We start from the raw sequence: 144,179 nt of genomic DNA, 5'->3' as shown, positions 1-144,179 counted from the left end.
CTATATTTGCTCCAAATGGTGAGTTAGTGAGTTTTCAAGGCATTTGTATCAATCACTCTACCAATAACATCATTGAGTATAGTGGAATGATCAAACTGTTGGCTGATTCTATTTCACTTGGTATCCACTATATAGTTATCAGACTCGACTCACAAGTCATAGTATTACGATTGTCTAATGTCTACTCAATTAGAAGTCCAACTACATTTCACATGTTCATGAGGGTTCACCTTATAGAAAGATATTTTGATTTCATCTAGTATCAACACATTTCTAAAAATCTAAATACATTGACATATGCACTTTATAATCATGTTATAGATAGACATCTATGACACATGTAAGTTAATTCAATACACATCACATCACGTTGAAATGAAAAAATAGGACCATAAGAAACACTAAACATAGATAATTTTTTATATTATCAAAGTCTTGGTTTTACAAAATTTTCTCCTGAGACACATGTGGCCACATGGTCTAAAATATACATGCACGACCAAAATATGGCTATAAGCCTCCTAGTATATTATTCATAGTGCTCATGGTCCCAAACCACTACACTAGCCATCTTACACAGAAGTCAACTGATAAAACCAGACAGACAAATACTATGTCAGTGTAGTCACATAGGGAGATCATCGACCCTAGTCTCAAGTATACCATGGGTCAAGCCCTCCATATGACACTCAACCTCTATTAGGACCTCATCCACATTGATATCCTGCAATACCTCTCATCCTACTATGAATTCTTGTACTTCTGTTGGTGCTTGTTGTGGGTCTTCTGCATGATGAAGATAAGAAGAGCCCACTAGCTAAACATGTCCAATACCTACATGTGTACAAACCAGTAGTTTAGTATTGGATACATAAAAAATCACAAAAAAAATTAAAACTTGAAAATCTAAAAATATGGTCAAAATTTCATACCTATAGCTCCCCATCTCTCGCCATCAGGAAGCATGAGCTACAGGTATCTATGGAAATCCATCCCTGGATATGGATATTCTTCTATCATGAAAAGTTGCAGACACAACTAGTTGAAGAAGATAGGTGTGAATCTCATCAACGAAGGACATGCATGCTTAGACATGAGATCCACCAATCACCTCATCTGAGGGAATCTCGGATCTATGGGCTTGAGTGTGATATGTTTTAGCCAGAGCAAATGAATTTTCTTTAGAGAAAAAAAATTAGAATTGACCCATAACCAAAAAAAATTCAACCGTCCATATTTTGATTTAGTTAGCTCCTCTTTCATGTTTACCAATACCCCTTCACTCCAGTTGAATACTGTAGGATCCAGACATTCTAGAGCATATTGCATATGTGACTTATTTTCCACAAGGAGAGATGCACTACCCACTAATCTGATAATAAGGAACAAGATTTCTCTTAAATGCAAATTGACTACATCTTTGATGTCAATTTTTCGATCCTTAGTTATTTGGGATATCGACTGAAAATGTGTGCCGACATAATATTTGAGTGCTTCTACACCACTCCTTGAACCAGAAAAAGAGATGGGGACACCTCACCTTGACAGACCAGTTAAAAAATATATGTCTTCGACTTTTATTTCCAATGTGTGTGCACCAAATATTAATTCTTGTGTTTGAACATCCCATGCACGAACAATATACCTCAATAACTCTATATGTTTCCTGATGTCAGGGAGCAAGAAGAATTTTAAGAGCCCACAATCTCTAAAATTCTAGATTATGGTAGGACCATTACCTACGATCTATTTTTTTTCTTCATGTTCTCTTTCCCTCCATATATAGGCCATTTTTTTCTAACAGACACCTGCAACATCACAAGGATAATAATTAGGGTACATTTCATGAAAAAAAACTAGTAAAAATTAGAGGCAAACGGGCAAAACAAAGTTGGGGATTGTGCCTAATGCACCCTCCTAAGGGAAAATAGTGTGTTGTAGTGCTAGCCCTGGCATAATTTACTCTTGATCAATGCACCTTTCGACCTTCTTGGGGTGTGTTGGACCTAGGGAGAGGAATTAGATCCCTAGGGGCCTCAAAACCTTCAAAAATGTGCATGAAATTGCAAAATGGAACCATGAAAAGGAAGATAAAAGCCTTAGCTCCTACCTGGAAGTGACGATGCTTGAAATGATCCAATCAATGTTTCACAATCAGTTGTAGAAGACTGGGGGAAAAACACTCAAAACTCACTCTCCAAGAGGTAAATGTGAAATGGTAAAAATGAGTTACCTTTTTCCTATTTTATGGTCATTTTCATCATTAATATATTAGTGTTTTTGACCTAAATATGACTTAGTTTTATCATGAAACAAGTATTTTTAATCTTTTGGTGGTGTTTTGAGCAGGATGAAAGTTGGTTTAATAGATTTAATGGTGTCTCGACTGAAACAAACCATTTTGACTAAGGATCATACTTCTATAAGTTTTTCGGACTCCATAAACCTATGAAAAAGGAACCCCTTGGATTCCTCTTTCAGCTCTTTTCAAACTCCCTAAGCATGAAAATATAGTCGATCACTTATCTTTTTGAACTCATTAAAGTGAATGAAAAGATTTCTACTTAGTACAAGTTTAACCCTTTTTCAAAGTAATTTACACTAACTACAAAAAATAATACCTTAGTGAAACATGGCTTAGAGGTTCTCGTGAGTATCATTTTCTACCTTTTCATAATCAAGAGACTATCTACAAAAAGGAACCTATGGATTTTTATTTGTCACCTATTTTTTGAACTCTCTAAGTATGAAAAATATGTTGAGTTAGACCTTCGCTGGACTTTTTCAATCATAAAAATGTAGAGTTTTAATCCTGTACATAAATTACTTGTAGATGAATTCTAAAAAGTAAAAAATATAAAATAATGAGAATAGAAAACAAATACTCAAAGACTTTTCCCTGGATCCCAAAACCAGGACTACGAGATTGATTTTTCATTATGTTCCTTTCAATGTTACAATAAATATATATACATGAAAAAGAATTCATAAACCCCAATCCATCAACCCTGGATTAGAACATAATTGTAGTTCCCTTGACTAGATCTACAAAATACCATGGGCAGAAAACCATGTGCAAAACCCATGCATAAAACCATAGGTAGGTTTGCCCAACCAATATGGGGTCCAAAAAAAATGTCCTGAGGCCAAACCCTATGTAAGGGGGCTACCACCCCACTAAAACCCCCCAATAGGGGGGCTGCATCTCCCCTATGACCCCCCTGCTACACTCAGCACAACAAACAGTGGGTGATTTTGCCTTTCTGTTGTGCTCAACACAATGAACAATGGGAGATTTCGCCCCCCCATGACCCCCCCATGCGTGCGACTAGTCATGGAAATAATATAACACACACCCAAAATCCTCCCACTTGTTGTTTTCTTTTCCACACAAGGGTTCACAAGGGAGCTACTCCTTTGATCACATACTCCATCAAAGGTGGATCTAAAACCTTAGATTGGTAATTGGATAAGAACTCCCAACTTACCCAACTCCCCTATATATTTACAACCTTCCATATTCAAGGGGTTGTCTTTTGGAGAGTGATTTTACCCTTATGTTGTTGAGTTGAGAGGTTTCATTTTATGCATTTAGGGTGATTGTAGGTGCACATTGCAAGAAAGAAAGGACAAGTCAACCTTGGAGGAGCTCTTCTACAAGATCAACACCAATTTATGGTTGTAAACTCCTTCCATTTATATTAAGGCAAATAATTATCTATTTTTCTATATGTGATGTTATTATTTCATGTATTTAAATACCATGTTGATCTATTGAATAGAGTATATATATGATATTTCATAGATCTCGTAGTTTCTTAGCTTGTGTTATATGACTATGCAGGTTCTAATTTTGGCAATCGGAGCTAGAATTGGAGCATTCAAGCTAATGATGGAGTGAAGCCCATGGAAAAGTCTAGGTAGGATTCATACCATCATCTATTTACTTTAAGGAAATAATTGTATTCCTTATTTCTCTGTTGTTCTAAGTTAGCCACCAAACATAGGGGAGATACTTTGGTCTGTAGTTGTAAATCTCGTATAACAAATTGGTGACCATAATGGGGAATGGTGTATTACCTTGGTGGTTCCTTTGTCCATTGTGTTTTATTACCTCCTTGATAGACCTTTTTTCCATTACTAAACCAAGAACAAACCTAGGAAGTCATTTCATTGAGTCTCTTTTACAATTTTTGTGTCGCAATCCTCTATTCATGGAGTAGCACACCCCTACTGCCTCTGACTGAGAATTTCACCTCACCTGGGCTCATTATGTACCTACGTTGTAAAGCATTTTTGCCTCTTCTACACCATTGTTATCCCCTATTTTGCACAACACTTTCCCTTGTTTTTTATTCTCTCTTTGATCAACCTACTTCCAACTGACATTCCCTGAGTCTTGAGTGTCTTGTGGTCTCTCTAAAGCCTCCATTTGGTTTGCGTTTGTGTTTGAATTCCTTTTGTAAGAATTGGTTTTGATTTTTATTTGTTCTTATCATTTTTCTTCTTGCAAAATTATTTTTTTTAGTCATTGGTCGCTTGGATGAATTGTTGTTTCAATCCTCATTCTGAAAAGTGAGTTTGATTGTTGAATTGAGGCTTCTGTGATCCATATCAATTTAAGAGATATTATTCAGCGTAAATCACATAGAATATCATTGGTCGACGCGTTTCGAACCAACTAGTGTGGTTCATCGTCAGGACAAGTTGAAGAAACAAATCCAACTTAGCATGTTAAATAATCTGAGCAGAGTCTCCAACAGCTAATTCAACCAACAACTAATTAGCCGTTGGTCGAATTAGCTGTTGGAGACTCTGCTCAGACTATTTAACATGCTAAGCTGGATCTGTTTCTCCAACTTGTCCTGACGATGAACCACACTAGTTGGTTCGAAACACGTCGACAAATGATATTCTATGTGATTTACGTTGAAGAATCTCTCATAAAGTGAGTTTGAATCGGTGATTAAACATTTGCATCTTAGTTTTATTCATTTCAAAAATTAAGTGTGTTGAAAAGAAACATTTTTCATTGCCATTTAGGGTTTTGTATGTGCATTGGTATAGGAACAACCGCATTTAAATGGAAATTGCATCTTGAATCTTGTTTGTTGCATGTTTTGTTTTGCATACTAATTGTTTCTTCCCTTCCTTAGCTATATTTTCATTGAAAGAGAAATATTTCCATTTTCTCATGCTAGATTTGCATTTTAGGATATTCAGGTGACATTCATGGTGAGCCCAAAACTCAAACTTAATCAAACATAAATAGAAAAAATTATTGAAACAACCTATGTCACATTTGTAACATTTACATAAACATTTAGAGGTCTAGGCTAGAGACATGTTCTGGCATCGTTAATCATAGGAGTTTTCATTGTTTTCCAGTGTTGCATCCCGGGGGTGAAATAATGTTCCACGTATGTGAATGTATAGGACATTCTCCCCGTACCTTTGCATATATTGGATGAAACTCCATGCATGTAAAGTATATGGGAACACTCTCATCAAACAGTTACCCATTAGACAACACTACTACAGACTACACTCCCACGTACTGTCGAGTATGTTTTGGGAGTCCATTATAAGTTGCTATCCAGCCATAGGTAACTTAGTCTATCACCTTGTATACCATGATACACCGAACACAACATTTAGGGATATTGGTTGTTGTACATTAAGTCCTTGGTTCATCAAGGTGTATATTACAATTCATGGTTGCTTGGTAATCATGTATGCCTAGATTACCCTCTTTTTTGTTTATTTCTTTTTGTGTTAATAAAATTTATTATCCAATGTGGAAGAAAAAAATCCCCCACCCTGTCGTTCTGATAGAATGGAAAATAAGTCTCCTCTTCAACTAGAGGCTACTCCTAGCCGTCGTCAGAAGCATAAGAATATGCAAATTACCAAGTCAGAAACTTTGGGAATTACTTCTGGCCATCCCCGTTGGTTGAAGGGAAAGTACCCCTAGGGTCCTTTGGGCTAAGTCTCTACCAGACTGAAAATTGCTTATACAAAGAAACACACACACACAGCCATCTTTTTTACTTTTAAGCAAATCCTAATGTTTAGGGTACATACCTAAGGTCCTACGTTCGAGAAGACCGTTAGGGTGCAAACCCTTCTTGGAGTTCCCTTCTTCTTTCTTTGACCTGCAAGACAAACAAATCAAAGAACACAACAGTACATGTATAGAAGTTTATATATAAATCATCTTTATGCTATAAAGTTAGTTATAAAAAGTCTTTAAGTAACCACTTTCATAAGAATTCAACACAAGAATCTCATAAGCATAAAGAAAGATTATTCGGGAACAAAGACGTGTTTCTTTATATATAAAGGCAAATAAAGTACATATATCGGAAAGATATCACCTGAACACCTTCAGCAGGCTCCAAGCAAGCTTCCTCCCAGATTCGTTCCAGCCTCGAGCTTCCAACAAGAGCTCCTTCCAAGTCTTACTCAATGATGATGTCAAGGATGAATGATCACCAATACACATGGAAACAAGGGTTTCCTATGCAAAATGGGGGAAGTGCAGAATGCACCAAGGACTTCAGACCTGGTCTAAGGGAAAAATCTCAGCATAATAATCTTGCTCTCCTTTCTCTCTCCCCTTGGCCTTCCCTTTGATGTCTTTTTATACCCTCTCCAAAGTAGTTTTTTAGTTAGGAGTTGGTTGGGAACAGTTGGGCCACGGGCACTAACAGGTGATCCAGCAGGTAAACCCGCGATCACCGCCCGAAAAAGAGGAAATTATATTTTTTTTAAGTGTTTTAATAGATACACGCGGGTTGGGTATGGCAGACCCGCGTGTACACGCGTTTAACACAGGGCAAAGTCGCGTATAGGGAATAAAACACTGTTTTTTAAATTTTTGGACCAGGTCTGGAAGGAGGGGTTGCCCTAGGCCATAAGTGCAGCATCACAAACCATAAGAGTGAGATTTGGAGCTATAACAGATGCCCCCTAATGTATGAGGTCAGAAGGGGAACATGATGGCCGAAATATATTAAGTAAGTACAAGGAAAGGAACTCTGCCGAAAAACCGAGGAGGACTTCACCAGAATTCAGCCTGCCAAGCCACCGAAAGGAGATCAGAAAGAAACACTGTCTGAGGCGGGCATACCCATGCTCAGGAAAAGTAAAGCATGTCCGCATATCAAGTACAAGCGGATCCACTAAGTATACAAGTATAAATGACTGTAAAATACATAATGGATCATCTGATCATAATGAGTAAGTACATGTCTGAATATCACATATAAAACTGTCAATGATGCTGAAAGATGCAACGGATCACTGAAATCAAAGATTGATCCCATAAGGTACCAACTGAACATGATGGAATAGGATGGTACTACACTGCAAACTCAGGTGCCAGCATATAGAATGTCGCTATGACTGACTGCAACATATAAGGTGGAGTGGTATCAACGAGCAGCAACAGGAGCAACTGTCAAGTGAACCAATGAATGCTGATACAACCTGAGGTCTTCACCGACCGCCGTGGTACATTTCTACACCATGGGAATAAATGATCTGAAGTCGACCATGTGAGAAATCGTTTGATTACCGGTCATTGATGTATACCGTTAACAAACGCGAGACTACTCACCGATAATGATAATGAGCGTCAAGGTACCCAGTACAATCTAACAAGTGTGAATAGATGAGCTGAAGTCGAACACTTGTAAGAATCTATCAATCAGGAGACAATGATGGTTTCCCACTGTCGATAGCGAGGAATCTGCCACTAATGACTGCAAACCCCAAGGTACTGCCAAATGGACTCTAGATCTTTGCCCCAGAGCAATGAGTCGGAGTCGATAGGGAAAGATCCGCTAGAAGGAAGGCATTAAGGCATCCTCCATCAATCTAGCGCGAGTGTAACCCGTAGGCCAATAATGTGGAAGGAATCGGACGAAAAAGATGTAGTAACCCAACCGAAGTACGTTTCCGGCGTACACAAGATGTGGCTAGCGCACGGCAGAAACCCTCTGAACCAACCAATAATGAAAGCTGACACAGAGGCGAGGTATCCACCAATAGGGTCAAATGGAAACCAAGGTACTGCACGAATCCCAATGTGTGATAATGTATGCTGATGTCGAACACCAGGGAAACCACTCAGTCAAAGACCCATGATACTGATCGATGATGAGCACAAGGTGACCTATCAATAATGAAAATAGGGCCAGGGTGCGGTCTCTAGGTCTGCCCTCAGAGCAATGTGTCGTCGTCGATAAGGACAAGACCCGCCAGCAAGAAGTCAATGGGGACCTTCTCAAACCGGCACGAGTGAAGGACCAATATAACTGATGTGATGATAGACATGACACTGACAACCAGGGATGGCCGACTGAAAAATGAGTCAAGAGACACCGCAGAAAGGCCGACTCAGGCTAACTTCCCTTTAACAAAAGCACGACTCAATGTGACTATGTGGCAGCATATAATGAATCTGTATAGGTTTGTCATGCAGGAGGCACGAACGAACCCTCCATATGATTGGAAGAGATAACCAATCGGGGGAGAACTGACTCGATAACAAGGCTATGGCTTACCTAAGTCAAACTAAATCCCACCCATGCGGAGGAGACTTTGTTTTGAGTGCTTTGTTCAAGGGCGACACGACTGACTCTAGCTGCCAACAATAAATGGAAATAATGTCCCTGTTCCCGCTCTTTTTGGAATATTTAATTTTTTTTGTCTTTTTCTGATAAGCCGGAAAAAGAATAAAAGAATGCTATGGTACAGTGGAAAGAACGAGTGTCGGTGAAACAGATGATCTAGTTCCTGGGAAAGGAACGTTCCTATGCTCAATGCAGGGAGGTGAAAAACTGGTCAGTGACACTCAGAGGTATGTCCCTTCCACGGGTCTGGGTATGTCAAGCTGCAGAGGTCAAGGGTATGCAAGGTTGATTTTGCAGACGTCATGGTCAAAAGTGGGCTTAAACACGAGTCCAAGTGAAGCCGGCTATAGGCCAAAAGGTGCAAATGGTCAACATGCAATGCAGAAGTACAACTCAACACACATAGGAGCCTCTAGGGTATAAGGCCAGAACGAAGCGAAGAAGCAAAGAAGAATGAGTCTTCAACGCATAAGTCATGGCGGGACTATAGAGGACTCCCGAGCCTACTCAAAACGAAGCAGCATGGGAAACAAATGTCAGTGAGGTGCTAACTAGGATGCCCATGTAAAAGGATGGCTCTACCATCATGTCATGATTTAAAGAATCGGCGAGTGAAAATGGCTTGCGAACCATAACATGATGGGGTCGACCCTACGGCAGATGTATCGGTCAAATGGAGGCTAGTATGCATAATGCAACGGAAAAATGGTGTCCCTAACCTATATGCCAATGAGAACACGATACCTGCCATGACGGGTCAGCAGTCATGGAACCGTCTCGAACCGTCGAAAAATGTCCAAAAATGTCCTGAAAAACAACTCAATCTTGACATTCCAAGCTCCCAAGTTAAAAGTGACATGAAACCAAACAAAATAAAATTTTGAAAAAATTTTGCATTTTCAAAACTTATAAAAAGAAATTTTGGACTTACCACTTTCACCGTTTGACTTGGAGAGCAAATTGTGGAGCAAAAGGAGCAAACTTTCCCCGTGACTTATTCCACCGTTCAAACTTGCCGAAAACTTCCAGGTAAGCACTAAACTTGTCTTGCAATCAATTGTGATAGTTTTTAGGAAGTTTAATTAATGTTTCACCGTTAGATTTTTGCAAAAAATCGCTCTGCGGCGTACACGCGGGTTGGATGTATATAAATCGCGTATACGACGGCCCTACACGCGACTGTGTAGAGGGTAAACCGCGTGTGCGCAACGAAAAATTTTTATACATAAAACTAATGGATGAAAATGATTTTTTTCTTCCAGGATGACTCTCACATGGCGTGAAAGAGAGCACTCAGCTGTAGATAATGAAGTTATTGACAATGATGAGGCATTAGATGCCTTACGGGGATGCGGATTGTTAAAATTCTTCAAGTTGCCGAATATGAAAGCAAATGTGCGTCTGCTCGAGAGACTTATTGATTATTGGGATGTCGAGGAAGAAGCTTTTATGATTGATCAGATGCCACTCAGGATAGAAGTGGAAGATATATATTTCATCACGGGCCTTTCCCGAAGGGGAGAGGTAGTACACTCCCGGGGCAGGACCCGGAATAGTCTCAGTGTAGACGACTATGTACAACTTTACTGCCCAGGTCATCGGAAGGTCGGGAGTCAGATCTCGATCCCACACGTGGCGAGTTTGTCACTGCGGATAATCTTGTTCACCATAGCTCGAGTGAACGGATCATCTTCGCTACATCAGGCATCACGGGTAAACATGAGCGTAGCAGTGGACTGTCTCACCACGGTGTTTGACTGGTGTACTCCTCTACTTGCCAACATGAAGGAGCAGCTTGCTTCTATCAGGAGGGGACAGACCAAGAACTTTGGGTACGGAACCATTTTATGTACTTTTTTCTTTGAGAAGGTTCCCGCACTCCGCCCCAGGGTAGCAGTTCCCATCAGTAGTCCACGTGATCCACGCATGGGCCGGTGGGCTGACTTGATGAAACGTCTGGGGGGTGGGGAAGTGCCCAGGAATGCATTCGACGACGACTTTTTTGCTTGGTGGGAGAAACATATCATCGCCATAGACGACTACCCCTATGCTGGACTGGATTTCCGAGGAGATCCTGACCTAGTGTTGCCACTAGATGCAGCATGGGGCGAGATCGGTAAGATTTTTTTTGATTTTTATGATTTTATGATTTTTAGGATTTTTCAAGTATAATGATGAACTTTGAAAAATATATATATATATATATATATATTTTTTTTTTTGATGAGATTCAAATGACTGATATGATGATCATGTTCCAGACATTAGGCCCGTGCGACCAGATGGATTCCCACGGCATGGACGGCGTGGCCGAGGAGCCGAAGAGGAGGCTGCGAATGCGGAAAGGACCCTCAACAACGTCCAGCGACACTTGGCGAGATTGAGCTACCAAGTACCGATGGCCGAGATAGAGGACCTTCCTCCAGATATGCAGCGTCATGTGGTTGGGATGCCACGTGACTGGGTTCGCGTCTTTCGCCGCGTGGCCACTGCTATAGTTAGTTATTTAGCTGCTCATCCAGAGCCGAGGCATTAGATATGCCTGACATGATTATGGGCATTTGAGTCCCAATTTTGTATATTTTGGACACACATATGTACACTCGAGACGCTTTGCGATATATATATATATACAGTTTGACTTTTTGATGCATGATTTTATGATGATGAATGATTGATATGCCAGTCTAATGCTTGATTAGCGATAGAATCAGCTAACCAATTTTGAGATCTTGGAATGTGCAAATAATTAATGTAAATAAATGATCTTTGCAACAACCTCACCCTTAAATATTGGCGATATAATGATGGATCTCTAACCCGATAAATGTTATTTAACTGAGACACTATCAATTGAGAATCAAGATACACTACCAACGAGTCGATCCCATAAGAGATTGCCTCGGATAGTAAATTGCTAACAGCTGTATACTCGGCCATATTGTTTGAAGCAGGACCGATACACACACCTCTCGATGTCATCAACTGACCAGTTGGGTAATAAAGTACCCAAGCTGCGGAAGCAAGATTCCGAGTGTGCCGACTAGCACCATCGGCGAATCCAAAATAAACCAAATCATCCATCAACACCTGCCAAAGCAGACCAAAAAGTGCTGATATCAGGAAACGCTCGATAAGATATGTACAAATATACATAAAATACAAAGAAGCCATTGCCTGGTAAAACTAAGCAAAATACTTCTTTAAATAGAGCCCATTTCGGGGCTCCGCCAACTTGTTTCCTTCGAAATCAATTAACTCATACGATCCTTTTTCTAAGACTCGTTTGATAATGAAAGGACCGTACCACATAGGCTTGAATTTGCCTGCCCCCAAGGCGTCCTTATCTTGGTCATAGACCAAGACAAGGTCACCTTCAGAAAAGACACGAGGTCGGACAGACTTATCATACTGAGTTTTGACCCTTTTCTTATGGGCCTCATTCGTCGTGGCGGCATCTCGACGCTGCTCATCGAGATGTTCCAGGTGAACTAGGCGCTCCTCGAGACTCGAAGTCTCAGGAAGAAGCTCGATAGCCAATTTCAGAGATGGAATTTCACATTCGACCGGAAAGATAGATTCCATCCCGTAAACTAACTGAAAAGGAGTAAAACCAGTAGCCGTTTTAACGGAGGTTCGGTATGCCCAAAGAGCCGGATACAACATAATGTGCCAATTGGACCGATTTTTATCGATTGTCCGTTGGAGTATCGTCTTAAGAGTTTTATTGACCGCCTCGACCTGTCCATTGGCCTGAGGATAGTAAGGAGACGAATTCTCTTGACAGAAACCTAATTTAAAAGCCAATTCGGACATTAGCTGATTTTGGAAATGACTGCCATGGTCAGTGACAATCTCTCTTGGGATACCGAATCTTGAGATAACTTGATTGAAAAGAAACAAAGCTGCCGTGTCACTGTCGTTCTTATAAGTAGGCATGGCTTCAGCCCACTTCGTGAAGTAGTCTACAGCCACGATAATGTACTTGTGATTTGCCACTGAAGGCGGATTACAAGTCGTAAAATCAATACCCCACTTAGTAAAGGGACCGACGGTGACAACGGGAAAAAGGGGAGCTGGATGCGCGCTCATCTTGCGAGTAAAAATTTGACACGGGTGACAGCGTTTTACCGCTTCCACACAGTCCTTAAAGAGTGAAGGCAAAAAGTAGTCGGCACGTAAGATGCGCTGGGCTGTAGCAAGCCCGGATAGATGACCACCACAAGCTCCACTGTGGCAATCATTAAGAATAGACTCTACTTCCTCTAAGGTTAAACAACTTCGAAGAATTGAATCAACCCCTCGACGGTATAAAGTGTCACCAATGATAACATAGTTTTTAGCCAGGTGACGTAACTTGAGACGTTCATCCTTGGAGGAAGTAGAGGGAAACTTCGAAGTCTGGAGATAAACAATGATATCTCCATACCAAGGGTCTTGTGAAGAGATGAGGAATATATGTTCGTCGGGTAAACTTTCCTCATAAACAACATCCTCTCCACAAGGAAGCTCAGAAATTAGCTCCGCGAAGACCATAGATTTCTTAGACTTGGCGGACAAGAACTCGAGGTCGAATTCTTGTAAAATGACTATCCATCTATTATATTTGCCCCCAATCACTCGCCTACTGAGGACAAATTGGAATGGATTGACCGCCGCTAAGACAAAAGTTTTGCGTAGCAAAATGTAATGACGGAGCCTCTGGACAGCATGGACTGCTGCCAAGGCCAACTTCTCAACTGGAGAATAGCGGAGTTCAGGGCCTATCAAGCCTCGGCTCAAATAATAAATCACGTGCTCGACAAGAGCATCGTCTTCCTGAACTAGAACCATACCAATGGTAGATTCTGCTGCAGCGAGATATAAAAGGAAGTCTCTACCATAATCCGGTGGACTCAAAAGCGGGGCAGAGACTAATGCCTTTTTCAAAGCATCAAACGACCGCTGCGCAAAGTCGTCCCACAGGAATGGAACTCCTTTCCGTAGCAAACGCATGAACCCTTTTGTGATCTCGGCATAGTTTGCTATAAACCTTCTTAAGAAATTGGCCTTCCCTTGAAGACTTTGAAGTTGACGAATTGAAGACGGGGGAGGCAACTGAACTATTGCCTCAACCTTGAAGGGATCAACCCGAATCCCTTCATTAGACACAATAAACCCTAACAACCGACCGGATGTAACTACGAAAACGCACTTATTGGGATTCAACCGGATTTTATAGAAACGACATCGCTCAAAGATTAATTGAAGATGACTAGGATGATCAGTCCTCTTTCGAGAACGAGCAGCGAGATCATCTAAGTATGCTTCGATGATATGTTTGATGTCGTGGAAAGCGTAAGACATGGCCCGCTGAAAGGTGGCTCCAGCATTTTTAAGACCAAAGGGCATCTTTCGATATGCAAAGGTACCCCAGGGACATATGAAGGCAGTCTTATGCTGATCCTCAGGACGAATGGAGATCTGATTATAACCCGAAAAACCGTCCATGAAGGAAAAAATTTCATTACCCGCACACTCGTCGATAATCTGGTCAATGAATGGCGTGGGGTAATTGTCTTTTGGACAAGCCTTGTTCAAGTCCCTAAAATCGATGCATACACGGATTGTTCCTTGCTTTTTGTCCACAGGGACTGGATTCGAGACCCAATCCGTAAGAGGAACAGGGTATATAAAACCCGCCCTTAACAGCTTCTCAACCTCAGCTTTGATAGCCGCTGCTTTCCTAGGGTTAACCGGCAGAAGCCTTTGACGAATCGGTTTTGCGTTTTCATACGTCTTGATCTCATGTTGGACTATAGAAGGATCAATGCCGGGCATTTCCTCATAAGACCAAGCAAATACATCACGGTATTCCTTGAATAGGTCGGTATAAATTTGAATTTCTTCAGGGGAACACTCACTTCCGATGAAGATATTCTCGATGATGTTAGGATCCTTAGAGATGTTTATAGGTATCGTTTTTGAGATTACCGACATATTACCTTCGGCACGCACGTGTGTTGGAGCCAAAGGGTTCGACACCGTACAAACATCACTACCAACGAGCTCGGAGAATCTAGATTCTACTTCCTGCAATGGAGGAAGAAAATATGAGCGATGGTGTAAGTCTTCCCAAGGTCGATCTATACCCATCATAATTTCGAGGATTGCTTCTTTAGAAGGTAGAACCGAATCTAAGCAATCCAAGGCAGAGTTAGAATCAAAGCTCCAAGCGGGGGCCACATGACCATCTAACTCCTCTTCGGAAAAAGGAGTAGAATGGTTATCTGCAGAGTCTACGATAGCCTGATATCTAAGCTCAGCTGCAGATATAGGAAACGCCATTCCATTAACTTTCCCTTCAACTAATGTGGTCGTAGGTGAAGGCAAGGTCCAAGGGTCGGAAAAATGATGAGTTCGGAAGAACTCCTCTCGAGAAGATTCCTTGGATGATGAAATAGCATTGATTCTTGCAAAAGGAGAGGGAAGATCAAACGTACCCATCAATGAGGAATACATCCCTACTCCTAAATTCTCAGTCGGCGGGCGAGGGTTATCCACCAAAGGAACAGTAGAGTCGGAGGTTGCTTGAGGATCGATTGGAGCATAGTCCAATTGATCAACCTTAACGATTTTCCCCTCATGAGGAAAGCAAATGACACGAAACAGAGTCGAAACAACGGCTTCCATCTCGTACACCCAGTTCCTTCCTAATAGGAGATTATAGTCTAGGTTAGCATCTACGACTTCAACTTCGATATTAACGACCTTCCCTCCAACACATATAGGAAAGGCCGGGATAATCCCATGCGGCTTGTGAGAATGGCCATCAAATGCAGTTAAGATGGTTGGTGAAGGAACAGCCGAAGGTGAACCAATAACCTTCCAACATGACATGGACATGACGCATGTGGAAACTCCTTCATCTATAACGGTGCGAAAAATATTGATTTTCCGGTATGTTGACTTTACCTGAAAAGCCATATGATGAGGGAGTCTCTTTTTGACATTTGACATGTCAAAAGAGAGCACTAGAGAGTTAGCTGGATCGACTGCTCCAATGGCGGAGAGTAAAGCACTTCTCTGAGACGGACACGACTGGAGAACTTCCAAAGCGGACATAGCACATGGGCTTTGAGCCAAATCCTCCACAATGGAGTAATTTTGAGCAGCTCTAGCATTGGGGTTAATTGTCGCGCGTTTGGCGGAACCTTTCGGTATCCTAGGTATAGTCTCAACAGGAGGTCGCTCAATATGAAGGTCATTACTTCGGGGAACCGTTTTATCCTTAGATGTTTCAGCTTCACCATAATCACGTGACCGAGTAGTCACGTTAACGTTTGAACCCATCATAAAAACATTTGATGCTTTTTCCCCTTCCTGGTTGCCCACCGAGGAGGTCCCAGGATTCGAATTTGCGCCAGCAAGAAGTTGCTGCCCTTGGGGAAACGGGTTAGTCAACACAGCTGGCAAATTACCAAGTCAGAAGCATAAGAATATGCAAATTACCAAGTCAGAAACTTTGGGAATTACTTCTGGCCATCCCCGTGATATTGATTAGCTAGATTCATCTATTCCCTTGAGTTTCGAGCCCAAGATTACATCACTCTTGATAGTGACATTGACACAATAAGAAAAAAATTCCTTGTAGCCTTCCTGCTTGACGTCATTGAACCTGACCTTCCTGATTCAGACACTTTGATTCCTGAGGTTGTTGAACCTGTTAGTGTCGGTCATGATGCCCTCCATCAGTGATAAAAAAAAAAACTCTTTGCATATGCATAAGTAGGTGTCTCATCGATGTCAGTTTTGCATTCCATTAGGCATGCCATAAAACTGAAGGAGGAGCTGGTCCTTGTTCCCTTCTTGGCTTTGCTGGATCAGGTCATATCAGTTAATGAACTTGTGTCATGCTTGTTTTGTTTTGTCTTGAAGTCCAAAGTCTTAGGTCTAGGGTTTCAGTCAAATGTCATTGCAAGATCATGAGTCAGAGGTCCATGGGTCCCCAGCAAGCCGAAAGGAGGTATGTAAATATGTTTCATTGATATTTTCATCAGGTACAGCTCATTTATACCTTGGATTTAAAAACCATGTTTTTAAAGCCAAGGTCATGTCAATTTTCTAAAAAATAAGGAAATTTCAAAAATTCTTCACAATGCCGGCAATAACCCTGGTCTCCTTGCTAGAGTCCATCAAATGGTCTACCTGCAAAAAGAACGGAGTTAAAGCACTCAAAAAGTCAAATTCAGGACAAAAGTAAACTCAAAACAGTGTTAAAAGAAAGTGCCAAAACAAAACATTAGAAAGTGGGTTTGGTAAGTAAATTTTTTCAAATTGGGCTTATAAAGAGTCAAATTCCCTCTAAAACACCCTCATTGTGCATCTAAGAGCTTGCAAAGAAGAGTGAGAGGGCGAAGAAGGCGAAAGGGGGCAAAGGGCAGCAAATTTGAACCATTTTCAGGTGCGCGACCTGTCAGAGGGCGTGTGCGACCTGTTGGGCAGTGTACGACCTATCAGGCGCCCATCCGTAGTGCACAAACTCAACGGGTGCGACCTGTCAAAGCCTGTGCGCGACCAGTCAGCCTGTCACTCACAGAACCACTTCAAATTTTCTCAAATCGCCCTCTTGCTTGCTAAATTGATCGAGGTAGGGTCTATTAACCTGTTGCATGCTTGAAATATGAATGATGGGCTTGTGTTCATATATATTTGCTACCAAGGATGTAAAGAGAAATGGATTTTAGTTATTGCTTGTCAATGTAGGCATAGTGCTAGGGTTGGTGTTTTTTCAAGGTTTTAAACTCCCATTTATTCCCTCCATTGTTTCCCATTAAATTCACAATTGTTATGATATGTCTCTATCTTATCTCATTTGCAAAGAGTATTAAATTTCCTATCTCCCAATTTCTAACCCTATCCCGCTCTCAAATACATTCCCAAAACCCTAATGCCCTCCACACAGCAAGAACAAAAAAATAAACACAGGAAGGATTAAAAAATGTTGTGTAAAAAGAAAAGAGCAATATAATGGTAAAATAATAAAACAAAAAAAAAAACAGGGCAAAGATTGTTGTGCATGTTCCTTACAAAAACAGAGGTAATATGGCTGTGTATAGCTATTACAAAACAGAGAAAAGATGGTTGTGTATATTCAAAACAAAAACAAAGAAATGCAGCTGTATATATTTATAAAAAGACATACTGCTCTGAATATTGTTTACAAAGGAATGTTGTTGTGTCTCCCAAAAGACAAAGTCCCGTTTTCCCTTTTATCCCTAATATCCCTGTTTAAATAAAATTCCTTTTCCCTTATGACCAAATGTAAAAGAAGCCTTGTTCCTCTATGACTAAATGTACATGAATCCCTTTGAAAATAGAGTTTACCTTATGATGTACATTAGAAGACAAAAAATCAAATGAACAATGCTGTCCCATACCCCTGTTGAAATGCATGTCCTTTCCCTTTGTTATTCTCATACATGTTTTCCCTAATAAAAATATTTCTTTGCAAATGATTTCCCGATGATGTAGATGAGATTATATGCTTAACATTTTGTGAATTGTCCCTTGAAAATTCCCTGTTTTTACATATTTTCCATTCCCTATTTAAAAAAAAAAAAAAGTCCCTCCCCTAACATTTCCTTCATGATTTTTCCCCCTTGAAAACAACATACTTCTCAGCATTTGTGCAGACAGAGCAGCAATTAACTTTGTCTATTTTCTCCACTTTGCTCAAAAGCACCATGTCAACCACTGAAACCTATGAGCAAGGTGATGACCGGTCTTCTTCCACAGAGGTTGAGGTACAACAGAGGCCTCGTAGGGGTGGCAAAGGTGGTCATCATAAGAGAGAAGAGCCCACATCTTTAGCAGAATTACAGGCCTGCCCTTTGGTAGTGAATTGTTTCCGATACATGTCATGTTTGCAGTTTTGTGAGAGGCTTGCTCAGATCCAGCATCACAGGGAGTTGGCCCGCTTATTTGTTTTGCACCTTCATGATGGGCAGGTCACTCTTGCAGGGGTGAATTTTGTGCTATCTCCGGAGGTGATTTCAGAGGCTACTGGGATACCAGATGTGGGTGAAGTGTGGCCCAAGCGCAAAATGCTGGATTATGTTTATTTTGAGCCATATGTCAGGCCAGCATTCATGAGCCACTTGTCGGGGGTCTTTCCTTTCAGATTCCTCCGGGGGGAGTATGCTCCGATCATGTGGCTTATCATGCATTACTTCACATGTGAGGGGAGATTTTCACAGGTCTTCTCTTATCACATTCGCCTGTTGATGCACTTTACCCGAGTGAGGATGATGAACATCCTGGTTTTCTTCTTCCAGGACATTCAGAGGATGGTTTCCGTGTTTCAGAGGCGGTCCCCAGCTCAGCAGTATAGGAGTTTGTGCCATCATGGTCTCATCCAGCTCATTGTTTCCCATCAGTTGAGTCAGCAGGGCATTCCATGGGCAGACTTCATTTCTCATGAGTTCTTTACAGTGCCACCATAGCCACACCCAGAGCCAGAGGTCATTTATGATGAGGGAGGTCCATCTCACCAGCCCGAGATCATTGTTCCGAGACAGGTTGCTTCCTCACCTCAGGTCACCTACCAGAGAGGTCACAGGACCTTGTTTGCAGCAGCTCGACCAATACTTTCTCCACAGCAGGCGGAAGGGGTCTCGCCATCATCATATACAGGTCAGCGAGTGTTATCTCCACACCAGGTGGAAGGGGCCTCGCATTCTCCATCAGCAGTACGGGAGGGTAAACAGCCCATGACAGAGGAGGAGAGAGCCGGTGACACACAGGTTGACATCATTGATCTTGATGCTCGCTCCCCCACTTCAGATTTGCATGAGATCATCCGACAGAGAGAGGCGAAAAACCGCTTGTTACAGCAGAAGCTCGACATGGCCCAATGGACAATAAACTATCTTGAGCAGCGCAACAAGCAACTTGAGGATGAGAAAGAGTTGGATGAGCTGTGGAGGATTCGAAGTGACCGAGTCATCAACCGTAGGAGGCCCGGTGACTTGCTGCCCAAGGAGAGGGAATCCATGCTTATCCGTGTGAATGCACACTTGCAGAGGCTGTTAGAGAAGGCAAACGAGGACAAGAGGTTGCTACGGAACATGAAGAATCACTATTGGGCGAGGATGCATGTTTGCAAGGCGAAAATGAAGATGTTCCAAAGGAGGTTGTCCGAGGCCCGTAAGAGGAAGAAGAAGACCAACCCACTCCGTATCTTGGCTGAGGCCTCTCTCACTCACCATGATACTCATTAGCATCCTCCTAGCAACAAACTCAAGAAATTTTGAGAGTTTTGAAGCATTTTTGGCATTTTTGGGAATTTTACAGGTTTTGGCCATTTGACTGGTCTCACCCCGCGCGCGACCATACATGGGGGCAACTCAGAACGGGGGAAACTTTGCATTTTTGGAATTTTCATGCAAAAATACACTTGCCTATGGATGGGTTTCAGATTTTATGGAGATTTGGGCTTCCAAAAGCTCAAAATACATGCAATTTTTGACTTTCTGCCCCTATTTTGAGTTGCAGAAAGCTGTCTTGGGAGAAATGACTTTTGCGGGGTCAAATCAACTCCAAATTCAGAAATTCCAGTGGGGTTGGAAAGTAGACTCGCAGAAATTTCCAACGAGCTATCTTGCACCTGATTTGGACACCGGGAAGGCCCTCAAACAAAGTTGTGAATGTGTGCGACTAGTCAGAGTGATGTGCGCGACCTGTCAGGGAAATTTCCCTGTTTTTACCAGTTCGGCCAGCAAAACACTGTTTTCATCTTGGTTGACTTTTGAGGCATGTAAATGATAGATTTTTGTGTAATTTTCATAGCACTTAGATACTTTTACTCTCCTTGAACACTTCTAGAAGTTTCCTTGATGTAAATGGTAAATATTTAATGCATGGATAGGTTTCCTAGGTTTTAGAGGCAAGTTGTTTTGACTGCCTATTATCTAGTGCTCAGTTTAGAATTAGTTGAAACAGCTCCTAGGAAGCTGAGATCGACCCCTAGAGGTGGGGAAAGGAGTTAGACCATCTATATTATGCCTTCTCTTACTCATTTTCATGGTTGGACTCTTGAGGGAGAAGCTCCTATTGTATATTTTACTTGTATCTCTGCAATTTGAGGAAAAGGAAGACCAAGGTTTTGCAGACATCATTGGGATTCTTGTGGATTCTTGTGTTGATGGTGTGTTTCTCTTATTCTAATTCTAAGTGTGTTTATGTGTTCCATCTCTTTCTTTACTGCAGCTTATTAAACAAATGAAGTGATAAAGTTTGAATTCATGCTTGCCATGCTCAGCTTTCAAATTTGTTTAATGTTTATGTTTTCCACTGTCTAGAGAGGATTCAAAGTCATTGTTTGCCCTCTTAGCTTCTCTTTTTCTTCCTCGATCATCCATATTAGCTAAAGGCATCAGCACAAACTCCTACCTTGCCCCAAAGACCCACCTGCAGAAACTGTGTCAAATCCCCGCACCCTAAAATTGCAGATCCTCAATTTGCCACCAAAAAACCCCAAAAACCCCCAAATCAACCTTTTAATCAGTTTACTAGCCTAATATCAGTGTTACCTTTGATTGGTCATCTCACCCCATTGAAAATTTGCCGAGATAGACCGGAGAGAGCCTTCTCATACCCCGTAGGGCTAGCTACGAGGTGAAATGGTTTGATGTTGCCTTGAAGGTTTACCTTCCTCAGCCTAGGGTGAAATCTCAAGTGCTAACATAGTGGCGACCTTACTGGGGAGAACAAACTTGTTTGTGTTGATGTGTTTGTTTCATAAGTTTTAGACGGAGCCTGAAGTTACGCCAGGTAGCCTTCGAAAACGCTCTTGTTTTACATCAGCGCAAGTAGATAAACGCTGCTTCAGTCAATCTCCGTGAGCTTGTAAATACAACACTTCATTTGTATTTCACCCCAGTACATGTATCAAGTTCAGATCTGATTGTTGATGGTGAACAACGATCAGACACTTGAAAGGCTGAAATCATTCACTGGCGACTCCACTGAAAACTCCAGCGCTCAATGCTTCATGGTGACTTCACTGCAAAGAGATCAGTAGCTGTAAGATGGATCGGATCACAAGAAGATATGCTCCCTTGAGCCGAGATCACATCCCCGGTTTTCCAAATAAAATTCCGAAGGTAGATTGGTCAAGGAATCTTCCTATATTTAATGATGATGGTAAGAAGGATGCTTCTTTACATCTAGTTAGATTTCACATGCATATTCGCAAGTTGAAGGTTGATTTTCCTGAAGATTGCTTGATGAAGATATTCTTGGCCACTCTGGAAGGTGCAGCCCAATCATGGTATGAAAGTTTTCCACCTGCTTGTATTTACTGTTTAAAGGATTTTCATGCTATGTTCATTGAAAGATATAAGGACTCTTATCCATCATTGAATTTAGTTCAAGACTGTTGCAAGCATGCCTATAGTTTTATTGAAAGCCTTGAGAAGTTTTATGAAGATGATAATTTCATGGATGAAGAGATCATGGAAGCCCTGTATGAAAAGTCGTTTCAGCAGCACATAGAAATCTTAGAGGATACTTGTCAAGATCAGCAGGTTGAAGATGGCCATATGGCTGTAATTGATGAAAGAGAAGAGCTTGTTTCAGATCTGCCCACAGAAGAAGACAACATGCAGATTGAAGAATGTGATAATGTTAGGACAGCTACTTCAGTGCTAGATTCAGATCATGGTGACCAAGAATACCTTGTGCCGAATCCTGAAAAGGAGAGTTTTGTTGTTGAGATCATAGACAAAGTTCTTGATCCAAATGTCCTTATGCCATCAGAACAGAGCCTGCATGAGGAGGTAATTCAGCCAGCTCATGAACAACAAGATGAGATGTTTTTTCAAGTAAGTGAAAACTCTTCTTTCAATCATAATTTGGATAGTTTGATTGCCATGTCATATGAAGATGATCAACAATGTTTCCAAGTTTCAGAAGATCAGGACTGTCATTCAGATTTTTCATGTTTTGAAATGTTATTTCAAGAAGACAAGTCTTGTTTGAGCAAAGGGAAACAGAAAGCCTTATCTCCTTTGTCTGAAGAGGAGATAGATCAGCTTTTGAAAAGTCATGCTACAACCCAAGCTAAAGCAAATCGGCAGTGTGCACATGGTCACGAAAGTGTTGGTGAAACTTCTTCCTCTTTTGAAAATGATGACAGTCTTGTAATTAATTTTATGGATCAGCAAACGGACAATATTTTCTTTGATGAAGATGATGAGGCTGTCATGTTTGATGATCTTGAGGATTGTTTTCTGTTTAAGAATGACCTAGACCATGAAATTGAGGAATATAAGCTTGAGAGAGACAATATGTCAAAATTTCTCACGGTCAAAGAATTTACAGCCAACACTCATATGGCAGAAGCTTATACTTCTCTGTGCCTTCCTATCAATCAGCAACCCACTGTTCTTTCAGATCAGAATGAAGCGAGTACTTATATTTTTGCAGTTGGATCTCCAAACAAGGTAGTGCTTCAGGATTATCAAGATCCCTTTGGCATTCTTCTGCAAGCATTAGAAAAGATAAATGTTGCCTGGTTCATTATCATAAGCTTTGGTTTCAGTGGTTATTTTGAGTTGCCTACAGGTTCATCGTTTCGCCTGCTCGAGATAAGCGACAGCAGAAATTTGGTATGTAGCCATCTGCTGGATTGGTTACATTGGAAAGCTCATTATACATAATTGTACATATTTCATTAGTATGCAGGTGGTTGTCATCATGATTCCAAATCTTGATGGACTGCTGCCCTTCTCTTGTTTTAGTTAAGTCAGTCATGAGTCATTTGTGTTTGGTCTATTGAGTGAGTTTTTTCAAGTTATTTCAGTTTGCCATCGAGTCAGTTTGAGTCAAGCTTCAGTTAAGTTTCAGTCAGTTTTCAGTCAAGTTTTCATTCAATAAATGTGTCAAAGTTTTGTGTCAAAGGTGTAAATAATGACTCCATCGCCCAATGGTTTCAAGCACTGGTCTGCTCTCCCAGAGGTCTAAGGTTCTTGGCACCTCCAAAGAGCTACCATCCCCATTGGAGCCAATGTTAGTGTCAGTCATGATGCCCTCCATCAGTGATAAAAAAAAAACTCTTTGCATATGCATAAGTAGGTGTCTCATCGATGTCAGTTTTGCATTCCATTAGGCATGCCATAAAACTGATGGAGGAGCTGGTCCTTATTCCCTTCTTGGCTTTGTTGGATCAGGTCATATCAGTTAATGAACTTGTGTCACGCTTGTTTTGTTTTGTCTTGAAGTCCAAAGTCTTAGGTCTAGGGTTTCAGTCAAATGTCATTGCAAGATCATGAGTCAGAGGTCCATGGGTCCCCAGCAAGCCGGAAGGAGGTATGTAAATATGTTTCATTGATATTTTCATCAGGTACAGCTCATTTATACCTTGGATTTAAAAACCATGTTTTTAAAGCCAAGGTCATGTCAATTTTGTAAAAAATAAGGAAATTTCAAAAATTCTTCACAATGCCGGCAATAACCCTGGTCTCCTCGCCAGAGTCCATCAGATGGTCTACCTGCAAAAAGAACGGAGTTAAAGCACTCAAAAAGTCAAATTCAGGACAAAAGTAAACTCAAAACAGTGTTAAAAGAAAGTGCCAAAACAAAACATTAGAAAGTGGGTTTGGTAAGTAAATTTTTTCAAATTGGGCTTATAAAGAGTCAAATTCCCTCTAAAACACCCTCATTGTGCATCTAAGAGCTTGCAAAGAAGAGTGAGAGGGCGAAGAAGGCGAAAGGGGGCAAAGGGCAGCAAATTTGAACCATTTTCAGGTGCGCGACCTGTCAGAGGGCGTGCGCGACCTGTTGGGCAGTGCGCGACCTATCAGGCGCCCCTCCGCAGTGCAAAAACTCAACGGGCGCGACCAGTCAGGCTGTGCGCGACCTGTCAAAGCCTGTGCGCGACCAGTCAGCCTGTCACTCACAGAACCACTTCAAATTTTCTCAAATCGCCCTCTTGCTTGCTAAATTGATCGAGGTAGGGTCTATTAACCTGTTGGATGCTTGAAATATGAATGATGGGCTTGTGTTCATATATATTTGCTACCAAGGATGTAAAGAGAAATGGATTTTAGTTATTGCTTGTCAATGTAGGCATAGTGCTAGGGTTGGTGTTTTTTCAAGGTTTTAAACTCCCATTTATTCCCTCCATTGTTTCCCATTAAATTCACAATTGTTATGATATGTCTCTATCTTATCTCATTTGCAAAGAGTATTAAATTTCCTATCTCCCAATTTCTAACCCTATCCCCCTCTCAAATACATTCCCAAAACCCTAATGCCCTCCACACAGCAAGAACAAAAAAATAAACACAGCAAGGATTAAAAAATGTTGTGTAAAAAGAAAAGAGCAATATAATGGTAAAATAATAAAACAAAAAAAAAACAGGGCAAAGATTGCTGTGCATGTTCCTTACAAAAACAGAGGTAATATGGTTGTGTATAGCTATTACAAAACAGAGAAAAGATGGCTGTGTATATTCAAAACAAAAACAAAGAAATGCAGCTATATATATTTATAAAAAGACATACTGCTCTGAATATTGTTTACAAAGGAATGTTGCTGTGTCTCCCAAAAGACAAAGTCCTGTTTTCCCTTTTATCCCTAATATACCTTTTTAAATAAAATTCCTTTTCCCTTATGACCAAATGTAAAAGAAGCCTTGTTCCTCTATGACTAAATGTACATGAATCCCTTTGAAAACAGAGTTTACCTTATGATGTACATTAGAAGACAAAAAATCAAATGAACAATGATGTCCCATACCCCTGTTGAAATGCATGTCCTTTCCCTTTGTTATTCTCATACATGTTTTCCCTAATAAAATTATTTCTTTGCAAATGATTTCCCGATGATGTAGATGAGATTATATGCTTAAAATTTTGTGAATTGTCCCTTGAAAATTCCTTGTTTTTACATATTTTCCATTCCCTATTTAAAAAAAAAAAAAGTCCCTCCCCTAAAATTTCCTTCATGATTTTTCCCCCTTGAAAACATCATACTTCTCAGCATTTGTGCAGACAAGGCAGCAGTTAACTTTGTCTATTTTCTCCACTTTGCTCAAAAGCACCATGTCAACCACTGAAACCTATGAGCAAGGTGATGACCGGTCTTCTTCCACAGAGGTTGAGGTACAGCAGAGGCCTCGTAGGGGTGGCAAAGGTGGTCATCATAAGAGAGAAGAGCCCACATCTTTAGCAGAATTACAGGCCTGCCCTTTGGCAGTGAATTGTTTCCGATACATGTCATGTTTGCAGTTTTGTGAGAGGCTTGCTCAGATCCAGCATCACAGGGAGTTGGCCCGCTTATTTTTTTTGCACCTTCATGATGGGCAGGTCACTCTTGCAGGGGTGAATTTTGTGCTATCTCCGGAGGTGATTTCAGAGGCTACCGGGATACCAGATGTGGGTGAAGTGTGGCCCAAGCGCAAAATGCTGGATTATGTTTATTTTGAGCCATATGTCAGGCCAGCATTCATGAGCCACTTGTCGGGGGTCTTTCCTTTCAGATTCCTCCGGGGGGAGTATGCTCCGATCATGCGGCTTATCATGCATTACTTCAGATGTGAGGGGAGATTTTCACAGGTCTTCTCTTATCACATTCGCCTGTTGATGCACTTTACCCGAGTGAGGATGATGAACATCCCGGTTTTCTTCTTCCAGGACATTCAGAGGATGGTGTCCGTGTTTCAGAGGCGGTCCCCAGCTCAGCAGTATAGGAGTTTGTGCCATCGTGGTCTCATCCAGCTCATTGTTTCCCATCAGTTGAGTCAGCAGGGCATTCCATGGGCAGACTTCATTTCTCATGAGTTCTTTACAGTGCCACCACAGCCACACCCAGAGCCAGAGGTCATTTATGAGGAGGGAGGTCCATCTCACCAGCCCGAGATCATTGTTCCGAGACAGGTTGCTTCCTCACCTCAGGTCACCTACCAGAGAGGTCACAGGACCTTGTTTGCAGCAGCTCGACGAGTACTTTCTCCACAGCAGGTGGAAGGGGTCTCGCCATCATCATCTACAGGTCAGCGAGTGTTATCTCCACACTAGGTGGAAGGGGCCTCGCATTCTCCATCAGCAGTACGGGAGGGCAAACAGCCCATGACAGAGGAGGAGAGAGCCGGTGACACACAGGTTGACATCATTGATCTTGATGCTCGCTCCCCCACTTCAGATTTGCATGAGATCATCCGACAGAGAGAGGCGGAAAACCGCTTGTTACAGCAGAAGCTCGACATGGCCCAATGGACAATAAACTATCTTGAGCAGCGCAACAAGCAACTTGAGGATGAGAAAGAGTTGGATGAGCTGTGGAGGATTCGAAGTGACCGAGTCATCAACCGTAGGAGGCCCGGTGACTTGCTGCCCAAGGAGAGGGAATCCATGCTTATCTGTGTGAATGCACACTTGTAGAGGCTGTTGGAGAAGGCAAACAAGGACAAGAGGTTGCTACGGAACATGAAGAATCACTATTGGGCGAGGATGCATGTTTGCAAGGCGAAAATGAAGATGTTCCAAAGGAGGTTGGCCGAGGCCCGTAAGAGGAAGAAGAAGACCAACCCGCTCCGTATCTTGGTTGAGGCCTCTCTCACTCACCATGATACTCATTAGCATCCTCCTAGCAGCAAACTCAAGAAATTTTGAGAGTTTTGAAGCATTTTTGGCAATTTTGGGAATTTTACAGGTTTTGGCCATTTGACTGGTCTCACCCCGCGCGCGACCATACATGGGGGCAACTCAGAACGGGGAAAACTTTGCATTTTTGGAATTTTTATGCAAAAATACACTTGCCTATGGATGGGTTTCAGTTTTTATGGAGATTTGGGCTTCCAAAAGCTCAAAATACATGCAATTTTTGACTTTCTGCCCCTATTTTGTGTTGCAGAAAGCTGTCTTGGGAGAAATGACTTTTTCGGGGTCAAATCAACTCCAAATTCAGAAATTCCAGTGGGGTTGGAAAGTAGACTCACAGACATTTCCAACCAGCTATCTTGCACCTGATTTGGACACCAGGAAGGCCCTCAAACAGAGATGTGAATGTGTGCGACCAGTCAGAGTGATGTGCGCGACCTGTCAAGGAAATTTCCCTGTTTTGACGAGTTCGGCCAGCAAAACACTGTTTTCATCTTGGTTGACTTTTGAGGCATGTAAATGATGTAATTTTGTGTAATTTTCGTATCACTTAGATACTTTTACTCTCCTTGAACACTTCTAGAAGTTTCCTTGATGTAAATGGTAAATATTTAATGCATGGATAGGTTTCCTAGGTTTTAGAGGCAAGTTGTTTTGACTGCCTATTATCTAGTGCTCAGTTTAGAATTAGTTGAAACAGCTCCTAGGAAGCTGAGCTCGACCCCTAGAGGTGGGGAAAGGAGTTAGACCATCTATATTATGCCTTCTCTTACTCATTTTCATGGTTGGACTCTTGAGGGAGAAGCTCCTATTGTATATTTTACTTGTATCTCTGCAATTTGAGGAAAAGGAAGACCAGGGTTTTGCAGACATCATTGGGATTCTTGTGGATTCTTGTGTTGATGGTGTGTTTCTCTTATTCTAATTGTAAGTGTGTTTATGTGTTCCATCTCTTTCTTTACTGCAGCTTATTAAACAAATGAAGTGATAAAGTTTGAATTCATGCTTGCCATGCTCAGCTTTCAAATTTGTTTAATGTTTATGTTTTCCACTATCTAGAGAGGATTCAAAGTCATTGTTTGCCCTCTTAGCTTCTCTTTTTCTTCCTTGATCATCCATCTCAGCTAAAGGCATCAGCACAAACTCCTACCTTGCCCCAAATACCCACCTGCAGAAACTGTGTCAAATCCCCGCACCCTAAAATTGCAGATCCTCAATTTGCCACCAAAAAACCCCAAAAACCCCCAAATCAACCTTTTAATCAGTTTACTAGCCTAATATTAGTGTTACCTTTGATTTTTCATCTCACCCCATTGAAAATTTGCCGAGATAGACTGGAGAGAGCATTCTCATACCCCGTAGGGCTAGCTACGAGGTGAAATGGTTTGATGTTGCCTTGAAGGTTTACCTTCCTCAGCCTAGGGTGAAATCTCAAGCACTAACAGAACCTAAGGATCCTCAACCATATTCACCTATTACTTCAGTACCTTCCTCCTCTCTTCCTTTATTGTAGACAGAACCTATATATCTTGGACTCAACGGTGAACCTCTTCCACGCGGACTTGTGAGTATTGAAGAGATCCCATAGGAAGAGTATCATCCTTCTACTCCTATTCATTGGGAAGGACTTCATTTTTATTATATTTATCCCTTTCCTTCTCTTCAGACTCCAACACAAAATCCTTTACCTGATTCTTTGGACTTTCTCGTGAATCTCTTGCGAAAATATTAATTGGGATTGTTAACCATGACTAGAACTGATCCAACCTCTTAGTCTATGTTTGCCACTTTGGTTAAGACATCGAATGTTGATTTCTCATACATGTTTATAACATCAACAAAAACACATATGTATGGTGGCCTATTCGTCCCATGTGGTGATCAGTATTTATCTAGTGCGTTTTCTCATGCATCTTCTAGTCCTTAGACCTCTCTGATGTCATCTAATTTGAGAATAACTTTTGGTACTTATCTCATGAGTGCCTCACAATCTTCTCCTCTTCCCCAATATACACATAAGATCAAGGAGTAGGCTAGCCCTATGTCAGTGGGAAAGATTACCTTCAACAACCTAACTCTTCTCATGTTGGGTACGCTGCATCTGGATCGTAGTTGCCTCAATCAACCCATCCTCCTATGGAAGGAGGGAAACTTGTTGTTGGTATACCTAAAATTAGTAATCAACTTTATTATAGTCTTCCCTATACTAAATTGGTTGTTAGTTTTTGGAAACCTACTTTTACTATTCAACCTGGTTCATTTTGGGACCAATTATTGAATCCTCAACCTACACCATATTTGTCTCAACTTCCTATCTATCCATCACCACTCCAACAAGCTCAAATACATGTGAGCCAAAATTTACAAGTTATCGTTCCATCACAACCTTTTCCCTCGGTATCTCACACTTCCCAGGTTCCATTTACTCGGCCTTTACAAGGTACCTTACATTCTGAAATTCTTGAATAGGGTACTCCTCAAGTTTTGATAGGTCATATTATTCATAGTATGGTGGAGTCCCAATCAAACCCACCTTACCACAGGGAAATGCAAACCCCCTTTGGGAAAAAGTATGGATTGTATCAAGGTATTCCTCAAGTGCCTTTTTAAGGCCAACAAACCTAAACCCAACCATTCCAGCAACTTTATCGTCATCCTAGAGTTGGGAAACAAGGTATATTTTTTATCAGAATCCTCCTTATTCTAGTACCCAAGTTCCTTATTATTAGAACCCCCCTTATCCAGGGATACAAGTAACTGTTTCCCAAGTTAATCCTTCATATCTAGGCCATCCTCCTCTGAACTTTAATAGGTATTTCCTTTTGTGGCTACTCTTGAATTTCTAGACTTAACTTGGCTCACTAATGATCCCATTTCTCATTCGCCATGGTGGTCGATTATTCCCACTAAATTGCCTTATGATATCCCAAAATTCAATGGGAATCTGGGAGAAGACTCATCGACGAACATTATGATGTATAATAAATGGTGTTCTTTGAACTCTCTTCATGATGATTCTATTTTTATTTGTCTTTTCCAATGAATGTTTAGAGGTACTATAGCTAAATGTTATATTGAACTACGTAGAGCTTCATTTCATGATTTTAGTACTTTAGCTGCCACCTTCCTCACACATTTCTAATTGTCTGTCAAATGCGAAACTGGAATGAAACTCTTGACCAAATTCAAACAATCATATGCCAATCACATCTTAGATCACATTCATGAGTGGAGACATCACCGTCGGTTGGTCAATACTTATGTTCCCGATCAATTGTTAGTAGAATGGTTTTTCAAAACTCTATTGGCCCCTATAACAGAAGATGTGGCTAAAGGTGGAGTCGTGAACGAAGTGAAATTTATTGCTCGTGAAAAATATTTGGACCTTGTTTATACCCAATTAGGGACATTGTATGATAACATACAAAACTCTATGAGACCTTTGAAAATTGTTCCTACTCCACCTAGTAATGAATATCGTGTTGCTAATGCCGTGAATTGTTCTTCCAATCCATAGTCAGCGAGTAAACTATCTGGTATTACTCTTACCACCCTTGCTCAAAACCCTCAATCCCATCCTCCTGCAGCTTTTGATTCCAAAATAAATGTCTCTTCATTTGATAAAGGAAAGTCTCAATAACAACCTAGAAGCAAGAAGAAATGAAAATGTAAGAAAAAGAAGGATCCCACACAGTAAGATAAACAAGAAAATTTATCCTCTGATGAGAAATGAAAGTATCGATATCCATGCTTGATTTGCAATGGGGATCACTTTAGACATGATTGTCTGCACAGCACTGAAGTGAATTGGTTTCTCAAATTGTCCACTTCTCCCACTATGTTGACCAACTCGCTTCCAAATTAGGAGACACTTATGCTTTCCTAGGATCCTTCTTCCTCTAACAAGGTATTTATGCTTTCCTCCTCGAAGATGAAATCTGATGTTATGGTTTCCACTCAGAACAAGGACTATGGTAATGCAAATCCATCGAATGGCCAAGCTACTAATCAACCTTCTAGTTCAGCATCACCATCATCTGATCCCACTCCACCTCTGATTCCTGTGGAATTGACTATCAAGCCTCCAAAGGGCATTATTCATAAGTCTAATTTCAACCCTCATTTAAGAGCTTCCCAAAATTATAACGTGGTTGAAGACTTGACTCAGTATCCATAAGCTATGTTAACTCTTGAAGTATTGCAGAACTGCCTCGCCCAAAAGAATTCCTTGTTATCATCTATCAGATGTCTGGATCCATTCGGATTCTAACCTAGTGGTTTTCTCTAATGAAAACAATACCTCTCAACTTCCAACTTAGTTAGCTTTTATAATCCAGGTCATCATCCATGGTAAGAACATTCATTTCTCTATTGTGGATGAGGGAGCCTTGACCTGTATTATGTCCTTTTCTTGTTGGAAGGTGATTGGTTCACCTCAACTAAGTCAATCGACCACTAGATTGACAGCCTTCGATGGAAGGACGTACAGACCTTGTGGGATTCTGAATTCCCTTCAAGTTTAACTCTAGGGATAAACCGTTTCCATAAAAGTTGAAGTTTTTGGTGAACCTCTCAATTATAATGTCCTCTTGAGGTATACATGGGTTTATGCCATGGTTCTTGTCGTTTCAAACTACTTCCGTGTGATCACCTTTCCTCATTAAGGTGAGATTGTAGCCATAGATCATCTCACCTTTTTCACCTCTGATTCAAATGTTACTGGAAGTATCCCTCTTATAGGGGAAGCTCTACACTCCTATCAGCATGTCTGAGTTGGATTGTTGAAGGATTCTTCACTTATGGGAACTTTTTCACTTCCTGTTCCTGTCATTCCTGATAGTTCACCTTCGATTTCTTATATCAACATGATATCATCCTCTACTATCCTGGCTGATCCTTGGATTGTACCTAATGAAGATAACATCCAAAGTTTTGTTAACCGAATGTCGCTTAGCCCCGTTGAGATAGATTACAAAGTTATCTATTCGTCTTTTGTGGCTTACACCTTTTCTTCGATTAATTGGGTAGAATGATTAGTAGATTATGGCACGTCTTTTGATCCCTTTCTTGGGTATTGTCTACTAATGAGAGCATCATGGAGATCATGATGCTAGATCACAGGACTTGGGAAGAACATGAGCATCATTCCTCCCTATCACATTGACGATAATCTTAGTGATTTATTTTTACCTAATGTTTTCGATTTTACGAATATTGTCTCCATCCATGGGGTCAACTCTAAAAAGAACCTTTCAAATATTGAAGAAACAATACCTATTGATATCTCAATTAAAACAGGAATTCTTGAGAATCTATATATTGGAGTGCCTTTTTCTTCATCTAAGATCGAGATCTATAGAGGCCTTTTTCGTGAGTTTCAAGATCTCTTTGTTTAGAATTATGAATAAATTCCAGGTATCAACCCAAACATAGTAGTGCATGATATTAAAACATATCCTGATGAAAAAATCTTCTGTAAATGCCTCCATTCAGGCCATCCAAAGAAGGATGTCAGGATTAAGTTTGAAGTTGAAAATATTTTTACGTGGTGGTTTCATATACCCCATTCCTTTAACTAATTGGGTATTGAATGTTGTCGCTGTTATGAAGAAATAGGGCATGATATGAGTATGTGTCGATTACTAAGACGTGAATCATGCTTGTCCTAAGGATAACTATCTAGCCCCATTTATTGACCATATTGTTGATGACTATGCTGGCTGCAAGATTTATTCATTCATGGATGGATTCTTATGTTATAATCAAATCAACATTCTCCCCATGGACAAACCTAAGACTACATTTATTTGTCCATGGGGTAACCTTTCTTATCGAAAGCTCCCATTCAGCTTGAAGAACAATGGGGCCATGTTTGGATGTGCTATGTACTATGCTTTTCATGATATTAAACATATCATGCAACCCTATTTAGATGATCATCTTGCTCATTCCAAACATCGAGCTAATCACTTGATGCATTTAAGGGTTATTTTCCTCTGTTGTAGACATTATAAAAAACATGCGTTTCATTTCGGTTATGGTTGACTCATATATTTTGTCATTTCAAAAATAGGAATTTGTATTGATCCCCTGAAAGTGCAAGTAATCCTTGACTTTCCTGCACCTTCTTCTCTTCTTCAGTTACAAAGACTCCAAGGGAAAGCTAAATTCCTACAGAGGTTCGTCCCTAATTACACTGAGTCAACAAATAGATTCACTCACTTACTGAAAAAAGGGGTTCCTTTCCATTGGGATGATGTTTCTCAGAAATCGTTTGATGGCTTGAAAGATGTATTGGTTCTAGCATCTCTTCTATACCCCCTGATTATGAACGTGATTATTTCTTATATCTCACTACTTCTATTTCTACTATAACAATGGTATTGGTCCATGTTACACTAAAAAATGTCACCATGACCATTTACAGTTAGGATGACTCTATCAACAGTCATGCTACCCTCTTAGGCAAGTATTATGCCTCTGCTTTCCATGTCAAACTCCAAAAAAGAGAGAAAGTCTTTCTAAATGTATTTATCTCTGGGGACGCAGGTTCTCTCAACCTTACCTGCGGGGACGCACCCAATGTTCACAAAAACTGCGTCTTTGGACGCTCTGTATGTAAAGGTGCAGGTGCGTCCCCCTGAAAAGGTTAAAATGCGCAAGTTTCATCTTTAAAAAGTCACTTGTGGTCATTTCTAGAGCATTCTAGAAGGTTGTTCGACGTGTATTGAGCGCCTCCAGATGGTTCATGCACTCCTACCAAAGAGGAACTTATCCCATCAATAGGGGAGCTATCCCATCCAAAGAGGGGATTATCCCATTGATGGTGGACCTGATTAACTTCCTCTTGAGCACTATAAGTACAGGCATTGGGCCAGAAGGAGAAGGGGTTGAAAGCTATACATTTCTAAGGGTAAATCTTGCAGGAATTAGGACTCCCATTTAGAAGCTTGTGAGGAGAGATTGCCATCTTTGCTTGTTCTATTTGGAAGTGGGTGAGCTTTGTCAAAGTAAAGGAGAACTCTTGATGGACCCTGGGAGGGACTTGCACAACACCAAGGCTCAGGTTGTATTTGTTCCTTTTGTTACCTATTAATGCAAATGAGTCCATTCTTCTCAATAACTTGTTATTTATGAGTTGTTTCATGTACTCCTTGGTCTATGTGTTAAATATGTTTTATTATATGAGATTATCAAGTGCTATTTAATCGTTTGATTGTTAGTGTATGCAGGTTTCAAAGTGAAGGAGGAGCTCATCCGGATCAGCGGAGATGGACTTCTACAACAGCGTTGGATTACAGGTAGGATCTAAACACTTGATTTCCCGTATAGTAAATGCATGTTTAGAGAAGGATTTCTCTTGTTTGTCTTGTTTGTCACTAGAGAGTCTTAGGCTCCTAGGGAGGTTGGTTGTGTCCGCACAATCGACTCTTTCCGCCTGACAGTCCAAGATTATGATATAGGGACTAAACATCCTATTTATTATTTAATTCAGAACCTTAATGATACCGAAATCAGATATACTCACTTAAAAAAGTTGGCTTTGGTGGTCGTTCAAGCTGTCCAAATGTTTGACCATTACATCTTGCTTAGAAAAGCTATGGCCATTTCGGATTGCAACACTATGATATATATATTGTCACATCAATTATTGAGGGAAAATTGCTTTGAGAATATCGTTATTCTCCAAGAGTATGACATGGAATTCATCAAATCCCAAGTCCAAGAAATCCTTAGTTTTCATCGGGCTAATGTGAAATCTTCCTTACCCTATTTCTGAATCTACATCTGAAGAATATATCCCTAATGAACCATTGTTTCTAATATCATCATTTGACCCTTGGTATGGAGATTTTATGATCTATCTCTAGACCCAAAATTTCTGACCTAATACCTCTCACTCCGAGTAGCAACATATTTGATACCAATCTTGAAATTATGTTATTATCGATGACACCCTTTACTGTCGTGGTACTTATACGATCTTACGGAGGTGCATCACCCTTTAGGAGGCTAATAAACTCCTCAATGAATGTCACTCATGGGCATGTGCTGGACATATATCTAATTACGCTACTGCACAGAATATCTTACTTGGTGGTTACTTTTGGCCTACTATCTTTCACGATTGCATCCTCACCATATAGAAGTGTCATGCGTGCCAAATTTATGATCATAAATTATGTGCTCCACCTACTCTATTGGATGCCATTGTACTTTTTGGCCTCTTTCGAAATGGGGTATCGAATTTATGACATGTAACTCTCACTCAGTTGGGGGACATTGTTATATCATTTTCATTGTTGAATACTTTACTAAGTGGGATGAAGTGATGCATACATTTAACAACATGTGTGAAATGGTTGCATATGTTTTCTTTAATCACGTTATTTCAAGGTTTGGTGTTCCACAAGAAATAGTTACGGATCACTAGAAACATTTCGAGAATCATATGATGACCGAAATAACTGCTAAGTTGGGAATTTCTCATGAAATTTACACTCCCCACTATCCTCATGCTAACGGACACGTTGAGGCTATTAACAAAGTTCTTAAGATTATGCTTCAATGTCTGATAAGGGTCCACAAATCAAAATGACACTTTCTTCTTTACGCTTCCTTGTGGGCATACCGAACCTTAGTTAAGATTGTTATCAGATTCACACCCTTTCAGTTGGTTTATGGTCTAGAAGATATCCTCCCCATCGAATGTGAAATTCCATTGTTAAAACTAGTTTTCGAACTTCTTCCTAGCACTTCCATAGAGGAGGAGTTTATTTTACATTTAACTTTTTTGGATTAAACCCAATGAAATGTTGCTTTAGCCAATGAAGCTCATAAGATACACGTCAAGGTGATATATGATAAAAATTTCAAGCCTCATGTCCTCTGGGAAGGATACCTAGTTTTCGTATATGGCCAGAAGGCTGATAAGTTAGGTCCAGGAAAGTTCCAACCCATGTGGTTGGGTCCATATATTCTCAAGAAAGTCCTTGCAAAAGGCTCCTATGAGTTAGTATAATTTGATGGAGTTCCGCTGGCGCAGCCTAAGAATAGGTTGTACCTCAAAAAATATTATGCTTGATCCCATGGATAGTACATTTTGTGCATATTGTCTATAGGTGTGTTGAGTTTGTTTACAGTGTGTATTTTCAGAGTTTCCCTCGGTTTCTGTTGATCCATTTTATGTTTGGTTTGTGGATGTCGACATGTCTCAAACTATATATTGGTTATGCTGATGGTGCTAGTCATAGCACTCAGAGCCTATCCTCCACAACATGGGCTATATTTGCTCCAAATGGCGAGCTAGTAAGTATGCAAGGGATTTCCATTGGTCACTCTACTAACAACATCATTGAGTATAGCACAGTGGTGGAGCTACTTTCTAGTTTTATTTTACATGGTATCCACCATATAGTCATCAGATTTGACTACAACTCGTAGCACTTTAACTTTCTAATGTTTATTCAATGAGAAATTATGCCATCATTTGCAATGAATGTAAATAAGTTCCAATTCACATCACATCATATTGAAAATATGATAGGAACTAGGAAACACTAAAAATGTGTGTGTGTGTGTGTATCTTAAGTTTGGTTTTATAAAAACTTGTGTCTTGAGAGACATATGGCTACATCTGCCATATGAAAAACTACATGCAAAGATCTAACTAGAAAAATCCATGGCACTCATGATAAAATGACACTACACGAGCTATCTTGTGCATTAATCAACCAATACATCTAGGTACTCTCATAGTGTGCCGTTGAAGTCACATCATAATATGGTTGACCTCGATCTCATCAATCCCATGTGTCAACCCCTCGATGTGGTGCTCTACCTCTGATAGGATCTCCACTATCTCACGATCTTGCAGCTCATCTCGTCCTACCGCAGTAACCTGTACTGGTTATACTGCCTCCTCATGTGGTTTTCTCGCTTCATAAAGGAGATATGATGCACCTAATAGTTAAAATGATCCCACATTTGCATGAAAATGCCTCGGGATTCATCAAAAAATAGAAAAAAATTTGTAAAAATTCCAAAAATTTAAATGGTTGAAATATTTTACCTGTAGCATCACATTTCTCACCCTTAGGTAACACGATCTCAAGATCATCACGTAAATACATCCCTATGTAATGATAGTTGTTAATCATGATGAACTATCTATTGAACCACCCAAAGAAGGTTGGTGAGAAGCTTATCACTGATGGACCTACATGTCGGGCCATATAATCTATCCACCTCCTCATCTGTGGTACCCTCAGATCGATAGGCTCAAGTGTAATCCGCTGAGGTTGAAGTAGTGGCACCCTTTCTAGATTAAAAGAGACTAAGATCAAACCATAGATGGATTTATTTAAATTCCTCTCTCTTTCTTTAGCCATTTGTTCTTTCATATTGACCAGAAATCCCTCACTCCAATTGAATATTATTGGCTCTAGACACTCCACCCCGTATTGCATGTATGATTTACTGGTCACATGTAGTGTTGAGCTACCTGCCAATATTTCGATAATGAATATGATTATTCTTAAAGGTAACTGGGTTACATATTTTTTGTTGATATTTCCATCTTGGTTGGATGGGCTTGAGGTCTACTATAGGTGGTGATATAATCTTTCACTATCTCCCCACCACTTCTCCTACCTAGGAGATAGATGGGAGCACCTATTTTGGATAAACCTGTTAGAAAGTAGATATATTCTACATTTACTTCAAGCAGATGTTCCACAAACATGAATGCTTGTGCTTGAACATCCCATGAATGAACAAGATATTTCAATGATTCCATTTGTTGCCTCATACCAGGAAGCCAGAAGAATTTTAGCAATCCATGGTATTTTAGTGCCTAGATGGTAGCATGATCATTTACTACATTTAAATCTTGTTCCTCGTATTATATTTCTCTCCAAATGAATGCCAATTTTTGCTAATGAAAACCCGAAACATCAATAAGAGATTCATTAGGCTCATTTTCATTCAAAAAACTTGACAAAATTTGAGGGAAAAGTGATAAACAAGTGGGCATTTTGTTCCCAATGCACCTCAGTAGTGCAAGAAAAAGCAATTCACCTCTCCCAGTAGTGTTATTCTGCCTAGGTACAATGTAAATTTCAATATTGGTGGGTGTGTTGATCGTAGGTCTTGTTCCTAGAAACCTAGAGCCCTAAAAATATCGAAAAAATTGCATGAAATAACAAAATTGGACCATGAGAGTAAAGAGAAGGGTTTTAGGTCCTACTTGGAAGTGACTGTACTCAGAATGGTCCACCAAATTGGACACAATTAGTTGTATAAGATCGAAGGAAAAAAGGCTCATAGCTGTCACTGATGAAGGTAAATGTGAAATTGCGAAAATGAATAGTCATTTTGAGTATTTATGGTCATTTCTCACATTATTTTAAGTTAGAAATAATTAATTCCTACTTGTCTATGGTTGTAATTCTCCAATTGAGGAGTATGTTCCTACATAATATGAATTTAGTTTCTCCTAGTTTAGTGTGTGGTTGAGAGAATCTCTCAACCACACTACAGTATGTCTAAGATAGCATTCCTATCTTGAGATTATTGATTGTACAAATATGTGTGTAATTTCCTCATTCAAATTAATAGAATATATTATTGAGTGTCTGTAATTTTATCTTGGTATCATAGCCTATGAGGGCCTGGCCCCTCTTGGGCTTGGCCCCTCCTGGGCTGAGGGAAAATAAAGAGTTTTATGATTGTTTTGTTTGCTTCCTCTGCTTGTTGTCCATCACAAATTTTCCATCTGAGGAGGACGAAGATGTTTGTCGAATATGAAAAACGTCTGGAGACTCGGAGAATCCTCTGTTTTACCAGTGTGCATGAGGTAGAATCATCAGATATTTTCATGAGGATTGCCTTCTTCAGTGCCTCAATCGCAACAACACACGACAATGTGAGTTGTCTTTTGCGAGGAGTGTGGAGAGGCCGAGTGAAGCAGTAAAGCGCTACAGTAGAGCGCTGGAGGTTGTGCCGAGCAGGTGTAGAATATCCTCTATATGCCAAGGGTGGAGCAGATGTAGTGCTGATGGTGGGAGTGTGGCAGCAGATCGGTCGATCGTGGAGCAGAGCCGATAGACAGTAGATCGCAAGCTGCGTGGTTTGCCGGTAAGTGTGACTGTGGCACATTCGTGATCGCAATGTTGATCAGTGGTGTGGTGATCGTAGCGCTGGCCTATGGATCCGAGGTCGCTTGATATTCAAAAGCTGAGATCACTGTAAAGCATTTGTAAATCGTGAACGCTGGTGGGGTGAAATCGAGATCCAAGTGTTGTCGGTGAGATCTACTGAGATCTGTGGCATGGGAGAGGACGTCAAATTGTTGGATCAAAATTGTTGATGGATCTGAAACATATCAGCGAACGTGCATAGATCCATTGTGTGAATGCAACAATGTGCAGAGGAGTAGCTATTGCCTCGTGTTGATGTGAATCTGGGAGTAGAGAAACCCGTGTTGTTGGTAGAAGAATCCGGTGGTGCTCGTAAGAAGAGGTCCGGCCAGTGGTGAGAAGACGAAGCTCAACAAGTTTGATTAAAGGGGTCGATTTCCTAATCTGAAGTCAACGACAAGAGAAACGGCATTAAGTGCTAAGTTATCTGGCCCTTCCCCAGAATATCAAAGCCATCGCTGCTGGACTGCGTGGCTTGGGGATTCGAAAACGCGACGCGATGCTGGTGCTCTCCCCCAATTCCATGGTGTGTCTGCTGCACAACGAAACTATTAGAGGGCCAGTCTGGAGGAGATCTCTTCGTTGAAGCTGACCGTCATCATTGCCACGGGCGGTGGCCTAGCTCCGGAGGGCTGGTGAGGGAGAAGACGAGTTCTGGAACAAGGGCCATTGCCTGCGAAGATGCCGCTCACTTTTTCTGTAACCAGCCTCTAGCGTTGATCGAGACTCGGCCATGGAGAAGGCGGTGATCACCACGACGTCAAGGGATTTGCTGTCAATGGTTTATCTTCCTACAAGTGGAGGAAGTGGCACCTACCCATCAACTGCTGGAAAGTGACTGCTGCGGAGTCCACGCTGGAGTAGTTTCTGGTCTTTCTACAATGGTGAATCAAATTTCTCTTGTTATGGAGAAGATTCCTCACTTTTGATGGAGCGAATAAATTCGCAAGAGAACAAAGCATTGATATTTGCGAAATCGCTGAGTCTATAGTGGAAGTGCTTGTAGTTGTAGATCGACCCTAGACTCGGCGGATTCATGGTGTGTCTCCCAGCTATGGTATCATAGGAATGCCACAGGAATCTATTGATGATCCAGAGGAACGCCTCGGCGCTGATATTATACAAAAGGCATTCTTGTCTCCAGCAAAAATTGATTGCAGATAACGTTGGTGTTGAAGGTGCTGTTGTTGTGGAGAAAATTTTGTCTTCTAGCTGGGAGAGCCTATTCAAGGGAAGGAGTATCAGGTGTTGTTGAAGGCCCAGGAAGCGGCGATTAATGCGAGCACTGCTTATAACGCCGCGGTGGAAGTTGTTCATGGCGAACTACAAAATGGAGAGTGGAGAAAGTAAGCTGAGAGAGGTGCCTGTTGTGGAGCACTGCATACTTGTTGACACGATTCTGGTGAGGTCGCTTTGAGTTTGTCGAAGGGCGTGGACCATCTGAACTAGACAGAGAGCGTTGTTTGAAGAACTGCTAGATTTATGCGACGTGATCTATTGTTGTAGTGGCGCTGGTTATGCTGAAACATTTTGCAGCGAGACGTTGAGACTGTAGTAGTCACTTGTTGTGAGAGCGGCGGCAAAGGATATTGCCTTCGATCAGGTGTCAAAGTGTTCCATTGCAGGCAGGCATTGACAAATTGGCTGATCCGATCGGGGTTACGTTGGGACCTAGAGGAGCAGCTTTGATCTGAGAGGTTGCAAGTAAGACCAATGATTCAGCAGGTGATGGGACAACTACTGCATCTATTTTAGCACGAGAAATTATAAAGCTGGTACTTTTGAATGTCAGTTCAGGAATCTATACGTTTCTTTATCAGTAGAACCCTCACAGGTATCGTTGGTGAAAAATGGTTGCTAGTATGTTTGGAAAATAATCATCTATGGGCAGAGATAGAGAAATTAAATCCGAAGAATTTATGTTTTATTTACTTTCTTGGAATCATGTTTGAATATTATTGAGCCTTATTGAGCCTAGCTAACTCAATGTAGGTAAAGTTGTTTCGTTAGAATTCATGACTCTAACAAATAACAGGATAAGCATGGAGTTCCAAGAATTTATTTGACAAAGATGCCGAAGATGTGAACAATGAATAGATGAGGTAAAGGAGCAATGACAACATTTATGGTGGACAACAAAGTAGATTTTTGTTTGAGTTAGTGTGGCTTGTGGAATAGACTCCCTAGCATGTTATTGTAATAGTCATTGTATGTACCCAGAAACTCCAAAATGTGGAATCAGATGTAAGATTTTTAAGGGCATCTGAAAGTTCGTGGTGATCTTAAAACCACTTTGTAATGGTTTATGGTCAGCCTGAAACCATCTTTTATCACTTGAAAGTGAGGGTTGGTGGTGAGCCAGAAACCATCTATATGGTCTTTGTGACTGAAGTGCCTTTGTGGCCAGCTTGCCTTTGTGGCTGAATCGCCTATGTGGCTTGAGGTGCCTTTGTGGCTGGAATCGTGGATGTCAATGTGTTCTTTAACAAGTTGAGTGAATCTTTCTCTGCTTGCCTTTGTGGCTGTGTGTACACAAAATCTTTGTGCTCAATTGAGCAGGTGGACTGCAGAACACCTCGCTCGGACTCAGATGATTTTTCTGAGTAGAAGGGGATTGGCGTGTTTTTCGTGCTGACAGCAGCGCTAGGAAGGCCAACTGGCTCGTCTGTTAGACCATTAATCGCGCCAATGGGTGTGGGTTTTTCATTCAGGATCGTGCCAATTCACCTTCAAGGGCATCCGCGGGATCGAAGAAGTTGTGGATCTGTCCGAGGGTGGCAGATTGTGTTTTTGGAGGTTTTGTACATGCAATTCACCTAATGGTGGTGGATTTGACTATCATGACAAGTAGTCATTAATGGGGGGAGTTAGAAATAATTAATTCCTACTTGTATATGGTTGTAATTCTCCATTTGAGGAGTTTGTTCCTACATAATATGAATTTAGTTTCTCCTAGTTTAGTGTGTGGTTGAGAGAATCTCTCAACCACACTACTGTACGTCTAAGATAGCATTCCTATCTTGAGACTATTGATTGTATAAATATGTGTGTAATTTCCTCATTCAAAGTAATAGAATATATTATTGAGTGTCTGTAATTTTATCTTTTTATTCATATTTAATGTTTTGACCTAGATATGCTTCATTTTTACTATGAAACATGTATGTTCAATCCATTTTGTGATGTTTTGAGTAGGTTGACAGTTGTTAACATGCTTTTTATCATGCTTTAAACAAGTTATTTTGACCAAAGAGTATACTTATCTCTTTTTCAAGGTTTGTAAACTTATGAAAAAGGAACCCCTTGGAGTCCTATTTCAACTCTTTTTAGAGTCCCAAAATATGAAAAGATTCCTGCGCACTTTTTGTTTCGAACTCATAAACATAAATGAAAATACATCTACTCAGTATAAGTTTAACCCTTTTCTAGACTGAGATACTATCTATGAAAAGGGACATTTGGAGTTTTCTTTTCTGAATCTTTTTAAAACTCTCTAAACATGATAAAGATATTGATTTTTACCTTCATTGGACTCATTAAAACATCAAACGGGGATGGACTTGTCGAACATGCCAAGTTTGAACCACTCCTTCTCTAGGTTTGTTAAATATACTATGAGGAATTCATTCGAAGGGTGGAATTATAAATCAAGCATATGTTATCCTCCTCAAGCTTGTTAACAAATGAAGAGGTAATGACTAGTATGGTTGGGGAAATTGGGAAAATAGGGTATTCCATTTTCTAATGGCAGTGAGTCATTATTAAACACGACACTCTTCCACTTCATTTTTGTGGCTATTGGGTTGGGTAATCAGCTTGTATTTTAGTTATCATACTATTTTCAGAGCCTCTGTTTTGGTTTTGGGTCAATGATGCCAACTCCATTTAGTTTCATCGATGTGTTCAAGAGAACTCATTTAGTTAATATCCGTTACAATACTTTTAAGCCTTCATTCCATGTTTTCCTTTCCTGATCTAGTTCAATATCAACATCATTCTACCTCAATCATGAGACATGTTTTGTGTTATTGATGAGGGATAAATCAAGGCACTCCTGCGATGGGTTGCCTCTTACCGACATCAGCACATTATCCAAGAATTTGTCTTCAAAACATTCCTTGGTACCTTTGTTCTTGCATACATCAACGAAAATTTTCCTCCCTCTTAGATACATGTTTACATCAACGGACTTCGAACAAAATACTCTGTGTGGTGTTCGACATCAACTCATTTATTCATGCCATATAGATTGTACTATAGTACCTTGATAGCCATTAACATCGTCAGTGGTTTCTCTCGCGTACGTTAACAACTTACATCATTGGTAATCAGACGGTTTATACCATGTTCGACCTCAACTCATTAATTCACATGGTTAGGCTCGTACATTTGTTGGCTGTATGAAGAAGATAGAAAACCCCAGATCTAGTTTCATCCATACGGGCTACGATTTTAGGAGTTATACAGAGATCACAATGTATGATAGCCATGAACATGTAAAAAGTCATCCAGTAATGTGTCCACCACTTGAATTCCGTGGATGCGTATTTCAATCATTGTACATGTTATGTTAGCTTATGTGTTGAGTATGGGTATGCAGCCTCCCTCAGCAACAAATATGTCATGATGTAAATGTATTGTAACATATGAAGCTCATTTATTGTTCTTGATCCCAACTTATCACAAGGTAAAGCACTTCAGTCATCAATTGTCATTTCTAACTTTTTGCTTTAGGGGGCACTCAGTTATAGAACATTTTATCACATCTGATCAATATGACTTCTAATGGGATCAACCAACATCTTATTCCCCCATGTCATCATCATTTCACAAATCCATAAGCATGCATCTTTCATTCCCCATAGTTTCTACCTATAACTGCATCATATGATCCATTTTTAGGACCAACACACCCTGGCCTTTTGTTAAATAGTGTTCACCTATAGGTTGCTCCATTGTGGGTTGTTGATGAGCCCCAAATTTGGTAACATTTTGGGCTCATTTGGCCTAACTACCCTTGCTCAATCCTTCATTTTTCATAACTTATGCATTATTTTTTAGTATGTTTATGTCATTTGTACGAATAAGGGTAGTCATTATTCCTAGGTGGCTAACACGTGCTAATTTCAGGATTTTTTGACACATGTTGAAGCAAAACCGAGCAGACATGGGCTAGGAGACAGCCAAGCTTGGGTTAAGGATTCATAGGGGGTTGTCTATAGCATTAAATAGCCTCCCTCGGGATCTTCACTCCCAACTACAAGCTCCAAAGGCCACCAAAACTGGATATAGAAGGCAGCCAAGCAGATTTCTTGGAAGGAGTTGTTCACTCACAGTTTGGGCAGCCAAGTCCCATAGATTTAGGAGGCCAGCTAGGGCCTCGTAGTGTATAAATGTTAAGGCTTTAGCCTTCGAAAAGGACTTTTGGAAAAACTCTTGCATATTCTGCACTACGTGCTGCTATCTCTGTTTTGTTCTTTTGTAGCCATTATTGGCATAGCTCTTGACTTATGATTATTTTTTTATAATGGGAAGCAGTCAGATTTGATATCAACTCTAAGTTTTTTATAGGAGCCATAGCTCTCGGGGTTGGGCCCAACTTAAGAGCCTAGGGCCTCCTTATTTGTATTGTTATCTTTCCTTTCAGCACTGTGATTTTCCTTTTATGCATCTGAACGAAGTTTGTTGAGCTAAGATTTAGTTGTGTTGGTTAAGTAGGATACTGTTGATGAATAGAATTACTTCGCATGTATAGAACAGATTGATAAGATAAATATTGATAAAAGCTCCATAAAATGGTTGCCTGCACTCTCAGTTTCACCTCTCCCGTATTGGATCAGGGGCTGGAATTGTGGAGCTAGTGCTGCTCAACAAAAACACTAGTTTGCTTGACCATGCAATCATTGGTGTAATGTTTTTCATTTGTAGAAGTTAGTCATGCGTTTAGACCTTTTTAGATGTTCCCTTGATTAAGTGTTGTACATGGTTCTCTTTGGAAATAAAGCTATTGTTCATTTGTTTCATTGACAGTTTGGATAGATTAGCTAGGATTTTGGTTGTATGCAGGATTTGGTTGATTCAGTTAAGTGCACACTATGTAGGGCTTATCCATCTTTCTCTCATCCACCTAAGCTTTGTCCAGGCCAGCTACTCCATCTCCTAGTCAGTTTCTTCATCTCACAACACCTCATCTGTCCACATAACCTTACCTTCGTGCTCTTCCATTGCCTTAGCCTTCCTTAAGACAAATTGCTCTCCACACCCTCTCATCACTTCATCCATCAGTCACTGGGTCATCTCAGACCCCTACCCTACCTCCCTATCCATTCATGCATCCTCTTTCACTCACCCATCCTCCAAAATCCAATGTCAGAACATCCTGTAAAAATTTCTGAACATCCTGTAGAAATTCCTGAAACATCTTATAGAACCCCTGCAGACTTCTTGTAGAAGCTCACAAGTGAGGTTGTTGGACAGCCCAACTTGGTGAAACTCTCTGGAAGGGTGTTAGGGACTCCTTAGACCCTCTCTGAACCTTCCCAACCTTTTCCAAGCATTTCTCCTCCTTGATCCACCCCTGCACAGTAAGAAGCCAGTTAAAAGTACATGTATGATAATTTTGATAACGTAACCAAAAATACAAAAACATATGTTCTTTAGATAGAGATAGCATAGGCATGTGCATTTCACCTTTGTAGAAGTAATGACATCTTCTTCAATAGTTTTCCTCCTCTGCTTTGCATCAGTAGGACTAGCTGGTAGAATTAGGGTTTGCTAGGGTTTATGTTACTCTTTGACTTTCAGTTTCTTTCTGCAAGTAGATCAGCTTCCTTTGAGTTAGCTTCCATCCATCAGGTATAAAGCTTCTTCTAAGAGCTCATAGAAGTTGGCTTGAGCCCCTAGCGGACTTGTGCCAGCTGACCAAGTGACAGCTGCGGCTAGAGCTAGTACTTGTGCATACAGTACTGTCACTTCCAAGTTTGTTACGAACTACCGGGTTGATAAGAATAAAGAAGGGAGTCCCAGAAGTTGCAGCATTATTGTTGCAATACTGGAGCCCGCCATCTTTTTGGCGCCATTGCCGGGGAAGTGTCAGAGTATTGGTGATTGTTGCTTTTATTCTATTTTCTACACTTGCCTTCTGCTAAATAGTTCATTTCATTTCCATTCTGCAATTTCATCCCCGCAAAAGTAAAATAGATATTTCCTGCTTTCATAGATTATCAATTTCAATTCTGCAAGCATAGACTAGCAATTTCAATTCTGCAAGCATAGACTAGAAATTTCAATTCTGCAAGCGTAGATTAGCATTTCAATTCCGCAAGCGTAGACTAGCATTTCATTCTTGCAATTTCATTTGAGCAAAATAGATTAGTCCTTTCCTGCTTTCATTTCAATTCCGCATTTTCATTTTAGCAAGATAGTTAGTTGCAGTTCAATCTATTTCAGTTTTGTAGGTACAAGCAGAAAAAGCAAAAATCAATCAAAAGCCTTTCCATTTCATGCCTCGTAGGAACAGAGATAAAGCCGGCATATTCTTACCCGACACCCCCACCACTTCACTGAGTCACCCTTCTCTCTTCTTTGGTGACAGTGATCCAGAAGAACCTATAGGCGAGCCTCCTGAGACATACAAAGATCCTATACCAGAAGAAGAGTTAGAAACCATCCCACCTGAAGCCATGGCTGAAGATTGAAGAGAAAATGAGAGAATAGAAGGTGCCTTTCCCGTCCGAGAGACCAATGGAGACATGAAAATGAAAAACATAAGCCCCTCCCCTTTACCTCACTTCCATGGATTGACTACTGAAGACCCTGATACCTTCTTGTTTGACTTTTCTGTCCTTTGTCGAACCTATGACTATACAGAAGATGAGCAAAAACTGAAACTCTTTGCCTCTACTCTCAAGGATGCAGCACTACGCTGGTTCATGGGATTACCTGGAAACAGTATCACCACTTGGGCTCAGATGCAGCAAGCTTTCAATACCAAATACCAGGACTACTGTAGGTCCAATGAAGCCAAGGGAGAGATCTTTCGGATGACCATGGGAAATGAGGAGTCTTTAGAAGATTATGAGGAAAGATTCCAACTTAGCTATAAATGGGCCAGGTGCACACTTGACCCTGAATCTCTCAAGTTGGTCATGCTCCGAGGAGTCCCTGAAGACCTCCTAGATACCCTTCACATGCTAGCTGGAGGAGACATCTACCAACTACCTTACGAGGATATAAAGTCTGTGTTTAAAAACCACTCTAGGGCAGCCCGGAAAAGAGGTAGGGGAAACCCCCTTTCAGCTAGTGCTACTTTCTCCAAGCATAAGTTTGTTAATCAACTGCAGGACCTCAAAAGTGAGGTGAGACAGACCATTGCCATGCAACTTGATACATTCCAGATCCAGCAAAAGAAAGAGGAAGCTGAGAGGGCTTTGGCCATCTTTTGTCCTAGGTGTACAAGGAAGCACCCTAAGAACGAGTGTCCCTTACACTGGGTAGAGGTATGCTTCGTTTGTGAGGAGAACCACGCTACAAACCAATTCCCAACCTTACCTGGGTTTAAGGCCATGTACCAAGGAACTGAGGCACCCACTGAACCTCTCTACCTCCTCAATCAAAGAAGGCCACATGGACCTAGACCTTACCAGCAGGGGATGAAAGGGACATCCCAAGCTTATTATAGCCCCAACCAATCTACTCTTATGCCTTCTTGGGGGCCCCCTGCTCATCCTCCCTGGTCTGTGCCTCCTCCATGGTCTTACCCACCTCAATACCATACTCAGCCCACTACTCGTTCGTTTCACTCACATGTCCAGCCACAGCCTCAGTGGAATGCACCTCAACCGGGGTGGAGGCTCCAGTACAACACTCCTCCCGCCATTTTGCCTCCACCAGCAGCTCAGCCACAACCATTACCTCCTGCTCCTTCGAGACAGCCCCAAATGCCTGCTCAATCGAACCCGAACCCCAACAAATGACAGGCCCAGCAGGTATATACCGGGGAAACAACCTGCCCTACCTATGCTGTGGAGATCCAGGAGATCAACCTCCGATCTGGGAAGACTCTTCCGGATCGCCAACCTCCTCCCCTAGAGGACGAGGAAGACAAACAAGAAAGTGAACCCAAGGCCACTCCACCCTTTCCTGAGAGACTAACAGTAACCACACAACCCGACCTAGAGGAGAATGAGCTTCTGGGAGAACTCAAACAGTTCTGTGTAAGAATACCACTTCTCCAAGCCATCAATGATGTACTGATATACAACAAATTGGTTAAGGAAAAGTGTTTCAGGCACCCAGGCAAGCGAAAAAGAGATGCCTCAACCATCAATGTCATAGGACAATTGTCTGATCTTATGTTGGGGCAAGTAATCTATCCAAAGTATTTGGATCCTGGGAGTCCTATAGTTGATGTCCACATCAATGGCACCATCATACCCCACACTTTGAATGATTTAGGGGCTGCCATCAATGTGATGACCAGGGATACCATGCTCAAACTCAACCTTCAGGGTTCCTTAAGGAAGACCTCGACAGTCCTGCAGTTGGCAGATCGCTCCACCGTGACTCCCGAAGGGATTGTGGAGGATGTCTTGGTCTCTGTTGACTCTTGGGAGTATCCTGCAGACTTCTTGGTTCTTCAGCCAAAGGCAAAGCTTATCGAATACCCCCTTATTTTGGGAAGACCTTGGCTAGCCACTGCGGATGCTTATATAAGCTGCCGAGTAGGAAACATGACCATCAAGAATGGTCCTATGTCCAAGCAGCTAGTCCTATACACTCCTGCCCAACCTCTATTAGAGCATGACTTACCACTTTGGTTGGAAGAAGGAGAAGAGGATGAGGTGTACTCTACACCCTTTTGCACCTTAGAGACCACCAGGGGAGGTCCTCAAACTGAGGTTGATTTGATTGATACCTTGATTCAGAATCTGCCTCCCAGTGCATTGTCCTTAGAGAAACTGGTGGAGGATACTCAAGCCAGCACCTTAGTGGACCTTTGTGTGACCAATCCACTCTCTCCCAGGATCAAAAATGTGGAGTTTGGCCCCGAGAGATTGTTAAAGATCAGCTCCTCCCTATCTCCTTCCCAGGAAAAGGAACTGTATAGTCTGTTGGCCAGTCATGTAGATGCTTTCGCTTAGAGTTATAAGGAGATGAAAGGAGTCCACCCTTCGATCTGTACCCATCACATCTACATCAAAGAAGATTGTAAACTGGTCAGGCAACCTCGGAGGAGAATGAATCCAGCCCTTAAGGACATTGTCAAAGAAGAACTGCAAAAATTGTTGGATGCAGGATTCATCTACCCCATCTCGGATAGCGAGTGGGTGTCCCCTCTGGTGTTGGTACCCAAAAAAAATGGAAAGTGGAGAATCTGTGTGGACTACCGAGAATTGAACAAAGCCCCCAAGAAAGACCACTTTCCTCTACCTTTCATAGATCAAGTGTTGGATGGACTAGCAGGGAAGAAGTTTTTCTCTTTCCTAGATGGGTTCAGCCGGTATAACCAGATCCAAATCAGCCCGGAAGACCAAGATAAGACCACCTTCACTTGTCCTTTGGGTACCTTTGCTTACCGAGTCCTTCCCTTTGGGCTATGCAACGCTCCTGCCACTTTCCAAAGAGTAGTATTGAGCATCTTTTCTAAGCTGGTCCATGATTCGGTGGAAATCTATATGGATGACTTCACTCCCTATGGGTCCAACTTCCAAGAAGCATTGTCCAATCTGGGAAAAGTCCTAACCAAGTGCATTGAGATGAACCTGTCCCTTAGTCCGGAAAAATGTGAATTCTTGATGACTGAAGGGACCGTGCTAGGACATACCATTTCTCGCCAGGGATTGCAGGTGGATCCTGATAAAATTGCTCTCATCAAAAAGGTTCCACCTCCTCAGAAAGTAAGAGATGTTTGGAGTTTCCTAGGCTTAGCAGGGTATTATAGAAGGTTTATTAAAGATTTCACTAAGATAGCCTCACCACTGTTTGGCCTCTTAGCAAAAGATGTTGAGTTCAAATGGACGGATGACTGTCAAAGGGCTCTGAATGAATTAAAGGATAAGTTGGTGTCCGCCCCGATATTAAGAGGTCCAAACTGGGCCCTACCTTTCCACATCCACACTGATGCCTCGAACAAAGCCATAGGGGCATCCTTAGGACAGGTTGAACAAAAACTCCCATATGCCATATACTTTGTCAGCAAAAACTTATCCAAGGAAGAACTGAACTATACTGTAACTGAGAAAGAGTTCCTGGCTGTGGTCCATGCCCTGAACAAGTTCCGACACTACATCACTGGCTATCAAACATTTGTACATACTGATCATGCTGCAATTAGATATTTAATGAATAAACCATATGTGAATGCTCGTATTATTATATGGTTACTTCTGTTGCAGCAATTTGATTTGACTATCGTTGACAAACCAGGTAAAGAAAATGTTGTTGCTGACTTCTTGTCTAGATTGGATTTACCTGCAGGTGAAGATGGAACAGTGGACGACCAGATGCCAGATGAACATCTGTTTGCTATCTCAGTACTCTCCCCATGGTTTGCTGATATAGCAAACTATCTGGTCTCAGCACAGTTCCCTCCGCATCTATCTTCCAAAGAGAAAAGCAGAATTGTAAGGAAGAGTGCCTCGTTCACTTGGATCGAGGGAAACCTATTCAAACTTGGCCCCGATCAGATCTTAAGGCATTGTGTAAAGGAGGAGGAAGTCTTTGACATCCTCCTAACCTATCATGAGGGGTCTTGTGGAGGACACTTTGTAGCTAAGAGGACTGCCTTCAAAGTTCTACAGGTAGGCTACTATTGGCCCACGCTTCATCAAGATGTCAAGAGATATATCAGCCAATGTGACCGATGCCAAAGGATGGGGAAGCCAACCCCAAGGGACGAAATGCCTCTCCAACCTAAAGTGACTCTCGAACCATTCGAGAAGTGGGGCATGGATTTTGTGGGTCCTATCAATCATCCTTCAAGGAAAAGGTCTTACATCATTGTGTGCACAGACTATCTGACAAAGTGGGCAGAAAACAAGGCAATCCAAGTAGCGATGGAAGAAAAGGTGGCTGAGTTTTTAAGAGAAAACATCTTCTACAAATTTGGCTACCCAAGAGAGCTAGTCACCGATCAAGGAAGCCAGTTCACCTCCAACTTAATTGAAGAATTGCTTGCTCATCACAAGATCAAGCATAGGAATTCCACCACCTATCATCCTCAAGCAAATGGGCAGGTGGAAGTCACCAATAGAGCATTAGAAGGGATTTTGACTAAGATGGTGAGCAGCAGCAGAAAGGATTGGGAAGATCGCCTGGTTGAGGCCACCTAGGCTTACAACACCACTTGGAAGACCACAACCGGTTTCACACCTTATGAACTGGTCTATGGGAAGAGATCTTTACTGTCAATTGAGTTCGAGTACAACACATTGAGGATGGCAGCTCAGTTGGACCTAGATCTCAGCCACGCCCAACAAGAAAGGTTAATGCAGCTGAATGGGCTAGATGAACATAGAATGCAGGCCCTTCTCCACTCAGAAGTGGTTCAACTTCAGAGGAAGATATCGCATGATCGGCACCTGAATGACAAGCAACTCCAACCGAGAGATTGGGCGCTGTTGTATGATTCGAGACACAAGGATTTCAAGGGGAAGCTGAGGACAAGATGGTTAGGGCCATATGCAGTGGAGAAGTGTAATGATAATGGGTCTGTTCTTATCTGGACCTTCGATGAGGAAGCCATCCCCATGCTCGTCAATGGGCATCGACTAAAGATCTACAGGAAACCTCTTTTGAAGCAAGAGTTCATCAAAACTGTGGGAAAATCAGTGTTGGTCATAGAGAAGGGTTATGCCTCTGCTGTGGGCATACCTTGAGCATTCAAAAAAAAAATCATAATAAAAAGATCCTTGGGTGAAAACCATTCTGAGGCTCCCAAGGCAGATGGTAGGGGTGAAAACCTCATTAAGGCGCCCCTGCTGTCTCTCTGAAAAAATTGGAATAAAAAAAAAAATACTCTTGGGTGAAAACCTCTCTGAGGCGCCCAAGGCAGATACTAGGGGTGAAAACCTCATTGAGGCACCCCAGCTGTCTCCTCAAAAAAAAAAAAAAAAAAAAGAAGAAGAAGAAAAAACCAAGGAAAAGAAGAAAGAGGCAGAAACAGAAAAACAGGCTCAAGCTTTGGAAATTAATGTAGGTTGCAGGTATTCCATGCAGAAAAGGAGACCTCTCAACTCAAGGATAAGGGTCCCTACCATGCTACCAGGTGACCTCACCAGCACTCCCTCCAGAAACAATCATCTCTTCCAAGGTTTGGGCACGGTCTGGTCATAGTTTAGCCTCCTACAGGAAGCTACAGGGCTTTCTACAGGAAGTTCTGTATTTCTACAGGAAACTTCCTGAAGAATCTTGGGATGGGACAGGACCGAATTTGTAGAAAAATTTGAAGCCCGAAGTCTAATAAGGAGGCATGCAACCAATGTTTCTCTCCATCACCCACTGCTGTTGCCTCCTTCCACCACCATTGCTGCCATACGATTGAAATACATGCGCAGTCAAACCAGAATGTTGGACTCTCAGAAGAAATCATTTTCAAATGAAAAACAAAGCATGTAGAGGCCACTGCGCTATCTGTCAAGGCAATCCGAAGACCCTGCAACCGTGAACGTGACTCCACCGTTCAGCATACCCCTAAGGAGGAGAAACGGCTACAGGATCTCCTACAGGAATCCTGTAGCAGTTGATCCGGCTAGAGCGCATGTCATGAAGATACCTGAAACTTGTGAGCTGGCGCATGCACCATCCACATCCAAGAAACTGGTCCTGTAACCAGCAGTAGTCAGCGAAGCGGAGCTCCCGTGTCCGTGCACGAAGCAGCAGCAAACAGATCCGTCACCCTCGTCATGAAGCATGATAAAAATAACATCACAGCCGCACAGGTAAGTGCCTCACCTTGTTTCGTCAAATTACATGAATAATGCTTTAAAATGTGTGTAAATATGAAAATGAATGGGTTGAGCAAGTCGGGTCGCCATTCAACTAGCAACCACAACCATCTCGACGGCCTCCTTCGATCTGAAAAGCTTTGGGTGTGTCGACAAGGCAAGAAGTGGACAGGTGGGAAGAGCCCAATCGGAGAGAAGCGGCGATCTAACAGGAGTGGAGGCGGTAGATATGCAGGGAATGATTCGGCGGTCAGGCAGACATGCAGTAGAATGATCACAGGTGATGTCGGCCAATGGGCCGATGGGGACAGCTCACCCCCGCGCCACGAGTTCCGCAGAGATTCAAATCTACCAGCTAGATCGCGTATGGCGCACTACACTCATTTATTCCAACCACTTTGCAACCGAGTACGCATCCGCAATTTCCTGAAGGTTGATACTCCGAGTTCTCGGCCTGCTCAACGTCCTGTTGTTGCATAGAAGGCCCATAACAACTGAAGCACTCCCCAGAACCCGTGCACGACTCCTACAGGAAGCTATGCTACAGGAAGCTCAACGTTACGGAGAAATCAAACTGTTCACGTCAAAGGTGGCAAGTCTGGAACGAGGTAAGCCTGAACATAGTCCTCCCATGCAATTGGTTTGAAAGGTGGTGAATTCGACGTATCAAAGGGGTAGAAAACCGTAAATTTCAGTCTGTGCATGAATTTGCAAGTGTCTTCTTATTTCTGCATGAGAATTGTCATCGTAGTGTATATGCGAGATTTTCTACAGGGTTTGGTTCATAATTGAGCCACTGTCAAGGCTCACCTGTGGAAAGTCGTAAATTTATAAACTGTGTGCATGATAAAGGCGTAACTCTGCGCTCTGTCTGAGGAAATCCCAAAGGTCCATCTTTTTATACGCACCAGCCAGCTCAGGCCACCACAACAAGCTTTTACCATGCCGGGTGGGTTCATCAGGAAAGAGCCTACAGACTCAAAGAAACTATGGGAAACCCCTGAGGTGGTAGACCTGTTTTCTCATGCACGGTGGATGTCATTCTGTGACAAGCTTCAAGGTCACAATGACAAGGTTGCAGAGGAATTCTTGCGATCCTTGCAACCAAAGTCTAAAACGTTGGATGTTGTCAACTTCAGAGGTTTGACCCTCAGACTTACCCCACAGTTCATTAGCAGGGTCACTGATCTACCGATGGGGGTACCTTGGGATAAGGAGGAGAGAAAACTAGGCCAGAAGGCTAAGAAGGAATTCTTTTTTCCGGAGGAGCAATTCTCATAAGACAAGAATGGAGTGCAAAGAACCAGCCTACAGTCATTCTGGAGTGAGGTCAGCCTCCAAATTATGAAGTATATCACGTGCGAGGGGCGATTCAACATCGTGTATGGATACCATTTTCGACTGCCCACAGAACTTAGACACCAAATGGATCTACCCTGAGAGAAAAAGTTTAGCATCCCTTACTTCCTCCTGCAGTCCATGACCAAGTGTGCCACTAAGTTGAAAGAGGGGATGCCAGATCAGATAACCCATCATGTGCTCATTAAGCTCCTCATGGAAGATGCACTTCACATGTATACCGTCCCTCTCTCCTAGGAAACCTTCCTAAATTTGACTAAGGATGATGACATCTGAGTGCTGGCTGAGGAGCTCACCTCCTCCAGCAGCGAGGAGAAGGAACCAATTCAAACAGAAAAGAAAGAGAAAGGCCGAGAAAACATGGCCAAAGCATCAAAGAAAGAGCACAAGGTAAAACAAGAGGAAAAGAAAGAGCCCAAGGGAAAACAAGAGGAAAAACAAGCTACCAAAACAGAGGGTGACAAAACCACATTAACCCCCAGGGAGAAACGGCTACAGAGAAGAGTGGAAAGGACTGAAAAGGTCCATGTCAATGAGGGCACCTCTAAGGCAGCCTCAGTAAAATTGAAAGAAAAAGCACCCTCAGCCAAGCAGGCTGAAACGGTGCCATATGTTTCTACAGGCAAATTGAAAACGGCTTCTACAGGAAGCCAGAAATCAGCCACTACAGGGCTTTCTACAGGAAGTCGTGAGAAAAGAACACAGAAGGAGAAGACGGCTGGAATTCTTGCTTGGGAGGCAGCAGTTGTGATGGCCACCTTAAGTACCTCCCCCAAGCCAAAGGAGAAACGCAAAAGGGAGATTCCTCTGTATTTCAAAGCGAGGAGAAGTGTGAGAATTAAAACTGGCAGTCCCCAATCTCCATCTAAAGACCCAATTACCATCGAAGACACACCTACCTTGCCAAGGGAGAAGTCCCCCTCCAAAGTATTAGTCACTTATGAGCGGGGGAGCCCCAAGAAAACTACCTGGAGGGAGAGAATGGAAAGGTCAGCGTCAAAAACCCCTCTACAAGATGCTGAAGCAGTTCTACAGGAAACTTTAGCCAAGCTCAAGGACACTGAAAGAATGGAGGGGGAGGCAGCCACCTCACCACAAAGGGAAGCAGAGGTAGAACACATCATGGAACCTAGCCCCTAGCCCAGCTTGAGCTCTTATTATAACTTTTTGGAGGCCGAGAAAATTATCCCACAAAAATTCACAGTACCGCTCTTCTTTGCATTGGAAGAAGAAAGAGTACGGACCCACACGTGGATGAGGATAGCAAAATCTAAAGGAGTAGCAGATATAGGCCCCTTGGAGGAACAACTCAAGGAGGCAAGAAGGGAATTAGCTATGGCCAAGCACGTGGGAAACTGCCAGCGAGTATTTCTACAGGAAGAGAATGAGAAGCTCAAAATGCAGCTACAGGAACAGAGGAAAGAAAGGGGCACAGCCTCAGGGGACACTACAACAGAACCTCAAGGCAAAGAAGGAATGCAAGCTAGTCTTCAGGAACTAAATCAACATCTACAGGAAAGGGAACTGCAAGCAGACATAGAGATACAAGCTCTCAAACAACAGTTGCAAGAAAAAGAGGCACAACTGGCCTGCATGGCCAGTTGGGCTATGGATGCTCTACAATGTAGGCAGCCGGCCAAATCTCATGGCCTGTACCAACGGGACCAGTGGCTACAATTCCAGATTAATGCATTAGCACAGAGGGGTATCTCCCAGATCCAAAACCCCCAGCAGTTCACAGATTTATGCAACAATAGCTCCTCAGAGGACAGGGCCAAGCTATCAGATTTCTACCTCCATAATTTGGCCCTTCCTAATGTAACTTCATGGGATCCCAACACAGTTGTGGGAGATATGTAGCTAATGGAATTTACCTCATGGTTAAACCACGAAGAAAAGAGAGTGACAGAGGTCAAAGATGTTATGAACCGGGAGTTACATGAACCACTGTTAATCAGAGCAGAGCCAGGGGACCCCACTGCATTGATATCCACCCACCAACACCTAACAACCAACCCGCATGCTTTACTAAAATATATGGATCAGTAGGCTCAGGCTATAGCACATTTCGAGGATATGGAGCGACCACTAGGGGAAAATTGTGTTCATGCTTGCACCCGTAGGTGGAACACATTGTCCCACAACCTCAAAATCAGGGAGTATCACACTTCAACTAGAATGAGGGAGGGCCTAGTACGGGTACCTCTCTACAAGAAGTCCATGCAGAACCTCCAGGCCAGTTGGATCGGCCTCAAGCTAAGCCCACCTTTGCTTTTGGGATTGGTAGAAGGAAGCACAGAAAAAGAAGAACATAAGCAATGGGAAGAGGTGGAAAAGAAGGTCGGGTTCCATGACAGTGAGGAGGATACTACTTCAGAAGCCTGGGATGTGAGAGTGGTGGTTAAAGCAATGAAGGACGAGGAGCTGGATTAGTTGCTCAAGGATGAGTAATCATTTTAGCAGGGGGGTGATGATGAGCCCCAAATTTGGTAACATTTTGGGATCATTTGGCCTAACTACCCTTGCTCAATCCTTCATTTTTCATAACTTATGCATTATTTTTTAGTATGTTTATGTCATTTGTACGAATAAGGGTAGTCACTATTCCTAGATGGCTAACACGTGCTAATTTCAGGATTTTTTGACACATGTTGAAGCAAAACCGAGCAGACATGGGCTAGGAGACAGCCAAGCTTGGGTTGAGGATTTGTAGGGGGTTGTCTATAGCATTAAATAGCCTCCTTTGGGATCTTCACCCCCAACTTCGAGCTCCAAAGGCCACCAAAACCGGATATAGAAGGCAGCCAAGCAGATTTCTTGGAAGGAGTCGTTCACTCACAGTTTGGGCAGCCAAGTCCCATAGATTTAGGAGGCCGGCTAGGGCCTCGTAGTGTATAAATGTTAAGGCTTCAGCCTTCGAAAAGGACTTTTGGAAAAACTCTTTCATATTCTGCGCTACGTGCTGCTAGCTCTATTTTGTTCTTTTGTAGCCATTATTGGCATAACTCTTGAACCTAGGGCCTCCTTATTTGTATTGTTATCTTCCTTTCAGCACTATGATTTTCCTTTTATGCATCTGAACGAAGTTTGTTGAGCTAAGATTTAGTTGTGTTGGTTAAGTAGGATACTGTTGATGAATATAATTACTTTGGATGTATAGAACAGATTGATAAGATAAAGATTGATAAAATCTCCATAAAAGGGTTGCCTGCACTCTCAGTTTCACCTCTCCCTTATTGGATCAGGGGCTGGAATTGTGTAGCCAGTGCTGCTCACTAGTTTTCTTGACCATGCAATCATTGGTGTAATGTTTTTCATTCGTAGAAGTTAGTCATGTGTTTAGACCTTTTTAGATGTTCCTTTGATTAAGTGTTGTGCATGGTTCTCTTTGGAAATAAAGTTGTTGTTCATTTGTTTCATTGACAGTTTGGATAGATTAGCTAGGATTTCCGTTGTATGCAGGATTTGGTTGATTCAGTTAAGTGCACACCATGCAGGGCTTATCCATCTTTGTCTCATCCACCTAAGCTTCGTCCAGGCCAGCTGCTCCATCTCCTAGTCAGCTTCTTCATCTCACAACTCCTCTTATGTCCATGTAACCCTACCTTCTTGCTCTTCCATTGCCTTAGCCTTCCTTAAGACAAATTGCTCTCCACACCCTCTCATCACTTCATCCATCAGTCACTAGGTCATCTCAGACCCCTACCCTATCTCCCTATCCATTCATGCATCCTCTTTCACTCACCCATCCTCCAAAATCCAATGTCAGAACATCCTGTAGAAATTTTTGAACATCCTGTAGAAATTCCCGAAACATCTTGTAGAACCCCTGCAGACTTCCTGTAGAAGCTCACAAGTGAGGTTGTTGGATAGCCCAACTTGGTGAAACTCTCTGGAAGGGTGTTAGGGACTCCTTAGACCCTCTTTGAACCTTCCCAACCTTTTCCAAGCATTTCTCCTCCTTGATCCACCCCTGCATAGTAAGAAGCCATTTAAAAGTACATGTATGATAATTTTGATTACGTAACCAAAAATACAAAAACATATGTTCTTTAGATAGAGATAGCATAGGCATGTGCATTTCACCTTTGTAGAAGTAATGGCATCTTCTTCAATAGTTTGCCTCCTCTCCTTTGCATCAGTAGGACTAGCTGGTAGAATTAGGGTTTGCTAGGGTTTATGTTACTCTTTGACTTTCAGTTTCTTTCTGCAAGTAGATCAGCTTCCTTTGAGTTAGCTTCCATCCATCAGGTATAAAGCTTCTTCTAAGAGCTCATAGAAGTTGGCTTGAGCCCCTAGCAGACTTGTGCCAGCTGACCAAGTGACAGCTGCGGCAAGAGCTAGTACTTGTGCATACAGCACCGTCGCTTCCAAGTTTGTTACGAACTACCGGGTTGATAAGAGTAAAGAAGGGAGTCCCAGGAGTTGCAGCATTATTGCTGCAATACTGGAGCCCGCCAGCTGTGTTGATCACCTATAGGTTTCTCCCATTTTCACCTATGTTGGTTCTAGAAATTTAGGAAAAATAGAGAAATTCCGGAAGCCTCCTCTTCCAGAAGCTTCCATAATTTGTTACAGCCATTTACCTCAAATAAAACATCCAGATCCTATCCTAACCTACTTCAAAGTTTCCATCACTTGTCCTTTGATTCCATCCTCCCATCAAAGGTGGCCGTAAAACCTTAGATTAGTAATTGGATAAGAAATCCCAAATTACCCCACTCCTTTATATATTTATAACCTTCCATATGAAAGGGGTTGGATTTTGCAGAGTGATTTTACCCTTATGTTGCTAAGGTGAGAGGTTTCATTTTATTCATTTAGGGTGATTGGAGGTGCACATTGTGACAAGGAGAGGACAATTTAGCCCTGGAGAAGATCTTCTAAAATATCAATACCTATTTATGGTTGTAAACTCCTTCCATTTATATTAACGAACATAATTCTCTTTTTTCCTATATGTGATGTTGTTATTTCATGTACTTCAATACCATGTTGATCTATTGAATAGAGTATTTAGATGATACTGCATAGATATTATAGTTTCTTGGCTTATGTTATCTGATTGCACATGTTCTAGTTTTGGCAATCAGAGTTTGAATTGGAGCATTCAAGCTAAATAAGGAGCAAATCCCATAATAGATTCCAAGTAGAATTCATACTGTCATCTATTTAATTAAAGGAAAGCATTGTATTCCTTATTTATTTGTTGTTCTAGGTCAACCACCAAACCTAGGGGAGATACTTTTGTCTGCAATCGTAAATCTCGTATAATGCCGATAATTCTAGCCTTCCTATCATCCCCTAAGAAGACATCAACACCGTCATATTTCTCATACTCGTAGAACCACTCGCTATGTGGATTGAAGTGAAAGGATGCACCAGACTCAATCAACCATGCCTCATGATCTACATGTGTACTTGAAGAAGAAGCCAAGTACACATCCCCACCTTCATTTGAGGTGTTTTTCTCCTCTGCAGAAGGAGCATCATCATATCCCTTTCCTTTCTCAAGATCTTTAGAACTACAGTCCTTTTCAAAGTTCCCTTCCTTTCTGCATTTCCAGCACACCTTTATAGGTTATCTTGGAGATTTAAATCTTTCTCTATATTTAAATCTCCCCTCAAGGTCTTATTTTTGTTGATGATCTAGGACTGTCCTTATACAGACAAGGCATATCCATTCTAACCCTCCATACTTTTCTATCTCATCTCCTCCAACAGTGAGGATAAGACTATTTCATCAACCTTCAAGGTAGATGTATTGCTACCTATTGCAACAACCAAACTATCCCACGAATCTGGTAGAGAACAAAAAAAACTAATGCACTTATCTTCATATGAAATTTTAATATCAATAGATAACAATTGGCTTACCAAAATATTAAAGGTGCTCAAATGCTCAGTCACTGAGTCTCCATCCTTCATCCTCAAGTTATACATCTTTTTCCATAGGAACGATTTGTTAACCAAATACTTAGATTGCTACAAAGTCCCTAACTTGTCCCATAAATCATTCTTCATAGCTTTGCCTAACAATATTGAATCTAAGATACATAACAATATCCTACTCTTTGCTTTCTGATCAAACATATCCTAGTCTTCTTCTGACATTGTCAATGGTTTAGTACCTAGATTTACCATGATGCATTTATCTTTATCCACCCGCAGATCCTCCATATTGAGTTTCCACAACTCAAAACTCTGACCCTTAAATTTCTTGATCTTTATATTTCCACTGCTCTTCTCGATCTTTATATTTCCACTACTCGCCATCTTCTTTCACCACAAGAATCGATCCCACAGATCTCACACTGAACATGGTCTACCACAGGCTCGAGAAAAACTTCTCAGTAGCAAAGGCGTCCCATTGAAGCTAAAACAACTCTAATAGCAAATGTAGATTTTAACCCTAAACATAAATTACTGGCAGACGAATTGGACAAAAAAAAAATAAACAATGACAAAAATATAAAAAAAAATACACAGAGATTCTCCGCTGGATCCTGAAACCGGGACTACCAGATTTATTTTTCATTATTTTCCTTTCAATGTTACAATATATATATATATATATGCTGAATCATTCATAAACCTCCATTCATTAACCCTAGATTAGAACATAATCATAGTTCACTTGACCAGATCTACAAAATACCATGGACAGAAAGCCATCATGCCCAAAACCATGTTCAAAACCCATGTATAAAACCATAGGTACATCTGCCCACCTAATATAGGGTCCAAAAAAATTTCCCAAGGCGCTGCTTAAGACCTCATGCAGGTGGACTACCACCCCCTTGAAATCCCATTGTGACACTCCTTCTACATCCGATTCAATGAAGAGTGGGGTCTCACGTCCCCCTCCCCGTGTGTGCGACTATTCATGGAAATACTATAACACATACCCAAAAAAAAAATGATGGAATCATCAAACATGAAGAGACTAAACCACTCCTTCTCTAGGTTTGTTAAACATACTTGGAGGGATTCATCTAAATGATGAACTTACAGATCAATTATATGTTATCCTCCTCAAGCTTGGTAAAAAATAAAAAGGTACTCACTAGCAATGGTTGGGGAAAATAGGAAAAATAGATATTCCACCTATTATGGAAATGAGTTTCTCTTGAACCTGAAACTCTTCCACTTCATCTTTGTGGTTGTTGAGTTGGGGAATATTCTTGTCATTTGGTTCATCATACCACCTCAAAGCTTCCATTTTTGGTTTTGGGTCAATGTTGTCAACTCGATTCATTGTCATCGATGTGTTCAAGAGAATTCATTTAGTTAATATCTTCTATGATACTCTTAAGCCTTCATTCCATATCTATCATTTCTGAACCATTTCCACATCAAATTATTTTTTTCTTGAATCGTGATACATGTTTCGTTTCATTTATGGAGGATACATCAAGGCCCTCCTATGACGAGTCGCTTCCTATGATGGGTCACTTCTTGTTGACATTATCCCATTATCTAGAAAGTTGAATTAGAAATTATTCCTTCAGTACCTTAGGACTTGTATACATCAATGACAATTTTCCTCGTTCTCGGTGACATGTTATCATAATTTTCCTTAAACCAATAGATTTTATGTGCCATTCAACTTCAATTCATTCATTCATGCCATATATATTTTATTGTAGTACCTAGAGAGCCTTTAACATCATCGATGGTTTCTCTCCCGTCTTTTAATGACTTATATCATTGCCTACCATGTTTGGCATCGACTCCTTTATTTACATGGTTAGACTTGTACATTGTACGATCAAGTGAAAGAGATACAAGACCCTGGATTTGTTCCAACCATCCGAGTTTTAATTCCAGGATTAATCCAAGATGACAATGTATGATGGTTATGACCATATAGATAGCCATCCAATCGTGGGTCGACCGTTTTTCATTAGTGGACATGTCTACTTTATCATTTTACATGTAATGATATCTTATGTGCTAAGTATGGGTATGCCTCTCTCAGCATAGATATCATGATGTAAATGTAACAGATGATTATCCCACCATTGTTTCTTGATTTGAACTTGTCACAAGGTAATTCACTTCAGTCATTAGCCACTATTTCATACTTTTCACTTTAGGGTGAAATCTGTTATAGGCCAATTTTTCACATCTCATCAATAGGCCTACAAATTGGATCCATCAACATCGATGAACACCTTGTCATAGTCCCTACATAAATCCCTAAGCATTGGCTCTTTTAAGTCCACGAGTTTCTGACCTTTACTACTACATTTCAGTGCTTTTAAGGCCAATCACACCTTGGCCCCCTAGGGACCTATTTTGAGTGGAAGGCTGCTCAATTATGCACCTTCTCTAATCATAGTAGGTTCCCCATGTTAGGGGTGTGTTGATCAAGAAAATTTTGGAAAATAAGAAGAATCTCAAAGATTCATCTTCCATAAGCTTCCAGGAGTTGTTACAACTATTTCCCTTGGATAAGAACTTTGAATCCTATCTCCCCTACCTTGAAGTTTTCACCTTCTTATCCCTTGATATCATCCTCCCATCAAGAGTGGATCTAAATCCTACATTGGTAAATGGATAAGAATTCCTAAGCTACCATCCTCGCCTATATATTCACTGCCATCCACAAGCTAGAGGTTGTCTTTTGGAGATTAATCATACCCTTATGTTGTTATTTTTATCATAAGAGATACATAATTCCTTTGCATTAGGGAAGATTTGAGGTGTACGTTATGGCAAGGAAGGACAAGTCAACTTGTGAGGTTGTCTAGAAGATCAACTTGCACTTTTTTTTGTAAACTCTCTCCCTTCCATATTAATACAAAGAGTATATTGTTTCCCTACATGTGTTATGTTATGCTTACGTACATGTGTTTCATTGTTATGTTGATCCATTCAATAGAATGATTGGATAATGCTACATAGATGTCATAGATATTTGGCTTGTATTGTTTGTTTGTGCATGTTCTAATTATAGCGATCGGAGCTACAATTGGAGTTGATAAGCCAAGAGGAGAGAAGAAATTGTGACATATTACAAGTATGTCATCTTTCCATTATCCAATTCTTCTATGGAAAAATTTATGGTCTTTGATTTTTGTTGTTCTAAACCAGGCCACTATGTCTTGGGAAGATACTTTTGTCCACAATTGTAGATTCTATATAACACAATGGATTGGAAATGGAATAGTATATAGGTTGAAGAACTCGCCAAACTAAAAGTAAAAAACACACTTACATGTGGCTTATAGGCTAAATATTTACTTCTAGTTGTGAAGGGTGAGCTCGTGGAGTTGAGACTCAAGTGCTACTATCCAATCCACTGTGCAATGTCTACAACAAAATCGAGTGATATTGTTATTCACCAATGTGATTATAGACGATGGACAACTTGAATTTTCAATTGTGTGAGAAAACAATTATATGTTAGAAAATTTGTCAGGATGCAAGTGGAGGTTGGAACTGCGAAGTGATTAAGAATGGCAAGTGAGATGGAAAAGTCATTTTCTCACTTGACAAGTCCACTTTTTCTTCTAACCCTAATTCAAACCTAGGAAAAATTGATTCCTTTTCAATTAAATTCACATTTTAGCTCAAGTTCAACATCGAGTTCAATTTAGTTTCATTTGGGTTTGGGTTTGGCATCAAGTTTGATTCAATTCACTTCAGGTACAACTCTAAGTTCTTTCAAACCTCAACGAACTTCAATATTTTTTTCCTATTCACAGACATTTGTCTGTCAAGATATAGGTTTGATGAACCTTGTTACTTAGATAGAAATAAATTTTTTTCCATAAAATATTTATTTTTTTGGCAATGTGTGATGTCCTTTTCTTTTATATATATATATATATATATATATATATATATATATATATATATATATAGATATAGATATAGATATAGATATAGATATAGATATATATAGATATAGATATATATAGATATAGATATATATAGATATAGATATAGATATATATAGATATAGATATATTAAACATTCAAAAGTTTGAAGTTTTTAATTAAATTTGAGTGGACTATAAACTATAACTATATCATTGATATTTCTTTCGTAAAGTACATGAAAACAAAATTTCATTAAGATATTATTATTTTCATCATTGGAGAAATGTTGAGATATAAAATGGGCCTCTTAAGGAATATTATAAAATAATAGCGGATGAAATCAATTCAATAACGAATGTGGTAACAACTCTTTAATGTGGCATGTTCCTGAACTTTTAGTTGTTCAATCTAGTAAGTCATCTATCTGTGACTATGTTTTGCATAAGCTTGGAGTCAAGATGCCTGAAAATCTATGGAAAAATTCCATTAAGGTATCTTGCAGGGCTCTTGTTCATTCACAATGGGTACATGTCATCTAGCTCAGGTATGTTCTTAGTCTTATCACATATTTCTCCGTCATGGCCCATTCTTTCTATCTGTAGGTTTCATGGGAGAATGGATATGCATTGCATAAATTGATTTGCGAGGCATATTCTCTGGAAATGGCTATTGTTGCCTTCAAATTGCTTGAAGGTTGTCTTGTTTTCTATATTCCTATGTATGTGATCTATGGAGTTCTATTGGCTTGTATGGGTATTCTATTGATTTGGACAATGGGTCACTCATGGTCTCTCTAGCTCTCTCATTGGTGACTCAACTCTGGTTTTCCTTTGAAATTTTGTGGCTATGGCCTTGAATTACCAAGGTCTCCACATGGTAATGGTTTGGTTTTTAATTCTCCCTTCAACTTTTTGATTGATGTTGGACTTATGTTTATAATCATGAAAGTGGTTTGGTTTTTAATTTTTCCTTTATCTTTATGATTATTGTTGGACTCCTTCTTTTTAAGGTTTCGAGACCAAAAATGGAGCCATTGTTGGGTTTTGCATGGGTCGTGGTTCTCACAATTGACTACCTTTACAGGTCCTCTTAGGTGCGACTCTTGGAATTACTATGATCCTAGGTTTCAACTTGCTCCAGGTCGACATTCTAGGTTTCAGTTTGTGGCTTTAATTTTGTTTTGTCTGTTTCTCAATCCTAGCATCATGGCCCGCACTGCTTCTGGAAAAGGTCAGACCACCCATGGTTCTCATGGGCTCAGAAAGAAGGCAAAAATGGCCACAACATCCAACACCCCCAACACCTCCACCAGTAAATCCGGTGGGTGCAAGTCCACCTCCAGGATCATTGATGAAGTGACTACGACTTATCACATGGGCTCAACCTCGATTCATCAACTCATCGCTAAATGGGAATCAAAGTTAAATGATAAAGTGGAACTTTTGGACCTTGACTTGGATGAATGGAAAACCTTGGTACATGACCCAGGGCATTCTCAGGGTTTTCCTTCTTAGTATAAGAAGACTATTCACTTATATTGGTTGTTGAAGAACCTCCTCGTTAAAGCCCTGTAGCACATTGCTTCCGATTCAGCCACGACTACTCAGGCTTTCCCATAATATAGTCAAGATTTTGAGCAAATCAAATTTTAGTTACAACAGCAATAAGGTCACCTCAACCGCATCTAAAGGCATATTCCATATATTTCAAAATCTAAACTCCCCAGATCAAGTGCAAAGTATTCGGATCCAATTGACTCAACAGATGATGAGTTGTCTCGTGTATCACCTTTGTTTTACTTATTAGTGTATGCAAAAATTTTCATCGTTTTAGTATTTTCAGTATGTTTATAGATATATAGATACTAGGAATTATAAGGACAATCTCACATATTTAGCATGGATGGATAGATTTTTTTATTTATTTTTGGATGGCTTATCATGTCAATAGATGGCCAACAGACTTGGCTTCACTCAGGGCAGCTTGAGGCCACTTAAACATTCAACACATGGATGTAACCTTCATATCAGTTGAATGATAATGAAAAGAAAGGTCCTAACAAGCTTGCAAAAAAATTATTATATTACATCATTAAATTTTACAAGGAAAAAAGAAAAACTACTTTTTCAATTCATATTTTCAACTTATCTCCCTATGATTTTACTGAAATATTGAGGAGAACACTCGTTGGATGCTTAATTGAATTCCTCATCCAAGGAGTACCCATGTTCCATAGATGAAGAATTAAATTTTTCATACAACAAGTGCTTCGACTCGAAATTTGAGTAAACCTGTAGGGAGATAAGTTGAAAAGGTAGTTTTTAATTTTTTTTTTTTAATATTTTTATTTTTTACTCCAAAAAATCTAAGTTTTTGGGTCTATCTACTCGAAAACCATGTTTTAAGCCCCATTCCATATTGCATGCATGTCCACCTCTGTTGGATGCAATTTGCATAATTGAGAATCTAGGATGATCACCAAAAGCTTCTCCATTATGTAGGTTCGTAGATTCTAGAATTTCAGGAAAATGAAAAAATATTATGGAAACTTCTCCTTCTAGAAGCTATTATAGAATTCTGGGAAAATTTAAAAAAAGAAGGAAACTTCTTCTAGAATCCTCTAAAGGGTTTTAACAATTTACGATGGATTGAGATCTCGAATAATTATCTGATCCTTCTATAGTGATATTATCTCATTCCATGATCTTATCCTCCCTCATAAGTGGATCTTAAGTCTATATTGGTAAATCCTAAACTACCATGTTTAACCTATAAATTTACTACCTCCCATGGAGTCTGGGTTGGCTTTTGTGAGATTGCTAATGCCCTCATGTTGTTGCTTTGAGCTCAAGTAATCATCATCCATTTGCATTAGGGTTGAGTGTGAAGGTTCTCTTTGTGGCAAGGAAGGACAAGAAAATTGGAGAGGCATATATAAAGTCAACTTCTATATATGGTTGTAACTCTCTCCTTTATCTATGAATACAAAAAGCACTACTTTTTCCTATACTTGGGTCATGTTGATTCTTATCCATTTCAATGTGATGTTGACTCATTGAAATGATATTGGATTATGCTATTTAGATATTGTAGTTTCTTTGCCTATTTTAGTCATTGTTGCAGGTTCCATTTATAGTGCATGGAGCTAGGATTAGAGCTTACAAGTGAAGAGAATAGGAAGACTTACTACAGATACCAGATATGTCTCTTTTCCGTATTCTAATATCCCTAAGGAAAAATTGGATCTTTTTGTCCTTCATTGTTCTAGATCATACCATTAAATATAGGGACTTAATTTTTGTCCACATAAGTAAATTTTCCATAGAAAAAGTTGGCTACTCCATCAGGGATCTAGATTTCTCTTAGTGGTTTCCTTGGCCTTAGCATTTTTTGCCTTTCAAAATGACCTTAATTAACTTATTCAAATAGTAGTTGACCTTAAGAAAGAACATTTTTTAGACTTCTAGGGTTTCTTGTGTCATGTTTGGACCAAACTTACCCCAACACATTCTCTGTTTTGAGATAGAGCACCGCAGCGCAACCTCTCCTCTTTGGAACTTCGCTATAGTACAATGGTGTTTGTTATGAACCTACACTGATCTTGTAGGATGCAAAAATTTGCATTCCTTTTCATTGATCCTCATTTTTCTTTGGTCCAACAAGTTTTTATTGAGTCTCTAAGTTTTTTTGTCTCTAAAAAGCTATCATAATGTTTTCATTTGATTTTATTATCCTTTGATGAGAATTTATTTGGTTTTTTCTTCCTTATTATCAATTAGGTTTTTGTAAACATTTGGCTTGATTGTTAATTTGATAAAAATATTTTTCATATTAAAGTTGCAATCTATGTGAGTTCTTTTGGTCCATAATCTAGTTTCATTTTTATTTTCCTTACATTTGAAATTGAAAAGGAAAAGAAAAAAAAAAAAAATCATTTCTTAACAATTTTTGAGCGTTTTTTCTTTCACTTTTGCAAAACAAATTCCCCCTCAATCACTGGGGGGGCTGAATTGTGTATGAGTGTTAATCATCTTTGAATGTCATCTCTTTTAATATTTGAAATTCTCATCCAATTTTAGTTCGAGTCCTTTTTTAATGAAATACCATATTACATTCGATTTCATTGGTAGTTTTAATTACTTACACTTGATTGGTTCTTTCATTGCATTAGTGAAGGAAGGTATTGCTTTCATAAGTAGTCTTGTTATATTTTTCTTTCACTGACTTGGAATCATCTTGTGCTTGTTTTGAAGAATTCCTTTGCATAGATTACATTTTCATAGTTATAATTCTCATTTTCACAAGAGGAAAGGAAATTGTGCATAGATTACATTTTCATACTATTTAGGGGAATTGTGCATAGATTACATTTTCATACTATCAAGGAGAATTGTGCATGGATTGCATTGCGTGGTTTGGCATCATTTAGGGTTTTGAATTTAAATTGGATTAGTTTCATTAAAAGATCTAGTTAAGAATCTTTGTTAGTTGCATTATTGTGTGTGTCATTATTCTTTGTTTCTTCCCTCTCGTAGATAGATTTTCATTGAAAAGAAAGAGTTCTTATTATCATGCAAGATTTAATTATAGGGAATATAGGTGAACTCATACCATGAGCCTTGAAACTCAAACTTAATTGAAGATCAACTTTTAAAATTTAATAAATCAATCTAAGGATCATTTGGAACATTAACAGTACAAATAGAGGTCTAAGCTAGCGGCATGTTCCAATGTCTTTAAATGTAGGAGTTTTTGTTACTTGTTGCATTACATTTTAGGGCTAGTCAGTATTCTAGATACATAAGTATATCAAGTCATTCTCCACATATGAAAAGTATCTCAGAATAATTCCTATTGTACAGGATGCATTAGACAACACTACTACAGACTGCACTTCCACATAGCTTTGGGTGTATTTTGGAACTCCCCTAAAAATTGTTGTTCTGACATACGTAAATGACTCGGCTACCTTGTCCACTGTGATACACTGAACATGACATTAGGGGATATTTCCTACATGTACCACTAACAATAAATTGTAGTTCACAGTGACTTGGTAAACCGTTATTCCTAGTTACCCCTTTTGTTTCTTATTTATGTCTTTAATTTCTAAAATCAATTAATTAACCGTAGAACACAATCCTCACCGTGGGACAACATCCTCACCATGAAACCACTCCTTAGTAGATCTTAGGTTGACACTAATGGCAACAATTCCTAAGGCCACCAACCAATAAAGCCCCTCTGGTAGTAATCCTAGACCTTTTCTTTCTTTTCGAAATATTGGTGCTCCTTATATCGCAATGTTTTCCTTTCCTATATTTACAATTGGTTTACTAGTTTGGTTATAGTTTTCGACCTCCTTGGTTTTGAATATCTAAAATTCTTCTCAACCAAGTAGTCGTCCAGCTGAACAACATCAACCTTAATTTGATCCTAAATTTGTCCCTTTGCCTTATTCTCCTATTGTTTATTCATCCCTTTCTTCCTTCTCCCTTAGTGAAAGTCTTGATTCTAGTATCCAGGAGGCTAAGAAGAAGAAGAGAAGGACGAAGAAGGAGAAACCAAATAATAAGTAGGTTAACCAAACAAACATTTCTATGAATGTAACTAATGTTGATAAAATTTCCAACAAGGCCCATAAAGTTAAATTCCCTTGCATTCTTTGTAAGGGTGATAACCTTCTTATAGATTTTTTTGGTATTCCACAGGTATTAGAAGTGTGGTCCAAAGGCTCACATCAGCCTATGTTGTCAGCCTTTGGAGCTTATGTTGATGACAGACCATCAACTGGTAATAATAAGGTCCACAGGAAAAAGGGCAAATTTAAGTTTCCCTATAGGTTATGTGAAGGGAATCATCCTATTCACCTTTTTCCTTATATGAATGAAGCCTCAAAAGTGTTGGAAAACTATACAACTTATCAAACATGACTTTCAGCTAGTTACTGAAAGCTTTATCCCAATACCCCACTAGTTTATGAATTGATTGATCCAAATCCATTCAATCCCACTCTCTCTAAACGTGAATCTCATGATTTTGTTCCTAACCAACAATTGGTTGAGAAAATGGTTAACTCAATTCCACCTTCAGTTGATCATACTTTTCTCGTACATAGTGAGGTTCATACCACTCAGGTTCTTCTTATTTGTTAAAATCCCATTGAGCAAGGGGGCATTTCTCTTCTTATTATGGAACCTCCTCCAAGTTATGACTCACTTGGTCAGACCATTCAATAGGTACAAGTAATTCAACCCATTTATAGCATGCCACAAGTGCCAATTAGTAAGTTTTTTCCAGGAATGACATAAATTTCATTTGGAAAACTTTTATAAGGAATGCCCCAAGCTCTCGTAGGTCAGGTAACAACTATAGAACAACCTTATCCATGCCAATATTTCCAAGGTCAACCTTTCCAACAATATCAAGATTTTTCTGGGACTCGAAAACCTAGTACATATTATCCTAATTATCAAAACAATTTGTATCAAGGTGGGATGAAAATGACAATATCCCAACCCATCTCGTCTTATCCTGGATATCCCTCACCAATGGTTTACCTTCCCCCACAAGGTTACTGAGCTACCTAATAGTCGTAGAAGAGTTCCTTTTCTTGTGTCAAGCTCGTTAAAAAATGAAACAAGGTCTTACAGCAGAGTTCCTTTTCCTGTGTCAAGCTCGTTAAAAATGAAACAAGGTCTCACAACAGAGTTCCTTGTCTTGTGTCAATATTGTTAAAAAATGAAGCAAGGTGTCATGAGCATAGTTCTTTTCTTGTGTCAACTCGTTAAAAAATGAAAAAATCCCCTTCGAATTTGAGTCTTTTATTATATCTCATAAATGTTGAGTTCGGTATTTCACTTGATCTTGTAAATAAAAATTCATTCCATCCACCTATTAGTAATTGGTAGTATAATTAGGTGAATGAAATGAACCTTGGGAGGACATGCACCTAGAATTGTGTTATTATGTTGGGGGCATGAAAACCACTCTCAAACATAGTTTTTCCTTGTTTTAAGATTGTGTAAAAGTGAAAATAATTTCAAGCATAGTTTCCCATGTTTCAAGCTTGTATAGAAATTAAACCATTCTTATCCTATGCTCATGATTGCCATTTTTTATCAGCCTATTTTTTCCATATGAGCCTTGGTTTTTTCATTCCATTGTCATCATCTGCTTGGACGATCATACGCTTTCACCTAGCTGTTTTACCCTTTCCTGGGGAACCAATGCAATGAGTGGTCTTAGTAGCTTACCTCTTAAACTCTATATGTTTTGAGCAGTTCAATTATGACCAAAACTAGTTGCTACCCTTTATACCACTCATTCCTCCACGAGGAGTCCTCTTTCACCACTTTTTAGACTCCCTAAAAATGAAAATCTTGTCGAGCATTTGTCTTTTTAAGCTTGTTAATGTAAATGAAAAGATGTCTACCAACATAAGTTTAACCCTTTTTTGGATTGGGATAGACTATTTACAAAGAAAAATACAGGAGTCCTCTTTCACCACTTTTTAGACTCCCTAAAAATGAAAATATTGTCGAGCATTTGTCTTTTTGAGCTCGCTAAAGTAAATGAAAAGATGCCTACCAACATAAGTTCAACCCTTTTTTGGATTGGGATAGACTATTTACAAAAAAGGAATACTTTAGTCAAACATGAATAAAAGGTTCTTCTGAGTATCGTTTTCTTCCTTCTTAGACTCAAGAGAATAAATTTACAAAAATTAAATTTTGGAGTTTTCTTTTTTGCCTCTTTTTGAAACTCTCTAAACATGAAAAATAAATCAATTTATACCTCCGTTGGACTCATCAACCATGACGGGGATGGATAACTCCTCAGAATTCGTTAAAAATACTCAGAAGGATTCATCTGAAGCATGAACTTATAGATCAATCATATGTTATCCTCCTCAAGATTCTAAAAAATAAAGAGGTATTGACCAAAAATGATTGGGGAAATTGGGAAAATAGGGTACTTAACCTATTAATGGAAGCAGGTTTTTCTTGAACATGACACTATTTCTCTTCATCTTCATGACTGTTGGGTTGGAAAATATGCTTTCCTCATTGGTTAATCATGCCATATTAAAAGCCTTCATAAATGATTTTGGGTCAATGATTCCAACTGCATAAAGTGTCATCGATATGTTCAAAAGAATTGCTTCAGTTGATATCTGATACGATACTATTAAGCCTTCATTCATTTTTGCCACTCCTAAATCATCTCTTCATCAACATGATTTTGTCTCAAATCTTGATACATGTTTCATGTCATTGATGAGGGATACATCATGGCCCTCCTACAATTGGTTGATTTTCATTGACATCAACTCATTATCCAGGAAGTTGACATAGAAATTATCTTTGGCACCTTGGAGCTTGCATACATCAATGGAATGTTTCCTCACTCTCAGTGATAAGTCCTAATCGTTGGACTTCAATCGAAAGATTCTGTGTGGTGTTCAACTTCATCTCATTCATTCACACAACACATATTTTACTATAGTACCTTGAAAGCCATTATCATTATTGGTGGTTTCTCTCATGTCTGCTAATGACTTACATCATTGGTTGGTAATTAGATGATGTTTAACATGCTTGACTTCATCTCATTTATTCGCATGGTTAGACTTGTACTATCAAGTGACTAGGTAGAAGACCCTAGATCTAACTCCATCCATCCAGGTTGCAATTTCAGAATTCATACAGTATTACAAAGTATGAGGGCTATGATTGTTCAGACATTCATCCAAGCATGGGTCCCCACTATGTCATTAGTGGAAAAGACTTCTTGGTCATGATACATGTAATATATGCTTATATGTTGAGCATGGGTATGCCTCCTTCAGCGATGATATCATTATGATAATATGTATTGTAACAGATGATGATCTTGACCTATTTTTTATTGATATGGACTTGTCACAAGGTAAAGCACTTCAGTCCTCATCCATTTCTTCTGACTTTGTACTTTAGGGGAAATATGTTACAATTCAGGTTTCACATTAGCCCAAAAGGCCTAAAAACCAGATCAATCAACATCCTTGAACACTTTTTCATAATCCCTTTACAAATACCTAAGCATCATCTCTCTAAAAGGTCAAATTTTCTAGGTCTATCTACTCAAAAACCATGTTTTTAGGCCCAATGCATCCTACATGCATGTCCACTTGCATTGGATGCAAGTTTTATAACTGAGAATCTGCATTGATTAGCACATGATGCTCCATTCTACAAGTGTGTTGATTCTAGAACTTTAGGAAAATTAAAAAAATACTTTTTAATCTTCTCCTTCCAAAATATTCGAACATATCTTTAACCATTTACCATGGATAGAGATCTTGAATTATTATATTATGCTATTCTAGTGATATTACCTCTTATCCCTTGAGCTTTTCCTCCATCATAAATGGATCTCAAGCCTAGATTGGTAAATCCTAAACTACCATGTTTACCCTATAAATTTACTACCTCCCATGGAGTTTGGGTTGAATTTTAGAGATCTCTAGTGCCCTCATGCTGCTACTTTGAGCTTAAGGAATCATCATCCATTTGAATTAGATTTTAGTATTAAGGTTTTCTTTGTGGAAAGTAAGGACAAGACAATTAGGGAGACATCTACAAGGTAAAATTCTATATATGGTTGTAACTTTCTAATTTATTTATTATACAAAAATCACTTTGTTTTCCAATACTTGTATCATGTTCATGCTTATGTATTTCAATTCCATGTTGACTCAATGAATAAAGATATTTGATTATGCTATGGATATTGTAGTTTCTTTTCTTGTTTTATTCATTATTGCAGGTTCCATTGATAGCCCGTGGAGATAGGATTGGAGCTTACAAGCGAAGAGAAGAGGAGGACTTACTATAGATTCCAAGTCTCTTTTTTGTATTCTAATCTCTTCAAGTAAAACTTAAATATTTTTTTCCTCTGTTGTTCTAGATCATACCACTAGATCTAGCGAGTTCATTTGTTTCTGTAGAAGTAAATTTTCCATATAACATCCATGCTTCTAACTAGAAGGTCCAGTTGACCCTTCTCACTAAGGAGAAGGGCATTGATTTTTAAAAGTTCGTAAGTTTTTAGTTTAGAGTCCATTTTCTCCCCTCCTTTCTTTTGTAGGGGAGGTAAGGGAGGGTGGTAATTTTTTATGTTCTACACACTAGAGTGCTTAGTTTATGAAAAGTAGGCCTCTATTGATAAGGGTCAATCAATCCTTCTCTATGTAAATTTTGATCGATCCTTCTTGATCCATCTCCATAAAAGGGTCAACCAAACTTTACTTAATCATAATTTTCACATCAAGGGGGAGCTTGATGAACGGTTAATTAATCGTTCCACAAATAGTATTTCTTTTCTAGGAAAATGTGGAAGGTTTAGTCAATATTTGTTCATGCATAATATTCTCATAAAAAAGGGGCCTAATAAAGGGTTGTTTGAACCCTCCTTGGCAGATCTTGAGGAAGGGTTGGTTAACATTTCTTTCATATTATTGTTATCATTGACAATGATTCTAGAAAATGATTGACCAACCCATCCTCACGTATAGAATTCTCATTGAGAGGAAGTCTAGAGAAGGTATAACAAACTATTCGCACTAGAGGAGAACGAGGATAATTTTTGAAACTTCATAACTTTGTCAGCAAGAGTCTACTTTATATTATTATTATTATTATTATTATTTATATTTTTGGGTTATTTTACATGCTCCACAAAGTAGATTTATTTATTTATTTATTTATTTTTTTTTTTTTTTATGAAAATCATTTTTATGTTTAAAAGGGTCAATCGACCCTTATCAATGGAAATATTGAGTCAAGCATAGTATTCACATCAAGGGGGAGCACAAGGAATATTCATTTTACCCTATTCAGGAATACTTTTCATGTTGAGAGGAGCTCGAAGAAGATTCAACTAACCCTTTAACAAGATTAGTATTTTTATGAGAGATTTTTCAGCGTATATCACAAGAAATTTCATTTGTCGACACGTTTCAAACCAACCAGTGTGGTTCATCATCAGGACAAGTTGAAGAATTAGATCTAGCTTAGCATATTAAATAGTTAGAGTAGAACATCCAACAGCTATAGTTCTTGACCAGATAATGGCTATATTGTCTAACAACTAAATTTGACCAGGAAACAGTTAGATGGACTGGATTAGGGGAAAAACATATATTTAAATAAATAAGTTTGTTCAGTTAGTTATATTCTAATTAAAATAAAAGTAAAGGGACCATTTTATAAACTTATAGTTATAAATATATATTAAAATAAATTAGTTATAAAATTAATTAATATAAATTAATAGTTAATTATAAAGGTTATTACATATATAAAAATTAGAGTAATTAATGGTTAGTTATAGAAGTTGTTAAATATATAAATATTAGAGTAATATAGTAAGTTATATTCTTATTAAAGTACGAGTTAAATTGACTATTTTATAAACTTAAAAAAAAAAATATTAATTCATTAATTAATTTAATACTTATTTATAAAAGTTATAAATATGTAAGTATTAGAGTAACTTAAGGGTCAGAATTTTTTTTTTAATATTTAAAATTAATTAATAGCCTATTTAAGGGTTAAAAATAGCATCTTATCATAGATTAATTTCAAGATTATTTTTATTGTTAATTAAAATTATTAGAATAAACCTAATAGCATAAATTAAGTGCTACTAAAATACCTCAAATAATAACAACCACACCTTAAAGAATAAAGGCCACAGGATATGGGAAACAAGGGGAATTTACTTAAAAGACAACAAGATCAAGCTAAACCTAGGGAGGGGAAGAAAGGAAGAAAACGACTAGGAAGAGAGGGTTGGGACCCAACAACTACTGATCTTCCAGCCATCCTCTCTATTGAGATTGATCGGCCTTTTTTCAATCTCAAGGGCTTCCCTAAATTTCCGGTGATGGAATTGCAAAACTTTAGCAATAACACTAGCCTCCTCGATACAGACGTGATGATTGGTTTTCTCCACATGCTCTACTAAAGCAGAAGACTTGGTTCTCCTATGCTTAAGGTCAGCTGCATGCTCATTAATCCTTTGATTAATGGAGTGACCTGTTTCACCAATATAGGGGGTCCCACGAGAACAAGGAATAATATATACCCCTTTCATGTCCTTAGGGTTGATAGGATCCTTCACAGATCTGAGGGACTTACAAATGGTGTTAAGGGGTCTAAAGGACGAGGGGACATTATGTTTCCTAAGAATCCTTGCAATTCTATCAGTGGTCCCCTGAACAAATGGAAGATGGACACCTGGAATTCGTTCCTTCGATTCCTTTTTAGTTAACGAATTCTTGGTTGCTTTGAGGAAAGCCTTATGTCCCAGGTATCTACTATAACCATTCTCAAAAAAGACATTAAGGAGATGGGATTTCTCTTCCCCGAAACTCTTTTCATCAGAGATCCTTAAGGCACGATTAGCAAGGGTGTTGAGAACCCCCAATTTCTGAGCCAGGAAATGGTGGGAACTAGCATAAAGATATTGCTTTGTATGATTTTTCTAATGAAACACTCGGTGGGAGAGGGAACGATCACTATTCTTCGAAATAATAATATCAAGGAAAGGGAGGAAACCATCGACTTCTTGTTCCTTAGTGAACTTATTTACCAAGGATTGACTATTGAGATTATCGAAGAAGAGATCTAACTCCTCTTGGCCGTGAGACCAGATGACATTAGTTTCACCTACATATCTCTTCGAAAGATTAGGCAAGAGGCGGACTGAGTTAAGAGCCCTGGATTCAAAATCCTCCATAAAAAGATTTGTAACAACAGGGGATAGGGGAGAGCCCATGGTGACTCCACAAGGTTTCTCAAAGAACTGACCTTCAAAACTAAAAAAGGTCAAAGTGAGGCAGATCTCCACTAACTGAGTGGTATCAGGATCCGTTAGACGGTTGATCATTTCCTTGGCCTCATTTATAGGGATGTAAGTGTACAATGAAACAACATCAAAACTGACAAGAATGTCTCCAGAGTCCAACTTAAAGTCTTTGAGTTCCTCAATAAAGGAAGCAGAGTCTTTAACGAAGGACTCTTTATGACCAACTAAGGGTTTAATATTTAAGGCAAGAAACTTAGCAAGAAGATAGGTAGTACCTCCAATGATGTTGACTATGGGCCTAAGGGGAGATCCTTCCTTATGAATTTTAGGGAGCCCATAGATTCTAGGCATGATAGGGTTGCTCTCAATGAGTTTATGCTGCAGGGGACTCACTGAGTTACTAGATTTAATGGCAAGGGCCACATTCCTGGAAATATTATTAAGTGGGTTTTTGGGAAGCTTCCTATAGCTTCCACTATTATGAAGATGATCCAACATCTTATTATGGTAATCAAATCTATTAAGAATGACGGTAGTCCCACCTTTATCTTCTTTCATAACAACGATGTCCTTGTTCCGGTTTAAGGATTTGAGGGCTACAAATTCTTCCCTGCGAAGGTTGCCCTTTGGGGGTTTAGCTTTTCTCAGGATCACGGCACAATCCTGTCTAATGGTGTCCTTAATATTATCAAGTACGCCTCTAATACCAAACTCTATGTCACAAATAATGTCATCTACAAGGATCTTCTTAGGGGCCAAGGAAAAATTTAATCCTTTACCCAAAACTTGAAAAACCGAAGGAGGAAAGTAGAAACTAGATAAATTGATAACCTTATTGTTAATAAGGGGAGGCAGAGGAAGATTACTGTTATTAATATTTACATTATTACTACTACTTCTTATGTTATAGGAACTATATTTGTTTCGATTATTGTTATTCTTATGAATAATATTACTATTAACAACCATAATACCATTACTACTACTACTACTACTACTATTATTATTATTATTATTATTATTATTATTATTATTATTAAGCTTATTGTTCTTATTATTATTATTAACATTACTATTATCACCATTATTAGTATTATTGTTCATACAATTATTATTGATATTACTATTAATAATAATGTTATTATTATTAACATCATTAATATTATCATTATTATTAAGAATATTACTAATATTACTAATAATATTATTAATACTATCATTACTATCAATAATCCCATTATTATTATTATTATTATTATTATTATTATTAATACGCTTATTGTTATTAATAATAATATTATTATTAATATTACTAATCCACTTATTATTATTATAATAATAATTATTATTAGAATGCCGGGAGAGGTCCGAGCCTTCACCATCCATGGAGATCTGGGTAGACACACCTGCTATCGGATCGAAGGTGTAGCCATCTTTGGTAAGATTAGTATTATTATTGAAATGGAATTGAAGAAATGATAAATTAACCATTACATGGGAAAACAATTCATGTAAGGGGAGCATGACAAAGGGTTGGTTACCCCTTTTTCAAACATAGAATTACTATCAAGGGGAAGCACAATGAATGTCTATTCAACCCTTCCTACCAAAGGACAATCAAAATTATTTTCCAAAGGTCATAACTTTGTCACACTACAACAAAACATGCCATTAACATCAGAAAAATCATAAAAAATTAGTATATTTGATCTTACGAATTGGGTTTAATTAGCGATGCAAAAATTGGCGCTACAATGCCTCTTCACTTGGGCAACATAAATAGCGCTGGAAATAATGTTGGGTTTAGCACTCAAAAATATTTCTCCCATACTTGCTTCCATTTTTGTGTCAATTTGTACTTATAGTTTTGTTCCTAGTTGTGCTTCCTATTTTTCTTCTAGTATGGCATCAAAAATAACTTCTTTTTTGGCTTCCTAATTTATGCCAAATTATGCTTCCATTATAATGTTATTTATTTCTTCGAGTTTCGCTTCCAATATGGCATTGCTTGTTGCATCTAGATTTTCTTCCATTATGGCATCTTCTTTAGCTTCTAATATGACTTCCATTATAGTGTCTTTTATTACTTCTAATATTGCTTCCATTATTACTTCTTTGTTTGCTTCTTAGAGAATGCCAAGTTTGGCTTCTTATATTACTTCCATTATGAATTCTTTGTTTTCTACCTAAATTACTTTTTTTTTTCTTCTTAGGTAATGCCAAGCTTGGCTACTAGTATTTCTTCCATTATTACTTATTTGTTTGCTACCTAAATTGGTTTTTTTTCTACTTAGGTAACACTAAATTTTTCTTCGAAGATTTCTTCTAGTGTGCTTCTAGTTTGGCTTCCATTGTTGCTTCAAGATTTTTTTCTTCCAAAATTGCTTCCTTATTAACCTCGTCATTTGCTTCCTTTTAGTTGCAAGGTTTGGTTCTTGTTTAGCACTTGGGTTTGCTACCTTTTAGTGTTGGAGTTTACTTCTTAATTAGCCTTTGATTTTGCTTCTTGTTAAGAAACCAATTTAACTTCCTATTTAGAGCCAAAAATATCTCTAAGTATGGCTTCCAATTTAATGTTGAATTTTACTTCCATTTTAGAGCCACATTCTCCTTTCATTTTAACAACTCATGATGCTTCCTTTATTGCTTCCATTTATTAATTTAATATTTTTTTATTACAATTAAATTAGTTAATTATATCATGCATCTTAAATAACCTATACAATTATAAGGTAAGTCATATTGCATTTGAACTATTTTATAGCATACCATTTATAAAAAATTTTTAGGGAAATGGAAATCTATACAAACTAGCAACAATTTTTTTTAACTATTACTAGTATTGTTATATTATTAATAAACAAAATTGTTGGTCATGACCATCTACACATAATGCAGGAGAAAATTCACATCATAGAGAATTCCAGAGTAGATCTCTTTCAGGTTTCTTATTGTTACCGACCACACCATAGTATTGGAATAAAATAACAAGATAATTTTTTTAACTATAACAGGCATTTTTATATTATTAATAAAAAAAAATGTTGGTCCCTGACTAGCTACACATAATGTAGACCCAGATAATACATGTCCAAATGATATAAGTCAAAATGATACATGTCAAAATGATACAACTCAATATGTTACTACAAGTGAAAATGACACATATGATAATAAACATGAAAAGAGGCATCATAATGATTTATCAACAATGATCCATGATGGAGTCTATATGATCAATGTCATTAGATACTACCAGTAAATTACTCATCATCATCATGTCTATCATGATCATCATTTTTGTCGTCTTCCTTAATGCCATCTCCATCTACCTCCTCATCATCATCTTGAATGTCTAAACTAGACCCAACATAATTTGGATCAATCTCAAGATCAATTGGATCTTCTAGAAGACCCGTGTTCTGCAAAAAAAAACATTCAAAATGAAAAGTTATTATTTATTTCATGCAATATTTAATATTTATGTTATGTTTCTAATATTACAACATATGAAATGGAACCAAAATCATATTACATCATATCAAAGTGCACATATATACCATGATAAAATTTCAATTAAGTTACAGCTAAGATGTCATTCCAATGATGTAAAAACATGCAACAATTCTAATAAAATTTATTAAAGATCATTAAAAATTCTGTCATGCAATTTACTTACCATTCTTCATTTCTTGTGTTACAAACGCATAGGCCTTGGATGACTTTAATTCTCCCATATGGAATAGCTTCTTCCCAAACATGTTTGAGGAAGTGAAGAAGGTTATCCAAGTCAGGGATGAACCTGAGGAGGTAACCATGGTGGCTATACTTAATAAGAGGGTTAATTCGAATCTTTTTACTTCATTGATGCATTTAGAATCACATATAAAAGAGCATGTAACCATAAAATGCATACATATACATAAACAAAAATGAAAGGAAATCATGAGAAACAAATCACAACAGGTTGATAACAGAGTTCACCTAGTGTGGGCTATGTCTCTAGGCTCTGCTCAAAGTGGGGAGGCCATTTTCATTAATCTTCAGCAAAAAATAATATTACATGCATGTAAAAAAGGTACCTTATACCTCAATTTTAGGGGATGGCCTAAAAATTCACACCTCTGCTAAAGTAATAGACTACCACGTTGAGTTCTTAGCACGAAATCATGTCAAGTGACTATAAAGTTGACCCCTTTTTGACACCACTGAAATTTGGACCCTCGGGAATCTCAAATATTTCCCAAATATTCCTTCTCGCTAGTTGACCAGAATATTGCTACTCAGATGACAAAGAGGACTTCACCATTTCACTCCTTGAAAAAAAATGAGTAAAATGAGTATAAAGTCGGATTGGTTCCCAAACTATCAAAATTTGGCCCTCAGTAAATCTTTTAGATTCCTTAAGATTCCACAAATATTCCCCTCTGCAATTTGACAGAAGATTTGTTTCCCCAATCAGAAAACTGATCATGCCATCAGAATCTTGGTGAAATTATGGTTTGTTTGAGTATAAATTTGGCATGATTCTGTAACTGCGAAAATTTGGCCCCAAGAGAATCTTTTAGATTCCTCAAGATTCCACAAAGATTCATCTCTACAAATTTACTAAAGATCTGCTACTCAGATGAGGAAACTGATTACACCACTAGACTCCTCGCAGAAAACTACGAAAAATGAGTATAAATTTGATATACTTCTGCCTCTATAAAAAATCAGCGTCCCAGGGAATCTTTTGAATTCCTCATGATTCAGTGGGTTAGGTTTTTGTCTTGAATTGCATTCTGGATCTAGGTTCTGTGTGTCTTTGTTCTTCCCTTGGTCGAATGGAAGAGTGGGTTTTTAATTTTTTTTTATTGGTAGAGTTACCAACACTGCATGTGCTTGCACGTTGGTTGGCATGTTGAATTCGGTACTAGAAAGTTCCGGTTTGAAAACCCCATGTTGGTTAATTTTTGGTGTTTTGTGGTTTTTTTTGGTGTAATGTTATGGGGCCACCTATTTTGGTCAGGCAGGTTTGATCGCTGCTGAACCTTCTTCTAATATGCAGCATATCCATTTTGTAACGACTTCCCATGTTGGCCGAATATATATATTATATATAATGGATGGGGATGGCGAGGTTGGTGGACCGCTACGTGTTTTTAAATATTTATTTTTAATAATATTAAAAAATATTGGTTAAAACCCACCGAAGATATTTTGGGGTTACAAAAAAAATTAAAGAGGCGACGAATTCACTCGTTCCGCCTACCGAAAACTGTCACCGGCAAGTGCCAAATTGTTGCCTCAGTAGTGGTTGTCAATGAGCCTAGTTTGACCAAAACTTTGACTGACCATAAGTTTCACATACAAACTTGGATTGAATTTTCATTTGTGTCATTGGAAATATTACCATGAGATATTCAATTTGACACTACTTTCACTTTAATCCAACAACCTTTATTTTTTATCTTTTCCAAAGCCACTTCTGAATTCTGAACATTTTTGGAGCCATCTAGATCATTCCTTCCCACTGAGGAGCTTTTGGTCCTCCAAAAGTATGAACATAATATGTAAATGCATATTCATTTGTCAAGCCACTCTTTCAACATCTACACTCCATGAAAACTTGTACATTCTTTGCAAATTACATATAAGACCACAAACGATTCAAACAACCCCATACTTGCCAAGAGTTTCCAATTTTAAATCATAATAGAAAACAATACCCCATTTATCAAAAAAAAGGAGAAAACACCATTGTTGCTTTAATAAGTGATGGAAAAAACATCATCACTTTTACAATTATATTGCAACACATGATTTATAAATGCAGCCATTACAACCTACTATATCTAGTAAAACCATCTCTTACCCAACAAAGTGAACGGGTCATATCCTTGTGGTGGATTCTCTTGTTGAACTTCTTCACCAGTTGGTTCCTTCATAGGATCTTTCTAGGCATAGAGTATGTGACATGTGGCTCTTTGGTGTCCAACCTCGTTGCAGTTACTACAATGATTCTTGTTCCTCCAAAATTTCTGGATCATCTTGGAACACTTACTCCTGGTGCGCCTCCAATAAGAGCATGTGGAATCCTCACTATCATAGTAATGTGATGAGCTACTCCCATCATCCATCGTTGGTTGGTCACTGTTTGTCTTGTCGAATTCTCCAATCTCTTTTTTGACATACGCAAGTTCATCATAACAAGGAAATTCCTTCACTTTGATGGGATTCACAATGCCTTGGCCTTTAATGTCGAGGAATTTCTCTTGATACCCCATATTCTTCAAAAATTTTGATCCAATTCTTGTAGTATGTTTCTCAAAAGCATCAAAATCATCGTCATAAAAATAACATGAAATTGAAGAATCACTTTTTACCTCAGGCTTGTTATGCTACAACCTTTCGAAGGCCTCCTCCTTGGCTTGTAACTAATGTTGCAAACTTTGTTTCTCCTTCTTAACTTCTTGTAGGAGTCTCTCTAGTTCAAAATTATCCACTTCAATTCTTTGGTTGATCACTTCAAGTTCTTGTAGCCATTAGTTCCCTTCTGTCCCTTGGCACAATGTATGTTGAAATCTCTGAAATCGGAACCCAAGTCAATAGGTACCCCTTCTCTAATCCCAAGAGTTACAATCTTCATTTCATCATCTGAGTTTGATTCCAAGTCAATTGGTCCAAAACCTGCAAATCTTGTAGTTGTGATCTTCTCATCATCCTTTGATTCAGATTCTTGGTCACGTTGCGCAAATGTAACTCACTTCTTCTTCTCTCGTTCCTCTTGGGCCTCAATTCTAGGTGTAGTTTCCAACAATGTTCCTCATTGTTCTCTTCTTTATCACAATGGGTAGAAGAGTGATGGGCATGGAATCCAAGTACAACATGTTTTGGGGCTCAAAGCCCAAGTTTTGGTCAAAAGTTTTGTAAGACTCCGCGAATTGCGGGCGAAGAGCACGGAGTATAGGATGAGGCATAGATTTGTCTGCCTTAAATTATTGTAATGTAATGTAAAGTCATGTTGACCTACCCATGGTCCGTGGGCCACGGGAGTGTATAAATAGAGCAAGGCTCTAAGTTTAAAGATAGAGAATTAGAGAGAAGAGCAGGAATGTTTCAAGGATAGAGGAAGTGTCTAAGGGTATTGGATCGTAGTGGTAGGAAGAGGCTCTACAGCTAAGTGCATAGAGGCGTGGTAAAGTCCATAATTAACTATGTGGACCCTAGTAGCTGAGTGCAGAGGGCGGTGTCGAGTCTGTAATTTGGATCAAAAGAATAATAAAGAGGAGTTGATTCCTATTTCTCTGTATCTTTTGTGCAGTGTTTTCTTTACATTTATATTGGTTTATATATTGCGCGAATTGATATGATTGTTAAATATGTTGTAATATACATTAATATTACATACACAAGTTAAGAAATTAGGTAATAGCAGATTAAATAACAAGGGACTTTTGTATTATATGGGTTGTGCCCCGAGTAGGGCTACGTAGAAGCAGCATCACAGGTTGCGAAGGAAGAACAAGTGCACATAACGACGTGCACGCAGGGGAAAACTGTGGACCTCTAGAAGCTAATAAGACATCCCTAAGGTGAAAAACCTAGTTCTAGCACCCTCCCATACTACTTCGAGTGAGACCTCAGTCCGCTCATCACGGACTATTGCCAAAAGGGCCAGTAGTACTGAGATTTTCTTGGCTAAATCACCTTTGAACCTGGGTCAGGCACATACAAGCCAACAAATGGTTCTATTGCTGGGACCAGGATATGCATAAGGGATGTCTGATGTCATGCCACTGGAACCCAACAAAGAAATAAATTGAAGAGTGGTTGGACAAGAAGATTCACGAGTTCACGATGCAGGAAAATAGAACTCTGCAAGTATCTAAGGAACAGTGGTTGGAGCGCTACTTGTACATGGAAATCCATGATTTTTTCTTTGCATCCTTTCCTTCTGAGCTATATGAGTGGATCATGAAGTTAGCAGATAGCCGATTGGAATTCTTGGCAGCAACCTTGGCCTCAACCTCAATCTCAATCTCAACTATGGGAACAAGGAGTGCAAAATCCTTATGGGAGATTGTCTCAATATTAGCAATATCCTCCATCATATCAGAATTATCCTCCCCCACACATTCCACAACTAAATCGGCAGCCACAACTTCAAAATCGGAACCCTTAACTTTCATTACCATTTCCACAACAAATCCCACAACAAAACCAAAGTCCTCAACTCTTACTGCCATTTTAGCATAATCCAAATCAGCTACCTGCCCAACCATTACCAAACCCCAACAATAAAAATCCTCAGAATGCTTACATGGTGGAAGGACAACAATTTCCAACTTATATGATCACTCCTCTAGATCTCGATGATGTTCAACTAAGATTTGGTAGGATATTAAAAAAGGAAAAACCTTTTGTAGTTATTCAGGAATAAGACAATTCTGAGGAGGATTCTCTACAACCCAATAAAAGTTTTGAGGGAACATCTCTCCAAAACCAAAATACTGAAAATGAAAAATAGAAGGAACCAGTGAACTCAACTCCTATCATTGAGTAGCCAATATCTACTTATGTACCTCCCTTTCCTGAAAGACTACAAGTTGATAGAGGAGTAGAAAAGCAGATCATGTTGCCCAATTATGTTTTTCTAGATGAATTGAAAAATGTTTGTATCAAAATTCCTTTGTTACAAGCCATTAAGGAGATTCTGATTCTAGCTAAAACAATAAAGGCATTGAGCATAAAGAAACCAAGAAGAAAAGAAAAATAAACAAAAATAATTCACCTGGTAGGAAAAATAGAAGATATAATGATGGGAAAAATTGCCATACAAAAATATGTAGAACCAGGAAGTTAAATTGTGAAAACACACATCAATGGAGTTGAAATTCCAAATACATTGATTGATTTAGGGGCAACAATAAACATCATGAGCAAACAAGCCATGGAACAGCTCAAGCTTCCTAATCTTCTTTACACACCTACATTACTGTAATTAGCCTACAGAGTTGTAATCAAACAACATGGAGTGTTAGAAGATATTTCAATATCCTTAGATTCTTGGGAATATCTTGTTGATTTTATGATATTAACCCCCAAGAACAATCTAGGAAGACATCCATTGATATGAGGAAGACCTTGGCTAGCCACAGCTGATGCTTTCATTAGCTGTAGATCTGGTGATATGTATATTTTTTATGGGAATTCAACAAAGAAATTCACTCTATACCCTCCAGCAAGAAAAATCATAGAAATAGATGACAAAGAATGGATTGATGATGACAATGAAATTTAGCCTCTCTTTACTATTTTAGATATTAGTGAAGATAGTCAAATCTTAAATACAATGGAAAATTTTGAATCATCTCAAGAATGTGAACATGATCAATTTCAAGAAAAATCCATCATTGAATATTTGTCATCTAGGCAGATGTCTCTTTATTCTATGAAAGAATTTGGTAGCTATACAACTAAAATATTTCCAGGGAGAACATTGAAAATAAGCAATAACTTGGAGAAATTACAAAAGGCAAAGCTAATCAATACATTACAACAACATTCTGTTGCATATGCATGGGAATATGCTGACATGAAAGGAATTAGTCCTAAGACTTGTATTCATCACATCTACATTGAGGAAAATTGCACACCTATCAGACAACCTCAGAGAAGAATGAATCCAAATCTTAGGGAAGTTGTGAAAGAAGAGTTGCAAAAACTGCTGAATGTAAACTTCATTTACCCAATTTCAGATAGCCAATGGGTTTCCCCTTTAGTGATTCTGCCTAAAAAGAATGGTAAATGGAGGGTGTGCATTAGTTACCGAGAATTGAATAAAGCTACCCTTAAAGATCATTTTCCTTTGCCCTTTATAGATCAAGTGTTAGGTACATTAGCAGGTAAGAAGTTTTCTCATTCTTGGACGGTTTTAGTGGTTATAATCAGATTCAGGTGGCACCTGAAGATCAAGATAAAACCACATTTACTTTTCCATGGGGAACTTATGCCTACCGAGTACTTCCTTTTGGGTTATGTAATGCACCTGCAACATTCGAAAGAGCAGTACTAGGAATTTTTTCTGATCTAATACATGATTGTGTAGAGGTATATATGGATGATTTTATAGTCTATGGGAATACATTTAAAGAAGCTTTGGAAAATTTTGAAAGAGTTCTTAAAATATGTAAGGAAGAAAACCTTTCACTAAGCCATGAAAAATGTTTTATGATATTTACAGAAGGTATTGTTTTAGGGCTTCACATTTCAGGAGATGGGATTAAAGTTCATAAATCTAAAGTAGAAGTCATCTCTAAAAAATCAATTCCAAATTTCCAAAAGGATGTTCGAAGTTTTATAGCATTCACAAGATACTATAGACGATTTATAGAAAATTTCACTAAAATAGCATCCCCACTCTTCAAGTTACTCACCAAGGATTGTGAATTCAATTGCAATTCTGACCGCTATATAGCATTTGAGACTTTAGAAACAAAAAATTCTGAAGCACCCATCTTGAGAGGTCCAAATTGGAAGCTACCTTTTCACATTTTAACAAATGCTTCAGATACATCTTTGGGAGCTGTATTAGGACAAACAGACTTGATTCCCTATGTCATCTACTATACAAGTAAGAATTTGACTCACACTGAGTTGAACTGTCCTGTAACTGAAAAGGAATTTTTAGTTGTTGTTCATGCAATCAACAAGTTCAGACATTATATAATAGGCTATGAAACCTTTGTTCATATAGATCACTCTGCAATTAGATATTTAATGAATAAACCTATTACTAATGGCAAAGTTACAAGATGGATTTTGTTGTTGCAAGAATTCAATATTACTGTGCTAGATAGACCTGGAAAACAAAACACAGTTGTTGATTTCTCGTCCAGAATTCAGAATATCAAAGATGACACTTTGGTTGAAGATAAGTTTCCTGATGAATATCTTTTTGTAGTGACTACTCAAAATCCTTGGTTTGAAAATATTGCTAATTACTTAGTCATAGGGAAATTTCCTTCACATTTGTTTCCTAGAGAAAAAATAAAAATCATTCAGATAAGTGCAAGGTACTCATGAATTGTATAAAGCAGGCCCACATCTTATGATCAGAAGATGTGTTAGGGAATATGAAATGCCTGAAATTGTTAAGGCATTTCATGATGAGCCATGTGGTGGACACTTTGTTGACAAGAGGACAACCTATAAAATCCTTTCTTTAGGATATTATTGGCCATCCATCTTCAAAGATGCCAAACAATATGTCAGGAGGTGTGACAACTGCCAGAGGGTAGGGAAACCTGGTCCTTCAAATGAAATGCCACTGCAAGTTCAGGTATTCATTGAACCTTTTGAAAAATGGGCCTTAGATATTGTTGGGCCAATTAGTCCTTCAACTAAGCAAAAGAAATATATATTGGTATTAATTGATTATGTCAATAAATGGGTAGAGGCCAAAGCATTACCTTTTTCTAATGAAAAATTTGTAGTTAATTTTCTTTTTAAGGACATCTTCACTCGTTTTGGTGTTCCAAGAGAAAATGTGACAGATCAGGGATCTCAATTTACATCTAAAATGGTGGAGGCTCTTGTGTAAAATTACAAGATCAAACATAGGAAATCTACTCCCTATCATCCACAAGAAAATGGTCAAGTTGAATCTACAAATAAGGTGATTGAAGGAATTCTCACTAAGACTGTGCATATGCATAGAAGAGATTGGGCAGAAACGCTTCCTGAAGCCTTATGGGCCTATAGAACTGCATGGAGGAATGCAACGAGACATATAACCTATGAACTTGTTTATGGGAAACAAGCCATGTTCCCTATAAAGTTTCAAATTAAAACCTTCAAGATGGCAGTCCAATTGGGATTGGATTTATCAGAGGCACATAAACATAGATTGGAGCAACTCAATGAACTTGATGAAATCAAGCAAGATGCAGTCCAAAGAACCAGTATAGTCCAACAATAGAGGGCTAAATGGCATGATAAATATATTAAGGAAAAGAAATTTCAATCAGGAGATTGGGCACTGTTGTTTGATTCAAAGTTCAAAGATTTTTGAGGGAAGTTTCAAACTCATTGGCTTGGACCATATGAGATTGAAAACGTTTTTAACAATGGAGTAGTGAGAATAAGAAAAATAGATGAGGAAAAGGTACTTATTCTTTTAAATGGTCATTGGCTGAAAATATATCAAAAACCAGTTTCAAGAGAGTAGTTCATTAGGATTTTCCAGGATAACCCTGAAATGAGGCTAGTGAAGAAGAATCTTTCTTCTCCACTAACTTAGTCTTTATTTTTCCCAAGAAATGACTGATAATTAATATATATATATATATATATATATATATAGAGAGAGAGAGAGAGAGAGAGAGAGAGAGAGAGAGAGAGAGAGAGATAATAAATTGTATAAGATTGAAAACCAATCATTGATTGGCATACTTATACAGAACATATAGGGTGAAAATTAGAGATTTCTGACATCCTATATTTTCCATTTCCTTTCTGTAATAAGTAGTGACAAAAAGCTACATTTATTTGTAGTATAGATTCTAGAATTTCATAGTCACATTCCATCTCATTCAGTTTTCATTCTGTTTTACAGTTCCACTTCATCTCATTGTCATTTTTCATTTACATTTTATTTTTACAATTTTACTCCATTTCACCCTATTTTTCATTTTATCTTACATATCATTCCATCTCACTATCATAAATCATTTCCATTTTATTTCTACATCCATATTTCATAAGCCATATTTCACTTTTCCTTCTTTTCACATTCTGTAGCTGGTTCCATTCCACAACTAATCTGATTCTGCAGCTACAGCTTACTTATCAGCTCTGGCACAATTGTACAACTCACAAATAAATCATGAATGCAGGGAAATTGAAGAATCAAGCTTTGGATATCAACCATGCTCAAAGTACCTATGGATCAACACCAAAATAATTATCAAGCAAAAGGTTAAGTTCTAAGGTAAAATGCAAATTTATTTCAAATAGAAAGTCATAAACATAAGTTATGTATAATATGAATGATCATATGTCTCCTTAACAAGTCATCATTTGATTTCATTACCACATCTCTGCCACATCTTCCACATTCGATACCTGTTATGAAACCAGCTCAAGAAAAGATAGAAAAGATAGATCAACGCCTTAGAATTCAGCCTCTTCAAGGGGAAACCTCCTTTGCATTACATAAATGAACAATTCTTGGATGATACAAATGACAAAACCTCCTTTCTATATATAGGAGTCTAAGGAGTCACAATATAATCGAGCCAACCAAACAATAACAATATAAAGCCACAAAAATAACAATAGAGGGATTCTATAGGCACATTAATAACAATATGGGGGCAGTGGGGGCACACCAATATAAATAAGGGGTATAACTACAATAGTAATGGGGTAATCACTAGTATTATACAGACCCAACATGCCCATCTCCTTCAAAAAAGTGTTGTCCTCAACGCTTGAGTAGTTCTGGATACTTCTGCATAAAATTCTCATCCTCCCATGTGGAATCTTCAGCGGATAAGTTCTTCCATTTGATAAGGTACTCTGAAATTGATCAATTTCGTAGTTGTCGAGTTCTTGTTTCTATAACTGCTTCCGGTTCCAATATAATTTTTCCTTCCTCTTCAAGTTCTGGCAATATTGTTTGAACTGGGAGCTTGTCGCCTATAACCTTCTTTAAGCATGAAACATGGAAAACTGGGTGCAATCGAGAAGCTACAGGAAGCTCCAATTTGTATGCCATAGTACCAATCTTTTGCAACACCTTGTACGGACCATAATACTTTGGTGATAATTTATTATCCTTCTTAGCTTGCTTGAGGGACATTTTCTTATATGGTTGTAGCCGTAGGAATACCTAATCACCTACATCAAAACTTCTTTCACTGCGATGTTGATCTGCCTGTTGTTTCATTCTATTCTGTGCCAACACGAAGTTATCCTTTAAGAGTTGGAGGACTTGTTGTTGATGTTCGATGTGATGTTCCACTGCCTGAACCTTAGAATTTTTTCTTCAATATGATGTGATGGATGGTGGTTGATACCCATAAAGTGCCATAAATGGGGTCATTTTTGTTGCTGTATGAAAGGAAGTGTTATACCACCATTCAGCCAGAGGCAACCATTTGACCCATTGTGTCTGTTTATCAGATACAAAGCAACGAAGATATCCTTCCAAACATTTGTTTACTATCTCAGTTTGCCCATCAGATTGAGGATGATAAGATGAGATATGAGCTAACTGAGTACCAAGACAAGAAAATAATTCTGTCCAAAAATTTCCAGTGAAAATGGGATCTCTGTCACTTACAATAATCTTTGGGTTTCCATGTAGCTTTTGAATTGTTTCCATAAATGCAGTAGAAACTGTATTGGATTTAATTGGATGTGATAATGCACAAAAGTGTGCATACTTGGTAAGTCTGTCAACTACCACCATGATGACACTCTTTCCCTCAGACTTGGGTAAACCTGTGATAAAATCCATTGATACCTCCTCCCAACGTTGGCTTGGAATGGATAAAGGTTGTAATAGACCCGTTGTCTTAATTGTTTCAACTTTATTTTGTTGGCAAACCAAACATTCTGCCACAAACTTTTGAATATCTGATTTAAGGCCATCCCAAAAAAATTCCTTCTTAACCCTGTGGTAAGTTTTTAAAAATCTTGAGTGCCCTCCTAAGGGAGAAGTGTGCAATTCCATAAGAATATTTTGTTTTAGCTGGGAATTCTTACAGAGGTATAAGCGATCTTTGTACCATAACGAATCATTTTTCTAGCTAAATGTATCAGACATACTGGAATCTTGTTGTAGCTTTCGAATAAGTGCCCACACTTCTTCGTCATTCTTCCATTCCTCCCTTGCTTCATTTATCCAATCTGGTTGGATAATAGAAATAGCGCACAACAATGCTTCCACATCCTCATCCTTCTTGAGAGTGCATCTGCCACCACATTTTGCTTCCCTTTTTTGTAGATGATTTCAAAGTCATAACCCAACATCTTTGTGACCCACTTTTGTTGCTCTTCAGAGGATAATCTTTGTTCTAAAAAGTATTTAAGGCTATCATGATCTGTTTTTACCTTGAAGTGTCTTCCCATTAGGTAGGGTCGCCATTTCTTAAGTGCATGGAGTATTGCCAACATTTCCTTCTCATAAATAGCTTTGCTTAGAAACTTTCCCTTGATTGGACGACTTTCAAAAGCAATGGGTCTTTCATCTTGCATTAGAATAGCACCAATTCCATTTCCTGAAGCATCACATTCCACAATAAAGGTTTTTGTGAAGTCCGGTGTAGCTAAGACTGGTGCTTGGCACATTGCCTCTTTAAGATGTTCAAAGGCCTTTGTTGCTTCCGGAGTCCATGAAAATGCATCTTTCTTCAATAATGTTGTTAGAGGCACTGCTATTCTCCCATAATTCTTAACAAACTTGCGATAATACCCTGTCAACCCAAGAAATCTGAGAAAATGCTTTATGGATGTGGGTATTTTCCATTCCTTAATGGCTTTAATTTTGGTAGGGTCTACCTTAACTCCTTCATGAGATACAATATGACCCAAATATTCCACCTCCTGGACTCCAAAGAAACATTTGGATCTTTTGGCATATAATTGTTTCTCCTCCAATAGTTGTAGCACCCTGTCAACATGTTCAACATGATCCTTCCAAGACTTGCTGTAGATAAGTATATCATCAAAAAATACTAACACAAATTTTCTAAGGAATGGTTTGAAAATTGAATTCATCAAACCTTGAAATGTTGAAGGTGCATTGGTAAGGCCAAAAGGCATGACCAAAAATTCATAATGACCCTCATGAGTTCTAAATGCCATTTTCGGAATGTCTTCAATCTTCATTCTGATTTGATGATATCCTGAACGAAGATCCAACTTGGTGAAGTAAATTGATCCATGCAATTCATCTAGTAATTCATCAATGACAGGAATGGGGAACTTATCTTTAATAGTGAGCTTGTTGAGCTCCCTATAATCCAGACACATGCGCCATGATCCATCCTTCTTGTGCACCAATACTACTGGAGCAGAGAAAGAACTTTGACTCGGTTGAATTATACCAGCCTCTAGCATTTCTGCAACCATACGTTCAATTTCACTTTTTTGGACATAGGGATATCTGTACGGCCTGATGTTTGGAGGAACACTTCCTGGAATCAGATGAATAGCATGATCATGATCACGCATAGGTGGGAGACCTTTGGGAGTCTCAAATACCTTGGAATGATTGTCCGGGACTTTTTGGAGATCTGGAGAAATAGATGATTCTAATGTGGAAACATCTAGCGAACATAATTGTGCAATTACACCCCTTTGCTCCTTTTTTAGAAGCTTTGTCATACCATTAGAGTTGATTATCTTTCCTGGTTTCCCTGCAATACCCCTTAATTCAACTTCCTTTCCTTCCGTAGAAAATTTGATGAAAAGTTCTTGAAAATTAAAAGCTATTGTACCCAAGGATTGTAGCCATTGGACTCCTAGTACAACATCAGCACCTCCCATTGGAATGGAAAGCATTGGGCTAGTCAATACATATTCTCCCATGGATAGCTTGATATTATGGCACTTTCCAGAGAAATTTATTGTTCCTCCATTTGCAATCATCACTTGACACTCTGGTGCTGGATATAAGAAGCAATTCAATTTTTTTGCTACCCTACAATGAATAAAATTGTGGGTGCTTCCTGAATCAATCAACACTATCACCTTTTTCTTCTTGATTTGTCCTTCTATCTTGATGGTTTGAGGAGTGGTAATTCCTACCAATGCATTACAAGATATGGTCGGATTTATTTTTTCTTCATCTAGGCTTTGTTCCTGGAGCATATCCTGTTCTTTTGACCTTTCTTGCTCCTTTTCTTCTTCCTCTTCACAATCTATGTAGAATAATTTCTTCTCAGCACACTTATGACCTTTAGTGTATTTGCTATCACAACTATAACAAAGCCCTTTTGCTCTTTTTTCTTCCAATTGTTGTGGTGTCAACCTTATAGGTTGTGGAAGACTAGGGGCAACTGCACTTCCGTCTTTATAGTTGTGAGTGGTATGCTTCCTGGTTGCCATAATTTTGCTTTCCATTTTTCTTGCTAACCTGAATGCCTTCTCTAATGAATCAGGTTCCCAAAGTTGAACATCATGTTGGATATTATCTTTTAAAGACCCTATGAACACATCAATCCTATGCTGCTCTGGAATATCTTTTACCCTTATGTTCAATTTTTGGAACTCCTCAATGTGCTCCATTATTGAACCCTTTTGTTTGAGACTTATCAATTGGCTAAAAAAAGTGTTGCTTTTTGTATCCTCATAATGTGCTATCAATTCTTCCGTAAAAATTGCCCAAGTGATAAATTGTTTACGAGAACAAAGCCATTGATACCATACAAACTGATTTGGTTCCAAATATAAAGTTGCCATACGTACCTTTTGTGTGTTTTGCACATTATTGAGATCGAAGAACTGCTCCATCTGTAATATCCATGTGGCGGGATGCTTGCCATCAAACTTCTTCATATAGATTTTTGGAATATGGTGGGTCTTCGATCCAACATTAGAGTCTATGGAATCATGATTAACATTTCTTTTTTTCACATCATGAGTTTCCTTTACAACCTTTTCACCATTAGTAAGTATTTCTTGTAGAAAATTGTCAAATCTGTCTTCAAATCTGCCATGTCTATCTTCAAATCTTTCTTCAAATCATCCATCTTAGCTTCCATGCCCTTTATCTTAGATTCCACGTCATTTATCTTAGCATCTGTTAGCTTTTGTGAGCGTGACATTTGTTGCACTTGTTCTTGTAATTTTGATATATCATGTAGAATTTCTTCCTCTTCTTCATGAGTCATGCTAGAGCTTTCAGGTTCCTTACTAGATGTTTGCATTTTCTTTCCTCGGGGCATCAGTTACCGATAATAATGCTTTACTATGCCCTTTGAATTCCTTCAAACCAAGCTTATGCAAAAATTAAAAAAAAAACTACACACCTTTTTTTACTTTGTAGAAGCCTGATGTTGAATCCGATGTATCTTTGTAATTTCGAATCATCCAGTTCTGAAATTGTGACCTGTAGTAGCCTTCTATGTCCTCTTTCCAATGCCACTAGTCTGATCCAAATTGGATTCTCCAAGAAAGCGTTATGCACAATCTCCCACAGTGACCTGATTATAGACTAGTTCAGTAGAGCGAAATTGTATGAAGTGCCACGTGTCACTGTTTCAACCTTTGACTCTGAACAATATATAAAAGCAAACTACAGTGTATCCTATTTCCTTACCTTCTTACAAAATTTCAATCCGATGCTCAGAAAGAAAGTTATGATGCTTTTCCCCAAGTCACCTGTTTTGCGTGTAATTCAAGAGTCTGAAAAAATACCAACTTTCTCAGATCATATCCCCGAAAATGTCACGTGAAAATCTCTGAAATTCGGACCCAAGGTTCAGTACGATTTCTTCTCAAATGGGTTTCTTTTGCGACTTTTGAAACGTCACAGAAAACAAGTTATAGCGAAAATTCCACAATGACCTGTTTGGAGCAGCGAAACCCTAGAATCCAAAGCTCTGATACCAAATGTTATGAAACCAGCTCAAGAAAAGATAGAAAAGATAGATCAACGCCTTAGAATTCAGCCTCTTTGAGGGGGCAACCTCCTTTACATTACATAAATGAAAAATTCTTGGATGATACAAATGACAAAACCTCCTTTCTATATATAGGAGTCTAAGGAGTCACAAGATAATCCAGCCGACCTAACAATAATAATATAAAGCCACAAAAATAACAATAGAGGGATTCTATGGGCACATTAATAACAATATGGGGGAAATGGGGGCACAACAATATAAATAAGGGGTATAACTACAATAGTAATGGGGTAATCACTATTATTATGGGCTAATCATAGTATTTTATTTCTACATCCATATTTCATAAGCCATATTTCACTTTTCCTTCTCTTCACATTCTGTAGCTGGTTCCATTCCATAACTAATCTGATTCTGCAGCTACAGCTTACTTATCATCTCTGGCACAACTGTACAACTCACAAATAGATCATGAATGCAGGGAAATTGAAGAATCAAGCTTTGGATATCAACCATGCTCAAAGTACCTATGGATCAATACCAAAATAATTATCAAGCAAAAGGTTAAGTTATAAGGTAAAATGCAAATTTATTTCAAATTGAAAGTCATAAAAATAAGCTATGTATAATATGAATGATCATATGTCTCATTAACAAGTCATCATTTGAAATCATTACCACATCTCTGCCACATATTCCACATTCGATACCCAACGGTCTATAATGATTTCACCATACCACACCTCTGCTACGGTCTCCATACTATGTACTTAAAATGGTCTCTAATGACTCCATTTGATAACAGTCACAACCACGATATGACCAAAGTATTCACGTCTCTCCAAACCCTCACTATCTACTTATTCCATCCAAACTCATAGTTCTTTTTCACCATACGCACAGACAGTCATTTTCATATACCGAGAGAGTAATTCTCAAGGATAGCAAATTCTATGAAAGAGAGACCATGGGACTCATTGTTAAGGCAGAGCCCGTAGGGGCAAAGTTTATGGAAGGGTACCCACAACTCAAGGAGATGCTGCAAGAGACTACATGGCTCAAATTCATTGAAAATTTTGATGAATATCACAAGGAGATAATAAAATCTTTTGCTTGATCATTCGATGGTACAAAAGTATAGATTGGAGACATTAAGTTTGTAATAACAGAATCTTACATAGCAGAGGCTACAAAGCTTCCAAGACTTGGTGAGAGATGGTTCAAAAACAAAGAATTTCACAGTGAATCATAGAAGGTAATCCTCAAGAACCCAGGTATGGATATCACTGTGTTTAAGAAAGGAATTCCTATTTTAGCACTCAAAAATAAATGGAGAAGCATGATTTTGATATTACAAAAAATTATTACCTATGAGGGAAGATTGTTATAGACATTTTTGTGCCTTACAGCATTGAGCATAAAATGTCCATAATCCAAGGGATCCAAAGTCCCTAAAAGAGTTGTTCCTGCCCCTAAAGGAACAAGGTCAACCAATGACAGCTTCTCCCAAAAGTTCTCCACCAAAAACCACTCATAAACAGTCAATTCAGGATCAATTCAGAAGCTCTTCTAGCTGCCTGCGTTGCAATGCACCCCAGTACACTAGTTAGGTGCGTTGCAACGCACCTAAAAGCACTACCAGGGTGCGCTGAGCGGGAAATGACAAATGGCAAGCTCATTCAACGAGGTGGAAAGACCATGGAAGCTTCCAGAATCTTCTCCAATGACACTTGCCTCAATGAATTCGACTAGTGATGAGTAAGAGGCTCTCAACCTCCAAGTGGAAGCAAGAACTGATAGAGAGAAGCCACAAGTCAAAACATAAGCTGACTCATCCTCTCTACTTACATCTATATATGGATCCCTCATACAAGAGATCCAGAGGCTGGAATTTTGTACTTTGCAGAGAATTGTTGTTGGTTTGAGATTGAGATTAGTACATTGGGTGATTTATGCTTTGTTGGAGGAGAGGAAGGGATTCCTTTGCTGGGAGGTAGATGCTGGATCGCGACTCACTTGGTTGTATCTCCTCTTGGAATTTATTATCATATCAATAAAGCTATTTGAGTTTCTCCTATATGCTTGTATATTAATGATGTTTTGTTATATTTGCATATTTAGTTTATATCTAATCCTAAACTAGTTATGAATGTAAATCTATGTCTTTTGTGTAGTTTTCCTCTCTTGTGATCTTGCAGGAACTTGGTGAAGCTGGACTAGTGAAGGAGCAGGCAGTGGGAAACAAGCAAAAGAGGAGAGTGATTGGATTGACAAACTAGCGAAAGACATAGGTTAGTTACATCCTTCTTCTCCATTTACATTTCATAAAGAAGAATACTCAGATAGTTTTCCTTGTTTGCTGCTAAGGCACTATCACACCTTAGTGTGGGATAGGGGCATTCCGAATGGATACTTTTCCCAACAACAAATTGGCGACTCCGCTGGGGAATGTATCTTGTTAGTTTATTTGTGTTTCTATTGTTGTTCATCTCATAAACTCAAGAGTGTCGAATCGAACTGCATTTGCCATTTACAAATGCAAAGTAGAGATCTGCTACTCTAGTCCATTCGTTGGGCCTGTTTATGATCTGAACAGCTGATCCACAAGTGCTCTAACAGACCTTTGTGATAGATCTTAGTCCTCCTTTAAATCATCCCTCTGATTGTACCTAATTGATAGCTTTTATCCGGCCAAAAACTGTAGATTAAATTGCAAACCGTGACCCAGAACCCAGAAACAATTCTTGTTTCTGCTTCAGCGCAGACTCTGTGAAGAGGTTCTGCATTTCAATGTAGGTCCCGAGAAGGCTACCTACGCTGAAGTTCAGTTTCTCTGTGCTGGGGGTGCGCTGATCAGCCTTTGCCTTGTGCAGCTGTGGTTCCCTACTTCCTTTTGCTCAGTTTTGTCTCCGTTTTTGCAACCTGTTATCAGTGTGTGTACCTATCTGAAAACCCCTTTTCTTTGCCTCAATTCCGCCTCAGTTGTATAAAGAAACTGTATTTGTTTTTGTGTATTTGTTACATCATTTGCAGTTTCCAATTACAAAAGTAAACTAGTCATACTGTCGCCCTTAGATCTAGACCTGTCATAAGTGTCGTTTTGATCTTAGGAGTGAGTTTGTTTGCTGTTCACAGTTGATTACGCTTTTACTTTTGTCTTTTGGTTTGAATTTATGAATTTCTAGTGTCGAAACAAGTAAATCATAAAGTGTCGTAATCGTCTTTTTGATTTCAAAAAAGGAGCTTGTTTATGTTTTTCACTTGAAATCGAATTCAAATTTGTACAACTTTATTTTTAGGCATCAATATTAAGAAAGTGAAAACGAATACATGCATATGTGCATTTTCATCTTGACAGTTTGTATGTTGATTTAGTAAAAGTGCATTTACAGTGTGCTCTATGCTCTTTGAGAAAAGATTGTGTCTTTCTTTTCCCCTTGTAGCTATGATTTTCATTTTTGAAAAGATATAAAAGCTTGCTTATCATCTTTAGACTGCATTTAGGAATTGTATCATACATCTCGTGGTGATCCAAAAAGGCAAACTTCTAAGAAAGATCAACCTAAAATAAATTGAATGAACTTAACAACGCTTTGTAACTTAACGCACAACATAGAGGTCTAGGTTAGAGACGTGTTCCGGCGTCGTAAAACCTGGTCACTAGTCGCCTCACTGATGGTTGGGTGATTCCTCCTGAGAGACGATAAGTGCCAGTACAGATTGTGCTCCCATGTACCGTCGAGTATATATTGGGAGACCCCTATAGGAATAAAACCTTTATCCATAGGAAGCTGTGTCGGCTGCCCTACTGATCGCAATGCACTGAACACAGCATTCGGGAAGATTGACCGCCCATACCCTAAAAAGTATTCTGTGGTTTTGCGAAAAGTTTGGCACACCCTCTACCTAGAACTCCAGAGCAGTCCCTTTCGTTCCTTTCCAGACTCCTTAACGGAAAAGGTCCATCTGAGAACTTGTCACTTCAGGCTCATTAAAAATCGAAGGAGACTAGAGTCATCTTTAGCTTTTTCTCAACTCTTTAAAATTGAAAAAGCAAGTTGTGTCTAAAAAGCGTCTAAAAATTTATTTAATTCATTAACACACTTTCCCCTTTTATATTTTGGTTGATCGAGTAATCCGCAATCGTGGAAGAAAGTCAATTGAAACCTCGTCGTTCGCGGAGGCTTACGAGTCAACCATCTTTGTCTCCGGAATCGAAAACAGTACGGACAAAGTGAACTTGTTTAACCGGTTCGAAATCTCCTATCAAAGTTAGAACAAGTGTTCCAACGACATCCGAGATTCCGGTTACTCCAGACATTTCTGGAAACCCTGCCTCTATAGAAGAAGTTCAACAGCCACAGAGGGACAGTGATACTGATCCTAGTCTGAGAGCAAACACTTGTGTTATTGAACCAGTTCCATCTACAACCGGTTAGGAGAGTCTTGCTCCTCAAACATCTATCGCTGTCGATTCAACCCCTTCTTCGGCACCAGAAATATTTTACAGACCTGACGGTCTTCCCCTTCCACCTGGTTTGATTGCGATAGAGGAAATTGTAGAAGATCCGCAAGCAAGTACTCCAACACATTTTGGAGTCGGGGTCACTCTATTTCCTTCGACATCAGAAGTTAGTCTACCACCAGTGGAAGTTCCTGTAGAATCGCTAGGTAATCTTTTGGATAGAATCAAAATGTCTGAACAACCGTCAACATCTAGGACTGTGTCGAATGACACAGCGACAGCAGAACTCCCTGCCGTCACTCCGACAATGTTTGTCGGTGTACCATCTGTCCCGACTAGCCCACAACCGCTAGAAGGAGTCCATCCAGGGACTATTTCGACAGTATGGTCCGTTCCTGTTTGTTCCTCCGGAATAATATCCGGCAACTCTTATGTTGAGACTCGACAAATTGATCCATTTGGAAGTCAATTTGGGCAATCCAGTCCCCAAGGGCAGACAATCACCTTGAGTTCCGGATTACCACCGTATGGGGGGCAGTATGCCCTTTCATTACCCCCTCCGGGAGGATATCCATACGGGAGTTCTCAACAGTATTCAGGTTATACTGGAGTTATGACAAGTGGTTGGGTACCTATACTACCCCAACAACCAAGAGTTGTGTATTCTATGCAACAATGTGTACCTATGTCAAACATCCCGTCAACACCAGCTATTGTAACAGTGTGACAATTTCAAACGCTGCCTGTTGTATGTCAACCTCAGATTTCTCAGGTTGTAATGCAACAACCCCTTGACCCTGTGACTCAACCACAATCGCCAACTGGTGGGACGACACAGGTCCAAACGGGTACAATTACCCCACACCTTGGTCCAACGGTTAGTATAGCGCAACAGAACATGGCTTCACAACCGTGGCTGGTGCAATACGAACAACCACAATTCCAACAAGTGTACCAAGGTTCTGAGTAGCAGATCTTTGCGAACAGTGGACAGCCGTACATTCAAAATGGTCAAAATCAACCACTTTACAGTGTTCATGTCCACCAACCGTATTAGTCGTACCAGCATCAACTACATTATGCTGGTATGCAAAGGGCAACTGCTCAGGCAATTCCATCGTATCCTGGGTATGCTTCACCTAACCTGAATCAACAGTTACCATTCGTGGCAACTTTAGAGTTACCCGATCTACACCGGTTAACAAACGATCCAATTGCTTACGCCCCTTGGTGGCCAGCGATTCCTCATAAACTTCCATCAAATATTCCTAAATTTAATGGAAATCCAGGTGAAGACCCATCAAATCACGTGATGACATTTCATCTATGGTGTTCATCAAACACCCTAAATGATGATTCGATAAGGCTTCGCCTTTTTCAGAGGACGTTAACGGGTCCAGCGGCAAAATGGTATATTGAATTGCCTAGAGCTTCGTTCGACAATTTCAACACCTTAGCCACGACTTTCTTAACCCATTTTCAATTACCGATAAGGTATGAAACGGGAACGAAAATCTTAACCAACTTTAAACAGACAATAGCCTCTCACATATCTGATCATATACATGAGTGGCGACGACGTCGTAGGATGGTAAAAACGTACGTTCCCGATCAGCTATTAGCTGAATGGTTTATCAAGTCGTTACTTCCTGCCATAACGGAAGATGTGGCAAAGGGGGGAGTCGTAACAGAAGAGCAAGTTATCGCTCATGCGCAATATCTAGACTTGGTCTATACTCAGTCTGGCACGCTCTACGACAAAATACCTGACTCCCCTAGACCGGAATTCTCAATTCCTCCTCCACCTAAATCAAACAATGACTCTCACGCCGGCGATTGCGTGATTGGCACGACAAACGTGAAATCGACAAAGGCTGCCTCCAAGAAAGCCCGTAAGATTTCAGATCAAAATGCAAAAGACGAAATTCTTGCTTCGGAAGTAAATGCCAAAGAAACCAAACAACCAGGAAGCAAGAAGAAACAAAGCAAGGGGAAGAAGAAGAAATAGGGTGAATCATCTCCTGAAAAAACTTCTTCAAACCCTCCTGGAAATAGGAAACCACCCCCCACAGGATGTCACATATGTGATGAGGATCATTGGACCTCACAATGTCCATACAAAGCTGAGCTTAAGAGATTCTTTAAAAGTTTGAAAACCTCAGCAGTGTTAACTGATCCGTTTCCAAATCCAGGGACAAATCTGGTTGATAGTGGAAATGCTTCCCCGTCGCAAGTGCTAATGTTGTCGATTTCGAAGCAGCAAAATGATGCTTTGATTTCGACAAGGAACAAAGATTACGGGAATCCACAGCTGTTGAACGACAAGGATAAAGATCAACCAAGTAGTTCGACGACAACTTCGACAGAAGTTGTACCACCCATCATTCCTGAATTAACAATAAAACCGCCAAAGGGAGTAGTACACAAGTCGAAGTTTAATCCTCGTGCTAGAGCGGCACAGCATTATAACATAGTGGAAGATTTGGCCCAATCGCCATCCGCTATGTCGACTCTTGAAGTACTAAAAAATTGTCCATCCCAAAGGCAGGCTTTGTTATCAGCCATTGGTGGGGTTGATCCTAAGGATTCCAATCTTGTATCCTTTGACCACAAAGGATACGATCCTCAGTTGCCAGCTCAACTAGCTTTCCTTATTCAAGTGAAAGCCCTCAACAAAAATGTTCATCGAACAATTATTGATGAGGGGGCATCTACATGTATTATGTCGATGAGTTGCTAGAAAACTTTAGGATCTCCAACCTTGTCGCGATCTTCGACGACATTAAAAGCATTCGACAGAAGGACATATACCCCATATGGTATCCTAAATAACTTGAAGGTTGAACTAGGGGGAAAAACAGTAGAGATAGATGTTGAAGTCATCGATGGGAATCTTGATTACCACATCCTACTAGGAAGGCCCTGGATATATGCCATGGCCGCAGTTGTGTCGACCTACTTCAGGAAGATTGCATTTCCCTTTCAAGGAGGAATTACAGTCATCGACCAACAAAATTTCCTCCCGACAGTTCACAAGTTACGGGAAGCATTCCAACGATCCATGGAAGCAATCATTCGCTTCAAAATATTGGAGTAGGTCTCCTAAAAGACCCTGCCTTAATGGGTACTTTTGACCTACCGCCTTCGAGTAATCTGGCGGAAGTGGTCACAGTGGAAACCTACAATATGAAATCTTCTATATCTAATGGATTCGAAAGATTCCTGAACATTTTGTCAACATGGATCATCGCCATTTTAGAAATATTGTAGCAATCAATTTTCTTGGCCTGAGGGGCAACCCCAAATCAACGCTCATCAAGCGCTTGGATAGATAGGTCTAGAGAATATGGTACCCCTTCAGATCCTTGGTCGCGATTGCATGGAACCGACGAAGGAATTGTCCAATCAATGGTAATTGACGGGGCACCATGGAATGATTCCCACCATCGTTCCCTTCTCCTGGATTGTGGAGAAGATACTCAAGACGACCTTTATCATCCTTCATTTTTTGATTTTCTATCAAATACTGTAAATACAGTGGGCACCGAGGATGGTTCTTATCTCGTGTCAACCTCGTTAAAAAATGAAACAAGGAGTCATGAGGATAGTTCTTTTACTGTGTCAACCTCATTAAAAAATGAAACAACTCCCCTATCCAAATCTCAAAGGTAAACTTTCATTCCAACCACCGAGTTGAATGCAATGAAGCTTTGGGGGGCATGCACCTCGATTTGTGTTATTATGCTGGGGGCATGCAAACTTATCATCGAGCAGTTTTAGCACATAGTTCATGCTCGTTAAAAAATAAACATAAGATCGAGCAAGTGTTTCAATCCGCGTTTAAGCTCGTTAAAAAATGAACTATCCTCCGGTAAATAACGACCGTGAATGTAACATTATTAGCCATTAAAGCCTTGGTCTTGTTTGCACCGTCACCTCCACTTTTCCATTGGCTGATCATTCACCTCCATTTGATTATCTACCCATTTTGAGGAACAACTGCGAAGAGTGATTTCACTAGCCATCCTTGTGACACTGCCATGATTGGAAAATTCCAACCCTTACCTGGAATCATCTGTTACCCGTTTATCACTCGTTCCTCAAAAGACGAGTCTTCTTTAAGCTCTTTTCGTTTGACTCATAAAATATGAAAAGATTGCCGAGTTTTGGCCTTCCAGCTCGTTAAAGCGACCGGAAATGCTATCCCTCCTCTAGATTTTAATCTTTTTGGACCTGAGGGATTATTGCACAAAACGATCGAGCGCTTGTTTTGTTCGGCTCGTTAAAACTATCGAAAACTCATCCCTTCTGTATTGTTTTATACTTTTTCGGACATAAGGGATTAGATGACGAAAAAGGACTTCCGGAGTTATCTTTACGTACCTTTTCAGACTCTCTAAAAATGAAAACGACTGAGTTATCTTTGTCATTAGACTCGTTAAAAAGATTAATAGCGACAAACTTGTCTTTAGACAAGAACGAGTTTCACTATCGCTAGGCTCGTTAAAACATAGCGATGGGTTTGCCCGAAGGGAAAATTATAGAACAAGCATATGTTATCCTCCTAAAGCTTGACAAAAATAAAGAGGTACTGGTCAGAAATGACTGGGGAAAAATTGGGAAGAAACTCAAAGAACCTTTATTGGTAGCAAGTCGCTCTTGAACATGACACTTCCGCTCCGTGCCTGAGTTGGGTTGGGTTGTTTCATTCACCGGTCACATCACCATGGTCTCGCCATACCATCCATCTTTGGGGTAAATGCTACCAATCCATCACATAAGTGTCGCCGATATGTTCAAGAGAAGTCATCCAGAGAAGTCAACCATGTCCCATCCACTACCATACATTATCCTTCATTCTTTCATGACCGCCATCCTGAACCATATATCATCAGATCGTTTTCACCTCCATCAAAATCATTTTCTCCGTTCTGTGTCACTGATGTGGGATACATTAAGGCCCTCCTTTGACGGATCGCTTCTTGTCGACATCAGCTCATTATCCAAGAAGTTGATTTAGGAACACCCCTTCAGTACTTTGAAGCTTGCATGCCTCAATGGCAAGTTTCTCACTTCCGGCGACAGGTATACATCAATGACCTTCGACCGAAAGATTTTGCGTGGTGTTCGACGCCAAGTCCTTTATTCACACCACGTGAATTGTACTGCAGTACCTTGAGGGTCATTATCATTATCGGTGATTCCTCTCGTGCTTGTTAACAGTTTACATCATTGACTTGTAATCAAGCAATGTCTTTCCATGTTCGACTTCAGAACATTTCTCACATGGATCAACTTGTACTTAGAGTAAAGATCGGACGAGATTGAAGACCCTGGATCTAGTTTCATCCATCCGGGCTGCGCTATATATTCAGGAAAAATAAAGACATTGACATGTACAGCATTGCAGCAGATAATCATCCTACCAAAAGGATGATGATTTCATCAAAATCATCAGTCTACCATCAGACAATTGTCTATTCTATGTACAGAAAATGAATTTATAAAGTTGAGCATGGGAATGCCTGCCTCAGCTAGATCATGAAAACAATATGAAAAATAATGTATTGTATTGCATATTATTACAGGTCTCCTCCCAACATTGGAAGAACTTCGGATCCTCCTAATAAAGCATTTCACCCGATAAACGGCCTCATACTTTAGGGGGCAACTGTTATAGACATTTTTGTGCCTTACAGCATTGAGCATAAAATGTCCATAATCCAAGGGATCCAAAGTCCCTAGAAGAGTTGTTCCTGCCCCTAAAGGAACAAGGTCAACCAATGATAGCTTCTCCCAGAAGTTCTCCACCAAAAACCACTCAAAAACAGTCAATTCAGGATCAATTCAGAAGCTCTTCTAGCTGCCTGCGTTGCAATGCACCCCAGTACACTAGCTAGGTGCATTGCAACGCACCTAAAAGCACTACCAGGGTGCGTTGAGCGGGAAATGACAAATGGCAAGCTCATTCAACGAGGTGGAAAGACCATGGAAGCTTCCAGAATCTTCTCCAATGACACTTGCCTCAATGAATTCGACTAGTGATGAGTAAGAGGCTCTCAACCTCCAAGTGGAAGCAAGAACTGACAGAGAGAAGCCACAAGTCAAAAAATAAGTTGACTCATCCTCTCTGCTTACATCTATATATGGATCCCTCATCCAAGAGATCCAGAGGCTGGAATTTTGTACTTTGCAGAGAATTGTTGTTGGTTTGAGATTGAGATTAGTACATTGGGTGATTTATGCTTTGTTGGAGGAGAGTAAGGGATTCCTTTGCTGGGAGGTAGATGCTGGATCGAGACTCACTTGGTTGTATCTGCTCTTGGACTTTATTATCATATCAATAAATCTATTTGAGTTTCTCCTATATGCTTGTATATCAATGATGTTTTGTTATATTTGCATATTTAGTTTATATCTGATCCTAAACTAGTTATGAATGTAAATCTATGTCTTTTGTATAGTTTTCCTCTCTTGTGATCTTGCAGGAACTTGGTGAAGCTGGACCAGTGAAGGAGCAGGCAGCGGGAAACAAGCAAAAGAGGAGAGTGATTGGATTGACAAACTAGCGAAAGACACAGGTTAGTTACATCCTTCTTCTCCATTCACATTTCATAAAGAAGAATACGCAGATAGTTTTCCTTGTTTGTTGCTAAGGCACTATAACACCTTAGAGTGGGATAGGGGCATTCTGAATGGATACTTTTCCCAACAACAAAGATTCGGATGTATGTATGTTTATCATATATGTTTATTGATGAACTTTATAGAAAATGGAAACATCATTCTCCATTTCTTCCTTCTAAACAATCTAAGGAGGATGGCTTCAAATGTACAGAAGAAAATAGATTCCTTGGAGACAACCATGTTCCATCATGGGTTGGTCAAAATACTAGTTGAGTATCATGTGAAAAGAATAGGAGATACATGGGAAAACATTCTGATAAGAAACCATTTCCAAGAGGCACTAGAATTTCCTTAAAAGATAGTATCAGAAAGAGTAGGAGAAAGAACACTAGTCTAACCATTCAAAGCAATCCTAAGCCCTCAGTACAAAAAAATGATGAGGTACCAATCCCTGAAAGCTGGTGGAATTACAACTTAGAAGGAGCTCCAGACTTTGAGGTATGGTGAAGAATTTATCATCAAAGGAAACAGAGTTCATAAATCTAGAAGAAGAAACTCCAGTATCATCTCCTGAAAATTTTCCATTTACATACAGTCCTCAAAACTCTCCTAGACAATATTTTGAAGGCAGCCCCAACAAAGGATCCCCAGGTATAGATCTAGTACAACAAAAAATTTATGATTACATAGAATCACTGGAAATGAAAAGTGCCTCAATGGATCCAGGATCCTTAGCCAATCTAGAAAAACATGTCAATCCACAAGAAATCTATGAGTTAGAGATATTGAACCAGCATATCAAGAAAGAAAATGAAACCCTGAAGGAACAAAGCAAATTGGATAAAGCCATTTATGATAATACAATACTACACCTACGGCTATGGTACAAGAAGAATAAGAAGTTGAAGAGGAAGAATAGAAAATTTAACAAAACAATGATCAACCTTAAATACAAACTTCTCCCGAAGAATCTGAGGATGTCAGTCACTTCAAAGAGGAGCAAGAGAAGAAAGTTAGATGTATTGGCATAGGTATCTGAGAAGATGCAATAGGAAAGAAGAGTTCACAGTTTTGGCAAAATTGCATGGGGACATGCAATGATTTTGCAGTGGGGGTATGTTGTACCTCAGAATTACTCTCTCTTTGACAACTTTTCTCACTTCTTTCTCTTGTTTTTCCATCAAAGACAAATCCCCATCACTGATAAATAATAGATTTTGTCTCAAGGAATACATTAAATAATTGACATGTTATACTTTTATGTTTTTGCTATTTGAAATAAGTTTTTGCAACCTAGCTATAGAACATAGCCCATTATGTAGCTAATCATGTGTTCTGTAGCTATTTCCATGGTTGAATAGGTTGTAGGTGTCAAGCGAGGAAACTGGCCACATGGGCATCTCTGGAATGGTCACGACATGGATACTCTCCTAGTTACCTAGCCCAGATCGAAAAAAAGCCAGCTCGAGACCACAGTCAAGGGACGAGTCAAACGAAGAAACTCGAGAGCAATATGACTTTGTGTCCGCTCTTCATGGCTAATTAATAAATCTAACAATTTTGTTGTAGCATTAACTTGAACTAGCCACCGGTGGTAACAGTTCATGTAACCATCTCACTGACTTAAATTCACCTGTAGCTGATCAACCGTTTACGCAGATCTATTGTAATGCGTGGAGACCACGTGTAGCTAAATTCTCTAAAAAGACAGTTAGGAATGTTTCTTTAAATATCAATTGTAAAGAACTGAGAAGGAGTTCGAATTTCTATATTTATTAAGCTCAGACTTATAGCTTTGTAATTTTGGAGCTGATTTTCTTGTTAATAATATGAAGCTGTGTTTGACCAAGTGATCATTTGAAAGAGTATCTTCAGCTAGTTAGCAGCTCAACTCAAAAAGTTGAAGAGGGCCCCTGCACGGAAGCAGGTTTTTTTTTTTTTGTTTTCTGTTCAGTTTAGTTTCATTATTTGCTTTTAGAAGTATTTGTAGCTTACATTGATTTCCTATAGTTTGTTTTATTTTAATTTTGTTCAGTAGCATAATGTTAGAATTCGATGGTGCAGTCTTGTTTCTCCTATCTATTTCATAAATGAAACTTGTTTTGTTTTAATAAGGTAAGGTGGAAAAGTAACAAGAATGCATTGTGGATTAGTTTACTTACGGTTTGTTTCCTCTGTTATTTATTTCCTAGTTTAGATTACCAATGCATTGTGTGGATAAATGTTCTTTTTGTCACCATCTCAAGTTGATATCCATCCTAACTAAATGATTAAACATTCACTTCACACAAGAATTGAAATCAATTAGTTACTCTCTACATATTTTATTTAGCTCTCTAAACTATAAAGTACAGTAAGTTGCTTGGTTTCTATATCAAGAAAGTTATCTTTCAAAATTGGAGGCTTGGACAACTAAAAGTGCTTTAGTCAGTTTTCATTCTCTGTAATTATTTCAATTTTCCTTACAACTTCACCTTTTAATTTTTGACTTAGGATTAAATGACAAAATAGGATAGATGCTCTATTTTTCCTTCCCTTAACTTAGATTTTGATTAGTTCACCTTTAGGAAATTTAGACTCAGTTTCATCATAATTTAGACTGTACATCATTAGAAGTCAAGGAAACCCCCAAACTAAACAATATATAAATACAAAACAATAAAGTAAGAAGGGTTAACTAGCACATACAGTGCACTACACTTCATCAACTTATGAGCCTTGGTTGATAACTTATGCAAAGCAATTTAGGAAACTAAATTGACTGAACAACATTGTACAGGCTGTTGGCAGTGGAGCAACACAAGAGATGAAACTAAGACTCTAATGACTATACTGCTTGTGCACCTATATACCCCTCAATCCCAATTGAAGCAACTATGTTGCCTTGTCTTGGAATGTGTGTCAATTGACCAAGGGTCTGGTGAATGCTACATATTACAATCAAGCTAGTGTGAAGCTGAGATGAGCTCAGAGATGAACAATAATTTCGGAGGTGTTAGACTTGCTTTTCATAAACAAGGTCCATTCAGAGAGCTGGAGTTCTACCAGTGTGTCGCCAAGTGTTGTAGCGGCTAGAACCACCCTCCAAAATTTTTCCTTAGCTTGTATTCAAGCCTCCCTACCAACCTTACACAACACTTTGTCTTGCTTCGTCAAGTACTCAAGCTTCAAGTGTTTTTCTCACACAAAGGTAGTCTGTAGATCATAGTTGATCCAACCCCCTCATAGGCTGCACACCTAGACTTAGTCTAGTTGTAGTTTGAGCCACTTCCCCTTAAAAATTGCGCATTTGTTGAAGGAAACCAACCTTCCCTCAAGAAATTGCACAATCCTCTCTGACAGCTTGTTGGGCTCCAAGATTCCGCAATCTTGCCAACCAACCCTCCGAGCATGATTTGCACAAAGTTTCCTAGTAGCAGGCTATTCACCCTAGGATTTGTGAAAACCTAGGCAGCAATCATATCCTCTACCTAGAAATTGTGTAAATCTCCTAGGCAGCCACCCCATCTCCCAACCGGAAATGCACATTTTTCTTGAGTAGTCAAGCAGTCTCTTGCATGTGTAGTTGAGTTGACAGGTTCCCTATGAGACTGAGCAAAATAGTCTCGCATGCATGGGATACTTCTCCCAAGGTAGCATGCAAAGGCATCCCTTGTTTTAGGGATCTATGTTTAGCAGTTGGAGGCTACATACAAGGAGAAATTCTGAAACGTCCCACTAAGTGTCACTTCTCCTAGATTCATGGCATGCGTGTCACAACCTCAATATTATCAAATCTCATCAACCAGACTGTTGCAAACGCATTCCTTGTTTTAGGGATCTATGTTTAGCAGTTGGAGGCTACATGCAAGGAGAAATTCTGAAACGTCCCACTAAGTGTCACTTCTCCTAGATTCATGGCATGCGTGTCACAACCTCAATATTATCAAATCTCATCAACCAGACTGTTGGGTAGTGGAGGCCCCACATAACGATTTTGGGACCCAAGTCCACAATTTTGGGAAAAAGTAGGGTAAATACTCCGCGAAGTGCACGGAGCACGAATTGTAATGAGTCAAGTCAAAGGGTTGTCCACCCAAGAATAATGGAAAATAATGGGAAGTGAGTCAGCTACCCATGGTCCGCGAACCATGGGAATGTATAGATCGAGCAAGGCTCTGTGGCTAGAGGTTAGTTTTTTGAGAAGTGTTTGGTTCAGATATTGGTGTTATGGGTTTGTGAAGACAGTATTATCTGTGTCTGTAAGTCCGAGTCAAGGGTGTTGGTAGATGGATAGAGGCTCTACATCTATGCAGAGGCCTAGTAGCGTCCGCATCTGTGTGCACGAATCCCTACAGCTGAGTGTGAAGGGCAGATCTGGTTGTATTGACAGGAGATTTTAATAAAGATAAGTGGTTTCAGATGTATCATGAATCTAATGTGTTCTGTTTTATGCATATGTTATATGAGTTCATATCTTCTTATAATCACACAAATTGGGTTTTATTGTTAAATGTTTGCTTAAAGACAGTAACAAGAAGATCAGATATATAATAAACTCATTAATAATAAGTAGTAAGAAAGTGCCTTGGTCTGGATCTACGCCGAAGTAGAGTGGCGTGAGGCCATAGATTGGTTCGCAAGCCTTCCAAAACACATCAAGACATCCCAAGGGTGCGGAAGCCTAGTTCCAGCACCCTCCCCTACTACCTCGAGTGAGACCTCAGTCTGTGCTTCGTGGGTTGTTGCCGAAAGGGCTGGTAGCTACAAGATTTGTTTGGCTAATAACTCTTCCAAACCTGGGTCAGGGCCAAATAAGCCAACAAATGGTTCCTTTTCCAGGACCAAGATCTGCCTAAGGGATGTTCAATGTCTGAACACTGGAACCTTACAAAGAAAGAGCTTGAAGATTGGTTGCATCAAAAGCTTCACGCGTTCATGGTACAAGAAAATAGAAATCCACGAATATTTGATGAAAGGTGGTTGGATCACTACATATACACAGAAATCCACGAGATATTTTTCGTGTCCTTCTTGATAGAGCTTTATAAGTGGATCAAAAGGCTAGCTGATAGTGTGGGAAGGTGCAGACTTGATCACGCAATAGTGTGGACTCTAGAGCTGGTGCGCAGGCTAGAAGCATCTAAAGATAAGATCACGAGAGCGATAGATCATTGGCTAGATAGGGTAATAGGAGGGTTTAGCACTGAGTTCGCGATAGACACCACTGTCAGTTACAATGAAGTGGAAAGGCGTTTTCTCCAAGGACCGCGGGGTAAGTACATCAAATCGTTGAATACCTAGATTAAAATGTTGTTATGTGAGAAACAGGTTATGCGAATCCATTGATGTCTTGGGTAACACGGAGCGGAAGAGGTTACTGAGGGATCGAAGGATTAGAAAATAGTCCACTAATTTCACGGTCATGAAAAAGTGAAGAGGAGTTCACTGGTTTCTCTCTGAGAAGCATGGTCCAGTTGATAAACTAGCGCATTCTACGGTTACCACATCCACATCCGCATCCACCCACACCATCACCCACTTCACCCACATCAACCCTACCTTCAGCAACCGCATCTCATCCTACCCCACCTCCACCACCTCCAAGGGTTGGAATGGTGAATGTGATCAAGTTGCCTGTATTTAGGGGTGTAGGAAATGAGGCGCTAGATCAGTTCTGGTTCATGGAAAAGGTAGTGTGGGAAGCCCAAGGCATTACGGATGATAACCTTAAAAAGGCCACTTTGATGAGTGCGTTGCAGTATCGCACACTGACGTGGTATATAAAGTACTCTAGAGATCACCTGAATGCAGGAATAGTGGTGATTTAGGACGCACTGAACAAGTAACTTAGCTGACCAAAATAGAAAACATAGATGATCATCGAGTTTAAGGAGATTGTGATGATTCCTGGTGAAACCCTGTGGGATATGGATCAGAGCTTGAAAAGTACAATCCGCAAGGCAAACATAATGCTGATAGATGCATAGCACTGCACGTGGTTCATGGTTTCATTGACACCACATCTAAGGACAGCGCTATCACAACAAAAGATCTAAAACCAAGCTGAAGCATTGGAGACATCGATGAGGTTGGATGAAACTCCAATACAGGATTTGAGGTTGGGAGTTCAGAAAATCCACGTGCAACTACAAAACCTATGCATAGAAATAAAAAGTTTGAAACAAGATAAATCACCTCGGGCAGAAGCACTCACAGAGGTATGGTGCATAAAATGTAAAGGCCAGGTCCAGGACAATGATCACTGTCCGATATTCACAAACTATCAGGCGGGAGGGGGACTAATGCCATTGCAACCAGAGGCATAAGTAAGGCCGAGCGCGGTGCCCTCACTCTGGTGTACAATCTTTCAGGTGGGAGGAAAGCACAACATAGACCACCGTCATCTATTGCCAAAACTGATACAACCACCTCAGTAGCTATTTTGCAATTTTTGTAGATCAATGGGCCACAACGAACACAATTGTCGAAGTTATGTGTTGCTGATGGAACGGACACCTGCTTATAGGATGCAGACTGAGGCGCAAGGTCATGATGTAGCTACAGCGATAGTGCAGGGCATATTTCAGGGATGCGAACAGGGACAGTGAGGAATGGGACTTGGACGAGGCCGAGGATAATTAATTTGCTACAATTTGTGAAGGACCTGGGGACTACGCGCGGGATTGCACGAACCTGACCAGAACATGCTACCCGTACTGTTACCAATTTGTTCATAACACAATAGATTGCCCCAGACTAATTGCACAAATGTGGGAAAAAGGGGTGTTGCAGGCTACTCCCACTGAGAACGTCCAGATGATGAAGGTAGAACCGGATGAGGAGGATCCTAACGTGAAATGATGCTTAGAAGTCGTGCAGCTATAGGAGAAGATAAGGGGAAGCAACCTGAGGAGGATGCATGGGTTCACAAGGCCCCTATAAAGCAACCTGAATTTGATTTGGAATGTGCGAAGGAAACCTTTATGGAAGCTAAGAAGAGCTTTCTAGAGCCTTCTACTTCGGGTAGCAAGGATCAGACTGAGTTGGAGTTAGATACTTCTATGTTAACTACCTTCTTAGAGACATTCATGAAGCTACTATGGGACACTATAGTGGTGAAGGGATTGCAAGAATTGATAACCAAATGCGCAGGGTCCGGTGAACCATGGATGATCAGGAAGCTAGGCAAGCATGCTTTTTTCACAGGGCGGGAGATATGGTTGACTGCCCAGATTGGCGACTATGAGATGGATTAAGTCGTTCTAGACTTAGGGTCAGATGTGAATGTCCTACCTAAATAGACATGGTAATGCATGGGTAAGGGGAGGTGTAAGGACCTGCAGTTCTTGGCATAACCGCCCGGGTGAAGTGCGACTTGAACGAACAAGTTGAAACATAAGCAAAGGCAGCTCTATGACCAATGTGCGAGGTGACATAAGTAATAATGTGCGTAGAAGGATAGAGTGAAAGTTTATATGACATGGGGAAGCATTGGCACACACCCATGGCCGACCTCCATAAGGGAGCAATTAAATGAAGGCAAACATATCATCAGAGGGCGAGTTGCAAAGTGTAGGGGCATTCAAACATGTGGAGGACGAGTCATCTTGGGCAGCTTGACTTGCCCTTCCACTCATGTCAATAAAACATGTGATGGAGTCATTTGGAACAATTGCTCAAGAATTCAACAAGTCTTCAACGCAAGAAGTGCGAAGTGATAAAGAGCCGCAGCGAAGGTGAAGGCGTAGGTCGTAAGCACCCAACCTTGGGTAACTCCTTAAGGTAGCACAAGTTCTTGGAAGGAAGACGAAGGCATGGTGCATGGGCAGAGATGTCGGGTGCTTGGTTGGCACGGGTTCTTGGGTGGCTCGGGTGAGTGCATGTCCATCGTGCAAAGAAAAACGTGAAGGTGGAGAAGGGGACTTGGGTGAGGTCGCCCACCCGCCATGCGGAGGTAAACAAAGGGTGACTCGAGTGAGGTCGCCCACCCATCATGCAAAGGTTTTCTTGTGAAGTTTGGTTGGTAGCTCGTGTGAGGGCGCGCCCACCCGACTTGGGCAAAGGATCTTGGTTATCACACGGAGGTGTGAGAAGTTGTAAATTTGGCTAAGTATGAAACTTGGTGTTTCCCAAGTATACTTGTAAAGCTTTGTAACATTGAAAGATTGTATAATATATTATATTCGGGTAGACTCATTGTTCAGGGAGTTTCCCTTCCCTTTATACTATGCAATTGTGTTCTCTTGTATAATTGCTGATGATAATGAATGTGTATGGGTGTTCATTGGTACAAAGGAAACATAATACTTACCTGGTCGAGAAACACAAACTAAGTAGGACATATGGTTAGGCGTAGTCCATGAACATAAGTATTGGTGAAAATAAAGTGTTTGGTGGTGCCGCAGCTCGCAAAGATCGTTTGAAAGACTATCGCCGGCCTGGGGGCATGATAATTGGTATCAGAGCTAGTCTGAAGACTTGGAAGAGTCTTGCAAGATGCTGATTGAAGCTTGGAAGTTGGTGATAGTGAAGCAGGTACTTGTAGGTGAAGGAATTTGTTTCACATACAAGTGGAACAAGGGCTTGTTCATGGTTGCAGGAAACTTGGTGAAGTTTTTGGATGGTTGAAACTAGATCACAAAGAAGGAAGCTGTTAGCAATGGCAGGTGAATCTTAGGTTGGAGAATATAGCCATGTTGCGAAGGATGCTACTATGTCATTCATTGAAAAGGTGTTGAAAAGGATGGAGGACTTAGAGGTTTACTAGACTAAGAAGATGGACTTGGTCGAGAAGGATCAAGAGGCCAATTCAAAGATGAGGGAAGAGCTCAATGAACTCGAGACTCAACACGAGTACACTAATCTTATGTGTACACAACTTGAAGTGAAGGTCAAGGAGATTGAAGAGGCAAGAGATCGAGGCTTGGCAGAGTTCGTGAACTGGCCGAAATCTCTTGATGAAGCCAGAGATGAGATCGTGGTGTTGAAGAGAGCCGTGAGGCATAACTCAGGTGGAGGAGTGCCTCATGTGAAAGTCAAGGAACCAGAATCTTATGATTGTACAAGGAGTGCGGAAACTATTGGTAGATTTCTCTGGGATATGGAGCAATACTTGGAATGCTTGGGTCTATCTGATGATGAGACAAAGGTGAAGGTAGCTACTCAGTTCTTGACAAAGGATGCTAAGATGTGGTGGCAAAGGAGGACGAATCATATTGCAAATGGTAGTGTTGATGATGTAACTTCATGGGATGAGATGAAGAAGCCTTTGCAGACCCATTTCAGTCCTCAGGATGAAATGTGGGAAGCATGGATGAAGATTAAGTTCATAAAGTAGACAGGGAACCTACAGACATATCAACGGGAGTTTGCAAGTGCGGTTCTGGAACTTCCTGACATGGCGGAGAGAGACAAGGTATTCAACTTCATTATTGGATTGAAACCTTGGGCACACAATGAAGTGAAGAGGCAAAAGAGAAAGACACTTGAGGAAGCTTTTGCTGTTATGGAGAGGTTGGTGGAGCATTATGATGAGACTTCTGATGAAAGGAAGAAGAAATCCGATAAGCCATAAGAGAAGAAGAAGGATTATTCTTCGAAATTAGATGATAAGTCGAAGATGAAGAAAGCCTTGAAGTGTTGGATATGTGCTGAACCACATACGGTGAAGAATTGTCCTTCAATTGCATAGTCTAATACAAAAAATGAAGAAGCTTCTATGGGGATGATGTAGATTCTTGGAGCTGCTACTACTACAGAGGTGGTCTCTCGGAGGGATCCTGAGAGGAATAGTTTGGAGTATGTTCGAATGAAGATTGGGAGTGCTGATATACTCACTATGGTGGATAGTGGGGCTACTCACAACTTCATGAGTGAAGATACTGCGAGAAGGATTGGGCTGAAGTTTGTACCGGTGAAGGCACAAATGAAGACAATGAATTCTCCTCCTGATTGTGTTCTTGGTGTAGCTGAAAGAGTGGACACAACACTAGGTGAGTGGACCGGGAAAGTCGACTTCACTATAGTGCGGATTGATGACTATGAAGCTGTATTGGGGATGGAATTCTTGAAACAATTTGATGCTATGATTGTTCCACATTTGAAGAAGTTGTACATTTATGATGGAAGGGAAGATGTACCCTTTGGTGTTCCAACCATTTGTGTGACAAAACCTAATTGTAAACTAGCAGTGATGCAAATGGAGGATGAGAATTGCATGGAAGATATGAGTAAGTTGTTTTCTACTGTTGAGGCAAAGATTACCGAGCAGTCATTGGTCATTAAGACACTATCTGATAGTATCCTGGATTTTTCAAGAAGGCTAGAAGAGGTTGAGGATGATGATGATGATGGTGAGACTTATGTGAGGCTGAATGTCCGAGAGGAGGATCGGGTTACATATCTACAGAGGATGGAGATAGAGAATCCTGGCAGATGGATTAATCTTATTAGCGAGGGCGAGCCTTTAGGCTCTACTCCATCTACATCTTCTTAGATGACATAAAAGATGGGGCCCATTGTTAGCTTCTCATGGCAGTGAGTCCTTAAAACAGGTTGAGCAGGTATGACAGATGGTGTAGGGATGGTTCAGCATCAAGCATCATGACATGTTACAGATGGGATGGAGTTTCCATGGACCTGATCATGGGTGAGATTCTTGGTGAGTCCAGGATTTGGCAGAATCCATGATAGACTGGTGAAGGCATAAGGATGTTCACTCTTATTGCTTGAGTGTGACAGTTGGATTAGCTACCCAACTAGTTCAAACATGGGGTTCGGAAGTGCACGGAGAGATGTTGGCATCAGGCAAGCAAGGAGGACAGTTCACAGGATGGGACGACACATGATGGAGATGGAAATTCTACATATGTTGTAGGGATGTTTGTAGTATGTGGAGGAATCGATATCATGGACCAAGGATGAGACAATTTTTGATGTTGATCTTGGTGGATAGATACCAGGATGGGATGTTGTCGAGAACGACAATGACTTCATGTGGAGGAGGATGTAAGGACCTACGGTTCTTGGCATAACCGCCCGGGTGAAGTGCGACTTGAATGAACAAGTTGAAACATAAGCAAAGGCAACTCTAGGACCAATGTGTAAGGTGACATATGTTATAATGTGCGTAGAAGGATAGAGCGAAATTTTATATGGCATGGGGAAGCATTGGCACACACCCACGGCCGACGTACATAAGGGAGAAATTAAATGAAGGCTGACATATCATCGGAGGTTGAGTTGCAAAGGGTAGGGGCATTCAAACATGTGGAGGACAAGTCGGCTTGGGTAGCTCGACTCACCCTTCCACTCATATAAATAAAACATGAGATGGAGTCATTTGGAACAATCGCTCAAGCGTTCAACAAGTCTTCAACGCAAGAAGTGCGAAGTGATAAAGAGCTGCAGCAAAGGTGAAGGCATAGGTCGTATGCGCCCAACCTTGGGCAGCTCCTTAAGGTAGCACGAGTTCTTGGAAGGAAGGCGAAGGCATGGTGCATGGGTAGAGGCACCGGGTGCTTGGTTGGCATGGGTTCTTGGGTGGCTCGGGTGAGTGCCCGCACGTCATGCAAAGACAAACCCGAAGGTGGAGAAGGGGACTTGGGTGAGGTCACCTGCCCATCGTGCAAAAGTTTGGTTGTGAAGTTTGGTTGGAAACTCGTGTGAGGGCGTGCCTGCCTGACTTGGGAAAATGATCTTGGTTATCACACGGAGGTGTGAGAAGTTGTAAATTTGGCTAAGTATGAAACTTGGTGTTTCCCAGGTATACTTCTAAACCTTTGTAACATTGAAATATTGTATAATATATTGTATTCAGATAGATTCATTGTTCAGGGAGTTGCCCCTCCCTTTATACTGTGAAATTGTGTTCTCTTGTATAATTGTTGATGATAATGAATGTGTATGGGTGTTCATTGGTATAAAGGAAACATAATAATTACTTGGTTGAGAAACACAAACTAAGTAAGACATATGGTTAGGCGTAGTCCATGAACATAAGTATTGGCGAAAATAAAGTGTTCGGTGGTGTCGTACCTCACCAAGAGCGGTTGAAAGACTACCGCCTGCCTGGGGGCATGACAGGAGGGGAGGTGTCATGCCCCCAGGCCTACAATAGTCTTTCAACCGTACTTGGCGAGGTGTGGCACCATAGAACACTTTCTTTTCACCAATACTTATTTTCATGGACTACGCCTAACCATTAGTCTACTTAGTTTGTTTTTTGCAACCAAGTATTATTAATGTTTCCTTTATACCAATGAACACCCATACACATTCATTATCATCAGCAATTATACAAGAGAACACAATTGCACAATATAAAGGGAGGGGAAACTCCTAGAATAGTGAGTCATCCCGATATCAATATATTACTCAACTTTACAATGTTTACAAATCTTTACAAGTATACTTGGAAACACCAAGTTTCATAGTTAGCCAAATTTACAACTTCATCACACCTCCATGTGATAACCAAGATCCTTTGCCCAAGTCAGGTAGGCACGCCCTGACACGAGCCGCCTTACGCACTTCACAATCGAACCTTATTTCATGTACGATGGGCAGGTGACTCCACCAAGTCACCAAGACACCCTCTTCCTTCACACCCCACTTCACCAACATTCCGCTGTTAATCCGGCTTCACCAACGTTCCACCATTCACCAACTTCGCACTGTTTCACCAACCAGCGGGTACTCCTACCTGCGCCGTCACCCAAAACCGAGACAACGCGTTACCTCCGTGTGGCCTTGCCCAAGAGTGGGCGCATCACCGTTCTGCACCTTCCCTTCTATTTTCTATGGCTACACTTAGTCTTGCGCACTTCTTCTTCATTGGATGATGAGGGAAGTTCATTATTTCAAATGACTCCACGCATCGTTTTATATATACGGGTGGAAGGGTGAGTTAGGCTACCCAAGCCGACTCATCCTCCACGTTATGAGCGACCCATACTCATTGCAAATCCTTCAAATGTAAGTCGGCCTTTGCATAAATCGTAGGTCAGCCCGTGGGCAATCCAACCATGCTCTCATGCTATATAAACCTTTGCTTCTCCTCCTCCATGAGTTATTTTAACATATCTTTCGTGCACTTTACCAAGGAGTCGCACTTCGCACTTTTCCTCCAACCTTCATTCATCGTCGAACATGGTCGCACATCGGGTGGGCGTGCCAAGGACCGTAGGTCCTTACATCCTCCTCCACCTGAAATCGTTGTTGTCCTTGACAACATACCATCCTGGTAGCTATCCACCAAGATCAAGATTTTCATATACAAACAATTTTATCCATGATATAAACTCCTCCACATACTGCAAACATCCCTCCAACATATGTAGAACCATCATCTCCATCATGTCTCGTCCTCATCATGTAGTCTTTCATTAGATACTTCACCATGCCAACAACAACATTTCTCTGCCAAACATCGCCTCGGAACGGCCTGATAGAACACACCTCCGCAAACTGGTACCCCTCATGACTCGAACTAGTTGGGTAGCTAATCCAACCATACGCCCAAACCACAAGAATGCACATCCTTATGTCCCCATCAGTCTTTCCATGACTTCTGCTACATCTCAAACTCATCAAGGATCTATTCAATTCCCATGCTCAGGTCCATGGAAACTCTATCCCATCTGCAACATGTTCAAACCATGGCCTTGTTGCATAAGAGTGTACAACCTCTCCACTAGCTCATACATCTCCATGCCATAATGGCATCTGAACAACATCCTTTTCTTCGGCATTACCCATAGAATGTCCATGAATGACACCTCTACACATGCTCCTACATAATGTCCCAACATAACTGTCATGCTCTATATCTCCAACCTGATGTCCATAACTCTAGTTGTCCATGATGTCCAACCCATGTAGACTCCATCCCAACATCTGGCCATCTGCATCCAAGTCTGCAATCTGTCATAAAGAAGCCTCCTTCCAAGGCCCCTTACTTAAGTTGGTGTAGATCCTTCCAAACAAGGTCCCTACACGAACCCTTCTCCAAGGTTGTCTATAGAGAAAGGAGGGCCAAGAAGTTTCCTCCCTCATTATCATCCAACCATGTATCAAATTGATGTTGTGTCCTCAAGTATCTGTGCACAACCTCAATCTCCTCACATTTACATCCAAGCTCTCCAAGCTTGTTCTTTGTAAACTAAAAATCATATATGCCCATAGCATACCTGCAAAAATCCACTATACCAGTCGGATCTCTACCTTCATAATCCTCTCCAACCACTGCTTTTGAAGTAGTACTCAGACTCCCTTCTTTTGCAACTCCATTATGAAGATCATCAGTAGAATATGTCTTTGTCAAGTGCTCAAGGGTTCGTGAGATGGATCTCCAACTTACTTCATCCTTCCTCGCTCTTGCAACGAAGTCAATCAACTTCCCTTCCTTCGTTGTTTGAGTCATATTCCCAAGTCCTCTTTGTTCCACATCCTCATCCTTCACATTCAGATATTTGGGATACAAAGTCATAGAATTCATCCTCGGTCTATACCCCAAGCAACTCCTTCTATTCATCGGCATCATCATGGTTCTTCCCTCAGCTGTGATCAAGAGAATGTCCCCATCCACCATTGGTATGGCTTGTGCAAGCCTCATAAAATATTTCCCCAACACCATAGAATGATCATCCATGTCCACGATCCTCAAGTCCAACATTCCAAACCATGATCCCACTCTCACCTGAGTGTTTTCCATCACACCAATAACAACTTTCATGGTAGAGTTGGTTGCTTTGAAAGCACTCCATTCCCTCTCCATATATGCTTTTTTCCCAAAAGACTTTGCTGCCTTCCTGCTTAAGAAGCTATGAGTAGCCCCCGTATCCACCAGAGCTGCAAATATCTTGCCCTTCACGGTCACCTACACAAAACTCAACTTCAAGGCATCATCTCCTTCTGTTGGCTTTAACTTGTGTCTCACATTAACAACCTTCTTCAAGAATTCGGCCTTAGAAGTGTCAATTGGCTTGTGCTCCAACTTGACATTCCTCCTAAGGTACTTTAGTTCCTTGCTTGGCTATTCTAAGCAACTCGATCCTAGCTCAGCCTGATTCCCTTCAAGCTTGTCCTCCATCACATTCTGCTCAAGTGCACCAACCAAGTGTCCACTGACTACTTCCATAGAACTAAGCTTTTGAACATCCTCTGGATTGTCTCAGTAGTGACTTCCTAGCCTGTCAATGTAGTCAAGCTCTTCTTGATCAATTACAATGATCTTCTTTTCGAGAAGACTCTTCCCTATCTCTTCCACAATTTTCTTGACGTTGGCTTACACCATGGCACTTTTCTTCCTCAACTGGGCTCTTTCATCCAAGAGCTCTTGAAGACCAAGACCACTCTGTCGTATCTCCTCATCAAGTTCCCTGAGTTCACCATCTATCGTACTGCCGCATTGGCTTTTAAGTTCTTTAAGTTCCTTCCTTAGTTCCGAACAACCTTCTCGAATCTTCATGTTCTCAGCCTTCATCGAAACCCAATTAGAACTCCATCGACCCATCTGTTCCAACACTTTGTACTGGAAGACTTCACCTGCATTATGGCTAGATTCACCTCCCATAAGTTCATCCACCATCTTTTCCTTTCAGTCTTCTCCAAGCTCCTTGAAAGACATGAACTAGCTCTTGTTCCACTTGTATGTGAAACAAGCTTCCTTCACCTGCAAGTACCTGTCATGAGCAACCTTGCTCAAACACCAACTGTCAAGTGTTTACACACCTGCTTCACCCAGCTTCCTACAAGACTCCTCCAAGTCTTTAGACTAACTCTGATACCAATTGTCACGATGCCGGAGCTGGCGGTAGTCTTTCAACCGTACTTGGCGAGGTGTGGCACCACCGAACACTTTATTTTCACCAATACTTATGTTCATGGAATACGCCTAACCATTAGTCTACTTAGTTTGTTTTTCGTAACCAAGTATTATTAATGTTTCCTTTATACCAATGAACACCCATACACATTCATTATCATCAGAAATTATACAAGAGAACACAATTGCACAGTATAAAGGGAGGGACAACTCCCTGAACAATGAGTCTGCCCAAATATAATATATCATTCAACTTTATAATGTTACAAAGCTTTACAAGTATACTTGGAAACACCAAGTTTCATACTTAGCCAAAATTACAACTTCTCACACCTCCGTGTGATAACCAAGATTCTTTGCCCAAGTCAGGCGGGTGCACCCTCACACGAGCCGCCTTCCGCACTTCACAACCAAACCTTGTTTTGTGCAGGACGGGCAGGTGACTCCACCAAGTCACCAAGACACCCTCTTCCTTCACACCCGGCTTCACCATCATTCCACCATTCACCCGGCTTCACCAACATTCCACCATTCACCCGGCTTCACCAACGTTCCACCATTCACAAACTTTGCATGGTTTCACCAACCGGCGGGTATTCCTACCCGCACCCTCACCCAAAACTGAGACAATGCATTACCTCCACGTGGCCTTGCCCAAGAGTGGGTGCATCACCGTTCTGCGCCTTCCCTTCTATTTGTTGCGGCTACACTTAGTCTTGCACACTTCTTCTTCATTGGATGATGAGCGAAGTTCGTTGTTTCAAATGACTCCATGCATTGTTTTATATATACGGGTGGAAGGGCAAGTTAGGCTACCCAAGCCGACTCGTCCTCCACGATATGAGCACCCCCTACTCATCACAAATCCTTCAAATGTAAGTCGCCCTTTGCATAAATCGTAGGTCAGCCCGTGGGCAATCCAACCACGCGCCCACACTATACAAACCTTCTCTTGTCCTCCTCCATGCGTTATTTTAACATATCTTTTGCACACTTTACCAAGGACTCGCAATTTGCACTTTTCCTCCAACCTTAGTTCATCGTCGAACTTGGTCGCACATCAGGTGGGCGTGCCAAGGACGCAAGTCCTTACAGGGGGGGATGGGGAGGAAAGGTGGGTGAGGGAGGCAAGAGGGGAGGGGACGAGGTTATGTATGGCATTTTGTAATTGTTTTTTTGTAATTATTATTTTTTTTTTTTTTTAATTGTTTATTTTTAATTTTTTTTAATTTTAATTTAAGTTTTTTTTGTTTTTTTTGTTTTTGTTTTTTTTTTTTTTTATATTTTGTATTGTAATTGTTATAAAAAAATTTGAACATTAAATATTTTTTATTTTAAGTTTTAATTTTAAATTTTTTAAATTTTTTTATAATTTAAATTTTAAAATATAATTAAAAAAAATATTAAATATTTTAATCGTTTTCTTAATTTTGATTTTAAATTTATTTTTTTAATTGTTTTTATTTTAATTTTTTATTCTATTTTATTTTTTTATAATTATTTAACATCTTTTTAAATGATGTTTCTATTTTTTAATTTTTTTTCACTTAAAAAATGGTCTTTTTTAATTTTTATTTATATTTTCTTATATTATATATAATTTTTAATTTCTTTTGTTTAATTTTTATTATTATTTTTTTATTTAAATATTTCATCGTTACAAGTTATTTTTTTATTTTTCTTTTACAATTTTATGTTTTTTTTTGTTCTTTTTAATATATTTTATAAAATTTAATTCATTTTTTGTCATGAATCGTCCCCTTGCCACCCCTAGCAAGTTGGGCCTCGGGTCCCCAGGGAATTTTTATTTTTTTTTAAGCTTTTAATTTTTTTAATGTTGTATTTTATTTTTATTAGTTTTTTTATTTGGTTTTTATTTTATTTTACTCCTTTTTTATCCTTTTCTTTTCATAGCATGGTTAATTTTTTTCACAATATATATATATATATATATATATATATATATATATATATATATATATATATATATATATATATATATATATATATATATATATAATGTCATTACTATATATTTTTTATATTTGATTTTTTTTGTCATGTTTTTTTTTTTGTTTATGTTTTATTACTTGTTATTATTTTTTATTTTTATTTTTGTTTTCATATGTATCTTTCACAGACACAGATATATATATATATATATATATATATATATATATATATATATATATATATATATATATATATATATTATTTTATTTTTTTGTAGGGTATCCGTGGATGCTTGGCTAGCAACTTGTTCCCATTATGTGCAATTTGATAGTTGAATTTAAATTTTTTGTTAGAATGAATTGAGTCTGCCCCACATTGTGTTAATTTCATGGTTGGTCTTTAACTTTTCATTACAATTGGTTGAGCTCACGTACATTGTGTCTCAATTTGATAGTTGATTTTTTAATTTTTTTCGCGTAAGTTGTGCTAGGCTAAGATTTCAAAATCACTATACATGTAGCATTTAAAAAAATTTACTCTTGGTATCAAACCTCTTTCATTCATGTGTTCATTTTTAATGTTTTTTTAGTCATAAATTTTTTCTATGATGTGATGCTTAAAATATTTTGAAAATTTAAGATTGTTTTGTAGTCATAATCTTTTGTTTTAATTCCATAGTTGAAAAATTGTGAATATTTTTTATGTTTTTCTAAGTCATGATATTTTATCTTTAATGTTATGGCTGAAAATAATTATAAATATTTTTTGTTAGCACCATGCTTGAAAATTGTTGGAATATTAAGGTTTTTCAAAGAAGTGATATTTTAAATTTAATGTCATGCTTAAAAATCGTTGGAATTCTAAGGGTTTCGAAAGACGTGATCTTTTATCGTTAATGTCATGATTGCAAATCATTGGAAATTTAAAGTTTTCAGAGTCACGATATTTTATTTTAACGTCATTACTAAAATGTGTTGAAAATGTACCCTGAAAAAAAACATTATTCTGCCATCAAAACTTTTTGATTTCAAGGTGTTTTTGGCAGCAAACAAAATGATTTTTATTGTTTTCTACTGTTATTTTTAAAAAATATTGAAAATTTACTCTGAATATATATATATATATATATATATATATATATATATATATATATTCTGACATCAACAGTTTTCGATTTCCAGGTATTTTTTCTTGTTTTTGGGGATTTTTGGGCCCGAGTACCTGTTTTGAGGTAATAGTTCCCATTTGATCGGTAACTATGTTAAATTGAAAAAGAAGTTGATTTATACCTTCACTGGACTCGTCAAGCATGACGGAGATGAACCACTCCTTCTCAAAATTCGTTAAAAATACTCAAAAGGATTCATCCGAAGGGTGAACTTATAGATCAAGCATATGTTATCCTCCTCAAGATTGTCAAAAATAAAGAGGTATTGACCAAAAATGGTTGGGGAAATTGGGAAAATAGGGTACTTAACCTATTAATGATAGCTACTTTTTTTTGAACATGACACCCTTTCACTTCATCTTCGTGAATGTTGGGTTTGGAAATATGCTTGCCTCTTTGGTTAATCATGCCATATTAAAAGCCTTCATAAATGGTTTTGGGTCAATGTTGCCAACTCCATAAAGTTTCATCGATATGTTCAAGAGAATTCCTTCAGTTGATATATGGTATGATACTCTTAAGCCTTCATTCATTTTGTGCACTCCTGAATCATCTCTTCATCAACATGATTTTGTCTCAAATCTTGATATATGTCTTGTGTCGTTGATGAGTGATACATCAAGGCCCTCCTACAATGGGTCAATTTTGTTGACATCAACTCATTATCCAGGAAGTTGACTTAGAAATTCTCTTTGGCACCTTGGAGGTTGCATATATTAATGGAAATTTTCCTCTCTCTCAGTGACAGATCCTCATCATTGGACTTCAATCAGAAGACTCTGTGTGGTGTTTGACTTCATCTCTTTCATTCACACCACATATATTTTACTATAATAACTTGGGAGCCATTATCATTATTGATGGTTTCTCTCACATCTGTTAATGACTTACATCATTGGTTCGTAATTAGATGATGCCTACCATGTTCGAATTCAGCTCATTTATTCACATGGTTAAACTTGTACTATCGAGTGATAAGGTAGAAGACTGTGGATCTAGTTCCATCCAAGTAGGTTGCAATTTTAGTATTCATACAATATTACAAAGTATGATGGTTATGATCATTCAGACAGACATCCAAGCATGGGTCCACACTGTCATTATGGGACATGACTTCTTGGTCATTATACATGTAATATATGCTTATATGTTAAGCATGGGTATGCCTCCCTCAGCAATGATATCATGATGATAGTTTGTATTGTAATAGATGATGATATTGACCTATTTTTTATTTATATGGACTTGTCACAAGGTAAAGCACTTCAGTCATCAGCCATTTCTTCTCATTTTGTACTTTATGGGGCAATATGTTATAGAACATTTTTTCACATCAGCTTAAAAGGCCTGAAAACCAAAGCAGACAACATCCTTGAACACTTTGTCATAATCCTTTTACAAAGCCCTAAGCATCATCTCTCTAAAAGGTCTGAGTTTCTAGGTGTATCTGCTCAAAAGCCATGTTGTTAGCCCCAATGCATCTTGCATGCATGTCCACTTGCATTCGATGCAAGTTGCATAATTGAGAATCTGCATTGATCAGCACAAGATGCTCCATTCCATAGGTGTGTTGATTCTAGAATTTTAGGAAAATTAAAAAAATAAATTGAATCTTCTCCTTCCAAAATATTCAAACATATTTTTAACCATTTACCATGGATAGATATCTTGAATTATTATATGACCCTATTCTAGTGATATTATCTCTTATCCCTTGAGCTTTTCCTCCCTCATAAGTGGATCTCAAGCCTAGATTGGTAAATCCTAAACTACAAATGTTTACCCTAGAAATTTACCCCTCCCATGGAGTCTTAGTTGAATTTTAGAGATTTTTAGTGCCCTCATGTTGCTACTTTGAGCTTAAGGAATAATCATCCATTTGCATTAGATTTGGGTATGAAGGTTTTCTTTTTGGAAAGGAAGTATAAGACAATTTGAGACATCTACAAAGTCAAGTTCTATATATGGTTGTAAATCTCTCCTTTATTTATTATACAAAAAGAAATTTGTTTTCCTATACTTGTGTCATGTTGATGCTTATGTATTTCAATTCCATGTTAACTCATTGCATAGAGATATTGGATTATGCTATGTGGATGTTTTAGTTTCTTTTCTTGTTTTATTCATTATTGCAGGTTCCATTTATAGTGCGTGGAGCTAGGATTGGAGCTTACAAGCGAACATAAGAGGACTTACTGTGGATTACAGGTAAGTCTCTTTTTTGTATTCTAATCTCTTTAAGGAAAACTTATATATTTTTTTCCTTTGTTGTTCTAGATCATACCAATAGATCTAGGGAGTTCATTTTTGTCCATAGAAGTAAATTTTCCATATAACACTCATGCTTCTAACTAGAAATTCCAGTTGACCCTTCTCACTAGAGGAGAAGGGCATTGATTTTTAAAAGTTCATAAGTTTGTAATTTAGAGTCCATTTTATTCCCTCTTCTTTTTATGTGGGGGAGGTAGGGGAGGGTGGTAATTTTTTGTGCTCTACAAACTAGAGTGCTTAGTTTATGAAAATTAGGCCTATATTGATAAGGGCCAATTAATCCTTCTCTATGTAAACATTGAATGATCCTTCTTCATACATCTCCATAAAAGGGACAACCAAACTTTCCTTAATCATGTGTTCACATAAAGGGGGAGGTTGATGAAGGGTTAATTAACCCTTCCACAAATAGTATTTATTTTGTGGAAAATTGTGGAAGGTTTAGTCAATATTTCTCACACATAATATTATCATCAACAAGGAGCCCAAAGAAGGGTTGTTTGAGCCCTCCATGGAAGATCTTGAGGAAGGGTTGGTTAACATTACTTTCATATTATTGTTATCATTGACAATGACTATAGAAAATGATTCACCAACCCTTCCTAAAGTATAGAATTCTCATTGAGAGGAAGTCTAGAGAAGGTATGGAAAACTATTCGCACTAGAGGAGAAGGAGGATAATTTTTGAAAGGTAATAACTTTGTCAACAAGATTACACTTTATATTATTATTATTATTATTATTATTATTATTATTATTATTATTATTATTATTGGTAAGTTTACATGCTCCGCAAACTATAATTTTTTTTATGAAAATCACTTTTATGTTTAGAAGGGTCAATTGACCCTTATCAATGGAAAGATTGAGTCAAGCATAATATTAACATGAAGGGGGTGCATAAGGAAGATTCATTTTACCCTATTCAGGAATACTTTTCATGTTGATAAGAGCTTGAAGAAGAGTTAACTAAGTGTTTAACAAGATTGGTATTATTATTGAAATGGAATTGAAGAAAGGATCAATTAAACATTACTTGGGAAAACTATTCATGTAGGGGGATCATGACAAAGGGTTGGTTACCCCTTTTTCAAACATAGAATTATTATCAAGGCAAAGAACAATGAATGGTTGTTCAACCCTTCCTACCAGAGGACAATGAAATTGGTTTTCAAAAGGTCATAACTTTGTCACTACAACAAAACAGGCCATTAAAACTGGAAAAAGCATAAAAAATTAGTATATTTGATCTTACAAATTGGGTTTAATTAGCAATGTAAAACTTGGCACTACAATGCCTCTTCACTATAGAAACAAAAATAGTGCTAGAAATAATGTCAGGTTTAGAACTGAGAAATATTTCTTTCATACTTGCTTCCATTTTTGGGTCAATTTGTACTTATAGTTTTTTTCCTAATTATGCTTCCTTTTTTTCTTCTCGTATTGCATCAAAAATAAATTCTTTTTTGGGTTCTTAATTTACATCAAATTATGCTTCAATTATAATGTTGTTTATTGCATCAAGTTTTGGTTCTAAGATGACACTGCTTGTTGCATCTATATTTTCTTCCATTATGGATTTGTTTGCTTCCATTATCTAGTCAAAATGATACATGTCAAAATGATACAGCTCAATATGTTATTGCAAGTGAAAATGACACATATGATAATAAACATGAAAAGAGGCATCATAATGATTTATCAACAATGATCCATGATGGAGTCTATATCATCAATGTCATTGGCTACGACTAGTAAATTACTCATCATCATCATCATGTCTATCATGATCATCATCATCGATGTCATCATCGTCATCACCTGCCTTGATGTCATCTCAATCGATATTTTCATCATCATCTTGAAAGTCTGAACTAGATCCAACATAATTTGGATCAATCTCAAGATCAATTGGATCTTCTAGAAAACCTGTATTCTGCAAAAAAAAAGATTCAAAAAGAAAATTTATTATTTATTTCATGAAATATTTAATATTTATGTTATGTTTCTAATATTAAAACATATGAAATAGAACCAAAATCATATTACATCCTATCAAACTGCACATATATACCATGACAAAATTTCAATTAATTTACAGCTAAGATGTCATTCCAATGATGAAAAAACATTCAACAATTCTAATAAAATTTATTACAGATCATTAAAAATTTTGTTATACAATTTGCTTGTCATTCTTAGTTTCTTGTGTTACAAATGCATAGGACTTGGATGACTTTTATTCCACCATATGGAATAACGTATTCCCAAAAAAATTTGAGGAAATGAAGAGGGTTATCAATGTCAGGGATGAGATTGAGGAGGTAAGTATAGTGGCTATACTTACTAAGAGGGTTTATTTGAATATTTTTACCTCATTGATGCATTTAGAATCACATATAAAACAACATGTAACCATAAAATGCGTACATATACATAAACTGAAATGAAAGGAAATCATGAGAAACAAACAACAACAGGATCATAACAGGGTTCACCTAGTTTGAGCTATGTCTCCGGGCTCTACTCAATGTGGGGATTTTTCTTTCATTAATCTTCAACAAAAAATCAAATTACATGCATGTACAAAAGGCACCTTATACCTCAATTTGAGGGGATGGCCTAAATATGAAAACCTCTGCTGAAGAAATATACTACCACATTGAGTTCCTGGCACGAAATCATGTCAAGTGACTATAAAATTGACCCCTTTCTAACACCACTGAAATCTGGACCCTTGGGAATCTCAAATATTCCCCAAATATTCCTTCTCTCTAGTTGACTAGAGTTTTGCTAATAATATGACAAAGATGACTTCACTATTGCACTCCTTGCAAAAAACTAAGTAAAATGAGTATAAAGTCGGCTTGGTTCTGAAACTGTCAAGATTTGACCCTGAGTGAATATTTTAGATTCCTTAAGATTCTACAAAGGTTTCCCTCTGCAAGTTGACTGAATATATGTGGCTCTTATCAGAAAACCAATCATGCCATCAGGCTCTTGGTGAAATTATGGTTCATTTGAGTATAAATTTGGCATGATTCTATAACTGTGAAAAATTGACCCCAAGGGAATCTTTTACATTCCTCAAGATTCCACAAAAAATCATCTCTGCAAATTTACTGAAGATATGCTACTCTGATGAGGAAACTGATTATACCACCAAAATACTTGTGGAAAGCTAAGAAAAGTGAGTGTAAATTCGATATACTTTTGCCTCTATAAAAAATCAGCATCCCAAGGAATCTTTTGAATTCGTCATGATTCCCTGGGTCAGGGTTCCACCTTGATTTGCGTACCAGATCTGGGTTTTGTGCGTATTTGTTATTCCCTTAGTCAAATGGTATAGTGGAATTTTAAAAACGTTTATGGGCAGAGTTACCAAAGTTTCATGTGCTGACACATTGGTTGGCATGTCAAATTTGGTACTAGGTGGTTCGAGTTTGAAAACCCCACGTTGGTTAATTTTTGGTGTTTTGTGGTTTTTATTAGTGTAATGTTATGGGGCCATCTAGTTCGGTAGGGAAGGTTTGATCCCCATCGGCCCCTCTTCTAATATGTGGTGTAGGCATTTTGTAACGACCACCCATGTTGATGGAATATATATATTATATATAATGGATAGGGGTGGCGAGGTTGGTGGCCCGCCCCCTCTTTTTAAATATCTTTTTTAATAATATTAAAACATATTGGTCAAAACCCATCGAAGATATTTTTGGGGTGACCAATGAAATTAAATAGGCAACAAATTCGCTCGTTCCAGCCAATGGAAATCGTCACTAGCAAGTGCCAAATTGTTGCCTCGTTAGTAGCTATTAATGGGCCTAGTTTGACCAAACCTTTGACTAACCATAAGTTTCACATACAAACTCAGATTGAAGTTTTGTTTGCACCATTGGAAATATTATGATGCGATCTTCGATTTGACCCTACTTTCACTTCAATCCAACAACTTTTATTTTTGAGATTTTCCAAAGCCACTTATGAATTCTGAGCATTTCTAGAGCCACCTAGATCATTCCTCCCCATTGAGGAGATTTTCGTCCTCCAAAAACATGAACATAATTTGTATCTGCATATGTGTTTGTCAAGCCACTCTTTCAACATCTGCATTCCATGCAAACTTGTGGTATATTCTTTGCAAATTACATACAAGAGCACACACGACTCAAACAATGCCATACTTGACAAGAGTTTATAACACACACTCTTTGGCCAATTTTACATCATAATAGAAACTAATGCCCCATTTATCAACAAAAAGGGAAAAAAATCATTTGTTCTTTAATAAGTGATGGAAAACACATCATCACTTGTACAATTATATCCCAACACCTGATTTACAAAATGCAGCCATTACAAGCTACTATATCTAGTAAAACCATCTCTTACTCAACAAAGTGAACAGGTCATCTCCCCGTGGCGAATTCTCTTGTTGAAAATATTCACCAGTTGGTTCCTTCATAGGCACTTTCTAGGAGTAGAGTATCTGGCATGTGGCTCTCTGGTATCCAACCTCGTTACAGTGACTACAACGATTCTTTCTCCTCCAAACTTTCTGTTTCATATTGGAATTCCTACTCCAATAAGAGCCTGTGCAATCCTCACTATCACTGTAATGTGATGAGGTGCTCCCATCATCCGTCATTGGTTGTCACTGGTTGTCCTGGGGAATTGTCCAATCCCTTTTCTAACATGCCCAAGTCCTGCGTAATAAGTCAATTCCTCCACTTTGATGGGATTCACAATGACTTGGCCATTAATGTCGAGGAATTTCCCTTGATACCCCATCTTATTCAATAGGTTTGATCAAATTCCTATAATGTGTTTCTCAAAAGAAGTGAAATCATCATCATAAAAAGAACATGAAATTGAAGAATCACATTTTACCTCAGGTTTTTTATGCCGCAACTTTTCTAAGGACTCGTCCTTGGCTTGTAACTAATGTTGCAAACTTTTTTTCTCCTCCTTTGATTCTTGTAGGAGTCTCTTTAATTCAACATTCTTTTCTTGAATTCTTTGGTTGATCTCTTTGAGTTCTTGGAGACATGCAATCTTTGGTTCCCTTCTCTCCTTTGGCATAATGTATGTTGAAATATTCGTCTCATCAACTAAATTGGAACCCAAGTCGATAGGTCCCCCTTTTCTAATCCCAAGAGTTGCAATGTTCATTTCATCATCTAAATTTGATTTCAAGTCAGTTGGTCCAACACCTGAAAATCATGCAGCTGTGATCTTCTCATCATCCTCTGATTCAGATTCTTGGTCATGTTACACCAGATGCAATTGACTTCTGCTTCTCTTTTTTGTCATTCCTCTTGGGCCTCAATTCTGGATATATTTTCCACCAATGTTCCTTATCATGCCCTTATTTCTCACAATGAGTACAAGAGGGATTTCCTTCCTTTCTCTTAGTTGTTGTTGTCCTCTTTGGGTGGTCTTCTAGCTAATGCTCCCCCCTGCTTTCAAGATGTAAAACCTTCAAACTAGCTTCATCAAGAGTTTTAAGTTCAAATAATAACAATAAATGATGCAAATAACTATGCAGAGAGCCAATATGTTTCATCAATGTCTCAGGCGTGTCTAATGGAACATCTAATTCTAGTGCTTGTTTCCTAAGCTCATATGTAAAATTATAAATATTTTTTTCTTTACTTTGTTTCAAATGTAACCACTCCATTAGGGTTTTCTATATGTAACCCAATTAGTAAAACTGTCATCCTAAATTAGAAACAAACTCAAACCACAATGAAATAAATTTATGACTACTCTTACGACCTTTCTGAAGTTTTCCTTCCCACCAAACAAGGGCAGTCCCACTCAATTGAAGGGATGCCATTTGGACCTTGGCTTCATCATCTTTGATTCATTGTATGCGACAATAGACTGCAACCTATCTGATCTAGTTATCTAGCTTTCCTGCATTAGATTCCCCACTAAACACATACAAATCAAACTTAACATCCAACCTTAAAAATGTTTTTTTAGATGCATTCCTATGATGCCTGTTTGAATAAGAGGAAGAGGAAAAAGATGAAATTTCACTAGAGGAAAAAGAGGGAGGGGGGCCTTCTCATCCACCTTCATGATTTACCGAGGCATGATCTTCCAATTATCTCTTTCCTTGCTTCATTGTCTTCTCATATTATGCAAACAATTTATCCACTTTTTCTGTCGTTGCATATAAGGCCTTGGGATAATTGTTCTCTTCCTCCAACCGAGCGTCTTCATCTGCCATTTTCCCTCTTCGTGCTACACACCCCGCTTCTAGATCAAAGGACTTGATTTACCATCACTTCTTTGGAGCTTTCCCCTATTTATCATGGACTTGCTATTCAAATCAACATAATACCTACTCTAATACCAAACTTGATCTAGATATTTTTACTTCATTGATGCATTTAGAATCACATATAAAAGAGCGTGTAACCATAAAATGCATACATATACAGAAAAGAAAATGAAATTCAATCATGAGAAAAAAAGCACAATAGGTTGATAATGAAGTTCACCTAATGTGGGCTACGTCTTTGGGCTCTGCTCAAAGTAGGGAGGTCATTTTCATTAATCTTCATCAAAAAATCAAATTACATGCATGTACAGAAGGCACCTTATACCTCCATTTCAGGGGATGGCCTAAAAATGCACAACTTCATTAATGAAATGGACTACACTGTTGATTTCCTAACGGGAAGTCATGTCAAATGATTGTAAAATCATCCCCTTTCTGACACCATCGAAATCTGGACCCTTGAGAATCTCAAAGATTCCCCAAAGATTCATTCTTGTTGGCTGACTGAGTTATGTTGCTTAGATGAAAAATATGACTTCACCACTGCATGCCTTTTGAAAAAATGAATAAAATGAGTACAAAGTCGGCCTCGTTCTGAAACTGTCAAAATTTTTCCCTTAGGAAATCCTTTAGATTCCACAAAGATTCCCCTATGTAGGTTGACTGAAGATATGTGATTCATATCAGAAAACGGATCAGAAAATTCTAGTTTGTTTGAGTATAAAGTTGGCATGATTCTGTCACTGTGAAAATTTAGCCCCATGGGAATCTTTTAGATTCCTCAAGTTTCCACAAAGATTCCTCTTTGCAAATTGACTAAAGATCTACTACTCAGATGAGAAAAATGATTATGTCATCAGATTCCTTACGAAAAATAAGAAAAATGAGTATAAATTTGATATACTTCTGCCTCTGTAAAAAAATCAACCTCCCAAGGAATCTTTCAAATTCCTCATGATTCCTTGTGTTAGGGTTCCATCTCAATTTGCATGTCATCTTTGGGTTCTGTGCATCTCTGTTCTCCCCTTGGTCAAATGGAAGAGTGGATTTTTAAACAAGTTTATTGGCCAAGTTACCAACGTTGCATGTGCTGCCACGTTGACTGGAATGTCAAACTTGGCACTGTGTGGTTCCAGTTTCAAAACCCCCCGTTCGTTATCTTTTGCTGTTTTGTGGATTTTTGGTGTAATGTTATGGCGTCGCCCGTTGGGCGGGCTAGCCTGTTCCGTCGGGTGGGTTCAATCCCTATCGAATTGGCTTCTAATATGCGACATAACCATTTTGTAACAGTCAGACATGTTGACTGAATGTATATTATATATAATGGATGGGCGTGGCAGGGATAGTGACCCACAACCTGTTTTTTTTAAACATATTGGTCAAAACCCACTGAATGGATTTTTTGGGCCACCGGAAAAATTAAAGAGGAGACAAATTCACCCATTCTGGCTGCTAGAAACCATCACTACCAAGTGCCAAATTGTTGCCTCGTCAGTGGTTGTTAATGGCCTAGTTTGACATAAATTTCCTAGCCATAAATTTCACATATGCAATCATATTCATTTGTCATTTTCGTCGTTAGAAATCTTGCGAAAAGATATTCAATCTAACCATTGTTTCACTTCAAATTTTTATCTTTTCCAAAGCCACTTCTGAATTCTGAGCGTTTCTGGAGCCACCTAGATCATGGGAATGATCAGAAGTTAAGAAGACACTTAACCCAAGTAAGAGCTAATGGAAAGGGGTGTTACCCACATATATATAAATAAAGATTGATGTACATAAGTTAGGATTGAGTAGGTAGTAGAGCTAGCCAAATAGATTATTGACTCAACCTATTAAAGAGGTATAGAGCAAGCCACCTCAATTTGCTAGAAGGAATAAGTCTGAGATGGAGGCAAGTCAGTGCAAGGGTATTATCAAATATAGACAACACGTCATGTTGGGGGTAGCCCCATCGAAAAAAATCATGTGAAAAAATTAAGATGGGAGTCAGGAATCATAATATTGTAGTTCAAATGCACTAGTGGCAGTGTACCCTATCATGTGGAAGCTTATAAAATCAGGTGGAGGTTAGAACTACATGATAAGAATTATACATAAATGACCATTCCTTGCATGGAAATCACAACTGAGATGAGAGAAAATGGTTGGGTAGGTTGTCGAATCTAATTTGGGTTATAGGAGAGAGCATGCAAGTAGTCAAGATGAACCATGGATTATTGGGAAGATGGGACCAAATATGGATAATATTGAGGTAAAAATATAAAGTAAGTTGAAACTAACTAGGACAAGAGATGTGGCACATGTAAACCATCTCATTAGGTTAAGTTGAAGGAGGATATTTCACATGGCTTGAACAAAGATAGTGATTTGGATCTGTGAGCCATAATGACTAAACCAATGTCACAATCATACAGAAGAAGGGAGTAAGAAGCATGAAGTGCTATAAAATACCACTTGAGGGATGAATAAGGAATAGATAAAGTTTTTGATTAGTATGGAATTAGAGGAGATGAAGATCGTTCTTGTTTGAAGCAGGAGGACTAGTGAAAGGGTGGCACAAAGAAGGAGAAATATGATGAACGTCATAGAAGGAGTCGAAGGAGGAATGAAAAATAATGAGAAAATGAAAAGTGAAGGGGCCCCAAGTATTGGTGATGGTAAGGTGACATGGCTATGGAAGATGATATTGTGTCGAAATGGCCTTCAGTGGAATAATGAGAAAAGGAGATTTCATCCAAAGGAGGTGGTTAGTTTACATCAAGCAACCTAGAAATGGGAGGGCTATCACAAGTTAGTTGAGTCAAACACCAATTTTGGGAAGGCTTTTCAAGTATATTCAGTAGGCTGATGTTGGAACAGTCTCCATTATGGGGCTTGTAGCATCCAGATAACTGTTTGTGCCCCTACATGATGGCATGGCGTGAGAACATCAAGGTAAAACCCCTAGTTTGGAAAGTGGAGGGAATTGTAAACATCTCGAGCGTGCATGGAGGTTACATGAAAAAATATGAACCCTTCCAATGCATGGAGAATGCTATAGGATCAAAATATAATCATTTCTCGCCAGAGGAAGGAGCATGTGAAGCAGTAAGGAGGGGACAAGGGTAAGGGAAAAGGATAGAACTTGACCCTAGAACAATAATGGTGGCAAGGATTATTTTTCTGAGCATGTCATTGTGGAGAGGGGGGATGTGCACTCCCCTCTTGGTTTTTTTTCTAAATCTCCAAAGAAACCATGCTCCTTAACCGCCCCTATAGTTGTTGTACCAGAGGCTTGAAGACAACCTCAGTATGGAAAAAGGTTACTAGATAGATGGAGATAAAGGGAGGAATGAGTGGGTCGAGGAAGATACCTTTTTATGTTGGTGGCCCATTGGATCCCAAAAAACAATTGAGAGAATATACAAAACCATTGGCCACTAAATAAAAAGGCTATTCGTTGGTTTGTTACGTGTCTCTATGTGTTTGTATGTCAATAGTCATAGGCATGTATGATTGAGTCTATATATTCTATGTAGCTTCACTATAACATTCATTGATATACACATATATTGTTGGTTCCCTGTTATGGATGTTTATTTTGCTCTATATTTTGTGCAGACTTGAATTACTAGTGAGTCTGGTTCTATAATTATTATGTTGTAGTTCATGGCACCTTTTTCTTATAGAGTAAGGATTGTTGGGTTGCTCCTTATGATTTGAGTTATTTTTTTAGTGCATGTTTTTGTTTATGACGTATCGTGATATTTTTGATTTAATTCTTAGTTGTGGCTCTATGTTCTCATGAGTTTCTAAAACGGATTGGTTATTTGTATGTTTGTTAATTATAGTAGATAGTATTTCATTTTGTTAACGAACAATTTTTGGTATTACAAATGTTGTGACCAATGGCTCAAAGTATAAGTCCTTCCTACTCCATGTGTGTTTTTGTTCATGAACTGCGTACGAATTGGTGAACCGAGGGGCTTGAAAATCATGCACAATGCATAATTCTAGGAATGGTGAAGTTTCAAGCAATTTGTAGATGTCCTAGGCACTAGTTCCCTTTTAGCTAGGAACTATCTCTAGGGTGACAAAATCACCAATGTGTTAGGATTTACAAATTAGAAGTCTCTTCCTATTTATACATGACCTAAGATACCTTTTAAATGCATGGAGAACATGCCTTCTCACATACCATGAAGTACATCCTCATTAAATTTGGGTGGAAACTAACCCAACATAGTTAAATTTCTCTTGTGCATGAATACTCCAAATTGGATTGATTTAATAGGGTAAAATACAAGGATTAGGTGCCTCAAATAAATGCACACCAAGACTAGTAATTACTAATTAAATAGTATACAATTTGAAACAATAATATTGGCTAAGAGATGAAGCTTAGGTGTGCATTTTAGTGAAGCAAGACAATTTTGGACTACTTCATAGAAATGCACTCCCAACCTTCATTTCAATGCCAAAATGAGCCTCAAATAAATGCACACCAAGACTAGTAATTACTAATTAAATAATATACAATTTGAAACAATAATATTGGCTAAGAGATGAAGCTTAGGTGTGCATTTTAGTGAAGCAAGACAATTTTGGACTACTTTATAGAAATGCACTCCCAACCTTCATTTCAAAGCCAAAATGAATGATTCAACTTGAAGATTATTTTTTTACTTAGAAGTAACATTAATAGAATTAAATATTTTTAATTTTTCACATATATATTTCTTTTGTTCAAGAATACTCTAAATTGCATGGATTTCATAGGGTAAAAGGTAGGGTTTGTGTGCCTCAAATAAATGCACACCGGGACCTATAATTAATTGGCAGTGATATAATGATCATTCCATCCTATGGGTCTGAAAATTCGTACCTCATTATTGTGGTGTAACATGGCCCTAATGGGCCTCATTCATGTGGTGTAAGAGTGCCATAATGGGCCTTAGTATTGTGGTGTAAAAACACCCTAGTCGGCCTCAGTCTTGTGGTGTAATAACACCCTAATGGGCCTCAGTTCTTCGGTATGAAAGTGGCCTCTTTAGGCATTCTTATATGTGATATGAGAAAATATTATGATAGAGATATGAATGAGATATATTGTTCCCTATGACAGAGATATCATGACAGACCTATGATAGAGATATCATAACAGAAATATGATTATTTTGCTACATTGTTATTGCTAATATTCTCTCTACATAATTTCTTATTATGATATGGGGTGAATTCAATGTGAAAATGTTGAAAATATTTTAAAATGCAATTATATAAAATAGAGACTGCTAGCCCTAAGAAAATTAACACTATTAGTACTCTACTAGTTAGTGGTTAATGATGAATATGCTTGAGTATTTGTTGAAAATGAAATAAATTATATGGTTATCAAACTTGTTCCATAAAATTAAATATCTATGTGGGGAGAGAGGAAATGTTATAGGTCACTTATGGATGGAATGGTAAAGTTTTCAAGAAAATTTGTAGATGTCCTAGGCATTGGTTCCCTTTTGTCCATGAATGTCTCTAGGGCAACAACATCACCAATGTGTTACAATTAAAAATTATAAGTCTCTTCCTATTTATAAATGACCTAAAATACCTTTGAAATGTGGGGGAACATTGGTTCCCACACATCATGAAGTACATCCTCATTAACCTTGGGTGGACAATAACTCATCCTCATTAAATTTTTGGTGTTCATGAATACTCCAAAATGGATTGATTTTATAGGGTAAAAGGAAGGGATTGTGTGCCTCAAATAAATTCACACTAGGACCATCAATTACTAATTAAATATGATATAATTTGAATAAATTATAATGGCCAATAAATGAAGCCTTGGCGTACATTTTAATTAAGCAAGGAAATTTTGGTATGCTTCACAAAAATGCACGTCCAACCTTCATTTCAAGGCCAAATTGAATGATTCAACTCGGAGAGTATTTTTTTACTCATAAGTAAGACTAATACAATTAAATATTTTTATTTTTTCACATATATATTTATGTTGTTCAAGAATACTCCAAATTGCATGTATTTCATAAGGTAAGAGGCAAGGGTTGTGTGCCTCAAATAAATGCACAGCAGAACTTGTAATTAGTTGGTAGTGTTATAATGATAATTCCATCCTATGGGTATATTAAATTGTACCTCGGACTTGTGGTGTAAAAAATCCCTATTGGGACTTAGTTGTGGTGTAATATCACCCTAATGGGCCTCAGTCTTTTACTATAACAATGTTGTAATGGGCCTTAGTTCTTCAGTATGACAATGACCTCTTTGGGCCTTCTTATTTGTGATATGAGAAAATATTGTGACATAGAATGAAGGAGATATGTTTAGCCCTATGAGGAAAGTATCATGATGGATCTATGATAAATATGTTATCATAGGTCTATGATTGTTTTTCTGCATTGTTATTGCTAATTTTCTCTCTACATGATTGCTTATGATTATATGGGGTGACTGCAATGTCAAAATATTGAATTTTTTTAACTTGTAATTACCTACAGTAGAGGCTTCTAGGCCTAAGAAAATTAACATTGTTAGTACTATATTGGTCAATGGTTAATGATGAATATGCTTGATTAAATGTTGAAAAATGAAATAAATTATCTAGTTGTCAAATCTAATCCATAAAATAAACATCTGTGTGGGGATAGAGGAAAAATTATAGGTCACCTATCGAAAAAATGGTGATTTTTTCATGCAATTATGTAGATGTCCTAGGAATTGGTTCTCTTTTAACCATGAACTGTCTCTAGGGTGACAAGATCACCAATCTTTTATGATTTACAAATTAGAAGTTTCTTCCTATTTATACATGTCCTAAGAGACCTCTAAAATGTTCCCTCATTAAACTTGGGTGGGAAATAACTCATCCTCGTTAAATTTATGTTGTGGATAAGTACTACAAATTGGATTGATTTTATAGGGTAAAAGGCAGGGACTGTGTTCTTCAAATAAATGCACACCATGACCAACAATTACTAATTAAGTAGTATACAATTTGAATCAATCATATTGGCCAATAAATGAAGTCTAGGTCTTCATTTTAGAGAAGAAAGGAAATTTTAGCTTGCTTCAAAAAAATGAATGCCTAGCCTTCATTCCAAGGCCAAATTGAATGAGTCAACTTGGAGAGTATTTTTTTTTGTCCTAAGTCACATTAATACAATTAATAATTTTAATTTTTTCACACATATCTTTACGCTGTTCAAGAATAATCCAAATTGCATGGTTTCATAAGGTAAAAAGGTAGTGATTATGTGTCTCAAATAAATGCACACTAGGACCTGTAAATGATCAGTGGTGATATAATGATATTTCCATCCTATGGGTCTACCAAATTTTACCTCAGCATTGTGGTGTAACAGTTCCCTAATAAGCCTCCGCAGTTTGGTGTAATGGTGCCCTAATGGGCCTCATACTTGTGACGTAATAACACCCTAATGGGCCTCAGTTCTTGGGTATGATAGCAGCTTCTTTGGGTCTTCTTATCTGTGATATGAGGAAATATTAAGACAGAGATATGAAGGAGATATGTTGAGCCCTATGGTATTGATATCATGACAAAGATATCATAGATATATCTTGGCATACCTGTGATATATCTATGACAGAGATATATTGGCATACCTATGACATATCTATGACAGAGATATCTTGGCATACCTATGACAGTGCTATCATGGTAGACCTATGATTGTTCACCTGCATTATTATTGCTAATGTTCTCTCTACGTAATTCCTTATGATGATTTTTGGTGAATACAATGTGAAAATGTTGAAAATGTTTTAAAAATGAAATTATCTACTACAGACACTTATACCCCTAAGAAAATTAACATTATTAGTATTCTACTAGCCAATTGTTAATGATGAATATACTTGAGTAGATGTTGAAAAAATAAATAAATTATATGGTTGTCAAATTTGGTTCATAAAATTAAATGCCTATGTGGGGAGAGAGGAAAAATCATAGGTCACTTATGGATAGAAAGGTGAAGTTTTCAGGCAACCATGTAGATTTCCTAGGCACTGGTTCCCTTTCAGTCAACTATTGTCTCTAGGGTGGCAACATCACCAATGTGTTATGATTTACAAATTAGAAGTCTCTACATATTTATACATTACCTAAGAGACAATTGAAATGTGTGGGGAACATGCCTTCTCACATAGCATGAAGAAAATCCTTATTAAACTTGGGTGGACAATAACTCATCCTCATTAAAAAACAGTGCATGAATATTCCAAATTGGATTGATTTTATAAGGTAAAAGGTAGGGATTGTGTGCCTCAAATAAATGCACACCAGGGCATGCATTTTAGTGAAGCAATGCAATTTTGGCATGTTTCACAAAAATGCATGCTCAACCTTCCTTTCAAGGCAAAATTGAATGATTCAACTTGAACAGTATTTTTTTTACTCATAAGTAACATTAATACAATTATATATATTTTATTTTTCACATATTTTTTGTTGTTGTTCAAGAATACTCCAAATTGCATGGATTTAATAGGGTAGAATGAAGGGTTTTTTCCCTCAAATAAATGCACACCAAGTAGTGAATGCATGAAATTGGTTACACTTTTGGGCCAAATGTGGCAATGAAATTTCAACTTTTTCTGCTTTCATTGAATTTAATCCCTCAAAATTCATATAAGCATTCTGAATTTAGATTCAGAGTAAAAAGAAAATATGTGGAGAATAATGTTGTTCTAATGATACTTTTTGCAAAAAAAATTAGTGTCGTATGATCTCTCAATTTTCCATTAAATGAAATGCCTATCCTTGCAAATTTTTTAACATATTAAGACGTATGTGTGCATTCACATAGCATAACCTAGTCTAAAATGTGTAAATTTTAAAAAATATATAAATGAGCATGATCTACACGGAGAGAACTAAGTTTTTTTAACTATTATTTTTTTAATGCAAAATTATATTTTTGATTATTTTCAAAGTTGGAAAACTGATATTTTAATTGCATTTTATAGACATATGTGTTCGCGTAATATTTTTTTCAAATGTTTAAATAAATTCAAAAATTGAGACTACCCTTTTGAAGAGGACTTGCAAACAAAGATAGTTGTATTTTTTGAATTTTTTGAATCTTGCATATCTTATGTTATTGATCTTTTATTCATCCCCTTTGAAATTTCCGAAAACAATTTCAAGCATTATGTTTAAAATAAATTAGATGAAAAATAACATATCAATTCGAAATTTCCAAAATCATATGCCATTGGATAGAGGATTCTTTCACGAATCCAACATGATCAACTTCACCACTTAAGGGCAATTTTTTCCCTAAATCCACGAAGGTACAAAATGGTGTTGCAAATAAATTTGCAAAAGTGGAGCTAAAACACTTTTTTTTAGGCCCTCAGCGGTAACATCGTGCACTCAAAACACTTGATCATGTGCTTGAGATAAAATTTCAAATAACTTTATCAATGGTTTAATAAATCCTCGACTTATTTCTTAATGAGGTTAAATA

The sequence above is a fragment of the Pinus tabuliformis genome, chromosome 7 (assembly GCF_031772625.1).
Source record: "Pinus tabuliformis cultivar Carrire ecotype Pingquan chromosome 7, CPIR1, whole genome shotgun sequence".
In the NCBI taxonomy this organism is placed as follows: Eukaryota; Viridiplantae; Streptophyta; class Pinopsida; order Pinales; family Pinaceae; genus Pinus; species Pinus tabuliformis.
The sequence above is the reverse complement of the archived record's forward strand: the minus strand, read 5'-3'. Positions refer to the sequence as shown.